At 40.1% G+C, this 144179-nt stretch overlaps 1 protein-coding gene and 1 long non-coding RNA gene across 3 annotated transcripts; both read right to left on the minus strand.

Annotated features, from left to right (window-relative positions):
• Positions 1–5251: 5251 nt before the first annotated feature.
• LOC18444703 (DNAse I-like superfamily protein) lies at positions 5252–86363 on the minus strand. 2 transcript variants are annotated; one of them, XM_006854867.4, is made up of 17 exons: positions 85913–86363; positions 85494–85779; positions 72836–73002; positions 70370–70435; positions 69595–69647; positions 50503–50584; positions 50343–50392; positions 42321–42411; positions 34167–34259; positions 33963–33995; positions 33772–33881; positions 33061–33698; positions 32128–32873; positions 7898–7983; positions 7522–7606; positions 5874–5965; positions 5252–5721 (listed from the first exon to the last, which is right to left on the minus strand). In XM_006854867.4, the coding sequence occupies exons 1-16, from the start codon at positions 85985–85987 to the stop codon at positions 5888–5890; spliced, it is 2739 nt and encodes a 912-aa protein (XP_006854929.3). In that variant the 5' UTR covers positions 85988–86363; the 3' UTR covers positions 5252–5721; positions 5874–5887. The 2 variants fall into 2 exon arrangements, with proteins under 2 accessions (XP_006854929.3, XP_088722484.1); XM_088866358.1 differs by having other exon boundaries at positions 42293–42411; positions 85913–86287.
• A 1621-nt stretch (positions 86364–87984) lies between these two features.
• On the minus strand, positions 87985–95092 carry LOC148782017 (uncharacterized). Its single transcript, XR_016055254.1, has 2 exons — positions 90293–95092; positions 87985–88206 (listed from the first exon to the last, which is right to left on the minus strand). It is a non-coding gene; the product is annotated as an uncharacterized LOC148782017 (long non-coding RNA).
• Positions 95093–144179: the final 49087 nt, after the last annotated feature.

The following is a 144179-nucleotide window of genomic DNA, read 5'->3' on the forward strand; positions in this document are numbered from 1 at the left end:
GTGATCTTTTAAAGTGCTGATGAAGATCTTGACCAACTATGGAGCCATTCTAAGACCATCGGGATTTTCCATTATTTTGTAAGCTTTATTGACTTGCTTCATATTTATTCCTAATCAGTGATCAAGGTGCTGAAAAATACGTTCAAACATCTATATGTCAGCTCCCGAGACATACTCTGTTGTCTGCTAGGCATGTCTTTGAAAGGGTACCTTCTAGATCTATGTATAAGAAATCCCACTTAAGTGTTATGAACAATTAAGAAATCCCACTTAATTATTGTAAGTCCTTGTGTGTTAGACATTTATACCATTTTGCTGGCAATGAGCCAAATTACCGATCCATAACAATGGTAGGAGTATTCCCATGGTTGTCGAGGATAGTGGGAGCGAACCATCATTGATTCATGATCTTCATAAACATGCATATGTCAGAATTCCCTAGAGATGATTTAAAATTGAAGGGGAAGATCTGACATGCACTTCATTTATGAGTATGAACCAACTTCATATCAACAAGCACTAATATCGTTTGCAACTGGCAATTTGCAACAATGGACTGAGAAGTTAGTTCTATGGAGAGGAATTGAATCTCGGAACTCATAAAACTTCCTCCAAGTGAAAAGACTATCGTAAAACTTCCTCTAAGTGAAAAGACTATGAAGAACATGGGTTCTTGAAAAATCAGAGATAATGGGATTTTAGACAGACACAATGACCGATTAGTGGTGAAAGGGTTCACTCAATTGGAAGTGTAGAAAATGATGAGTTATTCTCCCTGGTCGTGGAAATGGTTTCAATTCACCTTATATTTTTCCATTATAGCAAGTTAGGTTCTGAAACTTGACCAAATGGTTTGTAGATGACATCCCTTAACAAGGATTTGTCAATGAGAATAGTGGGAGTTCTATGATCTTGATGGTATTGGATGCTAAGATCCTAATGGCAAGAAATGACAAGGACATAAGCGATAAAACAGAGGTGTTGTTGTCTTCCAATTTTGACTTGTAGAAAGTGGGCAATGTGCATTGTATGCTTGATGTTGAGATCAATCGCACTCATTCTAAACCTTGGTAAGTCTATCTTATTATTAGGAAAATCTTAAAATGATTTATGGTACACGATGGTGAATCCATTGATACTCTTGTCCGATAAGGTCATATGCTTATTCTGAATCGTTGTCGTGGATGTTAATAAATGAAAAAGATGAGCTAGTAGATTAAGTAATTGTATATGTGCATGTTATAAACATGAAGGGATGTATCATAGGACTTGTCAAGTCGTTATCAAAGCAATCTAGGTCTGAGAAATTGACACATTATGAATAATATACTCTGATATCTTTGGAGAATTGTAGACTACTCGTGGATCTTTGTAGGAATTGATCTCCAATTACAAGGGTAGAATAATTTCGATTGGATTAGTGACCTAGATTATTAATGGTTGACATCAATGGATCTCCAACTACAAGGGTAGAGTAATTTTGATTAGATTGGTGACCTGAATTATTAATGGTTGACATAAGGAAATGTCTTCGCTCCAAGAGTAGGAGTGATTTTTTGATGCAACAAGAAAGTAACATGAGTAGCATGTCCAAAACAGAACCGGAGTATATGGATTATTGTGCGGCCTTGCATGAGGACATGTGGCTCATGACTATTCTACAAAGCTTAGGGATCATATTGAATGTTATAGAGCATGTGAGCATTATCTATGACAAAGGATCCCAAGTATCATGGTAAGACATGGGATAAAAATTGGGTATTTCTATATGCAAATATCATTGGATGTCATGATGTATAATCCCACTAGCAGGATAGTATTAGAACCATGATTAAGCCTATAGCTTGAAAGAATTATAAGGGTCATGCCAAGGCATTAGGACTTAGGATTCCCTAATTTGTTATCTATTCCATCATCATTATTTTCACTCTTCCTATATATGTTTGTCGTTTTGTATTGACTTTACAATTTATATGAGAGGTTCATGGTATTGTGCTGTGTTTGATGCACGTACACATGATTTGATCACACATTCACACTTGTGGATTAGGATGCATATTCATTATGAGATAAATCCTCAGCTGGGTTGGTCCAATTTTCTTGCATAGCATTGAGTACCCTCAATATTGACGATATTAGAAGATGAGACACACACAGCGTATGTGACTACTACCTTGATAAGTAATCGAGATGAGATTCCACAGTTGGGAATTGACATAATATATATGGCATCCCACTAAATCATATAGCTTATATGGTAAGCCAATTGTGAGCATCAATGATATTCAAGTTAGTTGCTTGGATGTGACACTGGTCGCCTTAGTTGTGAGAGGATACATAGTTATGACTTTGCGAGATCACCATTACTTTATAGAGATGCGTATATGATTATCCTTATTTCCTATTACAACATGCAAGAAATAGCCGATTATGCAGTGATTGTAAGTGCTTTTGTAGACCCTAAGACTATATTAAGAAGTGGAGGCTTGATGTCGCTACTTTAGTAGTTCCATTGCCATGGTCATATATGATTCGGCCAGGTGGGAGTGGAGCTAAGAAAGCAATCAGGGCAAAGCATAACAGTAGGAGGGCTTAGAGAAGATCATTAGCATTCGCCTTGAGAACCAATGTACACAAAGATACTCAAAAGCACATCGAAATAAAAGTTTTACTAAGAATGTTCTTTTGCAAAAAACAATTTTAAAAATCCATAATATAACATAATATATTATTTGCAAATAAATTTCTTGGCTTAGCATGAAAGCATGAAAACAAAATTTTATTGGATGAGTTGGACATGTCTGCAAATAGGGGTTGTATAGGAGTTAGGTAAATGTGGACAAAGAGGTTGTGTTGTCCTGAGCATAGAAAATCATGAGGAATTAGTTTAAGATACTCAATCCAGTACGGCCAAAATAGCCAATTATAGTTTGGGGCATTTTTTATAAGGGAGAAAGGATGTTCCACGTTAATTTGTTGGAGACTTAATGTGGTTCTCTCTATAGAGATTATTACTCTTTATGGTCTCACGGCTAGTTTCAAGATATAAGAGAGTTCTTGTATTTGATGTATCACTAGATAATGATCGGGATTGATATCTTTTTATGCACTACAAGACGAGTGGAAGATATTGATATGGAGTACACCCCTTGTGGTTGTAAGACCTCAATGGAATTTTCTATGTTCTTGTAGTTAATAGAGAGAAGAATTTCCAATGTATTGTAGGATTTATTCATGGTAGAGAGAAGCGAAAAGGGAATGCTATGTGATATGGATTTATCATTAAAATTGCTAGAGGGAATGTTACCCAAAATAAAAAACACAATGAAGAGATAGAAAAAGTAGAAAAATCTAGAGGGATTTCACATGCCTCACAAAAGAGAGCCTTTCTTTCCCCACCAAAAAGCGGATTTCATATGCAAAAGAGTCTTTCTTTCTACACCAAAAATCCGTCTCTCTTTCGCTCTCTTTCTAGAAGTCCTATAATAACAAAACCTATATTGGTGATTCAAAAACTCTCGCGCCTTCTATCAAAAGCTTGGAGTTTGTATTATGCATGTTATCATTTTAGTTCTTGTAACTAAAAATCAATCTAAGGTTGCCGGCATTCAAAAATCTCTATACTTATATTTTGTATTTCCATTGTGTTGAGATTAACTCAATGGATCCAACGTTGATAAACCATCGAGTAGGAATACAACATATTAGAAGAGTAAATCAGATCGTGGATAAAATCATATTAATATTAGAACAATGATTTCATGTAACCGTTGCATTTATCCATATTAAAATTAGAGTAATGATTACATGCAACCGTTGTATTTATCCATATTAATATTAGAGCAATGATTTCATACAACCGTTGTAGAGTAATATGATGCAACAAATTTAAAAATCCATCTTATGGCCATTTGTTTGATTCAAATTTTGACATATACACTCTTTTTATTGTAATGAACAATTACAAAAAAGAAAATTTTGAAAACACAACCTAGAAAGTATTTTTTTAGCCCAATTAACATAGGCCGTTCATTTTAGTGAGATGCTTAGATCTAAGCTTTAGAAGGATTTTTTGATTTCCAATTTTTTTTTATGCCTTTATTATCATTAGATGAACAATATTTTTTTAAAAAAAATAATTTCAAATTTATAAAGGCTAAGATCTTGAAATTCACAAAATAAATGGTCTAGATTCATGTTTTGAGGGAACTCATTTTGACCATATCTAAGGTTCAAATTGAATTTTTTTATTTTTATTTTTGGAGGATTGATTATTGAAATGAAGATAGTGCGCAAAATTTGAAGCCATAAAAATACCACATACGTGGTTTTCTAGAAGTGTCGTTGTATTATACTATGATACAACCGTTGTATTAGATTATTGCTCTTAATATTAAGTTGTCAATGAAGTATTTATCCATGGTACATTAAAGAAGCTTCTTTTCATTATCGCACAGTACATTAAAGAAGCTTCTTTTCATTATCGCACAGTACATTAAAGAAGCTTCTTTTCATTATCGCACAGTCGCAGAAAATACCAGATCGACCCAGTACATATATCCTCTCAAAATCGGGCTCAAATCCTTTGCATCCTTTGGCTCCAAACAGCACAAAATCTCTTAAAAGAAATCCGTTGTGTGAGAGAAAATCTCTTATTACATCAAATATTTTGAGAGGCAAAATTTTTATTCAAAATAGAAGGAAATCATAGCTTCATCAGTACATTCAGAACTTCCTAACATGGCCAACTACAAGGAAATGAGGTTGCCTTGGTCATTTTCTAAAATGATTCGATCACTAACCTGTTTCTAAATATTTTTAAAATTTAATTGACTAAAAAGTCCTTATACACAATCTTAGTGTAAAATGACACACGTACCTCTATTTTTAATTTTAAGAACACCTAAAGCTCGATTCAAAATTTATACCGTCTGAAAACCAACACAAAAGCTGGCCCATCGAGAATATATGTTAAAGAGTGGCCTTTTGTAGCTAGGTTAGATGAATGGAAAATATGCCTCCACTCAATTGGTGAAGACCTTGGAGCCCTTGTTGTTATCATCATCATCATGAAAGCCTTTATCTAATTTATTTGAAGTCGGCTACACGAATCGTGATCCGTCAAGTGAGACCATAAGTCTATGTCTTTTCCCATTACTTCCAACCATGTCCTTTTAGACCTAAGCCTCAAAGCCTCAGTATACATTAATAATCCCAGATAAATTTAATAAATCAAAAACAATACTGCATGTTTGAGCCACATCAATACTGCATTTTTTGGGCCTTTTGTATATAGTAAAACACAATTTAATAAATAATATGAAGCATTAGTTAAACCTGCTCACTATACAATGTTTCACAGTTCACAGCACTGAATTTCTAAGTGTTGTAAGGGCATGAGCCAAAATCCTAGCAACTATTGCTCCACACCCGATTCAGATTCAATAAAACCTTACAAAAGCATTCAAATCCTGCAATTTGCGAGTGCAGCATCACGTAGGAATTCATTCTATTTTCTTTCCAATAGAAAGCTTGATGGTTAGCATGTTCACAATTGCAATGCAGGCCTGCTTCCTACGGATTCCACTGCTAACCGACCCAAAAATGAGGATATACAGAACCATGTATCAAGGTTCGGACTAGTGAATTTGTCTCCAGCATTGAAGATTTCAAAAGAACAATGGATTGCTCCTCCATTGAGGTTCTTATACTATCATGGAGCTGTCACATAAACATCGTATTTGTATTAGGCATGGTCAAGCTGAGTTTAAAATAACACCAGAAAAAAGATCAAAAGATAGCATGAATGATCCACATACTATTTACATAAGCTATTGTGACATGCCAGAAATAAAAACAAGAAAAAAAATTACAATGAGGGAAGTTGTCATGCATCCTCCCTTCCGGACAAGCCATCTGTAAATGCCAATTGACAAGCCAAGGCAAGGTGGTCACTACCCCATTTCTGCAAAAAGACATTTACACATTTCCCAATATATAAGCGATATAGTCAATACTAAATTGGAATCCACATTTTGTCATGCCGTATACTCATATGCGGAGGTCATATTTGAAGGGCAATAAGCCAAGTTAGTCACCTTGTTGTATTTTCCCAATATTCAGTGGTAAATAATCACCAAAACATGACTAGTGCTACTTTTCTAACATACAAATTACTTGTGAGTTATGACTATGCTACACATATGTCAGTTTAAGTTGTCCAGTTCACTTCCTCAGCAAGTATATTCTCATCAAATTTTGACTAGCTGACTAGTTCATTGCAAATTCCATGGATTAAAAATATCGCAACTCGATGCCCCTTCCCAAATGCACCATATATCCATCACTCATGCTCTCAACCACCCTGAACTTCAGCATTCAAAAGGAAGAAGTGATTTCAAGGTTAATAGCATCACAACAGATCCTTTCTTATTCTTTCAATGCAATTTAGGTTTCATCCTATACTAATAATGCATTCAAATCCTGTTAACTGTAATTTCACAAAAACAATTCCTGAAACCATATAAATAAACAATTTAGATGGCATGTCATTTGTCCTTGGTCCAGCCAGTGGTCACAAAAATTCAATGCAAATCAAATTCGGATAGAAAATAATATTAACAGGCCAAAGAAACCACGAAAATGCAAATTCCAGAGAAGGTATACCAGTCGATTTTCAGAAAATAAAAATTATCATTTTGCACTTACAACATTCAAAGTATACGGTGGCGCATTGCAGTTTACAGACAGCAAATTGCATGTCACAACAACAGTCCAATGTTGACAGCAGACTGATAGTGTTAACCATTACATGCTTATTGCCTGCTTTGGCAGAGGAACGTTCATCTCAACCATCCATTATTGACAATGGACAGTTCATGTGGCATACAATTCATAGTTTATGAACTACAAACATCACTGAACACGAGCTCACATTTAAAACAGTATTAATCATACTTTATTGCATGTGAAATCATATGGAAGAACATCCCTTACGTTTAGACCTCTTTGGATCCCATATAAGTCACTGAAATGGCCAAATATATGCATGGGCCCCGTGATGAGGAATTTCATTTGGTACATTTTTTACCGTTACGAAGGCCATCATGCACATTAAATAGGAATCATACTGGACTGAAGTAAAACTCCTAAAAGCTGTTTTTCTCCATTCAAGATAACACCAAGATTGCATGGTTTGAATCCCATGCTTCCCAATCATCAAAAGGAAAGAGGGGGGAAGGAGAGGTGGGTACAAACATGTGTACGTGCACACCCACATTTGCAGATACAAATACGAAAATCCACAAGTAAATTGTCTTGGGAAGATACACTTCGTTTCCTCCAACACTCATCGGGCTTGTACTTATGCATTGACTGCAGACTAGCAGCCATAAGCATCACCAAGCAAATTGTAAAACAATAACCAGAAAATACTAACTTATGCTTAATATGACCATTGACCTGACCTGATAATGACTTCAGGTTATGTAAGAAAGTGAAACAAAAGATTATTTCATATACCTGAGTTGGAAAACCTCTAGTCCGCTGTAGAACATGTTTTGGCAGAGTACCCAAAACTTTGACAGTTTGGAGACCTTCTGAGCACCTGTTTAATGATGAAAACATTCCATGTCAACAGCATATGTGATGCAAATGCATAAGGGAACTATAACCACAGTTCAATACCATTCATCAATGAAACAAAGTATCAGCATCAATGATCACTGTGAGTGTCTAGATCAGTAATCCAACATCCAAATAGAACATAATGATGAATAGCCAAGAAACTTTAATGCTAAAGGCTTCTTTACTGAACATTCATAATGTTGGAGTTTGCATTATAAGTAGAAACATCAGCTAAAAGTAAAAATACAAAGGACCGGTAGAATTCACTGACCAAATATAATCAACTGTTCCCATGAATCGCCTATTATAGCTAGTAACTTGAGGCTCCCTGCTTGTGTCTTTTGTTCCAGAATAATCCTGCAAAAGAAGAATCAGAACTTTCAGGTCAAATATTTACAGTTTGATCGGCCATATACATTTCTGCATCCTCACCTGAGCCAACTATTTACATTTCAATGTGCTATAAATTAAAGCGAGGGATCACTAATAAGATAGCCATTGGCCCATGGCAACTCTTAAGTAAAACCAAGAGGAAGGCTCTGAATAATGGTGTAGCCTCAAATGGTTCATGAATCACAGAATGGAATAATTTATTAGGGAATTCATACGGATAATACCCGTAAAACTAGAAAAAATGGAACATCTGTAAAGTTGCTAAACATAATAAAACCATATCCTTTATATCAAGAGTTGTTTACTACATGAAGGACACTTCAAGCATTACCTCAAGAAGCACACCATGAAGCAACAAAACCTTTCCGTAGCTTGTGACGATACTTTCCTATATTGTTACAGTACCAGAGAAGCCCCAAGATCACCCTTCCTATTCTTGTCATCTTATGCATTTGATGATGTCATTGGTAATTTGGCATGACAGTCATAAATAATGTATTCTTCTTTCTATAGACCTAAGGGTTGCCCCTCAATAATATATAGGCCAAGGGTGATAATCTCCTTTTTCTTAAGCGGGTTGGTACGAGTTCAGTCAATAAGCTACACAAGGCTAAGGGAACGAGTTCAGTCGTTAAGCTACACGAGTCTAAGGGAGTGGAGTATACTTTTTCAAATATGATATAAAAAAAATAATACACTAGGTGAATCAGCAGTTCTCCTCGCCTACTCTATAGTTCTAGTCCGCCTACTCGATAGTTCTAGTCCTCCTACTGAACGGAGGAAACATAGATTATACCACAGCTTGCTTCGAGACTGGAAGGAATGAAACATCAGTCATAAATAATGAAATTCATAGAACTCTACTCTGGGTTGTGAGAACATCGTGCCTGTTGCGATTGTGTGGCTTTTCCGCATGTAAGGAGCCCCCTATGAAGAAAGAAACTATAGGGTGGTGTAGGAGATTTCCACGTCTGAGGGGGTGATACTAACATTATCACTTATGGGTGATAATGTCATTTTAATAGATTAACTCTAAACCATACAAGAGGGCATGAAACCGAAACTTGAAAACCCTTGTTTTTCCCCCTGTATTTTCCTTTACTCGTTTGAGATGAGCTTCAATGCTCTGAATGCAAATAATATCACATTTTCAGAGGGTTTGTGTTTGTGGAAGAACAAGAAGAAGAGAGGTACACCCCATAAATTTTTCACTTATTCCATATTTGGACAATGATTAGATTACATAATATTATCTTTGTCTTCCCTCACATAGCTCTAACTATCAGACCCTTATCCTTAGTGTCAAATGCAAGCACTAATGACAATTTGCAAGGACCCATAAGCTACACGCTCTTGTGCTACTTTGGGCAGTTCAGCCATATATCATGACAGATCAGTAACTTAATCTGACAAACCTATAAGAGGGAATATGTGCCTTCAGCCTTGACTGACCTTGGGTGGAAGCAAGGCTAGTGTGCATGATGCACAACATGCATGCACATATGGGCCGGTAGCTACAAACCCTTGGAGCGAGAACTTGGACAAGTGGTGCAGAGAGATGGCTATAATTGGTATGACACGGTGAATCACCAAGACCAATAAACACATAGGTAGGAACATGACAGGACATGGATTGGACTATGTGCAAGAGGCGGCTAACCATACCCTTGATTAGGCAGGTTTATTGATCTCAAACAGTCAAGTGATATATTTGAATTGGAATTTGAAATATGTAACTACCCCATGCATGTCTTTGTGCAATTGTCATGGAGCCATGTGTGAGTGGTGAGCACACATTTGGTGTCATGGAGCCATGTGAGAGTGGTGAGCACACATTTGGTGGCCTAGGTGGGCATTAAGAGTAGTGTAATGACCATGCATGGGTAGCAATGACCTTAGGAGTGCATTGTCAAACAATTCACCCTTAATGAGCCATGAGGACACTCATTGAAGGGTACGGCTTGGGCTAGTGTAATTGCCACACAAGTTGGTGGGCAGCATTTTGATGCATGCTTAATGGCCAATGTAATGAGGGTGAATGTGTGGGCATATACTCTAGGCTATATAAACCCCTTGCTCGGACCCTTGAGGGACACCCATACCTTCACATGACCAAGTGTATAGATCAATAAGGGTGGATAGGGCTCTATCTTTAACTTGTCCATGCCTTGTGTGACTACTTGTTCCTTTCTCATGTGTGTGTTTGTGTTGGGGTTAGTGCTTGATGAGGTCGTAGAAATGCCCAGGGTGGTTGGCCAGGGACTGTGTGACCCCTATGTGCGGTGGTTGATCGGAGAGGACAATGGCCAAAATCCTCATCATGGCTATCGAGCAACATTATACTAGATAGTTGTCCAGAAAACAACCCTTTGTGGCATACCGTGTACATGTGCAGATGAGATGTCTTCCTGTAATGCTGGATTGTGTACAAAGGTCCTATGAGAGCATGTGAGCCAAATGGGACCTGGACTTATCCTCAGGGAGAAACCTATAATTCATGGGCCAGGATCGTGTTTCCTTCATTTATTGGTTGACTTTGATGGACCAATCATGACTCTCTCGATGGGTTGAGGGTCATGGGTTATGTAAAGTCACTTTGAGAAGATGATAGCGTGATGCGGTTTCTAGAAGGGATGGAGTGCCTCAGTATATTTGTGTTATCCTTGACTCTTTGGATCCAATTCCCATCAAAATTCATTTTAATATATTTTAGTATGTCTTAGTTGAATTATTGAATATTAAAATGAATTTTTAAAAGCCTCTGGATAATTTAGTTTAGTTAAAAGAATTTTATATAGCTGAAATTGAATTTTTTGAATTTAATTCATTCATAGAGAAAATAAAAATACTTATTGGGCTCTAAAAAATCATTTTACTCAATTTCTAAAATTACTAGAGGGTGTGGGAGGGCCATATTTGGTTGGGGCCATCCTTGTCGAGCCCATTTATTTGGGGGCGACGAGCCCACATGGGTGGCACACCCCACCTCCTTAAGGTCTCTCTCTCTCTCTCTCACATAAAGTAACTTGAGGGGGAAATTTCCTATGGATGGAATTGATTTTAGGCCTAGCGATAGATCCAGACCCCCCGGGTAGACCCGACATGGGTCCGAGTATGGATCCAAAACTTGGACTCCACGGGTCGGGTCCGGGTCCAGGTCCATTTAGGTAGACTCAAAACGAGTCTGGGTCAGGTATGGGTCCCACTGATTTATTATATATTAATTAATATATATTTTTATATTTCAATTATAATTAAATAATAGTCAATTGTCTATTAATAAGTTATTAACTAATTTAAAAAGTCATTAAATAAATTAAATATTACGAAATAGGGGAGGCAACAGGTCGAGTATGGATCGAGTCTGGCTGGAAGAAACCCGGACCCTAGCGCACGACTCAAGACACATGATTGCCATCGTATACCTTATGTCTATGAGTCCAGATCGACCCGGACCCGGACCCGCACCCGCACCCGAACCCGAATAGAATTCGAGTCCAAATTTTGGACCCATACCCAGACCCGAGGTGGGATATACCTGTCGGATCCCGAGTCTAGTCGGGTACACTGCCATCCCTATTAGCTAACAAACTAAATAGATATTGGATTAAATTAATTCATTAAGCTTAAGCCCTAAATCCCTTATCCCTAATCCAATTCATCAAATCAAACCAGCGAAACCCTAAGGTGCAAGCTTTGTGCCTCTGCGTCTCCCTAAGCTCTCTCCCTCTCTCTCTTCCAACCCCAAACCCTAGCCACCTCCTTTATCAACATCAGTAGGAGGAAAGCGCATTAGCTCAATAGCTTCGAGGCTGCAGGAAACATCAATGAAAAGTCATGTGAAATCCCTCTCTCCCATATGTTATCTTTCTCTCTCTCATCTGTTATTCTCATTCCTTAAGATTTTCTGTCCCTCTGTCTTCCCCTCTCTCTTTCTCTCTCTCTCTCGCTCGCACTCTCTCTCTTGTTCTCTCTCCCTCTCTTTCTCTCTCTCTCTCTCTCTCTCTCTTTCTCTCTCTCTCTCTCTCTCTCTCTCTATATATCTATATATATATATATATATATATATATATATATATATATATATATATCTATTAGGGCTTTTTCTAAACCTCCCTCTCTCTGTGATTTTTGGCAAACCCTCTCTCTGTCTCTCTCACCCTAATTTTCTCAGCCCATTTTATGATTTTCTCATTTGCAGCAGAGAGGCCCTGGAAAAAGGAAGATTTCAAGATTCACAACAGTGTTATAGCTAGTGCCTCTTTTCATTTGCGATTCCTTATGTAATTGTTAATTGGGAGGTGATTGACACATAAATCAGGTGCTTTGGGTGTTGATGTGGTTCCTTGTGCATCAAAGCAACCTGTTCCTATGTGGAAGAAGCAATTTGTTAAATGGATGAATGACCTCTATTGCCATCGAATTTTTTTTATAGTCATCTCTCTTAGATTTTATTATTTTTTTACCTCATCATGTGGTATTTCATAATTTTTACCTAAAAATTATCGGGCATGTGTTTAATAGGTATTGTTTTGAATTTACGGGTTTTTTTATTGAATTTTTAGATGTTTTAAATTATCAGGCGGTGTTTCAAGTCGGGTCAAGGGAACCGGAATAGTTTCAGGGTCGAGTACAGGTCGGGTCCTAGGTCCGAGGTCCCAAATGCTGCTCTAGGTATGGGTAAGGGTTTGGGCACTCTGGACCTAGTCGGGTCCGGGTCTAATGCTAATTAGGGCGGCCTGGGTTCATTTCCTGCTGGACCAAAACCCAACCCGCCTGTTTCCACCCCTAATTGATTTCTTTTGGAAAGTCTTTTAATTTACTGAAATCGATATTATGTATTACTTTAATTTTTTTAAAAAAATATTATATATTACTTTATTTTACATAATTAAGTATTTGATGGGAATAAAATTAAGGAAACTGAGAGGTAATGGTTCTAACACATTCTTTTTAATCATGATGGTTAATCTAAGGAATGTAAACCTAAGATCTATTCACCCCACAACTATTCAAGATCTATAGCCGAGATTGAGTCTCCATAATGATTGCAAACCCCAAAACCCTTGTTTTGCACTATAAATACCCCCTCTTGGGAATGGATTCTACACACTTGGGTATATCTCTCTCTCTCTCTCTCTCTCTCTCTCTCTCTCTCTCTCTCAGTCTCGGCTAGCATGCCCCATTCATTCTCTTATTTCTTCTCTCTCATCTCTCTTTAGGGTTGGGAAATAAAATAAAGAGGGGGCCACGCCCAAGCCATAGAGGGGTGGCAAGCCCTAACTATAGTAACCCTAAGTTATGAAGAAAGACCATATCCCATGTTATCTCATGCACTCTTATCTTGAGTAGGGTTTTGCTTAGGTTTCCCTTACTGTGAGACAAGGTTAAGAGGCCATGATCCCGTGCACCATCGTTGGAGGAGACCCTGTGTGGGGTGCTGGAAGTCCTTGGGGATAACCCTTGGCAAAGTATTTGGTATCTGATACATGGTTCAGAGGTTGTGATACCGTGCACCATCGGTGGAGGAGACCCGATATGGGGTGTTAGACGTCCTTGGGGATAACCCTTTGCAAGGTATTTGGTACTTTAATGGTTCCATGTTTCTTGATTCAATTTCACACACTGCGTTTTATTTGAGTGCAAGAATTGTAATGGCATGCAAGTGAAGATCTTAAATTGTATTAGAGTTAATGTTTATGAACTAATGTTGGATACTTGGGCAAATGTAAGTGTTATAGCTGGAATGAAAAAAAGAAAGAAGAAAAAATTTTAATTGTATATACTTGACTAAATCACATTGTCTACCTTTCATTGGTATTAAAAGCCTTCTTGCTGCCATATTTTTTTTTATTTTATATATATATATATATATATATATATTAGGGCAATTTCTAAACCTCCGTCTCTCTATGATTTTAGGCAAACCCTCTCTCTGTCTCTCTCACCCTAATTTTCTCAGTATGATTTTCTCATTTGCAGCAAAGAGGCCCTGGAAAAAGGAAGATTTCCGGATTCGCAACATTGGTAGTGCCTCTTTTCATTCACGATTCCTTATGTAATTGTTAATTGGGAGGTGATTGACACATAAATCAGGCGCTTTGGGTGTTGATGTGGTTCCTTGTGCATCAAAGCAACCTGTTCCTATGTGGAAAAAGCAATTTTTTAAATGGATGAATGACTTCTATTGCCATCGAATTTATTTGTTATTCATTTCTCTTAGATTTTATTATTTTTTTACCTCAACATGTGATATTTCATAAATTTTACCTAAAAATTATCGGGCAGGTGTTTTCTAGCTATTGTTTTGAATTTACAGGTTTTTTTATTGAATTTTTGGATGTTTTAAATTATCAAGCGGTGTTTCAAGTCAGGTCAAGGGAAACGGAATAGTTTCAGGGTCGAGTAAAGGTTGGGTCCTGGGTCCCAGGTCCCACATGCTGCTCTGGGTATGGGTAAGGGTCTGGGCACTCTGGACCTAGTCGGGTCCGGGTTTAATGCTAATTAGGGCGGCCTGGGTTCATTTCCAGCTGGACCCAAACCCGACCCGCCTGTTTCCACCCCTAATTGATTTCTTTTGGAAAGTCTTTTAATTTACTGAAGTCGATATTATGTATTACTTTAATTTCTTAAAAAAAATATTATATATTACTTTATCTTACATAATTAAGTATTTGATGGGAATAAAGTTAAGGAAACTGAGGGATAATGGTTCTAACACATTCTTTTTAATCATGATGGCCGATCTAAGGAATGTAAAGCTAAGATCTCTTCACCCCACAACTCTTCAAAATCTGTGGCCGAGATTGAGTCTCCATAATGATTGCAAACCCTTAAACCCCAAAACCCTCGTTTTGCATTGTAAATACCCCCTCTTGGGATGGATTCTACACACCTGGGTATCTCTCTCTCTCTCTCTCAGCTAGCATGCCCCACTCATTTTCTTATTTCTTCTCTCTGATCTCTCTTTAGGGTTGGAAAATAAAATAAAGAGAAGACCACGCCCAAGCCATAAAGTGGTGGCATGCCCTAACTATAGTAACCTTAGGTTATGAAGAAAGGCCCTATCCCATGCTATCTCATGCACTCTTATCTTGAGTAGGGTTTTGCTTAGGTTTCCCTTACTGTGAGACAAGGTTAAGTGGCCATGATCCCGTGCACCATCGGTGGAAGAGACCCTGTGTGGGGTGTGGGAAGTCCTTGGGGATAACCCATGGCAAAGTATGTGGTATCTGATACAAGGTTAAGAGGTTGCGATACCGTGCACCATCGGTGGAGGAGACCATATATGGGGTGTTAGAAGTCCTTGGGGATAACCCTTTGCAAGGTATTTGGTATTTTAATGGCTCCATGTTTATTAATTCAATTTCACACTGTGTTTTATTTGATTGCAAGAATTGTAATGGCATGCAAGTGAAGATCTTAAATTGTATTAGAGTTTACTTTTATGAACTAATGTTGGATATATGGGCATCTGTAAGTGTTCTAGCTGGAATGAATAAAAGAAAGAAGAAAAAATTTTAATTGCATATACTTTACTAAATCACATTGTCTACCTTTCATTGGTATTAAAGCCTTCTTGCACGCAATATTTCTTTTGATTTATATATATATATATATATATATATATATATATATATATATTCAATATTTCTTTTGATTTATATATATATATATATATATATATATATATATATATATATATATATATATATATATATTAGAGCTTTTTCTAAACCTCCCTCTCTCTGTGATTTTAAGCAAACCCTCTCTCTGTCTCTCAACCTAATTTTCTAAGCCCAATTTATGATTTTCTCATTCGCAGCAAAGAGGCCTTGGAAAAAGGAAGATTTCGGGATTCGCAACGGTGGTATTGCTAGTGCCTCTTTTCATTTGCGACTCCTTATGTAATTGTTAATTGGGAGGTAATTAACACATAAATCAGGTGCTTTGGGTGTTGATGTGGTTCCTTGTGCATCAAAACAACCTGTTCCTATGTGGAAGAAGCAAATTTGCTAAATGGATGAATGACCTCTATTGCCATCGAATTTATTTGTTAGTCATCTCTCTTAGATTTTATTATTTTTTTACCTCATCATGTGGTATTTCATAATTTTTACCTAAAAATTATCAGGCAGGTGTTTTATAGGTATTGTTTTGAATTTACAGGTTTTTTTATTGAATTTTTAGATGTTTTAAATTATCCGGTGGTGTTTGAAGTCGGGTCAAGGGAACCGGAATAGTTTCAAGGTCGAGTACAGGTCGGGTCCTGGGTCCCAGGTCCCAGGTCCCACGTGCTGCTCTGGGTGTGGGTAAGGGTCTAGGCACTCTGGACCTAGTCGGGTCCGGGTCTAATGCTAATTAGGGCAGCCTGGGTTCATTTCTTGCTGGACCCAAACCCGACCTGCTTGTTTCCACCCCTAATTGAAGGTGCAAAATTGTGGGTTTTAGGTTTCAAATGAACCTAAAACCCAAAAGAGCTATTTTAGAGAGAAAAACCCAAAAAAAAAAAATTTACTGGGCCGCACGGGTTCTGGCCGCCAGCCTAGACGCTGGGCGGCCTGGACCCCCTCGACCGCCTAAGTGCCGCCTAGCGCTTTTTGAAACACTGCATATGAGAGTAGTACCTCCATGCAAAATTTCAATGGAAGATCATGTGGGTATTGGGAGTTATGTAATCATCATTAAGAGGTGTCAATTTTGATCTCACAGAATCCAGGAGCGGTGTACTACGTTCCAAGAATTTTTTCACCAAGTAAATGTTCTTATTTTTTAAGGGGATCTGACTATTATTCACCCATTTTGAAGGGGAGATATGGTCGTTTTATTGAAAGGTGCTCAATCCTATTTTTCTGCTACGTTGGATGTTTCTGTAATGTGAGTGTCATGGTTTTATATTCTTTCTTAGCAGAATTTTTTAAGGCCCACATAAAGTTTTTATACTGCCATTTTGATTCTACTTTCTAACAAAAAAATGCGAGATAGAAACTCCATGGGCATTAAGAGAAGATCTTGCTTTATTGAAGAAGGGTCATTCTGAATTTTCTGCAGCCTGATCTGTTTTGTGTGACATGATTTATACCCAAACATAACAGAATGATATGGGGCCCACACAAAGCTATTTGTTGTAATTTTGAATCTATTTTTAAACAAAAAAGGTTTGAAAGGGAAACTCCATGTAGATAGGAAACTTACTGAAAAGTGCTCATACTGAATTTCTGTAGTAGAATTTATTTTGTGATGTGAATGTCACCGATTTATCTCCTTGTAGAAAAACTTTATTTGGGGCTCACATCATGATGTATTGTGGCTTTCTAGTCTAGTTTTCAGAACAAGAAAAAAAAAAAAAAAAACCTTGAGGGAGAAACTCTTTGTGGATTGAGAGAAGTGACTATTTTATTGAAGAACCTGTTTTCTATTGTTTGACCTGAACTATGACGTGAATGTATCCAATACATAGACCCACTAAATGTTTGCTTGGGGGCTGGCACTAAGTTTTATTTTGTACTTTTGAATCTGTTTTTAGACCAAAAAAGTTGGAGAGAGAAATTATGTATGAGTGTTGAGAGAATGTATTTTCATCAAAGGATGCTCATGTTCTATTCTGTTGTAAATCGAAAGGTGTGACATGTCAAGTCACGTATTTTACTCGTGAATGAAAGCCATTTCAGGCTTATTCTAAGTTTTTATAGTGTGCAATGAGTATAGTTTACGATATTAAAGTTTCAGAAAGAGGTGATGCAATGTTGGGGAGATATGACACCCTATGTGAAGGGTGCTCAGTCTGGAAACTGCAGAAAGTAGAAATATGCAATACATGTCACATTTGTAAAAGGCATCTTGATTTCTCTTAGTTTCGGGCAATGAAGGGATCAGTAGAGAGACTTGGTGGCAGCCTAGAAACCCCAAGAACAGTGGCAAAATCAAAAGTGTCAACTTTGGAGTAATGGTATGGAGAAGAGTATTTCCTTGTTGTAGGAGTAAGGGAGAATCCAAAGGCCGCAGAATTAGAAGCTTCAACATGTGTAGATGATGACCAAGTGATTGTTCATCAGTTGTATGCTCTTTCAAGACCACATAAGTTCATCAACAAGCACAAGCAAGTATTGAAGGAGGCCCAGTACCACACTATATGGCTTGAGCAGTCAAAAGGCATAAAATTTACCCTACATTACATGATTAGGTTATATAGGGAAAGAGGATTCAATAACTAATAGCCTTTTTGAGCCTAACCTGACATTCATACTTTCTTTTTTTAATATCTTGTTTGGTTTTGGGTATATGTATAGAGCGCAAGGAAATTAGCTGATAGGTGCTACAAGTTTGAAAGTGCCGGGTTTAAATTTTAGATATATGTGCCTTCTTATGTGTCAGCTACTTAAGGTAGTAAACATAAGGGGATGTTGTTTTGGTATTTTGATCAAGGTCTATGGCTTAAGTATTAAACAGTAGAGATACATATGCCTCATTCAACATATAGAACAAAGGGAGTGATGCACCCATTTTGTATGCTTTGACAGAACCCGGTTTTTATTGTTTTTCCTCCCGGTAATATCCAGTGATATGTTGTGTTGCAATGAGATGAGGATCTCATCTTAGGCTCTCCAAATTGCTAAGAAAATGTGTATTTTTTATATTTTTCAGGTTTTGGTAACCGTCTATTTTAGTCGTGCTTTTGTTTTCGATAAAATCATAGATGGGCTTTTGTGACTCATTTATGGCTAGTACAAGACTTGGTGAAATTAAAGTGAATGTGGTAAAATGATTTTCAATTATTAAATACTTGTCTTTTTGAAATTGAATTAGGTAAGGGCCTTTGGTGTTGAAAAGACTAGACCAATATGATGTGTTTTGAAAGACCTCTTAATCTTACAAGGTCCACCTAGTTTGTGAAAGTCATAACAAACCGTCGAGTTATTTTAAAACTATTCCTTGTGAAATTATACCAAGTCCAGAGTTTTAATAAAGGGAAAAATATTGAGTTTTGAAAAAAAAAATTAATATAAATGGGAGACATGATGTTTTCGATACCCATAGTGTGTGACCTGACAGTTAGATAATTAGAATCCTCAACAACCTAAGACCAGGAACCATAGCGGATGTTGCAGGATGCCATCATGCTTGGCTTCCTTGACATACATTGTGCGGATAAGATCACTTGGTTTTGTATGGATTAACAACCAAGAGACGCGTGTGGTTGACCCCACTGTTTGGAAAAATTTTGAATATTGTAAAACCCAGGCAAGGGATATTGTGATATAAGGCTTGTTGAACAAGCTCATGGTGTGTGACCATGAGGGACATTTAGAGAGTACCTAGTGCATACATCTTTGGTTTTGAGTGGGAGTTGGTGCAGTCCCACATTTACATTTGGATGCTCGGATGCTTAGATATACAGGAATTCCATTTTGAAATGCCAAAGGCATCAAGCTGACTTAATATCCCAGTAGAAATAGCTGTTTATGGTTAATGGGGCAGCCAAAATAGGGTATTCTGATGGTGCCCACGAGAAGCCCAAACATGTGGTTAGGTTGTCTAGCCATTAAAGAAGTGGCATGATTGAAGAACTTCCTCAAGCTGCTGACGTATGACCCCTTGCAACGAGGATGCATGAAGATCTTCTACGACAACGAAGTCCGTGATTTGTGTTACTAAAAGGTCATATTTGTAGAAGAAGACCAAGAATGTCAAGATGGACTACTGCCATGATCGGGATGAGATCTGAGCACCAAAGAGAGAGGCTTTGTGTCTCCCACATAGGCTACATCCGTGAAACCTTAATGAAAGGATTGATGGCAAAGGTGTCCACCAAGTTTTGTGTAATGTAATGGGCAGGAGAGAGTAAGTGAGATATACTTCAGTAATAGGGGATGAGAGTGTGTGAGGAAGAGATTGTAAGGCCTTTACACACCAAGTGGGATATGTTGGGGTTATGTGGCCATTTAAAAGCCTTCTGAGAGCATTTATTGAAAATCTTTATATATGATATGATGGCTTCAGTAGGAATATGGTTCGGATGGACAGTGTGGCATTGCTAATGCCATGACTCACCTAAGTTTCAAGGGGCTAGGCTCGTGTGCATATTGAAAACCCACAGAACTAAGTATATGGCCCAACCGATAAGGATTTGTAAGGTCATCCCTTGATGAGGTCGGAGAAATGCCCAGCGTGGCTGGCCAGGGGACTGTGTGGCCCATGTGTGCGGTGGTTGGTCGGAGAGGATGAGGGCCAAAATCCTCATCATTGCCATCGCACGACATGTATACTATATAGCCATCCAGGAAGCAGCCCTTTGCGGTATGTCATGTACATGTACAGAAGAGATGCCTTCTTGCAACACTGGATTGTGTTGGACAATCCTATGAGAGAGTGTGTGAGCCAGATGGGACCTGGACTTGTCCTCAGGGAAGAAACTAGCTAGGATCGTGATCCCTACATTCATTGGCTAGGCTTTGATGGATCAATCATGAACCCCTGCGATGGGGGGTAGTGGGCTGTGCATTCGGTTAGGTCAGTTTGAGAGGATGATAGAAGGATGAGATTTCTAGAAGGGGTGGAGTGCCTCAGTATATTTGTGTTTTCTTTGACTTTTTGGATCCAATTCCCATCAAAATTCATTTTAATATATTTTAATGTATTATTTGAATTTTAGAATTTTAAAATGAATTTTCAGAACCCTTTAGATATTTTATTTTACCTCAATAATTTTTTATGTAACTAAAGTTGAATTTTTAAATTTAATTAATTTAGAGAGAAAATAAAAATACTTATTATTTGGCTTTAAAAATCATTTTATTAATTTCTAAAATTACTTGAGGGTGTGAGGGCCTATATTTAGTTGGGCCCACCATGTGGAGCCCAATTAGGGCGATTGGGGCCCCACATGAGCGGCATGCCCAACCTCCTTAAGGTTTCTCTCTCTCTTTCTCTCTCTCTCGCAAAGTAACTTGGGGGGACATTTCCTATGGATGGAAGAGAAAAGGGTGGTTGATTTATTTTGGCAAGTCTTTTGATTGATTGATTGAAATCAATATTATGTAATACTTTATTTTACATAATCAAATATTTGATGGGAATATGGTAAAGGAAACTGAGGAATAATAGTTCTAACACATCCCTTTTAAACATGATGGCTAATCTAAGGAACGGAAGGCTAAGATCTCTTCACCCCACAGGTCTCTAAGATCTATGGCCGAGATTGAGTCTTCATAATGACAACAAACACTAAAACCCAAAACCCTAGTTTTGCATTATAAATACCCCTTCTTGGGAATGGATTCTACACACTTGGCTCTCTCTCTCTCTCTCTCTCTCTCTCTCTCTCTCTCTCTAGGCTAGCGTGCCCTACTCATTCTCTTATTTCTTCTTTCTTATCCACTCTCTCTAGTGTTGGGAAATAAATAAAGAGGGGGCCACGCCCAAGCCATAAAAGGGGGGCACACCCTAGCTCATAGTAACCCTAGGTTAGGATGAAAGGCCATATCCCATGTTATCTCATGCTCTCTTATCTTGAGTAGGGTTTTTCCTAGGCTTCCCTTACTGTGAGACAAGGTTAGAAGTTTCCTCTCTCTCTCTCTCTCACAAAGTAACTTGAGAGGGAAGTTTCCTATGGATGGAAGAAAGAAGGGTGGTTGATTTCTTTTGGAAAGTCTTTTGATTGATTGAAATCAATATTATGTATTACTTTATTTTACATAATCAAATATTTGATGGGAATAAGGTTAAGGAAACTGAGGGATAATGGTTCTCGCACATCCCTTTTAATCCTAGTTTTGCATTATAAATACCCCTTCTCGGGGAATGGATTCTACACACTTGGCTCTCTCTCTCTCTCTTTCTCTCTTTCTCTATCTAGGCTAGCATGCCCTACTCATTCTCTTATTTCTTCTTTCTTATCCTCTCTCTCTAGTGTTGGGAAATAAAATAAAGAGGGGGCCACACCCAAGCCAAAAAGGGTTGGCACGCCCTAGCCCATAGTAACCCTAGGTCATGAAAAAAGGCCATATCCCATGCTATCTCATGCTCTCCTATCTTGAGTAGGGTTTTGCCTAGGCTTCGCTTAATGTGAGACAAGGTTAGAATGTCGTGATCCCACACCATCGGTGGAGGACACCTAGTGTGGGGTGTTAGAAGTCCTTGGACGTAATCCTTGGCAAGGTATTTGTATTTTAATGGCTCCATGTTTCTTGATTCAATTTCATGCACTGTATTTTATTTGATTGTAAGAATTGTAATAGCATGCAAGTGAAGATCCAAGATTGTATTAGGGTTTATTTTTATGAATTCGTGTTATAATTTTAGATGTCTGTAAGTGTTCAAGCCAGTATCATCATTGTCAAAGCCTTTTCCCAACTAATTGGGGTCGGCTACACAAATCTCATTCTGCTCTATTAAGGGTCATACTCTCAATGAGGCCATAAGTCCCTACATAATTTGGCTACATGAAAAGTTAGCCACCATGAAAATTGGTATCAGAGTGTGCTTCAGTGACCATGGTTGGTGATGTTGGACCCTATAGCATGTCAATCACCTAGAGGGTTGGATTAAATCACGATGAAAGGGGTCCAAGATGGTCATAGCTTGCTATTAAGCTAAGTTCCTTAAAACGAATTGTTTAAGGACCCTAAGTATTCTTTAACTAATCATCGGTGTTGGTTTCAAATACAGGTACCCTACCACCTTGGAGGCTCAGATCAATAATGGAGGCCAATGTGGAAGAGCTATGTAAAGCCTTTGATGCCCTTACTGGAGGGAGGGTTCATGGACGGGCACAAATCCTTCACAGTCACCTACAAGGTGAGTCTAATAACCCTATAAGATGACATGGCCTGTTTTAAAAAGGTATGGTATAACTCCACGTGTGGCCTAAACACCAACCCATACCATTAGGGTTCCACAGCTTAAGGTATTCAAAGCAATGTTCTTTGACATGGAATTGTTGGGGTTATGTGGCCATTTAAAGGCCTTACAAGAGCATGTAAAATTATGACTAGCCATATGATAACTCCAGTGGGAGTACAGTCCAAAAGATTATGGTCAACAGGGACCGAAGTTGGCAATATTGATGCAAAGACTCAAACTAGGCATGATGAGCTAGGCCACTTGAGTATTAAAACTTAAGATACTTGGGCACAGAGCACAACTACGAAGGGTTAGCAGGATTACCCCTTGATGAAGTCGGAGATGCCCAGGGTAGTTAGCCAAATCCTCATCATGACCATCACACAGCATGTACATATGATAGCCGTATTGGGAAGTGAACACCATTAAAGGTGTTGCATATACATGCACGATAGATAACCCCCATGCACCAATTGCGCTATATGTGCATAGGTCTGTGCGACCCAGGCCTGTCCCTAGGGGGAACTTGTAATCCATAGACTAGGATTATGTCCCCTCACTCATTGGCTGGCTTTGGTAGCCCAATCATGAACCTCTGTGATGCATTTTGGGTCATGGGAACTACTGAGCCAATTTGAGAAAAAGAGAGTTGTTCATGGTCTCTAGTAGAAGATAGAATGCCTCAGTATTTTCGTATTTTCTTTAACAAAGTTGGATCCAAATCCCATAATTAACTTAAAAATAATTAATTTGACTATAAATGATTTTTAGATTGATAAAATCATTTTTTAATAGTCAAGATAGTTTATTTTCTGAAAAAAGATTTATAAATAGGCTTAATCTGAACTTTCAGTATTAAATTATTCAGAGAGAAATTAAATAGTAGACGTTTTCTAAAAATCATTTCATTAATTTTAAAAATATTAATACACATGGTGGCCCAATATACTCCATGGCCCCCACCAAATTAGAGCATATGGGGAAGTGCATGGGGACCACTAGAGGCCCCATCGATGGCACACCCCACATTGTCCATAAACTTCCCATTTTGTTAAGACATGCAATTTGTCATTCAATTGATTGACTTGAAAAGGGAAGTTCTCTGAAATGAAAAGATTTTTTGACTTTTCAAATAGGCATGTGTAAGAGTATAAAGAAAATAAAAGGAAAGAGTATTGCATTCTTCTCTAAACTATATATTTGATGGGATAAGGTTAAAGAAACTGAGAGATAAAGTTCTAGCACCTTCCATTAGATCATGATCGTTGATGTATGGATTGTAAGGAAAATATCTCTCACCCCATAGGTCTCCATTGATCAATGGTCAAGATCGAATCTCCATAAGGATGGCTAAACCCTAGAAACCCTAACCCTAACCCTAACCTAAGGTCTATAAAAGATCTCTATGGCGGACCATCCCTCTACACGCAACAAGACTCTCTCTCTCTTTCTCCCCTAGATGGCACACCACCTTCTCTCTCTCATCTCTCTATCTCTCAAGCTCTCTAAGGAACCCAAGGGAGGGGGGGGGGGCACACCTAAAAGGGGCATGCCCCTTACATTGAGAAAAGAAGAGAGCCAGTGTTCCACATGCTCTCATCCATTGTACGGTTTTAGCATTAGCTTCCCATAGTTTGTGAGATCTAAGAAGAGACCATGATCCTGTGCACCATCAGAGGAGGAGACCCGTAGTAGGGTGTATCAAGTCCAATTGAGGTAATCTTTTGGAATCTTGTTCAATTTACTGCACTTTATGTTTCTTGCTCACAAGATCAAGTTTACACAATTTTTGTTTGCATAATAAAGAATTGTTAAAGTGGCAGCTATTGAGAATCCTTGGCATTCTTTGTGTTTTTATTGATTTTTATAATGTATTTGGATACTTGTAAGTGATCCTGGTAGTGAAAATAAGAAAAACAAAGGAAAATTACAATTAATATGCACTTGCACAAGTTACATACTACTACTTTCATGACAGTGGCCAAACCAATGACGTTATTAGTCCAACTAGACAGGCCTGACAGAATCGGTTCACCTATCAAACAGGTCATAAAATTTGAAAAAGGGGAAAATACAAAAAAAAAAAGAGGAAAAATTAGAGAAAATATGGAAAGAGAAAGAAAAATATGGATATTACAAAAAACATAAGGATATTATTAATCAAAAGTGAGAATGGACCTTCATGTTCCAACAGTGAGAGAGTGATGCAACATAATGGGGTTAGACCGAAAAAGGGGGCTAGGGAATATCCACCTAGTATGACTGGGGAGAAGAGGAGATTTGGCAACTTGCAAGAATACTGAAGGTATAACTCGACCTGTGGTAAGGCTAGAGTGAGACCCTCCTCCTGAGAGCCACATGAGGAAGCATTCGTCATGGTGATTACGTGGGACATGACAACCTAGCCAAGTATGGTGGAAGTGGCAAACTTGACTATGGGAGCATGTAGTGTTTCAAAATCCAACAATGTGGATGGGGAAATGCCGATCCGAACCATTGATTTAGACTACGAACCAGTCCAGACCATTGTTCAAAAAAACGGACCGCCCAACCCCTAGGCGGTTCAGAAGGCCTGAGGGCAACCCCCAGGCTTAGGCGGCCAAACTGGGCGGTGGTCCCTGGGAGCACCTAGGCGGTTCTGAGCCTAGGCGGCTGCTCAATGCTCAGACCTAAGCGGCCGCCTAAGGCTTAGGTCCCGCCCAGAGCCGGAAAAGTACCTTTTTATTTTTATTTTGTTTTTCAAGATATAAAAGTTTAGAATGATGGGTTTTAGGTTCATTTGAAACCTAAACCCACAAGAACCCCTTTTAGAGAGAAAGAAACATCCAAAAAACTACATTTCATTGGATCGAATCATCGAAGTGTTTCTCAAAGTTTGGAGTTCGAATAACTATAGTAAGTGCATTTTTTAGATTGCTTCTTTTATTTTGAGATGTCTTCTTCAGGAGTTAGTCAGAGTGGAGATCCGGGTTGGAAATATGGATACAACACGAATCCAAATGAAAAAAATTGCGTTAGATGCAATTTTTGAGAAAAAGATACAAAAAGAGGAATAAATCGATTTAAGAAACATCTTGCCAGTATTAAAGGGGATGTTGCCTGTAAGGACCTAGATCTTCCCGGCATAGTGAAGTGCACGGCGAGAGAAAGAAGGAAAGAGAAGGAGCGCGGCAGTAGGCGCGCACGGCAGTAAGCGCACGTGGCGGTAAGAAGGGAACGTGCACATTGGTAAGAAGAGAAAATGCACGATGGTAAGAAGAGAATGCGCGCGGCTGTAAGAAGAGAGAAAAAGAGTGCCACCAGGCGCGATGCCGCCGAGCCATGCATGCCCCTTAGGTGCCATTTGTCCTCTGCATGCTATTTCCACTCGCTAGTCCTATTTGTATGAAACATGTGTGCCACCTGGCCAACTAAACCTGCCATCTCCCATCCTAGAGATATATAAGCCTTTCTCTCTCTTTCCCCCACGCCATGCTCATTTCTCACCCTTGAAAGCCAACTTCCAGCCCTTTTTAGCCATTGTGGAAGAACTTGGGGTGAACTTGAAGGGGGACTGTGTGAGGGATTTGGGGACACCATTGTACACCAAGTAAGTGGATCAAACACCTTGCATGTCTTTCGTTATGCAAGCATGAAAATAAGCTTGAGGTTAAGATTGAGTATACATGTGAATTGTGAAAACAAATGTGGTTACATGTGTCTTGTTTTTCCAGAAAATTTGGGCTTCAATTGCATGATAAAATGAGCACTGAAATTCTTTTCGTTGGCCATGAAAATTTGTGAAATGGTGTTCCTATGCATCTAATGTAAGATGAAAAAGGTTTCATGTTGATAACTATCATAAATTGAAAGTATTCGATTGTTCTTTGAAATGTGCAATGACTACAGTGTGAATTTCCAGGGAAATTACAAGTTTTTGTAATGAACTTTTGACTAATCAAATGATATCCAAATGGCTCCAAATCACATCCATTTGAAAGATACATGTGTCTACTTTGATTTTGGTGTTTAAGCTCAGTTGAAATTCCTGCTAATTTGGAAGCTATGCTTCGATTTGTGAGAGCATGTCACTGTTATCAGATTTCAGCAGATTTCAGAATTTCATTCCTGTTGTCTTGAGATTTTGACAGACCAAATGAGGTCCAAATGCCTTCAAACCGCTTTTATTGGAAAGATATGTGTTTCCACTCGAACTTTGGTTTTGAAACCATCCCAAAATTCCCCATAATTTGGGAGCTATACTTCTGTTGGTGTGGTATGTCACTGTCATGAATCGCTGCAATTTCCAGAAACTGTTACTCCTATTGTGTTGAGCTTTTAACTGGTCAAATGAGGTCCAAATGCTCTCAAACCACCTCCATTTCAAAGATGTGTTTACTCAAAAATTGGTTTTGAAACCATATCAAAATTCCATATAGGTTGGAAGTTACACATCTGTTTATGGAGACATGTTACTGTAAGAATTGCAGAAATTTCAGAACTGTAGTCAGCCCCTTTTGCACTAAACTCATGATTGATCAAATGATGCTCAAATAGCTTCCAATTTCCTTTGATTAAAGGATATATAGATCTATTTCACGTTGATGTTTAAATTGAGTTGAAATTTCTTATGAATTGGATACTATACCTCCATTCGCATATGTATATCACCGATGGGAATGACAGTGAATCCCAAACTGTTGTATGATTCATAAAAAGTTGTGCACCGATTCATATGTTTCTGAATAAAACTTAAACCCCTTCATAAAGAAACTGAAATTATCTGTCATAAAGAACTGAATATGCATGTTTATGATACTATGAATGCGCCTAAATTCTTGAATAGCAAAGCATGAGTGAATGAATGCTTGAGCATGCATGTATACATTTGTGATTAGATGTGTTATGATATGACTATGATACTGTTACGATATGATTGTGATACTGACCACTGTGCAATGGGACATCCCTTGGTAGTGGGATACTGTTATGATATGACTGTGATACTGACCACTATGCAATAGGACATCCATTGGTAGTGGGATACTATTATGATATGACTGTGATACTGACCACTACGCAATGGGACATCCATTGATAGTAGGATACTGTTATGATATGACTGTTATACTGACCACTATGCAATGGGACACCCATTGGTTAGGGGATACTGTTATGATAAGAAAGTTATGCTGGCAATTATGATCTTACCCCAACCCCAATGATAGGAATGGGGCCAGGATGTGAATGTGAATAACAGAGAGGGTCGCGCCCCCTGAATCTATAAGGGCACTGATATCTGAATTATACTTTTTCTTACAGTGCTAATGTTTGGTGATGCATGACTCCACATTGTGACTACTGTATAAATTTGGGTGGCGAGGTTGGAAATGTCTATAAATGCCATTATATATAGGCTGGAATGCAATGGTGCTGATCTACTTGCTGGGCTTTTAGCTCATCCCTTTTATTTTCATTTATGTAGAGTGATAACCTCAGACTCTTGAGAGCGAGCAACTGGACATTTGTGGCAGGCGATTAAGGCTCGGTGCATGGAAAAGGAACTTCTTAATAGTAAGTGTTTGGTGGTTGTGCCACAAAGTTGTTTTGATGAAGTGTTGTAATCTTGTTGTCAGGCCTGTAGTGCCTTGAACATAATTGTAAAGAATTTTTGGAGAATGTATAAATATAAAATGGTTTTATGGTTTTATTCTGTTCAGTTTTGTGTGGAGCATGGTGAATGAGTTTTATTTTCTTTCGTGGTTTGTTGGGATTCGGCATTTCTAAACGTGTTGAGCCACTCCCACCTGAGTGGCGTTCGCCACCTCCGGTCGCGATCCTGCAGTCTGGCGCCGTCCGGCATGTACGGTAAGGGTCAAGGGGCAGCGTCGTGATATTGCCCCTTGTAAAAATGTTCCTGAAGCTATCAAAGAGGAGTAATCAATCTATAAGTTATGTAAAACAAAAACAAGAACAAAATCCTTGTCATAGATCTATTTCTATTTCTGCTACTTCTAGAAGAAGTGATCTGGGTTTGAAGTATGGGTACAACCCAAAACCAAATGATAAAAATTATATAAGGTGTAATTTTTGTGAAAAAGATACCAATGGCGGTATTAGCTGATTCAAAAACAACCTTACTGGTGTTAGAGGTAATGTTGCTTCTTGTACAAAGGTTCCTGAAGCAGTTCGGGATGAGATTAGACATTTTCTGAATTTTGAAGAACCAGAAAAGGATGGAAATAAGCCTTGTTCTATGCAAGTATCTTCTCTAGGTTCTAGTCGGAGTGGTGATCCGGGTTGGAAGTATAGCTATAAGACGAATCCAAGTGATAAAAATCGTATTAAATGTAATTATTGTGGAAAGAATACTAATGGGGGCATTTATCGGTTTAAAAAACACCTTGCGGGTATTAAGGGGCATGTTGCCCCGTATAAAAATGTTCCTGAGGCTACCAAGGAGGAAATTATACAATATTTGAGTTCAGAGAAGCACAAAGAAAAAAGTAGAGCAGCCAAAACTCCTACGACCTCATCTGCACATAATGCACATACTAGTAAGAGGAAGGTAGAAGAAGAGAAGGAGGAAGAGGCAAATTCAGAAGAAACAGAGGAGGACAACCATTATATTGAAGAGGGAGATGACTCTGATGATGATGGCCTCCACTCTGATGTATATGATGAGGTTTGCCCGATTGATATTCCCTCTGATGATGATGATGACGACAACTGAAGACTCTTGCCTCTTGGTGCTGAGTGTTGAGTGTTGAGTCTGTTAACTGTTGTGTTGAGTCATGAGTGTTGACTTTTGTTAGACTGTATATTTTCTAAATTTCTGTATATTTTTGTTGTGTTCAGTGTTGACTTTTATATCCTACACTTGTATGGTTTTACTTTTACAGTTTACTATTTTAACAATATGGATTATCAAAATTCTCTTCTCGACGTCTGATTTTTTTTTTTCAACTTGGAATATGGTATATTGGTAATTTGGTATGTTTTATACTTTTTCTGAAATAGGCAGCCACCCAAGTTCTGAGCGCTCGCCTAAGCACTGGGCGGCCTAGGCCCCTCAGGCCGCCTAGGACCCTCCTAGCGCTTTTTGATACACTGATCCAGACTGACCCAATTCCTTGTTGGTACCGCTAACCAGTCTTCTCTTTGGACTTGCCTGGTTCTGTCAGGGAACGGGGCAAGTTTGTCAAGGTTTGGATTGATGGCTCAACACACTATTTTTTATTTTTTTCATTTTTACTTTTTCCAGTTTTTCTTTTATTTTTTATGGACCAAATCACACTATGGAAAATCAGTCCAGTTTGCTTACTAGAGGCAATTTGCCAATTCGAACAAGATTTCAAGAAGTCACTTAGTTGCTCCAGGTTTTCAGACACTCGGGTGTGTGTGGACAAACTTGGTGGCAGCAATGGACCTGATCAAGGGAGAGATGGACTTAGCAAGGGGCTCTGTCCATTACAAGTAGGGTGTAAGACGAGTATCCGATGAGGACGTCAAAGTTATGGTGGGGGTGGCATGACAGACCCCTTTACTTAGTGCCAGGTTTGCAGGCTAAATAGGTCAAGAAGAACCCCTTAACAACAGAATATTTTGTAGAGGACCCACAAATCTTCTACGAACCTGTGCTACTTGGGACTGTTTAGATATCTCTCCTTGGGGGTCAGTTCATTCAACCGACAAACCTAAATGAGGAAGTGTACCTTTAACTTTGACAGCCCTTGGTGCAAAAATATGGCTATAGTTGGTGGGACTCGGTGAACCACAAAGACCAAGAAGTTAATGCTTAGTTGGTTAAACAAATGCACAACAACCTGATGGAATATGGGCATGGACCATGTTGAAAATGCGGCTGACAACACACCCGGCTGGGTAGGATGTGTTGACCTTAATGGTCAGGTGAGGGATTCAAATTTGAAATGTGTAATTGCCTGAGGAATCAGCTAGTGCAACAGCCATGATGGGTCATGTGAAAGTGAGTGAGTGCACATGTAGTGGGCTGAATGGATACTAAGAGCTGTGTAATGACCAAGCACCAATAGTAATGACCCGAGAAGTGGGCTGCCAAACTCTTAAACCCCCTTAACCATGTGGGTTGTCCTCCTAACCACCTCACCAAGTGGTGGGTAGTAATTTGGCAAAGGCCTTAATGGAAGGATAATGTGTGGGTGAATACACAGGAAATATAAACCTGTTGCTTGGACACATGAAGGTGATCAGTGGATTATACAACCAAGTGTACAAAGCCATAAGAGCAGGTTATGGCCCTCGGTAGATGATGTGCGTGCCTTGTGTGACTGGTTGCTCTTCCTGTATGTGTTTGTGGAACACTGGCCTTGCCTTAGTCCAGATTTGATTTAGGCTTGGGGGATGATGTCTTGGCTAAGTTAGCCCCAGTGACATCAGACACGCTGACGATTATCTAGAACCATCAAAAAAAGAAAAAAACAAAACAGAGAGCCACATGATAAGCACCTATCAAGCATAACCCTTAGAATGTTAGAACTCCAAAGCATGAAGTCATACAGTTATGTTCATTCTACCAAACAACAAAAACAAAACTCTCCATCTCCTCTGCTACCAGAATCAGCAGCTAGAAAATCCATACAAAAAGAAAAAACCTGAAAAACCAAAAAAGATTAAACTCTACATGCTCCAATGACTACAACGCAGCAGTAGTAGAGATCACCTGTCCATTCCTCACTCTCACAAGGACTTATCGGAGAGTACTTCCACATTGTGAAGAAGAACAACACAAAGGTATTTATGAATGATGAACATGCAAAATTTCCACTAACGCATTCAACTTTTATTTTGATATTCAAGGACATTTATTGTTTTTAAATGTTCAGCTCTTTGATATTTTTCCAGTACTAAGAAGTATTGGATTTCCAAATGCTTAGACAGTTATACACTCATGTTTAGTGTCAGAAGCTTTTGCTACACATGACATTTAATAATAATAGTATGCTTGCTGAACAGTCAGAAGACAAAAATGACCAAGATCATGCAGCCACATGATGACACACGTCCCCACCCTCAAGAAAGAATCCAACAAATAGGCATGATATGGCAAATCAATAAGATTTAGGTCAACATTCAACTGAAACTATCATTTGCCACTGTATTTGCTCACATTGTACTTGGAGCAAATAGTCCACGAACATTTAGGAACAATAGCTAAAGAAAGTTGAGCTTTTAACTGAACCAGATTATAGATTATTGGAAATGAAATAATAAATAGAATCACAGCATCAAACAGCCATAATAAACTACCTCAACTTCTGTGTATGCACTTTTAAGCTTCAAGTTATGTTCGAGAAGAGTGCATTCTGCATTTCCTGTTGCTGCTTCTATTTCTGTTGAGGTCCACAAAAATGGATCGTAAGGGACTGTGTCTGATTCCACAGGCCCAGGTTCTATGGAAAAGGGATCCTCCAATACTTGTACGCTCCCCAGATCCACATTTGATTGAAGAGAAGATGCTGTGTTAAGCTCCTGGAAATTGGAAGCTCCTCCTTTCATGGATAAAGAATCTGATCCTGAAAGCTCTAAAATAAACTCATCTGCAGATTCTGATTGTACCATCTCTTTGGACAACGATTCAAAGAGGTTCCCCTCAACTCTCGAGTCATGAATCCTGGCACCCTCAGTAATAGAAGAATCTGGTTCTGACAAAAGCTGCTGGTTTTCTTGATCACAAATTACTGGTGAATCCTGGTCAAGTCCATTTGTGAAAACAGATTTTGCAAATGGGAATTCTTCCTCTTCCACATGTGAATATGGGGTTTCCAGTTCACTGTTGGAACTCACAGACTCATTCATAGGTTTATTAATGTTACTACCAGACAGCTGGATTGATGCCTGGTCCACGATATCATCAGTTGAAGTACATGCATCTGAAATATATTTCCCAAATGAGGTTACTTGATGAGAAGGTGGAGGGCTGGTATCATCCTTCAGAATATTTGATTCTAACGAGCGATTCGTGTTTTCTTTGGCAAGAAAGATTCGACAGTCACCTGAAATGGATGTAATATTAGAGAGCCTACAGGGTCAAGCAAAATTAAAATCTAGAGCAAATTTTCATAGATCTAGTATTAATAAAATGGTGCTTCATTGAAGTTCAACTTTTCAAGTGAAGTATATAATATCCTCTCTTTTGTAAGGGTACCTTCTCTTTTCTTTCCTGAGGAACATGTATCTTACCTTCTCTAGAAAAGGAAGTTTGACCATCATTCAGATTTTGTATTTCATCGCATTTCTGAACATTTTTTAGCACTGTTGATGGTGCAATACTTCCCCTCACTTCAAATGATGGACATGAATTTCTCTGGGGCAGCTCATGGTTTTGAGAGGAGAGATCTGAGTCAACTGATATATCCTCTGAGATATTTATATGAGCATGAGAGTCCAATTCGTTTCCGCAAGACGATGCTTTTGTACAAGTTGGATACTTCGCCTGAATATCTACAGTTCCCACAATAAATGCATTGCCGCTGGTCTTCTCATTGTCATTTGGTGCTACTTCAAAGCGTTCAAAGGAACCTGGTTGACCTCTATTATCTTCATTATGTCCTTCAAACAAAACCTTTTCGCTTCTTCCCTCTGAACATGCATCTGACATTTTTTGATTCTCATTATGATCTTGCTTCCCAAGGCCTTCTTTGCCAGTTTTTCCTTGCACAGAAGAATCAATCCTTTCGAGGGGAAGAGAGTTGTCTCTTAAAGATGAATTTTCCAGACTACTTTTACATTCTACAAAGGGAAACCCCACCTTGATATTCACCGCCATTTCAGGAGTCTCTGAATATCCCTGAGAAAAATTAGGAAAGGGAGCTGGACTCCTGCAGAAAAATGAAGGAAATTAAATCTTCAAGTTCGTAAACAATTGAACCTAGATAAACACAATTTTCTTGCCTGGAGCTGAAATTGGGTGCAGAACCACGGTTAAAATTGGGCATTGGATCATAGAGACGAGCTGAAAACTGTCCCGAAACCTGATTCTTTGCCAGTCCAGATAAACTTAACTGCAGAGGTAAATATTATGAGAATACAGTTATCCCATTGAAAATGAAAACCATATATAAATTCTCAGATTGATTACATACCTTCTGCTCAGATATGAATTTGTACAGTGGACTCTGAAAGAAGACAAATGAAGTTAAGAAACAAGGCAAGTAATGAAAAGAACAGTATCCAGTATCAAACCTAAGGGGCCTACTACCAACAGAATTAAGCATATGCCACTGTTTCAGAATGAGGCCTCTTAAGCAAACAGTATCTAAAAGGAAAAAACAAAAGCTCATTATTGCCTTAGGGGTGCAGTTGAAATCTCCACAGATAATAACCGGAGCATCATCCCAAAGGTTTGAAACCTCTTGTGCGCGATTCAGCAGCACTCTAACCTGTTAGAACAGATTTAACTTTAGTTGTTAAAATGAAGTGATGCCTATCACAAAATCAATGATAGAGAGATAGAGGAAATTCTAAAACCAAAAAAGCATTGCAAGCAACAGCAGGTCAAGCACTATTAATTCAGGCACACAACTACCTTAAAACAAGGATGGCATTTTGGATGTGCGGGAAAACTCCGCAAGACTTACACAAGTTACTGGGACTCGAAGGAAGCTGAGTTCAGAACCAAACACATGGGAACAAGCCAAGTTCGGCCAGTTCCCAATGTTTTATTATTTCTTATTCCCAATGTTTTATTATTTCTTAGCTTGGCTTCGACAAAGCCTCTATAGACTCAGCCAAATCCGTTAGCCCTGACTCGAGCTTGGGCCCCTAGCAAGTCCTACACCATGTCCACGTTTTCCGACACTGGTTTCGCATCTATATATTGCAGATTATCTAAATGGAAAAGTTCATTTGCCTAACACTATACGCAATGATGCGACTTTTTACATACTACATTGCAAGAAATAAAAAACATAAGAAATGAGAAGACAAAAGGAAATCAGATGGCACCACATGACAAAGACCATTGCAACACAGTGCCTAATGAGAACCAAGGTCTTCATTAAGCCACCAAATCCAAGGTTGCTTCTCCAAAACGGCATATATTTTAACAAGGAATCCAAGGCTCCATTTGGGAGCATGGAATTTAAGACGTACCATTAATTTCCTCTTACACACATTGAAGAATGACAGGCTTGTCAGCCTTTTTTTTCTTTTGAGAACAGTTATAGTCTTGCAAGCTCGAAACACCACTATTCATGTGGGAGGGTACTTTGTAGAACACCTGCTTGTTGCTAAAATGCTAATGAAATGCACATCACCAAAAGGGGCCAAAAAAAAAAAAGAAGAATTATTCCATTATCCTAGTGCTTTAAAAAGGCGCCAATCCGAAATGGAAATTGCCGATCGGGAATTGCCAGTGACCAAAACGATTCTTGGTTGGTATCGGCGATTCATCAATCTCAATACAATATATTGTTTAGTTTTTATAACGCAAAAGTGGGCCGAATTAGTATCCCGTGCAGGTCTCTAAGAGGAGTAGGAGGCTCGAATTCTCACAGCACCCCCTTTTATTTTAAACTAGCGCTTGTTTTGCATCTCCAAAGCCACATACCTAAGTTTAAACCACCTAACCAAGCTTTCTTAAGCATAAAAAAAGGAATTTTCTTTTTTTGGATAAAGTTGACTATTTATATTGATAGAATATAGAGGATACAATATCGTGAGCAAGAACAAAATTTGGCCTTCCCCAGAACTGGGTGGCCTATACAAACCCTTAAGAGGGCCAGGAAATTAACCACAAAACAGAAATCCTAAGCTAGACTGTAGGCCCCAATGAGGGGGGAGGTTGGCTCCCTCCCTAACTAGAGCATCCGCCTCTGTGTTAGATTCTCTGAGGGTATAACCAGGAGATATTGATAGAGGAGCAAATGTGGTGAACCTCTGCAAAGATATTGTTTAGTCTCCACGGGTACAGGGCAGAGCCTGAGGCCCAAGCAATGGTGTTACTAGAGTTCCCTTCAACCAGCACTTGAGAGTGCCAGTGACCAAACCGATTCTTGGTTGGTATCGGCGATTCATCAATCTCAATATAATATATTGTTTAGTTTTTATAACGCAAAGGTGGGCCGAATTAGTATCCCGTGTAGGTCTCTAAGAGGAGTAGGACGCTCGAATTCTCACAGCACCCCCTTTTATTTTAAACTAGCGCTTGTTTTTCATCTCCAAAGCCACATACCTAAGCTTAAACCACCTATCCAAGCTTTCTTAAGCATAAAAAAAGGAAATTTTTTTTTTTGGATAAAGTTGACTACTTATATTGATAGAATATAGAGGATACAATATCGTGAGCAAGAACAAAATTTAGCCTTCCCCAGAACTGGGTGGCCAATACAAACCCTTAAGAGGGCCAGGAAATTAACCACAAAACAGAAATCCTAAGCTAGACTGTAGGCCCCAATGAGGGGTGGAGGCTGGCTCCCTCCCTAGCTAGAGCATCCGCCTCTGTGTTAGATTCTCTGAGGGTATAACCAGGAGACATTGATAGAGGAGCAAATGTGGTGAACCTCTCCAAAGATATTGTTTAGTCTCCACGGGTACAGGGCAGAGCCTGAGGCCCAAGCAATGTTGTTACTAGAGTTCCCTTCAACCAACACTTGAGAGTTCCAGTTGGGGTCGTATTTCCAGAGGCCCTCAAGCAAGGCCCTGGCCTCGGCATAAAAAAAGGATGTTAGAGCTAAGAATCAAACCTAGACATGTTTGGCAAGGCACCAGGCATCCTAGCCACTAACGTTGCTGTAATATATGCACATAAATCATATAATATACATTATATTCAATACTCATAAATCATATAATATACATTATATTCAATATTTATAAATCATATAATATACATTATATTCAAAAGGGCATTAGCAAAAAACAAGCACGTCATAAAACTTGGCAATATAATAAAAATAATCAGAACTTAGTAGAATATGAAAATGCTAAGAAAAACGATAAGAAAAACACTAAGAAAATAATAAGGTTAAACTTAAGGCATCTTGTAATCTATACAATAAACTGAGAACAAGAGAAAGTGAAAAAGATGTCTTCAAACTAACAAAAATGAGAAAGAAGAAGTGTAGGGATCTAAACCATAATAGATGCATTAAGAGTGAGGATCAGAAGGTCTTGTGGAAGATGATGAGGTCAACACAAGGTGGAGAGTTTATTTTAAAAAATTGTTAAATGACGAACACAATGGAAACATAGGGCTAGGAGGAATCTTTGGCAAAAAATAAGTGCAGAAGTCAAAGATACATGCGCAGGATTAGGATATCTGAAGAGAAAGACACTTTGAGGAGTAGATGGTATCTCGATAGATGTTTGAAAGTGCATGGGGGAGTTGGAAGTTCACGGGAGAGATTAGCATATGTTGGCTGACTACGTAGTTCATTAAGGTATCAAGAACAAAAAATTGCCAGAAGAATAAAGGAAAAAACAAAGGAGACATACAGAATTGTGCGAACTATCAAGGGATCAAACTTATGAGCCACACTATAAAGTTGTCGGAAAGAGTGATTGAGCAACCACTAAAGCATAAAATGAGTGTAATAGAAAATCAATTCGCTTTTATGCCAGCGAGGTCAACAATTGAGGCCATTTTCTTACTTAGACATCTATTGAGAAGTTCAAGGAGAAGGGAAAAGACCTCCATATAATCTTTAATTTGGTGGATGTTGGAAAAGAATGGAGTCCCTGGATGCTATATTGACATGGTGAGAGATATGTACAAGGGAGCGGTAACTAGTATGTAGAAAACTAGTAGAGAGACAAGTGTGTTTTTTGTGACAATAGACCTACATCAAGGGCCAGCATTGAGCCCATATCTCTATGATTTAGTTACAAACGAGTTAACTAGGCACCTATAAAATGAGGTACCGTAGTGTATGTTCTTTGCGCTTGACATACTTTTGATTGATGAGATTCGAAGCAGTGACAACGCAAAGTTAGACCTTTAGACGGATGCTCTAGAATATAAAGGTTTTAACGAATGCTCAATAAAACAGATTCGAGCGCCTAGGCAGTTTGGGTACCTGGCCGCCTAGGCGGGCGCCCAGGGACTGGGTGCCCTCACCAAAATCAAACCCCCCCTCCACCCCAAACATAAAAAATAGGGGAGTTCTTAGGGCATGGTTTATACCCTTTGGGAGTTTTTAGGGCAATTTTAGAGCCCCAAACTCCTCGTGATCATGAAATAGACGAAAACATAATAGTACAACAATACAATACTACAATGAGTACAAGCACATAACATATTTACTGATGAGACAATCAAACAAGTCTCAAAGAGATTGTAACTTGTAAGTTGTAAGACATTAAAATGCTTGAAATCCCGAATGTCATTGTACGAAACTAGAAGCCCATACTAGAAACGAATCAACTCTACAGTCATACACAAGTCAACAAGGCAAAATCAAAAAAAAAATACATCAAGTCATCATTCATCAACCAAACAACTCTATGGCATCAGCAGCGTCACCGCTCATGGTGTTCAATAGGATCATAAGACTTAACCCATTAAGATATCATATAATTAATTATTTATCAAATAAACTAAAACAAAAAACAATTGAATATCAAAATAAGATACATTGTACAAAAAAGGAATCAATTATTCATAAAAGAATACAATATATGCTCAATTTAATCGTCCAAGTGCGAAAAGAATCAATCTTTTAACTACAAACATGTAAATATATCGTAAAAGAAAAAAAACGTAAAAGAAAAAACGCATGATACATAACATAATATGTTGTAGCAAAATAAAATCAAAACCCTCTTTTAAATATGATAATACTTGAAATATGTCAAAATCAAATTGATGTCGGTACAAACCTCGTCTACTGGGTCGCCAAAAGTTCTCAAAATCAACTATTAGAAGCTCCAAATCCACCCACGAACTATTGCCTTTGTTTTTGGAAGAAATCAAAAAAATAAAAAATTTATCTATCTTTCAATAAATGACAAATGAGTGATTTTTGAGGGATTTTTCTCACCCTAAAGGCGACGGATTTTCTATTGGGGGTTTAAAATACCCCATAAAACCCTTTTCCCCCCTTTTTAGGGCGAAAAATTACATATTTTACCCTCACCTGAGGGTTTTTTTGTACTACCCACAAGTTGTCATGAAGCGATGCCTAGGCGGGTGCCCAGACATTAGCGCCTAGGCGGTGCCTAGAAGCAAAACGCATAATGCACATGCCCAGATTGCGCCTATGAGTTTTTAAAAAGTTTTCGCCTAAGTGGCAGCCTAGGCGGTTGGGCAACCGAATTTTCAAACATTGGTTTTAACAAGTGCATTTTCGGTGACAATAGCCTTTTATCAACGGTCAACATTGAGTCTATATCTCTTTGTTTTAGTTATGGACGAGTCAACTAGAAACCTATAAGGCGAGGTACCGTGGTGTATGTTCTTTGTGGATCACATGCTTTTAATCGATGAGATTAGAAGTAGTGACAACACAAAGTTAGAACTTTTGAGGGATGTTCTAGAATCTAAAAGTTTTAAAATTAGTCAAACTAAAACAGAATATATGGAATGCAAGATTAGTAATAATAGGAGTAGAAACAACGAAGTCGTTCAGACTGATGATCACGAAATACCTAAAACAAAAAAATTTTGTTACCTTAGATCGATAATCTAAGAAAATAGAGAGATTCAGGAAGATGTCGCACATAGAACTAAAGTTAGGTGGGCGAGGTGGACATGTGCATTCAGAGTTTTATGTGATCGCGCATATACCAATGAAGCAGAAGGAAAAGTTCTCTAGGATAACTGTGATACCAGCTTTGCCTTATGGGACGAAATGTTGGGCGGTCAGAAACAACATACTTATAGGATGAGTGTCGTTGAGATGAGGAAGTTAAGATGGATGAGTGGCAAGACAAGAAAGGATAGAATTCGAAATGAATACATTCGAGGGAACTCAGGTGTGGCATCAATAAGCAATTAGATGAGGAAAAGTAGACATAAGTGGGCAGGCCATGTACACCGTCAACTCAATACAACACTAGTTCGAATATGTGATTTAGTTCAAGTGGAAGGCTCTAAAAGGGCAAGGGAAAGGCCCAAAAGGACATGGATGGAAGTTTTGAGAAAAGATATGGGAACTTATGGTCTTACTGAGGGTATGACCCTTGATAGAGCACAATGACAGCACATGATTCATGTAGCCAACCCCAAATAGTTGGAATTAGGCTCTGATGATGACGATAATTTCAGTATCTTATTATATTTTTTCTTTTTTGACTGGATTGCCGATCCATCCGATCCAGATCTGAATCGATGGGTGCATGATTCACTTCACTGATTCGTTTTTTAGAACATTCCTTTATTCTCGAGGAAGAGGAACTTCAAATATATGAATATGAACACTTAGGTCTAAATCTTTTCAGGATTTTCCCTAAAAGTAACTAGGATAATTTCTTTGATATAATCGCTAAGTTATGAAAATGAAGACTATGATAATGAGAAGAACTAATACACATAATATACTAGCACTAGACTCTGGCCACCAAAACTCATCTCCAGGAACCTTGCAGTGGATATGTGTTCCACTACCAAAAATCCACAATGCTTGCCAAATGATAGCTAATGCAAACTTGTCACTTAGCCTGCTTCTTGATTTTTTTTTTTTTTTTTTTTTTTTGCACGTTAACACTTATCATGTTCCTGCTTTTCCCCCACAAATGTTCCATGGAAAATCCTAGCAGACAAACGTTTAAGATAGAGAAACACAATCGACTTAGGTATCACGTCAAAAAAATAACCTCTGATGGGGAGTAGTTCACATGGGCCTAGATATGTGCTCGACATGCATAGACCCAATGAAAAGACACCAGCTTGGAACGATTGACATTTTGATTATCACTAAATAGCAGGTCATGGAAACATTTTTTGGCTCTTGACGAACCCTACAAAGCCACAAAAGACATATCACCAATGGCGGCTCCAACTACCTAGGGTCTAAGAAACTTGAAAGGGCGACTAGCCCCTATTCATAATCCTAGCACCATGACTTTGATTTGATTTGTGATGATTCAATCCAGTATGAGGATAAAATAAGAATGACTCCAACTATATGAGTTTGGTAGTCACCAGTAACACAATTGACTAAGTAAACTATTTGTTTTCTACAACAATCAATAAAAAAAGGCCTATTCTTAAAGAGCAGAATTTCCCTTACAATGGCCTTCAGTCTGAAAATAACATAAAAATGTTTCTTTGCATAAATTTGCACCAAGAATTGGAAGGTGAGAGGCCTAAATTGTTTAGAAGCCCCCAAATAGGATGGGTAAAGATGAAAGTGAATTCATCACATGTGTAGAATGATTTTGTTAAAGGAATTTGCATGCGGTAATTCAAGCTGCGAGCATGGTTTTAATCTACTATGTGGGGTGGAGAAGAAGGGAAACAGTTTTCTTTTTCTCTTTTTTTTTTTTTTTGTTTTTTTTTTTGGGGTGGCGGACAAAGAAGGGAAACAGTTCAAGCTCTCAATATCTCGAAAATACTGCCACAGGTTGGGTTACAGAATATTACCACCTTTCAAAGCATATCCGTCAACTCCCACAGAAAAAGAAACACTTATAACGGATACACATAGATGGTGAAATCAGAGTTTCAATACAGAAGTAATATTCACTTAGTAAACTAGCAATATCCCCAAGCCTATACACAGTTGCATTAGGGTCATATTAACAAAAGCAAGATCATGAACTAAACATTCTAAGCACTAATTTCTTTCCGTTGGTAGACATCCAAATATTCATTGCTCCGAAACCGACACAATATTGTTCTTACCTTGAAAAATAAACTGAAACCATCCTGCTAGAAACAAGAACAAGATACAAGGTGTAAATTAATGAAGCGTACAAAAGCATGTGGGAGTTGGAGAAGGGCAAGAAAGCAAGCATTCAGAATAATACAAATCAATGGTATAGAGAGCTTCATGATGTGAATGTTCATTTATCATATCTGTCAGAATTCTAGCTGCCAAATTTTGCCTCCAAAATTTACTTTCATCATGTTTGGATGGCAAAGAATTTTTAATCCTTCAAATACAAGGAAAAAGTCATATAGCAACGCAACTTGAATATGTTTAAAGCTTTTACACACTGCAAGACAAGATACTACAAGAAGGATTGCCAACGAACGACACAAATATTTGATGTATAACTGCATTAGAGAGTTGCCATTAAAACGGTATTTTTCATCATCAAGATCCAATAAGAAACAAGTCACAATGCACACCTGAAGACTAGTATAACTTCATGAAAATAATTTCTGGGTTGCATTCCAATGAGGGGCAGCACGAAATATGGGTGCACTATGCTTATTCAAATCAAAAGTTAAACTGGATGCACTATGCTTATTCAAATCAAAAGTTAAACTAAACTAGATATGTAAAAGATTACTCAAGGAAACGCCTACATTGTTCGTCTACTACTTGGAGAATAACCTGTCCAAGTTTGATATCTCCTCTATTTGGATTGTAAAGCACATGAATGTTACAAACCACAACTTTGTTTGCTCCTTTTGGTTTTGATAAACTGCATGAAACACATTTTTGAGATTATAAACCATGCATAACATAATGTCCATAGAGAAACTTAAAAGACAGAAACTCTGTTGTCCTCATATTTAACAGAAATTATTGCAGCAACCAGTAATCTCTATGAAATTTGAACAAATGTAAAAAACGATTCATTCACAAGTTTGAAAAACATATAAATAGACAAACTATAACTATGATAACTTCTAAAAATCAATCTCAGTTCATGGGGAGCTAAGGATGATGCATTTTAATGCTCCTCTATTTCAAAGATATTAGTGCCAGATATGTAGCCCAGCAGTAAAACAGGACAAAACCTACCAAGTGTAAAACAATTTAAGAAAAGAAAATAGATAAGAAATCAAGAATGTTTCTTGGAAGGAGGATAACTAATCAAGAATACAAAATTGATTTTAAGAGGAACCAAGGATATGTACGTTATTACATCAAAGGTCGGCAGCAGGAACTTGCAACTCACTTCTACTTATCGTATAAGCATAATTTCTTCACGTGAAAGATAGAGGTCATCAGATGAATCATATATCATATGAATCATATATCATAGGTCTACCTATGGGTATAGTATCCTTGCATGCATATATTCATAGACATTTTAAGAATTGATCCCATTTTATATTCCCAAAGGTAAAAATGAGAGAAATATCACACTCAATTCTGTTAACTTTGTTACATTAACTTCAAGATCTGCTTCAGTTTGGCTGGAGAAGAGAAGTGCTTTTCATATTTAGATTTTGATCGTCTTATTAAAAGATATCTCAAAAATATTAAAATAAACACAATAGAAAATAAAAAAATATAAATCTTAAAAATATAAAAATATAAAAATATAAAAATATAAAAATATAAAAATATAAAAATATAAAAATATAAAAATATAAAAATATAAAAATATAAAAATATAAAAATATAAAAATATGGAATATTTTCAAAATAACATTACATTTATTTTCTCTTTTCCTTTTTTTCTCACTTTTTTGGCTTTAGTGTTTAGGTGTATTATTGGAGAGAAACTAGTAAATAAATTTAGCATAAGATGTGTGGCACGAAATATGTTAGTTACTGTAGAGATTAACATCTTATCCAAGAGGAAGATTAACATATTCCCATATTCAAGAATATACTAAATCAACACATATGCTTTTGTCGAAAAAAGATCAGTTTTGTTAAGATTAACATAAATTACTTTGGTAAAAAGATTAACATAACCCCAGTAGTTCTCCAAAATCTCTAAACCTTGTGAAACTTAACCCCGTTAGAGTATCAACAAATTAGAAGAGTGGATGGGAAAATTAATAAAATACCAAGTGAATTGAAGTATGCTTTGCTTTTTCTAAGGATAGGCTTCAAATTGGAGTCATAATCCTTTGGCCAAATCGCGTTAGTAAGATATCAGTGGTAATTTTTCTTATGCTGGGAGAAGACAAGGAGGGAGGCACACTAGACTTTTGGTGTGAAAAGAACTGGACAACAAAGAATATATTCAAACAACTCGTGTTACATTGGGGCCACGACTTTAAAAAACTGCCCCTGTACAAATACATATTCCCAAATATTACATAAAACAAGAAGAATATACATAAAGCAAACCTTCTAACTTAAAACAAACCAGTCAATACTTCTAACACTCCCCCTCCAGTTGTTTAAACAAGTACAACTTGCTTCTTAGTTAATCAAGCCTCTCCCTTGATAAACCTTTTGTGAATATATCCGCAATTTGATTTTCTATACTAATGAATTTGCTTCAACCTCTTCAACAGTTATCTTTTCTCGGATAAATGCTATTCAATCTCAATGCGTTTTGTCGTATCTTGAAACATTTGGTTTGCAGCAATCGCTAAAGCACTTTTATTGTCGTAGTAGATAGAAGACCTACCAAACTTATAACCCAACCAAGATATGAGACTACGAACCATGTATCTCTACCACTGTTCTAGCAAGAGCCTTGTATTTTTCTTTAGTGCTTGATCTTGCAACCATTTTCTATTTTCTACTCCTTCAAGATATTAAAGTATGTACCAAAAAACACAATAACCCGAAACTGATTTTCTAGAAGATTTCCTGTCCAATATGCATCTAAATATCCATTTACAGACCCCAAATCCAAACTCACTTGTTTATTTTTCTTATACAACCCCTGCTGATGGAACCTTTTACATACCCATAATCTTTTTCAATGCCTCCATGTGTATGGTAGTTGGTGCATGCATGTATTGACATACCTGATTAATACTGTAACGCCCTTGCCATACTTCTGTATTTTTCTGGATCTAACAATGGGTAAGCACATAATCCTCTATTTAACGCTATTGGACTATGACAAGGTTTACAACTCCACATATTGGGCTTTTCTAGCATATCTAAAGCACATTTATGTTATGAAAAACGAATTTCACTATAAGAACAATCCACTTCAATTTTAATGCTACTGGAGTACGACAAGGTTTACACCTCAACATATTGGGCTTTTCTAGAATATCTAAAGCATATTCATATTTGTGCTATCAAAGGCGAATCTCACTACAAGAACCACTTCAATTTCTAGGAAATACCTCAATTCCCTTAGGTCCTTCATTTGAAACCTTTCATTAAGGAACTCCTTTACTTCATTTATTATCCTCATATTGCTTCATGAAACAATAATGTCATCCACATATAACAAAATAACAGCAATGCTTCTCACCTTTCAAAAAGAATAGAGAATTATCATTGGTTGATCGAATAAAAGCTCTCCCTTTTACTGCATCATAAAAACTGTGGAACCAGGTTCAGGGTGACTGCTTCAAGTCATATAGGGATCTATTTAATTTACAAACATATTCAAATGGGTTTGCTTCATTGAACCAAGGTCGTTGTTCCATATATACTTCTTCCTTAATCCTCCGTATAAGAAATCATAGTTAACATCCAATACATAAAGTGGCCAATCATGCATGAGGGCAAGAGATATAACAAATCTTACGGCAACAATTTTAACAACTAGACTAAAACGTTCATCATAATCCAAGCCATGTTGTTGGTTAAATCCTATTGCTACAAGTCTTGCTTAAACCTTTCCACGCTCCCATCAGGTTTATATTTCACTTTGTATACCAATTTACAACTCACAACATTCTTGTCTCTTGGCCTTCATACAATGCACCAAGTATGGTTAACATGCATGGCTTGTATTTCTTCAGCCAGGGCTCTAATCCACCTCTCATTGCTTCTAACTTCAAAGAAATTTCTAGGTTTTTTTATCTTTGTCATTTCACACATAACAAAGGAGACATCAATACAAAGTTAAAACTTTGGAGAGATGCCTTGGAATCCAAAGGTTTTAAAATTAGCCGGACTAAGACAGAGTATATAGAATGCAAGTTTAGTAATAATAGGAGTAGAGATGAGGAAGTAGTTAAGATTGACAGCCAAAAAGTACAAAAAAAACCGCACTTGCGATATCTTGGATCGATAAAACAGGAAAATGGAGAGATTGAGGAAGATGTCGCAAAAAGAATTAAAGTTGGGTGGGCGAAGTAGAGATGTGCAACCAAAATTTTATGTGATCATCGCATACCAATGAAGCTGAAGGGCAAGTTATATAGGACAACTGTGATACCAGCTTTGCTCCATGGGGCGGAATGTTGGGCAGACAAAAAACAATATACCCATAAAATGAGTGTAGCAAAGATGAGGATGTTGAGATGGATGAGTGGCAGTACAAGAAGAGATAGAATTTGAAATGAATCCATTCGGGAGAATGTAGGTGTGGCACCAATAGGCGACAAAATGAGAGAGAGTAGACTTAGGTGGCTGGCCATGTGTGGCACCGACCAAGTACAGCACCTGCTAGGAGGTGCGAATTAGTTCAACTGAAAGGACTGAAAAGGACAAAAGATAGGCCCAAAAGGACGTGGTTGAAAGTAGCCTAAAAAGACATGGGGACTTATGGCCTCAGTGAGGCTATGGCCTTTAATAGAGCAGAATGGCGGACCAGGATTTGTGTAGCCAACCCCAATTAATTGGGAAAAGGCTATAATGATGATGATGATGATTTCACAGATAAACACCTGAAAATTATGTGTGAAACATCCTTAGCAGAGCAGCTGAGTCATCTTTCAATAGGCCGTTTCACTCTTGATCTTATCAAACTAACTTTATTTTGCTGCTCATTCTTGTGCAGTCCTCTATCTTAAGGTTGTTGGAAATTTAGTAAACTTTGCTGTAAGTTATGAGGTTGTTGTCCAATCTTTGACCTTTTTGATATACAATTATATATTTGCAGACTTGTTTATTTTGCACTTCTTCATTGGTATCAAAGACATGCTAAAAATCTTCTCTTGTATCACACAGAGCCTCTTCATGGATACTTTCGTCAATCTGGCTATCACCTTCTAGTTTGTTTCAGTCACGTCTCCATCTGCCCCTTTTATTTCAACGCCATCTCCAATATAATCAGAATCATTTCTCTTCTTTGCTATTTTTCTGCAGAGTTTTTGAATTTTCCGACTATCATAAGCTGGTGATGGACTCAGTCATCTAGAATTTTATTTCCTAACCTGCATCACATGCAAACATTTGCTCTGGAGCACACTATAAGCGCCTTTCATCAATTCATCAAACAGAACATGCCTAGAAATTAACATCCTTTTCAATCTAGGATTGTAACATCTATACCTTTTATACTCATCAGCATAGCCAACAAATATGTACACTTCAACCTTTGGGGAGAGCTTATTTCTTTAGCTGCTATCTATATGCACATATGCATAGCATCAAAAGGACTTCAACAAAGAATAATCTGGATGTTTCAAAAATACTCGATAGGGCCTGATCCCATTAAGAGCACTTGATGGCAGCCAATTATTAAGGTCTACAGCAGTATGGAATGCCTCAGTCTACAAGTACTTGGGCACAACACTAGAAAAAATAAGAGAACACTACCTCATTAATATGCTGATTCTTTCTCTCAGCAACTCCGTTTTGGGCTGGAATATGGAACAAGACCCTGTTGTTCTATCCCATGTTACTTTAAGTAGCTTTTGAAAGCCTGAGACGAATACTCTCCCCCTCCATCAATATGAAAAAATAAAATTGGTTTATCGTAATGTTTTTTGATAAATGAGTTAAACCTCATGAACACCCCGAATGCATCATATTTGTCTTTGAGAAAAAACACCTAGGTATAACACCCATGTGTGTTTGAGAAAAAACCCTCATAAATGTAAATAATAATAAGAAGAAGAAGAACAACAAACAGGTGCAGGAATCCATGCATCAGAATGAATTAACTCAAACGGTGAAGTCCTTTTATTACTTAAAGATAAGGTAAGTTCAGAACTTTTGGCCAACTAACATGCATAATAAATAAACCGACTAAGATCTTTAACACTGACGGTACAACACAATCATTACAAAGTTTATTGAGTTACTCCTTATTACAATGACCTGGCCGATGATGCCATAAATTGGCATCTGTATTAACATTTAGACTCAAGACCAGCATCAGATGCTTCTTTGCCGATGAGTTCCCCTAACGAACATGATTCCAGATTGTTTCTTGAAAAACAAATTTATTGCGTAAATAAACAGTAAATCCCATTATCACATGCTAGATGGGAAACCAAAATCAAATTATGTTCAAGATTTGGAACAAGAAAAAGTAAATAGGATCAAAAGAAGACTCAACTGTGACATGACCTACATGTGTGATGTCGAGGGAGGATCCATCACTAATTATAATAGAACCACTACCAGTAAAAGGAACAAAGGAAGAAAACTCACCACAATTTCCATACACATGGTTGGCAGCCACACTATCCACAATCAGTGCTCCATCAGTAGGAGTAATGCAAGACATTCCATAGAATTATTTAATGCTGCAGTTGAACTCTTAGTGTTGGCCAAGGTAGTAATTTGATTTCCTCCTTGATTACTTTCATTGTCATTCTTGTATCGATCAAAACAATTTTACGGGTTGATGTCCTCTTCCACATATTTGACAGATGACTCTATTCCCATTTCCATTAGGAGTAGGCAAGAGACCTCGACCAGTATCATAGAAGCTTCTGCCACCATGAATATTTCTATCACCTTGACACCCACGACCTCTGTTATTTCCCCAAAATTATTGGAATTTTGTGCAGTATTTCTCTTGTTAGTAAGAAGAAGATGGTGGTCCTCATTTCTGGGAGACAAGTTAAGTGCCTCTTTTCGAAACAAGAATGCCTGATGTTGTAGCATCATGGGTCGAAAGTTGGCAGAGGAAGGTATAATCCCTTGTCATCAAAGAAGCGACGGAAGTTCTATAGTCTTTACCCAGAAGTTGTAGTACATATTGCACCTTGTCTTTATCTTCAACTGGTTGTGCAGTATTTCTCTTGTTAGTAAGAAGAAGATGGTGGTCCTCATTTCTGGGAGACAAGTTATGTGCCTCTTTTTGAAACAACAATGCCTGATGTTGTAGCAACATGGGTCGAAAGTTGGCAGAGGAAGGTATAATCCCTTGTCATCAAAGAAGCGACGGAAGTTCTATAGTCTTTACCCAGAAGTTGTAGTACATATTGCACCTTGTCTTTATCTTCAACTGGTTGTTGAATAATTGCGAGTTGATCGCATATTCCCTTTTAGATTGTTATAAAATTCAGAAACTGACATCTTTCCCTTCATACAATCTTGAAGTTCAAATTTTAATTGCAAAACATGAGCCTCCGACTCCTGAGAGTAGGACTCATTGAGGGCTACCTAAATATTATATCCTCCAGGGAGATTCACCACTTAAGGCAACATTTCTTCAACCAAGGTTGAATTAATCCAGCCAACAAGATTTTGATATTTAGCAAGCCATTCTTCTTAAGTTGGATTGACCACTGCAGTGATCTCTTTCTTTTCATCTGAATTTCTGCTTTCTTGAACAACATATTCTAGTGGTGGCCTAGTGGATCCATTCAAATGGCTATAGAGACGTTGGCCTCAGATGAAGGGAAAAACAGCCCCTTTCCAGACAATAACATTATATCAGATTGAGTTTGACAGAAATATATTAAGGATTTGGGAAAGGGAATGAGAAGAACTAGAACTTGATGATTGTGCCATGGTAAGGAAAAATGGGCACGAATTGTAAACGCACCAGATATGGAAAAAGGAGAATAATAGGTCTATAGAGGATGAAAGACTAGAGATAAACTAAAAGAGAGTATAAAAATGGGTTGGCATGGAGAGCAAGAAATAAAGTAAGAACTGTAGCATGAACAGTGATGCGAACAGTACAATGAAAAGGTTTGTGAACAGTGTACCATGAACAGTAGAATGAACAGTCGGTGCCCTTAATATGGAAGACATATGAGAAAGAGATAAGGGTTTAGGAAAGAAGAATGAGAATGATGAAAGAGGCTAAAGATTGAGGAAAGAAAGATTAAGGTTTAGAGGAGGAAGAGATTATGGATAGTGAAGAAGAAGGAAGTATCAGTTAACTTGATTAGAGTTGATCACCCTTAAGGGGGTATGCAAACCTGCTCTGATACCATTTTAATTTTTCTTACGCTGAGGGAAGACGACGACAGAGGCACGCTAGACTTTTGGTGTGAAAAGAACTGGGCAATAGAGGCACACCCAGGACAACAAAGAATAAATTCAGATATTTGGTGTTACATTTAGGCAATAACTTTACGAAAATGCCCTTGTATAAATATATATTCCTAGATTCAAGAATATGCATAAACAAAACCTTCCAATACTTAATAACAATCAGCAAGTAACCACTCAAAAGCAATTTTCAGATTCACAACCAAGAAATTTCTAAGAACATGCAATTTCTGAAATTTCAAAGAGTAGATCATGGAAGCGATGAATTTAAAAGTTACATCAGATTAACATCAAAAGAAAAACCATTCAGAAGATGCCATGAAATGGGTTACAGAAATCAAAAGGCACCTGGTAGATGGAGCTCTATTTCCCCCCTCAACACAATCTCTGCTTCTTGACTAGGCAACAGAAATATGGCAACCATATCAGACAAACTTAAGAAATGATTTAGCAGTGAGAAAACAGTTATCAAATTGTTGCAACTGATACACAAGAAATCACAAAGTACCTCCAAGACACAAATCTGAGCAACATTGTCTCGAAGGGAAAGCTTATTGAATTCAATGTACTCTTCATGCAGCAAATTGAATCTGAATGAACAATAGCAGAATAGTGAAATAGATGTAAGTATACAAAATGAGTGACACGGCGCATTTTGCCATAGAAAATAGAACGTAAGCTAAACTTTAAAAGGTACAGCTCAACTAAAATACTTAAGCAGAAAACCAGAAGCAATCACTATGTAGCTGACATTGAATTTATGTCATAATTAGAGAGGTAACATATTTTTCCTCAAAAAAAAGAAAAAGGAGTGGTAACAGTTTCAAATTACAGAAAGGAAACAAGTGAACTGCGGTGAAAAATTAATAACACTCGATTGAGAAGTTCTGTTTGCTGTTATGAAGGAATTAATAAGAAACTAAGAATAATTCCAAGAAAACATTTCTTTATAACTGATGATCATGGCATAGTCGATCCTACTTGATAAAAACAAAAATAAATGAACACAAGCAACAAGACTTCAGTTCATTCAAATATATAGTCACGTAAAACTTCGAAGCATGAGTTTTATTCCAATAACATATGCACCAGACATTCTGGCTCCAGTTACAAGTATTAACATACTCATTCACAAAACAAAATTACCTTCATAGCAAAAATGGCCATAAAGTAATTACACATAGCAAAAATGCTATAAAGTAATTAGATAAGTGGCTATCAACCTTGATCTCCAGGTAATGATTTATCAAAAACAACTTCATAAGCATTCACTAGCTATGATGCACTGATATGGCAGAGCACACCGCAACAACATCAGTCACATTATATGCATATGTAATTAAAGCCTTGGACACATAAAAAGGGCCCATTTGAAGTATCAATGCATCATAATTAATCAGAACCTACAGATTATGACAAATTGGACCATCTAAACACTATGATGTTACCTAAATGACAAATCCTTAGAAGGAAGAGAGAGAGAGAGAGATAGAGAGAGAGAGGAAGAGAGAATGACATGAGTCCAATTGGTCGCACACACCTCTCAAACCTCTTTTACATTAATCATATTAGAGAATTGTCAAAACTCCCCATACAAACTAGAAATAGGACATATCGGTCTAAATAAAAGAGAAATAAAAATAGAAAAAGACTTTTAACACTTCGCTCAAGCTGGAGCATAAATGCCACCCATGCCTAACTTGGAACAAGTTATGGCCAAAGGCTCTGCCAACTAATCCTTAGATTCAGATACAGAGCACACACGTGCTTAATAATAACCTCTTGAATAAAGTGACAGTCTACTTCAATATATTTACCTCTTCTCATAAAACATTGGATTCCTGCATCAGTGTCTTCAGTCACATCAATTCACATGTACCATCATCATTGTTCTATATTCAGCCTTTGCTCTAGATCTAGACACAACATTTCGTTTCTTACTTCTCCATGTAAATATATTCCCATCAGTATATGTAAAATAACCTGTCGTAGACCACCGGTCAAATGGAGGACCTGTTCAATTAGAATTTAAGTAACTTCAATAGTCAAATGATTGCTTGGCTTGCAAATCAGACCTATACCTAGAGCTCCCTTCAGATACCTCAAAATTCTATGAACAGCATCCCAGTAAACCGACTCACTATGCTTACTACCAAAGCAATAGGAGCCTCGTGATGGTCAAATAAATCAACATGCCTACCAGCCTTCCCTACCTTCCTGGATCCTCAAACAACTCCCTCTTATCAGCCAATAATTTTGTATTTGAATCCATAGAAGTATCAACTGGTTTAGGACCTAACGTTCTAGTCTCTATCAACTAATCAATTATGTACTTTTTTTAGACAAGCTAATGCCATGCTTTGATTCGACTATTTCAATACCTAGAAATACCTTAGCTAGCCCAATCCTTTCCCGAAACATAGGTTTTAGGTGCCTTTCCAAATGATTGATTCCTTCTTGATCATTTCTTCCAATGACAATATTGTTAACATATACAACAAAGACGATTATCCTGGAGTCCAGTTTCCATATAAACACTCAATGCACTGCATGGTTGTGTTAAAATCCATATGCCACAATAATTTCAGTAAATTTTGTAAACCATGCACATGGGGACTACTTCAGACCATAAATGGCTTTCTTCAATTTACCATACCTTATCTTACTCCCCCTGAACAACAAACCCAAGTGGTTGCTCCATATAAATCTCCTCTTGTAAATCCCCACGAAAGAAGGCATTCTTCACATCAAGCTACCCCAATGGCCAGTTCTTGTTTGTTACTACAAATACAACAACTTGAACTGAATTAGGTTTAGCAACGTGGGCAACAGTTTCAAAGTAATCAATGCCAAAGGTTTGAGTGTATCCTTTGGCGACCAACTTAGCTTCTAATCTCTTGATGATGACATCAGGCTGATATTTTTCTGCATAAACCAAGTGACACCCAAGAGTTTTTTTTCCAGCTAGTAAAAACTTCTCACAAATGACTTAAAGTTCCTTATATAGAACAACCCCCAAACAATGGCGAATTGCTAAAACCTAACCAAAATTGTCAAAAAATACACATTTCATAAATTCAAATATTGATCCCGTTTTAGACCAAATGACCAAAATACCCTTCAACACTTTTCAACAAATGACAAAGCCATCGCTCCATGAGGGGCCTCTTGTCATTGCTAGGCCTCAAGAGCTTCTTTGGACATTTACGGTGGTAATTCGAGCGATCAAACGTCGTAGAATCGATGCTTGAACTATTACGCACATTTCGATACCCTTTGATCATCTTGAAACGGATTTTTAATAAAGAACCCAAATCCGACCAAGTTCCATATACTTGTGATTTTTTGACCACCGATTTGGCACGATCCATGATGTTTACAGACTTCATTTTGATCATAAATTGAAGTGGATACTATCACGATCATTTTGCGATAAATTTCGTCCATTTTGGTCTCCGTTTGAGCTCATTCCAATTTTGGAGGTCGTCAAAAAATGGGATTCCGATGACCAAACCTCCTTGAGCTCCCAAGCACAATTCAAGTTGAGTGCATCCATTTCCTCTTACATTGCTTTCCTCCACCCAGTATGAGAAAGTGCATCTTGATAAGACTTGGAATAGAAATAAAAGAAAGAGCTAAAGCAAAACATTGATAGGATGCAGATAAGTTTGTAAAAATAATAAAATGAGCAACGGGATGTTGAGTACAAGACCTTATATCTTCACAGATGGCAATAGATACATTATCATCTCTAGACACAGAATGTGAGTTAGAAGTAGGAATTAGATCTGTACACAAAGATGATGAATGAGTGGTTGGCTGAGTAGATGGAGGTTGTCCATCATGCACTTTTCTTTTCGTGTAAATCTTTGGGATGCTCCTGAGGGACATTATGACAAGTAGATTAATAGGTTTAGTTGGTCCAGCAATCGAGGTGAAGAAAAAGTACCAAGAAGAATAGAAAGAGGAACTCTAGAAGATGAGGACTGTGAGAGTTCTTCAGGAGAAGGATAAACGAAATATTCATCAATCATAGGATCCTCTTCTGAAAAATAAGGAATATTTTCAAAATAGGTAACATAAACACAAATAAATTTCTTCATAAACCACGATGATAGCATCGATAACCTTCTTGAAAGTATGAATATCCTAGAAAAACATACTTTGAAACCTCGAGGATCTAACCGGTCATTACTAGTACCCAAGAAAAGAACAAAGCAAACACACCCAAACCATCATGGAAGAACAACAAAAGATGGAGGATCAAGGAAGAGAACAGAGTGTGACTTTTTTCTAGTCAAAATTGAAGATCGCATAAGACTAACTAAATAGCATGGGGGTAGCAAGACATCTCCCCTATAAACTTTTGGAACATACATGTCAACGGGTAGAGTATAGGTTACTTCAAGTTAATGTAGTTAACTGAATATGGGGTCAAAAGTGATTCAACCAGCCTAATTGGTAAACTGGACGGTTCAACCGACCTAACCGGGCAAGTCTGGGGCAGTAAAAAAAGTGTTAAAAAAACTTTAAAAAAACAAAAACAAAAAATCTATTGAAATATGAAAAATATATTTAAAGCATAATTAAACAAAGCACATCCGAAGGGCATTGCTGCTTGCGGTGAAAGGGCGAGTAGTGAACTGCAGACAGCGTTAGCCATGGTCCACGACAACGCGAGAAGGCAGCACGACCCTTCACATGCGGCGATAGGCACAGAGCGCACAAAAGATACTTGCGGACGGTGATAGTCATTGTCGCAACCCTTCACGGGCGGCTACAGGCATCGCCGTTTGCGATAGGCACAGGGCGCAAGAGAAGCCTGCGGACGGGGTTATGCGCCATCTATGACCCGTAAGAGGAAGAAAGATAGTCTGCGATCGACGACACACATCGTCGTGCGTGATGCCAATTCTAGAACCGAAACAGGAGCTTGACCTGCTGCTTGAGCGCGGCCCAGCTCACCGTGTGCTCCTTCAAACAGCGTTATGCACAACGACGACTAACGCTTTCTCTTTCTCTCTGTTCTTTCATGTATGGCAGAGCTTATCACCATCCATGTTCTTTCTCTTTCTCCCTTTGATGTCATGAACGACAAAGCCTACCGCTGTCCATGACTTCCTCTCATCTCTCTTTTTCCTGTCATGCACGGCAGTGCTCACAGCCACGCATGATTTTTCTCCTCTTCTCTTCTTTCTCTTTCCTCTTCTTCTCTCTTATCTTCTCTCTTCTCTTCTTTCTCTTTCCTCTTCTTCTCTCTCATCTTCCCTCTCTTCTGTTCCTTCTCTCTCTTCTCTCATCTTCCCGTTCTCTTCGTTCTTTTTCTTTTCTCTCTCTTCCTCCCTCCCTCTCTGTTTCCTCTCCCTTATCTCTCTCATCTCTCTCTTACCCCTCTCCTTTCCTTTCTTCTCATTCTTTTCTCACTCTTCTGTCCTTTCTCTCTTATCTTTCTTCTTCCCTTCTTTCTCATTCTTTTCTCACTCTTCTGTCCTGTCTCTCTTATCTCTCTTCTGTCTCTCTTATCTCTCCTCTTATTCCTTCTCTCTCTTCCCTCTCCCCCTTTCTCTGTCTCTTCTCTAACTCTTCCTCTTCCTCCTCTTCTTCTCTTCTCTTTTCTATTCTCCTTCTATTCTCTCTTCACTTTTCTTCTCTCGTTTGACCAGAGTACAGGTTAAGTCTTGTGCTGTCAAGTTAGTCTTGACGTCGAGCAGTTTAGCCGCAGCGTCGGTCTGAGTCACCGTGCCCGTCTAGCTGCTACGTAAGCTAACTGTGGTGCCAAATTAGTTCCTGTGTTGGTTTTGACGTCGTGTAGTTTAGCCGTCGTACAAGTCATAGCCATCGTGCCCGTCTAGCTACCACAATCAGCCATCGTACTAGTCTTGCCCTTGTGACAGTCTGGCTGCCTGGCCAAATTTCTTCTCTCTTATTCATCTCTATCATCTCTTTTCTCCTCTTCCCTTCCCTTATTCTATTTCTTCCTACTTTCTTTCTCTCTCTTGACCATATTAACCTTCATTCATTTTTAAAACACACATTTCATCTTTAAAGTACTGGTTGAAAGCCATACCAGTCTTTAGCGCCATTTCTTTAAAGTACTGGTTAAAAGCCATACCAATCTTTAAAGCCATTTCTTTAAAGTGCTTTCAGCAACCTCATTCTATTGAGCAGTATGCACAAAAGAAGTTTACTATAAAAATCCATTTTGAGTAAAATAATTTTGAAATTTCTATCGAAAGATGCTCTTTACCATTATCAGAACATAAAATACCCACATTCTTATTGAATTGAGTTTAGATCTCCTGTGAAACAATACAAAAATGCAAAAAAATTTCTTACCTTTCTTTTATTAAATATAACCATGTCATTCATGAATAATCATCCATGAAAGTTACAAAATATCTTTGACCAAACAAACTTTGTACTCTAGCAGGAGCCCAGATATCAAAATGAACAATTGTAAACAGAACAAGTCTCTGTTTATCAATTTTAGGACGAAATGATATCCTATGATGCTTCTCTAACTGAAAAACCTCACACTCTAAAGCAAACACATACTCTAAAGAAGGGACTAATAACTTTCAATTATTGAGAGAAGGATGGCGCAGTTGACAATGCCATAAGAAGGGAGTAGTAGAGTGAAGAGTAGCAACAATCAAATTATGATCCAAATAGTATAGGCCAATTGTCCTCCCCGTCCTTAGATCATCAAAGACACAAGAAAGGTCAAAAGTTACATAGCAATGAAGATATTTCGTTAATTTGCTTACAGACAACAAACTGAAAGGAAACTATGAAAGATAAAATACAGAGGAAAAATGGAAGAAGATGCATAATTTTACCCTATCCCGACACACTAGACAATGATCTATTTGGCAAAGTCACAAAGGAGATAGAAGTACACTTATCTAGAGATACAAAAAGAGAGGACTCAGCAGTCAATGTGGTCAGAAGCTTTTGAGTCAATAACCCAAGAAGTAGGTTTCTAAGATGCAAGAAGCTCATAAGTACTTGAGTTAGCAGGGGTGCAATGGAAGTGAAAAGATGGGCACTAGGCTTTCGTACACTTTATCAATCTTATTATATTCTTCTCTTGTAAGCAAAACAAAGTCACCGGCAGAATTTTACTGTAGTTGATGATCACTAGGTCCATTTAGATAAAAATCATCGCCCCTGACGTATAAGTAACCCGATTTACCCAAGGAGGCTTACCACTCTAATCCCAAGACTCATCAACTGTGCGATTTGTAGGCCCAAAATGTGTACACTTTCGAGTTCCATGACCCCTGCCTCCATCACCTCTACCACGTCCTCTTCCTGAGTCACGACCACATCTCCTACCTTTGCCTCCTTCACATCTCCCCATTCCCAAAAATGTACTAAATGCCTCTCCATCACTAACACTCAAATCAGAAGAAGGCATAGGAGAGGCAGTTATGTTAACATGTTGAATGTGCATACCATAGTTGTTAGGTGTGGGTGCGTTCTCGAAAGCGAGAGCAGGCTCGGATCCACGGAACCGTGGATTATTTGAAGCTCCTTGTGATTGGGATCGTCGTACATACAATCCTATATCAAGGGAGAGGGATCCTTATCACAGGGAAGTGCAATTCCATGGGGAAGGAATCGCAATAGTATGTTTTAAGGGATCAAGAATGATTCATGGGTTCACAATACTATTGGGCACCACAAAACTAAATCATTGCATATGAATCAATGCCAAATAGAGAAAAAATCATATGCACTGTGTCATACACTTGAGAGCCGTCGTTTGGGAACCGCATTCCATCCAAGATTCCTACCTGGAACCACAGAATTGAGGTTCGGGAGCAGGTCCGTGACCTTTCCTACAAGGTTTCAGCAAATATGGTGCATACAGATTATTAAGGGATAGCAGCTCATTGCTTGCCAAAATTGATTTATGAATAGGATAGTATTCAAGATTTAGACCCGATAAAAATTTGGCAACGCTGAATTCTTCATGCTACTTCCTCTGTAATTCTACATCACCACATATAACCCGGTACAACTTCAACCGTTCATGCATAACTCTGCTTAGAGCACTATAATATTTTTTCACGTTTTTATTACCTTGTTGCGATAGAAACATTTTCTTAAACACACCTGAGAAATGTTCTTACCTGAAAAATATGTGTCCTTCAAAGATTCCCAAATTTCTTTGGCAGTGGCTAGAAACATCACATTCATATTTGAGACATCATAATACTCCACAACCAAGTCATGATTACGTAATTCTATCATCCACTCTTCATATCTACTATCAAACTCACTAGGGTTGCCCTCAGTCAAGTACTTCCATTTCCCCCTAGTACCAAGGGATACTTCAATAGATTGAGCCCATGCACATAATTTGACACAATTGATTTTACTATAGTAATTTGCATCCCCACATGTTTAGGAAGAGTAAATGTTCCAAGGCTTAATTTCATTAGCCATGAGTGCATGAAATAAAAGATAAAAGGAGCCAACTAGGGCCAACCCAATACTTATTCACACTAGGCACGATGGAAGGCTAGGAGCGACCTTTTTTAAATAAAATAAAAAAGAAAAGAGAGAGAGAGAGAGAGAGAGAGAGAGAGAGAGAGAGTTATCATTGAGATCCAAGCATAGTCACATTGTCACACTTGAACAAACTAGAGCAACACCACATTATCCAAATCTAAACATCACCACATTGCCATGCTTTGAGTAAACTCCAGCGAATCATGCTCAGTTTCCCACCAACCTCAGAAAAAGACAATGGTTTCCTCTATTGATCTCGATCTTTAAAGAGGAATCACACAAACAACAACATCCCCACACAAAATGCAGACCCACATGGGTGTCTAGGCACAAGAAAAAAGCAGGAAACAACCCTACGATTTAGATTGAACAGCCCCAGAATGTAACCCTTTTTTTAGGGCAGAGAAGAAAAGCAAAAGAGAAAAATTTAAGACAAAAGCAACAACATGGACTTTTTCAAGCAATCCTTGAAATTGAATAGGAAATATTTCCCTAGTCTGGTTTTCAGTTACTCTTGGAGTCTGAAAATTTATCTACACAGTTCCATCTGGCATTCTAACCATCTTGGAATTAGATTGCATCAATGGTTGACTTTGATTTTGAAGAGTTTCATAATTTGTCACCCATGTAGATGGAATCAATTCAAGCAACCTTTCTCGAGAGATTTGTCTAGGAATATAATGAAAGACAGGTTTGGAATTATTATCAACTTTGATAAACAAGGTTGTATTTTCTTGTTCAGGGGGTAAAGGGGTAACTATGTCAAAAGCATGGTTCTGTAATCTTTACACCATTTCATAATGGAGTGTAGCTACAGTGGCTGTTTCGATCTGTTTAGTTCCTGTGATCTGTAACTGGACTTTAAAGGCTGAATTTAAATGAGGATCTTTAATTGGGATATTAAAATTTGGGAAAAAGGTAACGAAAATAGTTCCTGCATTCAAAGTTGTTTGCACAGTTCCAATACATGCATGCTGATATTCTAAAAACTTGGAATCTAGCAAAGTGATTCGGAAAACTGCTTCCATACCTTTTCTTCCATGAAAAATCAAGGCTAATTTTATGGCCCCAAGAGAAGAAAAGCGAGAGGGAAGAAAAGGAGCAATGCTCCAATTCCATGTTGCTCGGGGGGGGGGGCCGGGGGGGGATGAAAACCAATGAAAGAGAGAAAGAGAGAGTAACATGAATGTCCAATTGGTCTCAGGCACCACTCAAATCTCTTTTATATTAATAAAACTAGAGAAATGACAAAACTAACCTTACAAACTAGAAATAGGACAGATAGGTCAAATAAAAGAGAAATGAAGACAAAAAAGGACTATTAACATAGTCTATAAAATAGAGACATAATCATCAAAGTACACATGAATAGAACTCAGAGCAGTGAGCAAACTAATGATACAGAAAAGAATTTCCCAACTTTGAATAAGAGAAAAGTTGAGATTTCATATCTCGGTCTTTCTAGAGTATATAATAAAATTTGAAGACTTCTCAAGCATAACTGTGAGGAAACTAAGACTTAACATGCAAGAAGAATCATCACTGCCCATGGAAGCAAATCAAATCAGCTCATACAGGTATTTTCGCGATGACTTATTCAGTGATCAAGCAACTCATTAAGGCTCATAGTCTAAGCCTTATGAACCTTGTGCTTGAGTGGAATTCCCCATTCCCAAAACTAACATGAAACAGATCCCACTGAAAATCACCTTGTGTCCCGATGCCCATCCCCAATGATGTTGCAGGTACACCAAGTAAAAAAATGGTCAATGTGTCTAAAGGGACCACATGAGCCATCTATTAAGTGATATTTGATAGGATACTACCTTTTTTGCATTAACTTTAAGTTTGCTAGGAATGCAAACATGTCAACCAAGAGTGTGAGAAGTCTAGAGCATGTTTGGATCACTGGAAAAACATTGTCTAGAGAAACCGATTTCTTGTGAAATACATCACTTGCCAAAAAAATCACCTAGAAAATGGGTTTTGCTATTTGGATAGCATCTGGATGCAACCTATACATTTCTACTGTTTAGATCATATGGAAGAAACAGTTCTCAACCAAATGCCCACAAATACCACATCCAGACCACCATTTACAACAGGTCAGAATAAGTAACCCAAATGAACTAATTCTAGTCTTATTTAAATATCTTACCAAAAAAGGTACAGTCAAGGAAGGACTTAGAAGAGAGAGAGAGAGAGAGAGAGAGAGAAAGAGTAGCTTCGGAACCATGCCTCGATCTTTTAGGGACCATTTGATTGCAAAATTTTGTTAAATGTTGTTTTATTTTCAATTTGTAATTGGACAAATGGAAATCTAGTCAATTGTCAGCTCTCTGTGGGGTGTTCGATAGTTACAATTTGAATTATGAATTATGAATTGTTATTGCATGTTGTGATGGTGCTTGTGGTCGTGATGGTGTGATGGTAGTGGCATAGTGTAACAATGGTGGTGGGAATGTGATGGTGGCGGTGATTGTGGCAGAGCAAGTATAGCGGTGTTGGTTGTGATGTTGAGGTGGTAGTAGCAGTGAAGCAGTGGTGTTGGCAGTGATAAGTAGGCGGTGGTGGAGACATGGTGGTGGTGCAGTGGTACTGATGTGGTACTGATGATGGTGGCAAATAGGTGGTTGTGGTAGAGTGGTAGTGGTTTTGGCAGCTAGGTGGTGGCAAGGCGGTGGCTCAACAGTGATCGTGGAGATGGTAGTCATGGTGGCAGTGGTGGCACTGGCGGACAAGCGACAATGGTGGTGATGGCGATGGTGGTGGTTATGTGGTGGGTGGTGGAACCATAGGTGCTAGGATCTCCCAACCTCGGTGTCGTCCCGCTCCAGAATCTTGCTCTAGCACTCCAAAAAAGGGATCTTCAAGGAATCTCAAAAGGTAAATTTTGGGGTTGCAATCCACACTATTAGGGATCTCGAATATTGTGCTCTTTCATGCCTACATCTACGTTTGGGGCAGGTTCTACCTCTCTATCCTTCCCTTATCAGATCGGTGGCTATTTCACTTGCTCTAAGTCAAGAGAACTAGGACTAAAGTAATTGTTCCTATTTCTACCTGATAGGAATACATCCCATGTCACTCCTACTGCCAAAATACAGAGCACTAATAGAAATCCTAGGGAAATAGATGATGATATTCAAAAGAGCCTTTCTCAGGATTAGAAAAGTGGAGCTCTCGCACGCTCTTGCCTCCGCCCTTCGAACTGACCAAATTGATATTTTTTTTTTTTTTTTTAATTTATAGCCAGCTACCAATGCAAACACTTCTAATATAGTTGCATTGCTTGTGGATATAAAAAAAGAATTCCCTACTTTAAAAAGTATCTATAGTACTAGACTACATATATTCTTTTAAGGTTGGAAGCAATATCCCCAAAAGGTCAGGATCGAGATTCCAAAACATAAGGGATCAAGATCCTCAAACAGAGTAGGGATCGAGATCCCTGACATAGGAATCTCAATCCCTAACATATGCATTGTATGGATTGTGCTCTCAACCATAGGGATCTTCTAACCATTTACAAACCCCCGCTGTGGTGGTGGTGGTGGTGGTGGTGGTGGTGGTGGTGGTGAAGTGGCAGTAGTGGTGGTCGTGGCAATGGTGATGGTGCTAGTCGCGGTGGGGAGAGAGGGGGAGAAAGAGAGAGGGGTAGAAAGAGAGAGAGAGAGAGAGAGAGAGAGAGAGAGAGAGCCAAATTGAACTTTTTAAAAACAACTTGGAGTAGTTTTGCAAAAAAATCCATTTAGGGCCTAATTATAGATGGGAATCAATTCAAATGTCCAAATCAAACATCCCTTGATGTCAAATTGCTGGTCAATAATATTCAAATAGGCCCAAATTGTAATTTGGCTAAGAAATCAAATGGTGCCTTTATGCCTTATTTATCATTTGATTCATTGGTCTCCCTTAATATTTGTGTTCCTAATAAAAACGAATTTTGCCTGAAACATACAAAGAAGGATCTTACATTGAGGAATATCACTTTTTTCTTTTGCACCCTAGATAAACATTTTAAAATACATCCTAATCTCGCTCAATGTCAAATGAGTATTTCCCTTAGAAACCATGAGAACGCTCCCTTTACACTAGCATTAAACCCTGAAATTCTTTCAAGGAGCTTTTCCAATCAACAAAACACCTTTCAAAACCCTAGATTACCATTTGTCTAAAAGAAAATGCAAAAGACTTACAAGACGACGTTCTGCTAACTTAAAATCATATGCGCAACCTAGATTGCCTCTTTTCGTGAGGAAAATTCAGAAAACTTCATGGAGAACGTTACCTTGACGAAAGAGGCCTTCAAACCCTAGCTAGAGAGTTCTATGAACTAACTTGAAAAGGGATATGAAGAGAGAAAGGGATCCTAGTACATAATGGAGAGAAAAAGAGAGAGCATACTTATGCATCTGCTGCTTCATGGCCAAGAGAGAGAGCTTGTTGGATGAGAGAGAAAGACTAGATATATATGGGGAGATATGGTATCGCTTACTGGTTTGTAGAGAGATATGGTATCCCCTATTGGTTCATAGAGAGAGCAATGGGGGTGAGAGTGCGAGAGTCCATGACTTGATATAGACACAATACATTGGCATCAAGTTTGCAGAGTTAAGAGCTATTCCAAAGGGTTGTGAATTGTGTCCTCCATCCATGGATATAACTGTGGAGGGAGACAATAGCAGTGTTATTGCGTGGGGATCCCTTAGTATGGGCTGCCCTTGGCGTCTATACCATGCTGTCAACCAGATTGCGCAGGAAGCTCAGAGTGGTCTAGCGCATTGTTTGTAAACACGAAAAATCAGGCCGCCAACACTTTGGCAAAGAAAGGTGCAGCCGAGGCAGCCACCACATCCATCTAGTCGGCAAGAATCCTTTCTCCTCCTCCATCTTAAGTACCCTATCCTCTCTTTCTACTCCTCCCTTCAAAATCTTCCCTGTTCTAAAACTCTCTCTTTCTCCTTCACCTATTTCTTCCACCTCATTAACCCTAACACTCTCTTCCCTCCTCTCCTTCTCCTTCCCAAATCCCTCCTGATCCCTAACTATATTCTCTTTCTCAACACTTCTTATGCCCACCTATTAAATCCTCTTCCTCTTTCTCCGTCCTGGAACTGGTCATGACAATCACAGTCGATTTCCTTTGCGCCTCCCTTCTGAATCTGGTCTTTCCAAAACCCCTCTCCACTAATCTCTCCAATATGTGTTTTTTGGTTGCTCAAAGCTAAGTAAACAATGTACTAGGTTCCCTACTTTCCTCCCATTCTCCTCCTAACAAAGTTGAGCTCTCGTTGTGTGGGAAGCCACAATTCCAACAGCCTCACTTAACCTCCCTAAAACTATCAACCACCCGCATCTGCTTTTAGCCAATTTCTCTCTCCTCGATTTCCTTCTTCCTCTACCTTCCCATCTTCTTTTAGCCAATTTCCCTCGTCAAGAACCTCTCCTCAACCTTCTCTACCTCTTTGGTTCTAATCCTGCCAACCTCACGACAATAGCCATGAGAAGGCAGGCTTCAGTTCCCCTCTTTCAGCAGGAGCCTAACTCATCTTTCTTTAGGTCCAGTGTACAAGTTCTAGGAAGGCAATTAAGTAAAACAATTCCCAGAAAAAAAGAAGAAAAGAAAAGACAAAAAAATCAAAGGAAAAAGAAGAAGAAAACAGATGGAAAAGAAGGAAGAAAATACACAAATGTGTGTGTGCATCTATATATATATATATCCAAAAATTTGCTCAGCCGCCAAGGAAGCCGGAAGGCGAAAACGCCTAGGCAAGGCCTCGACACAGGCTGAGGGCAAATTTCCACCCTCAGTCATGGGTGTTTTGGGGTCCCTCCAAAACCTTTTTTGTGTATTTTAGAGAGAGAGAAACTCTCAAAAACCTAGAGTTTGATATTTTTCTCAAGAACCAAAAAATTTCAACATTTTTTATTTCTTGTGAAATCAAAAGATATAGCTCATGATACTTTTTGGAGCTTGGAGTGGTTTACTAGTGTCATAAGAAGACTTTTGGCGACCAAAGATCACCGTTTGGGGCTGATATCTATTTCATTATGAAAAGGTTAGTGCATTACAATATTTGAAATAGGGTTTGGTAATTTTTTTGTACAATTAGTTATGATTTGATATTCTTTTATTTTTTTCATTTTGTGATATTTTGACATGTTTGTAGTTGAAAACTTGAAATAATTTTTAATATTTCCTGGTATGGGCCCACATCAAATTCATTTTTAAAAATTAGTGCATCGCGATATTTGAATTAGTTTTCGTTTTTTGTATAATATGTTCTGATTAGATATTCTTTTATTTTTTGTTTTCCTTTTTTTATATTTCTACATACTTATAGCTGGATATTTTATGAATATGTATTGGTTTGGGCTTATATTTTGTGAATAAATAGTTTTAAACTTCGAATTAAATTGATATTTTGTGAATATTTAGATTGCATAACCAAATACTTCTAATATTTTGTGAATATTTCTTAGATTATTTGATATTTTGAACATTTGTAAATATTTACTGGGTTTACCTGTCCTTGCTCCTAGACACCTGCCTAGGCCGGCACATCCAACTATTTGAGCTTTGATGTGTGTGTGTGTGTGTGTAAATGGAAAAAGCTAACAATACATATATATATATATATAGAGAGAGAGAAAGAGAGATGGAAAAATCTAACAATAGCTGGGCAGCTATAATGAATAGTAATATAGGTGGAATGGGAGCCGTCAGATCTTCATCATGTGGTTCAAAATGCATATCACAATATGAATTTTAATATTTTTTCGAGAAATCGGATCATAATGAAATTTTAGACATGTGTACTAAAAACTAGAGCGCACAATTAAAAAATAAATAAAACATATATTTCCCAAAATATAAAATGGCCGAAATACTCCTAAAAATGACCGGGGTAATTTGGTCATCTTAAATAATTGAAAATAATTTTTTTATATTTTTATATGGTGCGCAATAGTGTTAAGTATATACACCCAAAATTTCATCTTAATCAAATTTATAGAAAAAACATTAAAATTCATATGGTGATATGCATTCTGAACCATAAGATGAAGATCTAACAGCTTGGATTTCACCTATATTACTATTCATTATAGCTGCCCAGCTATTATAAGGTGTATAATATATATATATATATTATACACACACATACACACAAATATATCGATATCCACATATATACACATATATATACCAACATATATACACATATATTTACACATACACACACAGAGATATATATATATATATATATATATATATAGATATAGATATATATATATGGAAAACACTACAAAGCGCCCTTAGGTGAAGTTCTACATTACTTCACCTACAGCATTATCACCGTTCAAAGTTTATCACACGGTCACAGATGTCTGATAGTGTTTGAATTTTAATATTGCTTTTACAAATTATAATGATCTGAAATTTTTTTGGTGTACGCCTTAGTGAGACGCACATGAATAAAATATAAAACAAATAATTTGAATGATAAAAATTATGCAAAATACCCCTATAAAGTTTCAGGGATAATTTTGTCATTCTATTTTATCTATTATTTTTTTCATATTTTATTTTGGTGCGACTTGGTCATATGTACTCACGCCCCAAATTTTAGATAACTTGGATTAATACAATAATTATAAAAATTCAATTACTAACGGACAATTGTGACTGTGTGATGAACTTTGGACGGTGATGAGGTATAAGTGAAGTACTGTAGAACTTCACCTATAGGCGTTTTGTAGATCATAATGAAGTATTGTAAAGTGCTATATATATTACACACACACACACACACACACACACACATACATATACACATATATATAAGCATATATTATGTAAAGTAAATAAGGTAAGAAAAAAAGAGAAGAATATGTATACACATATATATGTATATACATTATATATACACATATATATGTATATATTATATTTTTTTTTATACAAGTTAACTGCATTGCATTAAGAGAGTTTATACTGAGGTATTTAAATTGAGGGTCCTAACCAGTGGGACACCTCGTAAGAGGTTGTCAGTCAACCCTATACAAAAAATAACAATACAGCCCTTGACGGTACAAGATATACAACGATATCACAAAAAATAGGTTTACAAAATTGCCCCTTTGTACAAAACTTGTGTGATATATGTCAAAATTAGGTGGCCGTGAACTGCTATTTCTTTATCCTTCTGTGGCTTTAGTGTGAGCTCTGGCCCCGTCCTTTGCCAGAAGATCCGCTAAGTCGTTTGACGTCCTCAAGGTACGTCCAAGAGACGCACATATCCCTGCAAATCTCAGCGATCTCATCAAAAATGGGAGCAAGATACCAGGGAGGGGAGGAGCCCCTTGAAACCCAAGAAATGATGTTACTAGCGTCCCCTTCCACAGTAGGATTTTTCCCCTAGGACAAATTGAAGCTTTTCAGTCTAAAAGAAGGGCCATTGCCTCAGTATGTTGAAAGTCTTGGATGCCCAAGTATTCGGAGTATGTAAACAAAATTGCTCGACGGTGGTCCCTGAACACTCCTCCCCCTCCGGCATGACCAGGGTTCTCCAAGGAGCACCCGTCAAAGTTGAGTTTAATGGTACCTCAGGTGGGGGGTTGCCATTCATGGGGTCTTTGGGCCTTGCGAGGACCGTGGAGCATAATGTTTTTCCAGTTGTAGAGGAAAGTATTAGCAGGGAATCCTGCAAAGATGCGGTGATTGGAAGCCCAGAAAGTTACTAAGGATGTAACTTTATGGAACAAGGTTGGACCTTCAGTAGCTATTCCTTGGAAAATCCTAGAATTCCTCTCATTCCAGATTGTCCAAATAATAGCTGCCACTGCAGCTTTCCAAATTGTTCTTCTTGCCTTTGGCCAGTGAAGGACGGGGTAAAGAGATAACAAATGCTTGACAATCGTTGGCATGACCCATAACCCCAAAGACCGTGAACCATATTGCAATGGAGGAAAAGATGTGGGTTAGATTCTTCTTCACAGAGACATAGGACACATCTGTTGGGAATTGGAATTCCTCTTTTTTGAAGCTGATCCACCATGAGGGCCCTCTGAGATCCTATCCAATTGAAACACTTCACTTTGGCAAGTGCGATAGTGCACCACACCTTTGATAACACCGAAGGAGGGTTAAGAGGGAAAGTGGGTGGTTGTATAAGTCTTTTGTAGAGAGATGCCACCGTGAAAGTACCAAAAGGAGTGAGAGACCAAACCAACTAATCCCTCCCATGGGTGGGAATGAAAGAGTTTTGAAGAGTACTGGAGAGAGAAAGGAAGTGTGAGACTTCCTCATCTGAGAGATTCCTTCTGAATGAAGGGTTCCACTCCCTTCGGTTTCCCACCACTATCATTGCTTCAGTGACTGTTGCTTCTTTGTTCGAGGCAATGGAGAAGAGGGAAGGGTACATTTCCCTAAAGGGAGTGTGTCCAAGCCAGGCATCCGACTAAAAGCGCACTCTTGTACCCTCCCTTGAGTGGAAACGAATTAAATTCCTGAAGAAGGAGAGGGAGGACGTGAAAGATTTCCACGCTCTTGGGGCATTGTTGATATTTCTCTTCTCTAGCACCCATGTACCCTCGACGATCTTGTATTTGTGGCGCAAGACTTGAACCCAAAGGGAGTCAGTCTGTGTGGCGAGGCACCACCACCATTTATATATTATATAATAAAATAAATAAGGAAAAAAGAGAAGAATATATATATGTAAGGTGTGGTTTCTATAAGGTTGCAACCTTAAACAATACACTTAAGGCACACCATCAAATTTTATCACAACATGTAGTTTTGGTGTAAAAAAAGCTTAAGATTATCTGAAAATCTATTTTCATATCTAATTATAAAATTTTAAACTAAAAAAATGGTTAAAATCAAGTAGATCTATAAACATATGAAAATCTTGAACATGGACGGTGTAGATAATGTGTTGCAAGATGCACTATTTTTGGGACCCAAAATATTTTCTTTTTTCATATTCGTACATCTCATTGCTGAGATGATCAATTAGAGGGTTTTTCAACATTAAAACAACCTTTTTTGATGAATTTTTTAGGTGCATCTTTAATTCTACATTTTAAGGTTGCAAACCTATATAAAGCTTTTCCATATCTATATATATAAAATAAGGAAAAAAGAGAAGAAAAAAAAACAAAGGAAAAAGAAAACTTTGTTTAAATAGTACTTAGATACATAAATATTCTATCTCGCATGCCCCATTTTAGATATAATCTTCGCCCTCTTACTATTCACTCTCTGTCTTCCCCTACCTCTTTTCTTTCCTCTCTCTCCATAGCTTGATTCTCCATTCATAGCTTAACTCTATCTATCCTCTTCATACCTTAACTCTCTTCCCCACTACAGACCCTACTCCTAGAGCTAAATTGCCCATGACTTTCTTCCCCACTGCATCCACAGTGGTGCTGGCAGATGTCAAGACAGCATACCTCAGGCCTAGGAGAGACTCTCAACGAAGTCCATTTAATAGAAGCAGCACAGAATCTCAGTTTTGCACTTGTCCAGAGGTCTGTCGGCACTACATTGTGACTTCACGACCTCGGGACAACTAAAGGCTACTGTCTTACTAAATCTTAGGCAGACAGCAAAGTTTTCTGACAAGTATGGCATAGACGCTCACCCCTCTGCCCCTGTCTTACTAAATCGTAGACAGACAGGAAAGTTATCTGACAAGTATGGCATAGACGCTTGCACCGCTGCCCGTCTTAAGACAGGAAAGTTATCCGACAAGTATAGCATAGAAGCTCGCCCCTCTGCCTACACTCCCTCAATACCACCACCCCCCCCCCCCCCCCCCCACACACACACACACACACCCCACCCCCATAAAAAAAAAAAAAAAATCAATATTATCTGGTATGTTTTTGCAGGGATCCAAATGGGCCGCTAAGGAATAGGGAATGTCCTATCAAAAGAGAAGAAAAGTCTAAGCAATAATAATATATTGTCACAAGTGTGTAGATGATCTACTATTGTCATATAAAGATGAATAAATTAATAGTCCTACGAGCAAGCAATGATAAATGTAAAGAAGGAATGATTCCATACTTTGTCAAACGCCAAAATATTGCACAACCATCGATTGGAAGGCCAGTTCGTTCCTGCAAAAGCACATAAAAAGTATTTTATGAAGCATAGATTTCATCTCAACTAACTATTAACCCTCAAAGATTGCATGAAAAATGGCAGACTAAGCATTTGAGCAAGGCAGAATTTTGGCTTTCAATGGTTGGACTCCATCTATCACGGGACCAATCCCATTGCTCGGGCCTTCTAACATTCTAATGCAGCAAGAGATAGTCATTCAAGTATTCCATTGCATTTCAATGACCAAGCCAAGCCTATTAGGAATGGACGGAAGGAATAGTTGGTCAGGTTGGCTGGTGCCACAACATGACTTCTTGACTTTCCTCCCTACCACAGGTAGGGGACCCTTTCCCCACTGATCTATCCAATAAAAGAAGAAGACAAAAACAAGCCTATTCAATGAGCAAAGAAATGCCACACATGTCATGCTTCGAGTTAATGAAATAGCCTGAGTTATGAAATAACCCAAGGCATGTGCAGAGTTATAAAGGGGAAAGACACAGTAAAGACGAAAGGTAATTAATAAGCCAAACACATGAGCAAATCATGGAAGAATCCATGACAAACAAAACTTTCCCGAGTACTGGAAACTTAGTCGTCAAAGAAGGCTACATAAGGGAACAAAGCATTAGTTGCCTGATATATAGAAGTTCACGTAAAGAACTTATTCAGATGTTATAATAATGATCCAACTACTTTATAATGATATATCCAGAAAAGTCATTCTAAAGGTCACCTTCCATATACCAGCAAAGCCCCTGAGCTGTAGCTCCTCTGCTAGGTCCTGAAATTTGTCCACCTCCTGAAAGAAAATGAACTCTTCAGCATACAGATATAATTTGACTCGTATAGCAATTAAAAATAAAATAAACAAGCCATCACATTAATCAATCCACATTACCACATCAAATACAACCACAAAACGGATAACTTATCACTAACAAAATTATGAGGATAGAAGTAGGCAATGAAGCACCAACAGAATGAAACAACTGGACAATTGAATATTCGATTTACAAAATTTTCTCAAATTAATTTTGAAGATTCCTGCAGCAACTTGAGAAACATTTTAAGAATTTCAAGGCATTGTAGGAGCAAACCGCACAATCTAAGCACCAAATAAATCGTGTTGGATTTTTGCACGTGATGGATAAATGAATTTAAAGTATTGGACTACAGCATGTTCCAACGATAGAAACCAACAGCTGTCACACACAAATTGACACAAATCCTATGAGTATATCCATAGATACAAAAGAATAGATCAAAGATAAATTATCATGTTTTTCATTGGGGCTGTTTATTTCCAGCATACAACGGCTACAAGGCCCATAATCAGAGATTATAAAGTCTAACTGAGATCCCCTTGTTGGTGTTATACAATTCAAATCTTACTTTCTGATAACACCACATTTGAGTATAATACAATGCACATGAAACCTTGACAGAATGATAGCTTCAAACACATTATTAGAGCACAAGAGGAAAGTTTATCAAGCTCATGAAAAGAATAACGAAGTTATGACAGCCAGAATCTCACAGAAAATTGTAAATAATTGGGAATCTTTCTATATGGTCTATGGAAAAAACATGATTAACAGCGGTGAACTTGAGCAAAAATGTAAACAGGGAAATCCTTCCAGAACAGAGACATGGCCTCATTTGTAGAAATAATATAAAGATCAAAAAGCATATATCTGTTGGTCCCATATAATGATTACGCACAATGAGATATAAGATGGTAACAAAGATTGCCTAAATAAATTACATATGAATGAATAAGAAGACAAAAGGCAACTCTATCAGTAAGAGTTCAACATCATGAAAAGATGCCAAAATCAGGTTTGTGAATTTTAGGCACAATCCTCAAGCTGCGGACCAGCTGAGATGCAAAAAATCAGATTATATGTTGAGAGATTCTCACAAAGTTGAGACAACTAACTCAATGAGCTCTCGGGTTGTTGTCAGGAGATTCTCACAAAGTTGGGACAACTATATGTTGAGAGATTCTCACTAAAATCGTAGTAATATGTGTCGCTCTCGGGTTGTTGTCAAGAGTTGAGATAGAGAATGCTATGGTTACTGTCAGGAGTTGAGATAGAGAATGCCATAATGAATTGAGCAAATCTAAAGCTTTAAAGGGAAGATATTAGCTTGACCATTAATTTTTGCCATAGGGTGTAACACTATAACTTGCTCGTCTAGGAGAGATGTAAAGTTCCTACTTCCTAATAACAGATAGGAAACCATTACAAATTGTAGGTCACCGGATTGCTGGCACGGTCATAACCAAAGTACTTAATGAGCTTTAAGGAAGAAGAAGGTGATGTGACAGGCACATGACTAAAGGAAAGCACTAGATAATGAATGACAGAAGTAGTTATGCAGAAAAGAATTTTAAATGCTTGAAGTTGCAAACTAACATACAATAGATTCCATAAATTATGATCTGGCATAGCTATGAAATAAATCCATTGGCTTAAAAATTGTGGCCTGTGAAGGCATTTATTTTGCTCTACATACATACTTTGGCCAGGTGGACAATTTTATTAATGATATTCATACTTTGGCACTCACGTATTTATTTGGGATTTATGTTGTTTTTGGTACCTCTCCATGTGATTTGGGGTGCATGTTCCCATGAGTGAATGCCCTGTGCCAGTCCAAATTCCCAGTATATGGTACTCGCTATAGAAAATAACAGGCACATAACAAAACTAGAAAATACTCTGGTTTACTGAAGATAATACGGATATCAACGTTCCCTGGCTAACCCCACATACGACATCCATTTTTCATTTCAACTAAAAGAAATCTAACAGAAGAAATAGGAGAGGACCTAATTCCACAAAAGTAAAATGTCAATAGGCTTGCTGCCAAAACTGATTCTGGATACAGTTTATGGCAAATCAATATTTGGAACACAATTTAAGGAAAAGGAATTTTCTTAAATAAGAGATTTTCATCAACCTAGAAGATCAAAACTCCAATGGAAACATATCACTTCATTGATTTCTTACAACACAAATAAAAGATAGAATATAGCCATGGTTAGCCATAGAAAAAAGATACGTAAGCACAATGCATCAAATCAACAACAGAAGGAACATTTAGGAAAAAGCCAGGACACCATGCATAGTATGTCAATGACAAGAAACTACAGGAAAAGAAACTTCACATTGGGCATTACATCAGTAGATACCTGAAGACACATGATGTCAGGAGACCATAGTCCAAGCTCAAGAAGTATTCTTCTCTTTCGCCACTCCCAATCCAAGATATGTGGAGGTATGTGAAAGTAGAGCTTATGCCTATGATCCCTAGCGAGGTAGTCAGCAAGAATATTGAATGAAAGCACAACAAATTTCTCTGCAAACAAGGAGCCTCAAATCAATCCAACAAAATCATGAATCATGACAAGAACAAGACCAAATAAAATGATAAATGTATCCCTTCAACTAACTGAGTTTAACATAAGTAAAATACCCGATGCTTTGTGTATGAGATCCTCTAGTATTTACTAGTATTGTAAATAGGTCCACCAGTAATAATTATATTAATAAATCCAAGACAAACTCAAAATTTACATACACATGAATGTGTATTCAGATTTGTAGAACATTTTCATTCAAACACTTATCATATTAAAAATGCAATTCAGAATTTCATAACAGCACTCTGGGAATATGTTTTGCTAATGCAATTTGGTAAAGAGAAAAGGAAGGCTCGAGTAAGCCCATTAGCCTAGGTGATTGGATGTGTACAGAAAGGAAAAGACATAAAAGTTTAAGAAGGTTGAATTCATGATTATATTGGAAATTTCATGAATATCATCTACAGAGAGGAAATTTTATATGTGGAAGATATGCCCAGAAGCTTGTAATACATCAGTTGTTAATTAAGGAAATAGGCTCTTGCTTGTAAACCTCTTGAGGTAGTCAGAGCTCCACCATGCCCTTTGACATTGCAACTCCAAGGGATTAGCTCTTTAGATTAGTAATTTTTTTATGTTGTTTGATCGATAAGCTGTTTAATTGAGAGAGGTGTCACATCTAGTCGCCCTCTAATGGTCTTAAGTCCCCAAAATTCTAGATCCTTTCCATATATCTAGACTTATTATAAAAATGGCATGGTTTTGACTCCCCAATCTTTCTTATTTGTTGAAACCCAATTCAAACTAAGTGGCATTGCTTTTTTTGTTGCTTGTTACTATTTTTTATAAGTTCAAGAATAGAGATATCCCATTGAAGTGGCGTACTCTCTTCCTTCCTAACTTAACCTATTTTTTTCTCACATGGTATCAAAGTACAGGACACCTGGGACACTAAAATTCAAAATTCATGGGTCCAAATAAAAATATTAAAAAAGAAAAGAGGAAGAAAGAGAAGGCTCATACTTTAGATGTTGAAAATTGGGTATAGCCAGATTTTTTGGAAGGAAAAAGAAGTTCTTCAAAGGAGCATTATGCATCTCGTGGGGTGTTCTTTTAAAAAAACCAAGGTCATTAAAGGGGGGCAAAAAAAAGAGAAAAAAGGGGAGGGGGGTGGGGGTTATTGGCGCGGCTGAAAGAAAAGAAAGAAGAGTATTCTACAAATGTCTTCAAAAGTTTCGAAAGGAAAAAAAAAGAAGGGGAAATGGGCAGTCCTCTGAGTTGTACATGTTGTGAAAGGCCTGATGGAAGTGCTTATGGCTGCAAGCTCACAAGTCTTTGAAAAGCTACAAAACTAGCACAGAAAAGAAAAAAGCCTTTCATGACTAGAATAAATATGCTCCTGTTTCATGTAGTAATATTATTAACTGGAGAAAGCATAAAAAGGGCACAGCATTGGGACAACATGTACCAATAGGATAGTTAGAAATTCGGGAAGTTACACTATCCCCCCATTATAAAGTTACTCCACAACAAACCACTGATGGAATTGGCATAATCATCAACCCTATAAAGTATTTTTTGCCCCCCCTCATGGAACTCCCCACATGAGTACACAGTAGTATCTTGAACAAAAATGGTCATCCCTATTTCCTTTCCCCTTTTCTCTCCATCTACTATTATCTTGCCAAAAATTGCCGAGAATAACCATAACATCCTTCTTAACCACCAGAAATACGAAACCGTGCTTCAACAACAGCCCTTGTCAGTGGAACCCTGCAGAGGAAAGCAGATACTGATTCACTGGGCATTTTTGTCGAAGTCCAACAAGAAATTCTAGAGAAACTATTTATCGTCGAACTTAGTGTCGAGAATCTCGCCAGAAAACCTAATAGCAGGTAGGTTTAGTAGAAGGGCCTGGATAATTCCATACCAGAGATATTTTGGGAAGCTGGGTTTGAAAGCACAGCTCGTCACCTTCTGCTAGTGGTTAGTATGGTGATTCTCTGACTTCTCACTTTCTCTTTCTAAAATTTGGCCCCTAAAAAAGGGACAGAAACCACTTCTTTACTTCTTGGCTTTTCTATCCATGAAATATTTGGAGTGTGGTTCTCATATAACCTCCCTCTTGGCATCGTCTTACTCATGGTGGCCAACTTCCTTCTTCCTCTCTCTAGGTTTAGGGCTCCATAAAAAATAAATTCTTGTGTTTTCTCTTTCTCTCTCTAGAATTTGAAAATAGAAGCCCATTTTGTAGTCTAGGTTTTCCCTTCTATGCAGGCTCTCTAAAAGAAACACCAGCCAGGTCGTTTCATAAAACCACCATGGGCATTCGGCCTCGTTTTGCTTGTGCCGATCTTCTTCCTTTTCCTTTCCAAATTTTTCTCATTCTATCTTCAGAAATTGGGGTCTGAAAAAAGGATAAGGCCTTGGCTGGTTTCTCCACCGTGAAAATATTACCAAGGTGGGTTTCATAGAACCAAAGATCAGAGCCTTCTCTCTCCCTTCTTTCTCTCTCTAGAATTTGAACCCTAAAAGTGAGAGAATATCGTTTTGTTGTTTAGGGCTTTCCGCCCAAATGAAGATTATGATGAAGAATGATCAAAACGTTAAGACTTTTATAGATCTACTCTCATCATATGGAGATTGAGGTGAAATGCCGCATTGCTAGTCATAACAGCCTCACCATCCTTGCTAAACAAGGTAAGCCCAAGGGTGGTGAGAAATCCAAGCACAAGCCTAAAGGCAAAGCTCCTCCCAAGAAAGCTATGAAAGCTGAGGATCCCAAGCACAAGTAGAAGCGAGGCAAGAGTGCTCCAAGAGATAAATCAAGCTTAACTTGCTTCAACTGTAAGAAGACTGGCCACTTCACTCATGAGTGCATGGTGCCAAAGATTGTACGAGCCAATCATTCTATTGATTTTGCTAGGGTATGCACAAAGGTGCTAGTTGCTCATCAGTACCTAATGGTTGGATTGTGGATTCAGGAGTAACAAAACACATAATGAGCGATAAAAGCGGGTTCGTGGAGCTTCATCGAGTTCCAGTTAGAAGCGTGACAATTTTCATTGGAGATAACACCGTCGAATATGTTGTGGTCATGGAGACCTATAGTTTATAGTTTCGATTTGGTCGGACCATGTTTCTCCATGATGTGCTCTACACTCCTAAGATGAGGAACCTGCTTTCAATACCCAAACTCTTTTCAAAAGGACATTTAATTTCATTATTAGACAATAGAGCCCAAATTAAACTCAAAGATGGTTCTATTTTTTGTGGTTTTCTTCATGATAGTTCGTTTACTTTGGATTTAGAAGATGTCATTTGTCATTCCCCCTCTTTTCTCAATAATACATCCCCTCTTTCTTTTTCTATTTTGCATGATGAAGATTCTAATTCTATGTTATGGCATGCAAGAATGGATGACATTAGTAAAGATAAGATGACAAGATTAATTAAAGAAAAGCTTTTAGGGTCATTAACCAAAGTAAATTTACCCACCTGTGAACCATATTTAATTGAAAATTAACTAGAAAACCATTCCATAAAGCTCAAAGATCAAAAAAACCTTTAGAAATCATCCAAACAGACATTTGTGGTCCCTTCAATGTGAAGGCCCTCAACAAATCCCAGTATCCCATCAGTTTCTTTGATGACTAGTCATGATATGCTCATGTAATTAATTTCACATAAATATCACGCAATTGATTACTTAAAGAGATTTCAAAGAAATTGAGAACCAATCAAGGAAGAGAATTAAGATACTCTGAAATGATAGGAGGCGTAAGTATACCTCTAAGCTATTTAGAAAGTTCTGTGACGATCATGGGATTTGTCGGCAACAAACAATGTCCTACCTACACTCCACAACAAAATAGTGTTGCAGAGAGAACTAACCATTGGAATGATGGAACAGGCAAATCTCCCTTTGACTTTTTAGGGAGAGGCTTTTTTACTGTTGTGTCCATCTTGAATAGGGTGCCTTCAAAATTTGTGCCCCAAACCTTTATAAGTTATAGAATGGTAGAAAGCCTGATTTATCACATTTGCGTCCATGGGGGTTTGCGGGGTTTGAAATTATACAAGCTCAGCTAACTAGCGTACTATTGAGTACATTTTCATTAGATATCCTAAGAACTCAAAAAGTTCCCTAGTAGACAAAGGGTCTAGAATGACACTAGACCTACATGAAACGGCCGATACTCATACAGAAAGTGGTGCAGAAATTCATCCACTAGCAGATGACACTGGGAGTATACCCATAGTAATTGGGGACAATGGTAGTGAACCACTATTCATTCCCAAACTTTGTAGGAATGTATGTGGTAGAGTTCCCCAAAGACATGTTAAGATTGAAGGGGAAGTCAAACCTGCGTCAATTAACCAGTTTCCCAAAAAAAAAAAGTCTGACCTGCATCTCCATTGATGAAGGTGAACCATGGTCATATCAGGAAGCATCAAGATTCCTAGATGCAGGCAAGTGAATTGCCTCCAATAGACAAAGAGATTAGTTCCATGAAGAAGAACCAAGTCTGGGAACTCATGGATCATCCCCCATATAGAAAGGCAATCAGGAACAAGCGGGTCTTGAAAATTAAAATAAAGGCTGATGGAACTATAGACAAGTACAAGCCCGATTGGTGGCAAAAGGCTTCACCCAGGTCAAGAGAGTGGACTATGATGAGAGATTCTCCCCAGCAATGAAATGGCCTCAATTCGCCTCACACTTTCCATAGAAGCACATTTGACTTTGAAATTCGCCAAATGAACGGTAACACGGCATTCCTTAAAGGTAATATGGAGGAAGAGATCTTGAGCAACCAAAGGGTTATGAGAACAAAAAGTTTGTAAACATGCCAAGTCCAATTATGGAATAAAACAATCATCTAGATAGTGGCATATGAAACTGAAGGTGAAGTTCTATAAGATGATTGTAAGATCAGCCGTGCTTGATGGGAAGGACTGTTGGGCAGTCATAGAACAACGTATCCATAAAATGAATATTGTTGAGATGAGGATGTTGAGCTGGATGAGCATCCATACAAGAACTTATAGAATTCAGAATAGATACATTTATGGGAACTTAGAGGTGGCACCAATAAGCGATAAGACAAGGGAAAGAAGTCTTCGGTGGTCAGACAATGTGCAGCGTTGACTAAGAACAGCAACAGCTGAAGTAACGATTTGGTCCAAGACGAAGGCTCTAATAACACAAGTGATGGAAGTAGTGACAAGAGATACGGTGCTTTATAATCTGATTGAGGGAATGGCCCTTGATAGAGCAAAATGGCGGAACAGGATTCATGTAGCCAAACCCAAATAGTTAGGATAAGGCTCGGATGATGATAATGATGATGATGCGATGACATTCTAATGGCAAGTAACGATAAGGAGATGATCAATGCCATTCAAGAGCGATTGTCTTCCAATTCTAACACAAGGGACATGGATGAGGAGCATTATGTGCTCAGTGTTAACATCGAATAGGATCGTTCTAAGAAGCACCTAAGTTTGTCTTAAGAGACTTACATATGGAAGATGTTAGAATGATTCAATATGAGTAAATGCAAGCCTATAGATACTCCTGTTGATAAGGGTCAAGTACTCAGCCTAAATCTTTGTCTTAAGATTAATGCTGAAAAGGCATAGATTTCCTGTTTACCCTCTACAAGGGTCGTAGGCAGTCTCATGTATGCTATGTTATGCACACGATAGGATATTATTAATGTTGTAGACTTGTTAGTTGCTATTAGAGCAATCCGTTTTCGAAACATTGGCAAGCCGTGAAGAGGATAATATGATATCTCCAGAAAATCGTAAACTACTCGATAATCTTTCAAGGAAACAATATAGGATTGCGAGGATTCAATGATGCTTATTAGGGGGGTGACCTCAATGATCGCAAATCGACATCATAATATGTCTTCACTCTAAGAGGAGCAATTTCCCGGTGTATAAAGAAGCAACATGCCTAGCAATGTCGATTATGAAGGCAGAGTACATTGTTTGTTGTGTAGCATCGCGGGAGGGCATGACTCAGATGGTTCCTGCAAACCAGAGGTCATATCGAGTGCTAGAGAGCTCAAAGTATCATAGTAAAACAAAACACGTAGATATCAAGTATCACTAAATGAGAGATGTCATAGAGAAAAAGGAGATTTTCATGACACATAATTCCACAAGCATGATGACGACAAATCCCCTAACTAAGCCTAAAACCATAGACATGTCAAGGGAATGAGACTGAGATGTATGTACCTCAATGTTCACAAAATCAAACCGGAACGGTTAACTGGACATGGGCTTGGAAGCAGTTCAACCGACCTAACGGGTAAACTGGCCGATTCAATTGCTCTAACCAGACAAGTCCCGGGCGGTCAAAAAAGTACTAAAAAAGAAAAAAATACAAAAAAAATCTATTAAGAAATAAAAAGCATATAAAGAATGATTAAAACAAAACACATTCAAATGAAGTTAAAAATTAATGAAAAAATGGATTTTAACCCATTTTATATTTTCCAATGGTTATTTTTAAAATTTTCTAAAAAAGATGGGAAAATATAAAAGTCAGTATTAATGACCAAAACATTTTTTAATATTTACCATAATGTAAAGAATATTTAAAAGTACATTACAAATCAAATTCCTTAGTTTTGAGAATTTATATACATTTTTTTGAATTTTTTTTTAAAATACCGGTTGATCACCTTAACCGCTTAAAACTGGAACCAGCCACTGACCAATTCTGATTCGGGTGGTTAGCGGTTAGATCCGGCGATTTTGCGAACAATGGTGTACCTAGACCATCATAATGCCCCTTATTAATATATGAATATTGCACTTGATTTACCATATATATGAGTATTTTATGGTGTTGTGGTTCGTTTAGCACGCACACATTATTTTGATTGCATATTCACACTTGTGCAGTAAGAGACATGTTCTTGTAAGATAAATAGTTGGCCGGAAAGCATTTGCTTCTCACATAGCATGACTGCCCTCAATGCATAGGACAATGGAGGATGAGAGACACACATGGTATCACCTCAATGTGATATCGAGATGAGATTTCATGATTGAAATCAACATGATCCATATGAGTATCGCACCAAACCACAAAGAATATATGATAGCCAGGTGTGAGCATCAGGGATGTTCAGGTTAAGCACATGGTTGCAACCCTGGGCACATTAGTTGAGATGGTATGCATTGTCGTAACTAAACTAGAACCTAAATGGTATAAATCTGATGTAAATCCTAGTACCTTCTATAATTTACACCAATGGGCATAAGTCATACCACACATGCTTATTGAGATTGCTATTACTATAGAGGTAGAGGTGTATAGGATAATCCTTGTTCCCTATTATACTGTACGAGATATAGTTGGTCACTTAGAAACCCCGAGTGCCTTATAGACCCTCTGATTATATTAGAAAATGGAAACTTGATGTTGCTTCTTTAGCGTGCTCTCTCATGGACTTGTATGATTCGACCGAATTGTAAGCAAAGCTAGGAAAGCATTTAAATCAAAACAGAATTATACTAGGTAAAAGAAGACTATTGGCATCACACTTTGATTGGTATCTAGCAAGATCAGTGTATCTATGATGCTCACCGACTGTACAGTCCCAAAAAGTTTTTATCCTAGATGTTCTTTTTCAAACTATTTTTGAAAAACTATTATAATACAATAAACTATTTTTCAAATGAATTTCTTAGCTCATATAAGAACAATGTTTTATTAGATGAGCTGAGTGGGAGTACACAAAGGGGTTGAATAGTCTCCTGAGCATAGAACTCATGAGGGATTAGTCGAGATACTCAATCCATTATGGCCAAGTTAGTCTAGGACAAGCTAAAGTAAATTTTAAAACAAATTAGAGAGGTGTTCCACTTTAGCTTTTGAGAAAAAACTTATTGTGGTTCTCTCTATACAGATGCAGTCGCTACTTAAAAGTCTCACAGTTCATTTCCCCATGTAGTGTTCGGAAGAGTTTCTCACAGACCGACATATTTCAACCCACTATAGGACGAGAAGGAGATGTTGGAATTTCTGAAAAGGTCTGCCCTTTATGAGGTATGAGGATCAACTTTGGATTTGGGACTTTGATTATGGCATAGAGAAGAGATGGGAATCCTAATGGGTTTAGGATACATATTTTGGATAGCGAAAAATGCTTAGAAATTCCTTGGAGATAGGAATCCTTCCAAGAGAGGAATTCGTCCAAGATAAGGATCATGGAAGGGGGCCAATTTATATATAAACGAGGTTTATAGAGAGACTTTTTAACACATCACTTTTACAAAAAGCGTCACGTGCCTCTTTATCAGTGTCCTCTTTTGCTTTTCTCTCATACCCAACCTAAGCTTCTCTCTAAGAAAGGAACCATTCCCTACATCCTTGTGAGTATTCTAAAGCTATCTCCCTCGAAGGGCTCAGGGATTTGAACTATGCATATCATGCTTTATTTCAAGTGATCAAAATTCGGCTTGAGGTGTTTCTCGAAACGAAGGAACCACACTCAAAAAGCAACGGAAGGATCGCATGAACTGCAAGAACGAAATCGGATCCAAAAAACGTTTGTGACATCTATATGATCCGTTGTTTTTGTGTTTCTACTGCTTTCAGGATTCACAATTGAATCCAACATCTATAAATATCATCACATGGATAAGCGAATACATCCACTACCTAAGAGATAGTCTTTAAGTAGATTACCACACATCACCCAATTACTAGGAGATAGTCTTTATGCAGATTACCCCACATCACCTGTGATTTATATATCTGATGGTTACTAGTGTATGAACAACTAGTGGAGAGACGAGTGAGTTTTCAGTGACAATAGGTCTACATCAAGGGTTAGCATTGAGCCCATACCTCTTTGTCTTAGTTATGGACGACTTAATTAGGCACCTACAGGATGACGTTCCGTGGTGCATGTTGTTCGCAGATGACATAGTTTTGATCAGTGGTTTAAAAAACGGATCGGTGCCCTGTAGCGGGCACCCCAAAAACCCATCCGGATTAGTGAATCGACGGTTCGGATTGGGAATCGGTCGGATTCGACAATAAAAAAATCCAAAAAAATTATTATAAATGTTGTTTTTTAGGAATCCAATAAGAAATGGGATACTACATTATTAACTTTCATTTTTTCATCAATATGCGAATATTGAGATGTTCTTTCCCTGTATGAACTTATGTTAACCATTAAATTTACATCACACAAAAGAAAAATCATAGAATAATCATGGATGAAGTATAGAATCACACATGGACTACAATAAAAAATGGATTAAATTGATGAAAAAATGGCCATCAAAATCTCGAATTGGAGGAAAACCCTAATCCACTAAAAAAAAATCCAAATTATTACAGCCTAACTAACTATAATATTATATACTGAAATTGAAATTGTTGGTTTACATTTTATAATTATTTTACTATATAAATAATAACAAATCCAAAATATTTTATAATATCATCTAATTTAAAATATATTGTTGACAACTGTAAGAAAAAATAGTACATTACATAATTTATAATGCAAATAAATTAAATAATAAAATACAAGATTTGGTTATGAATGTAGAAATTATTAGTGTGTACAAATTTTCGAAATAACACTTTAATTTTTCAAAAATCTAACTTTTTAGGTTTCTAGAATAAATTTAATGGAAGAGATTGTTAATAGAGAGAGAGAGAGAGAGAGATTTCAAATGGCCTTATTATAAGAACCCTATCTTTTAATTAATATTCCTGAATTTATGTTAAAGACCACCATGTTATAAAAATAAAAAACATAATTAGACTATTCATTCCTAAGTAAAAAAAAAACTAACAATAGGCATTCATATATGAGAGAGAAAAAATGAGCTAACATCCTTCAAGCCTATATTGTATTACCTTTACATATCTAACTTAAGCTTACGATAATCCCAGCTCAAATGGGTGCTTGAAAAGTATGATACTTGTTGTATTACCTTTTATTTATTTTTTGACAAGAAATACTTGTTGTACTACATTTTATTTTATTTTTTGACAAATATTTATTTTTTGACAAGAATTATTTGTTGTATTACTTTTTATTTTATTTTTTGACAAAAAGAATAAGAAGACTTGTTGTATTACCTTTTATTTATTTTTTTGACAAGAAATACTTATTGTATTACCTTCTTTTTTTTTATGAATATTTATTTTGACAAGAAATACTTGTTGTATTACCTTTTATTTTATTTTTTGACAAAAAGAATAAGAAGACTTGTTGTATTACCTTTTATTTATTTTTTGACAAGAAATACTTGTATTACCTTTTTTCTTTTTTTTTTACAAAAGGAATAAGAAGATGGTGCTGCCAAGGTTCGAACTAGGGACCTTTAGGTTAGAAGACGAACGTGATAACGGACTAACCAAAGAGCCACTTTTTGTATTATCTTTTATAATAAAAGCCTATATTGTATTACCTTTTCAAGCCTACACTGTATACCATGCTCAAATCCCACATCGAAAAAATGAAAGAAGTTTAATGTGAATAAAACCTTCCTCAGTACCATCTTTGTCACGTGCTTGAAAAGCATGACTATGCACGTGGCCATACTTGTATAATGCCATTATTGCCCCAATTTTTAAAAAAATTAAAAAAATGCCCTCCCCTCGGTTTGATGATGTCATAATATCAATTTCCTGTGCAGACTCGACGGTTCACTGTAGCAAACTTGGTGGTTCATTATAGAGACTCGCCGGTTCCTCTCTGAAAACCGAGCGACTTTGCATATTTCAGTGGAATCTACACGGGGTGACCGATTCCTGTGTCAACTCAGGCGAATTTGTTGCGACTCGCCGTTTTTTAAAACACTAGTTTTTATTGATGAGACCCAAAACGGTGTCAACACAAAATTAGAACTTTGGAGGGATGCTTTAGAATCCAAAGGTTTTAAAATTAATCGGATTAAGACAGACTATATGGAGTGCAAATTTAGTAATAATATGAGTAGAGACGAGGAAGTAGTTAAGATTGATGGCCAAGATTTTTTATATCTTAGGTCTATACTCTAGAAAAATAGAGAGATCAAAGAAGATGTCGCACACATAATTAGATCTGAGTGGGCGAAGTGGAGATGTGCAACTGGAATTTTATGTGATCACCGCATACTAATGAGGTTGAAGGGCAAGTTCTACAGGACAACAGTGAGACCAGCTTTGCTCTATAGGGCAGAATGTTGGGCGGACAAAAAACAATATACTCATAGAATGAGTGTAACGGAGATGAGGATGTTGAGATGGATGAGTGGCAAGAAAAGAAGAGATAGAATTTGCAATGAATCTATTCGAGAGAATTTAGGCGTAGCACCAATAGGCGATAAAATGAGAGAGAGAGTAAACTTAAGTGGGCTGGCCATGTGTGGCTCTGACCAAGTATAGCACCTGTTAAGAGGTGCGAATTAGTTCAAGTGGAAGGACTAAAAAAGGCAAGTGGTACGCTCAAAAGAACGTGGTTGAAAGTAGTCTGAAAAGATATGAGGACTTATGACCTCACTGAAGATATAGCATTTAATACAGCAGAATGGAGAACTAGGATTCATGTAACTGACCCCAATTAATTGGAAAAAGGCTAAAATGATGATGAATGTATGGGATGTTTCTAGGGCTAGGAGTACATGGGGAACGGTGCCCCTGCCCCCACCACATTACCCAGTGACTTGGATCTATGCATATTTGTACCATAAACTTGTCTACAAACGTTCTCCAGTTTTGTATAAAAGAAATATTGCTTGGAAAAGAAAAGCACAAAATGTAAATCTCTAAACCTCATAAAAAAGTTTGGCTTCACATAGTCGTCAAATGGAACACAAAGTTGACAAAAGCTTTGAGTGTTAATCAAAACTCGATCTGGCCAACAAAGATATAAATAACGAAAACAAATAAAACCTAATGCCCTAAGTGGACTTGAAACATTCTCTAATGTGGGGAGGACGTGAAGTATACAAATCCCATGTAGAACTTTCTTCAATGTGCCCCATCTTCCAAACATACCAGCACCAATATTTGATCGAAGGTGATCAAGGCCTTAAAGGAATGATAGCCAATTCAATAGTTGTCACTATGAATGAGAACACATTCTTTCTCAAGCAACACAAAAATTTCAAAACAAAAAAAAAGGACTCTTCATTTCTAAGCAAGTTAATCGAATTGATAGTCATGATATATAACAGATTAACAGTCAACAATGTCCAATAGTTATTTTGTTATAATCATCTTGCCTGCCAACATCAATAATAATAACAAGGACACTAACTGTAATGATGGTTCAAGCAATAATATCACAAACAGAAGAGAAAGCATCAATTATGAAGAAGACAAAGTGAAAACGAGACCAATGTTTACCAATAAATAAGAAGAATAAAGTCGATAGAAACCACCCAAATGAGAAACAAGCAAACAGCTGACAAAATGATAACACAAAGGATTAGGATTTGAATATACCACAGTGAGAAGGGGGCTGAGATAACGCATGCTCCCAATGCCTATAATTATCAGACTGAGGAGAAGGGCCTCTTGGCCGGAAAATTGGCCGAAAATTGGGCCTTGGGTCACCAGAATAGTATCCATTTCGGTATCCTCCTCCTCCCCTTTCACCATGCCTGAATCCGTAATTTGTAAGTCTCACTGCCCTAAAATGTGAATCTCCACTAACAATGGAGTTATCTTTTGGGCTATTGCAAAACCACCTGCCCTGACCTCTCCATCCGCCTCTTCTTCCTCCTCCATGCTTTGAAATAAAAGGAAAGGATTTGCAATCAGTAAAAATGTCAAAACTCATGAATTTAAAAGAAAAAAAAAACTCAGAAACGAGAAGGATTTAGATGGAGAGAGAGAGTCAAAGCGTTGTTTTTTCTCATTACAGAGGGGCGACAGGGCGATGAAGCCATGGTGAAGTCTGCTCCTGCAAGGGCCGAAGACCAGTGGAGTGATCTCATGCTAGTTTTCTCGCAGCCTATCCACTCACCTCCTGCATCTCTCTCTCTGTATGTCCTCAGTTCCTCTCTCTCCGTATGTCCTCAGTTCCTCTCTCTCTCTCTAATTTCTTTGCTCATGCAGGCATCTCTCTTTGCTTCCTAATTTTTGGCGAGGTTCGAATGCTGCACATATCTGTCCCTTCTCTCTCTGTCAAATTAGCGGTGCTCATCTTTACCATTTCTCAAAAACTCTATGAGAGTGCATTCGACTATACTCGAAGTTCAAAAACTTTCTTGAACTTCATGACACAACGCAAAGATAAATAGTCTCAGTTTTATTAAAAAAGTTTTTATAAGGCCTAGGCTATGAATAAAGTATCGTCTTTAAATCCTTGTCTCGAAAGCCAAGATTTTGATGATGGCTCTAAAATCCATTTCTACCACTGACTAATAATTTTGAATTTCAAAAAATAGTACAAATTTTGCACATCCATGAGTATTTATTTAAATTTAGATAATGTGTTACAATTCTTTTTACAACTATAAAGTTAGAACTTTGAAGGGATGCTTTAGAATCCAAATATTTTAAAATTAGTCGGACTAAGACAGAATATTTAGAATGAAAGTTTAATAATATAGAAAATTATAAAAACAAACTATACTTATTATGTAACTTACCCCCAACCAAACTTATTCTCTCACTTTTTTCTCAAATTATACTTTCCATGCAAATACTCCCCAACCAAAAAAGTTCCTTTTTTTTTACGGAAATGCCTTTCCCGTACAAAAATAATCAATTTCACCACTTACAAGGCCTTCACGTGTGATACTGTTGGAGCGGCAGTACTTTGAAGCGCGATCTGATGGTTCCAAAGCACAGTCCGGCAGTACATGTTCTGGAAGTATTGTCGCTCCGGTAGTTTCAATACACGCTTCAGTAGTACCACATTGCTCCGGCAGTTTGAAGGCACAGTCCGGCAGTTACAAAGAGCACTCTGGTGGAAAAGCTTATGTTAGTCATACTGCTCCGGCAGTTTCAAAGCACAGTCCGGCAATACATGTTCTGGAAGTATTGTTGCTCCGACAGTTTCAATGCGTGCTCTGGCAGTACCACATCGCTCCAGTGGTTTAAAAGCACGGTCCGGCAGTGGTCGCTCTAGCAGTTACAAAGAGCACTTCGGCAGAAAAGGTTCTATTAGTCATGCCGCTCCGGCAGTTTCAAAGCGCGGTCTGACAGTATAGGTTTTGGAAGTACTGCCGCTCCGACAGTTTTAATGCATGCTCTGGCAGTACCACATTGCTTCAGCAGTTTGAAAGCACGATCTGACAGTGGTCGCTCTGGCAGTTGCAAAGAGCACTCCGGCAGATACGGTTTTGTTAGTCACAGCTCTCCAACAGTTTCAAAGCGGGGTCCGGTAGTACATGTTCTCGAAGTACTACCACTCTAGCAATCTCAATGCACGCTCCAGCAGTACCACATGTGAAGGCGTTGTAAGTGGCGAAATTGATTATTTTTGTATGGGAAGGGCATTTCCGTTAAAACAATAAACTTTTTTGGTTGGGGGGTATCTGCATAGAAAGCATACTTTTGGAAAAAAAAAAAAAAAGTGAGAATAAGTTGGGTTGGGGGTAAGTTGCATAGTAAGTGTAGTCTTGGGGTTTTTTGTAATTTTTCCTTAATAATAATAGGAGTAGAAATGAGGAAGTAGTTAAGATTGACGGTCATGAAGTACAAAAAAGACCGCACTTTTGATCTTGGGTCGATAATCTAGAAAATGGAGAAATTGAGGAAGATGTCTCACACGGAATTAGAGCTGAGTGGGCGAAGTGGAGATATACAATATCACTCCCCCGCCCTCTGACCCCTACCGTACCTTACAAGAGGGCGATAGAGTGTGGGATCGCAACCGGAGGTCACTAACGTCACTCAGGTGGGAGTGATTCAACAAGTGTAAGAAGTGAGGAATCAAAGCAAACCACGAAAATTAAATAGAATTTATACATCATGCACCAAAAGCTGAACAAATTAAAACCATTAAGTGTTCATTCAAACTCCAAGATTCTTTACAATATTGTTCAAGGCTTACAAGCCTGACTTAACAGTACATCAATCAAAACAACACGATGGCAGTGCCACCAGACAGTTACTATGCAGAAGGAATGCCTGACAAATTTGAAGCTTCAGTGCCAAACACCACTGCGCTTTGCTGCTCGACTCCCCACAGTCAGGTACTATCACTCTACACAGATGAAAGTAAATGGAATGAGCTACAAGCCCAGTAAGTATATCACTACCCTTGTATTCATGCCTACATGCATATACATAATAATCATGACCTACGATTCATCAGAGATCGTGCTGATATCACAGAGTGGAGTCGTGTAAACACTAACAACATAAAAAGAGCAATGTGCAAATATCAGAGCATCGAATATTTCCTGAGATAGCAATTACATCGATACTTATCATAGTTCCAGTCAGACACTCATACAGAGTACCTAATTCAGACTGGTAGAAAACAGAATTATTTACTCTCGACGTAGAAGCCACATCGATCAGGCTAAGCCACTCCTATAACTTGGGACTTCTACCCTCATTCAGGAGGGAGAACAATGACAAATGGAAGTCTCATTTCATAATGTCCTCAGTCACGCACACAATCCTCAGCATGCTTTGGGGTTTTCGATAGGTTGTGGCCTTGAAAGACATGACCATCTTCATACGCCTTCCAACGCGAGGGCGTTATACTATCATTAGAGAACCCAATGTATAGTGCCCATGATAATTTGGGGGGCGTGACCCACCTTGTTATTTATAGTTACCTCTCGACTCCACTCATATCATAGGAGTCGAGGTACAGTATACCCAACTACCAATGGAGGACCTATTGCGTAGTGGTCATATCACAAATATCAGTCTTCAGTAAAGCAGAATCACAAATCCAACTACCAATGGAAGACCCATTGCGTAGCGGTCAGGGCAGATATAACAGTTTAATATAATAGAATCAGAGCAGCCTCTACGAATGGAGGACCCATTGTGTAGCGACCATTACACACATAACAGTCTTAATATAATAGAATCAGAGTAGCCACTACCAATGGAGGACGCATTGTATAGCAGTCATGACACATATAACATTCCTTTATAACATAATCACATATATTAATCAGTACCACCGTATCACAGTATCATATCTTCAGTATTGCAGCATCATATTTTCAATATCACAGTGTCATATTTTTCTTCAATTTCTAACAGTGGTGTCTCGCCATATATAAGGCCATAATGCTTGATCCATTTGGAATTTGGAAATGGTTCCAAATCCAATTTTTCACTACACACATGTATCTTTCAAATGGGGGTGGTTTGAAAGCGTTTGGACCCCGTTTGGCCCTTCAAAAGCTCATTAGAAAGGAGGCATTCTATTTGAAACCTGTTGTGCAGATGGGACAGTGACATGTCCCACTTAGTACTATTATAACTTTCAATCCATAAAACATTTTAAAGTTCTTCCAAAACTAAAATTCGAGTAAAAACATGTATATTTCAAACAAGGGCAGTTTGATAACATTTGGACTCCATTTAGTCATTCAAAAGTTCGTGACAACCCAAGTAATGGTTCTGGATTTTGTGAAATATGTCCATAGTGAAATATCTCCTTATATAATTATATAACTCTCAATTTAGGAAGAAATTCGAAATGTATTCAATATGTAATTTCAAGCATACTCATAAATATTTAAAATGGAAGTGGTTTAGAAGAAAACGGACTCTATTTGATTAATCAAAATTCGTGACAACAGAGATATCAGTTTTGCACTTTTACTAAATTTATCAGCAGTGACCTACTTGCACATTTTGAAGCATAACTCTTAATGCATAAAGAATTTGAGCAAGATTCAAGCATGAACATTTTAGTTGACACATATATCTTTCCAATGGTAGAGGTTTGAAGTCAATGGGATCTCATTTGATAGATCAAAAGTAGATTACAAAAACATAGAACCTTCTTGGAAATTACAACACGGTCACATCATCACTCAACATGACAATCAATTAGCTTCTAATTATGTTAATTCTTAACATAGAACTTTCTCATTTTCCATTAGATACACAAAAACACATAATCACAGACTTTCTATGAAAAACAAGGAAGATTTGATGCTTATTTTGGTCATGCAAAGGCAAGTTAAATTGATGGATTTTACAGTACAATAGTGTGCATATGCATCCATTAATCGTGCCACCACTTATGCAAATTATCATGCTTGATTTATGTCCAATCGATGCTTAAAGACCTACAAGGTAGATGATCCACTTACCTTAGGTGCACTGTATTTCCAAATCTTCACCAACAATCTCCTCCTTTAAGCTTCTAACAAGGCTCTTCAATGGTGAACAATAGCTAACAAAAGGGGCTCCAAGTTGAAAGGCTCTAGAGAGAGAGAGAGTGAAGCGAATGGCATGAGGGAGAGGGAGAGGCTTAAGTACTCCTTGATGGGAGGTGGCAGCCCAAGTGTTGACAGGTGACATACACCAACTGAACAAGTGGCATTGTGTGGCTACATGCACTCAGCAGGTGGCAGTCACTGTTCATGCACGACAGTGTCACGTACGACATTAGTCCACTCCATCATACTGTCGTTTGTCAAATTTCATTCTTCTTCTCCTTACACCTGCGACATTGCCTCTCTCTCTCTCTTCACGCATGGTGCTGCTCTTTCTCTCTCTTCACGTACGATGCTGCTCTTTCACTCTTTTCATGCACATCATTGCTCTTTCTCTCTCTTAATGCAAGGCACTGCTCTTTCTTTCTCTTCATGTGTGGTGTTGCTCTTTCTCTCTCTTCCTATGTGGTGTTGCTCTTTCTCTCTCTTCACACATGACACTGCTCTTTCTCTCTCTTCACATGCGATGCTGCTCTTTCTCTCTCTTCACACGTGTCATTACTCTTTCTCTCTCTTCATGCATGTCATCGCTCTTTCTCTCTCTTCACATGTGGCATTGCTCTTTCTCTCTCTTCAAGCGCTTCACTTCACAGACAACGTTACCCCCCTCTTTCACGCTCCTACCACCGTGTGTGTTTCCATGGTCGGGAAAACCTTGGTCCTTACATCATATCCCCCTTAAGAAAGATTTTGTCCTCAAAATCGTTAACTTAGCTATTTAAACAAATGGGGCTTTTTATCCCGAATCTCATCTTCTCACTCCCATGTTGATTCTTCTCTCAAATGATACTGTCATAAAACCCAAATCGAGGGAATCTCTTTATTGCACAATATCTGAACCCTCCTGTCCAATATCTCAATTGGTTGTTCAACATAAGTGAAATATTCCCTAATCGGGATTGGCTCATACTTCAAGATATGGGACGGATCAGGCTGATACTTCCTTAGTAGTGAAACATGGAAGACATCAGAATATTAGCCAACTCGGGCGGTAAGGCCAATCAATATGCCGCGACTCCTATTCTTTTTAAAATTTCAAAGGGTCCAATGAATCGTGGACTTAGTTTTCCTTTATTGTTGAATCTCATAATACCCTTAGTTGGCGATACTCTAAAAAAAACCCGATCACCTACTTTGAACTCGAGGTCTCTTCGAAAATTGTCGGCATAACTCTTCGACCGACTCTGAGCTGTTGTGAGCCTATCTCGAATTAAGGCAATCTTCTCTGATGTCATCTGAACAATTTCTGGTCCTAACAGTCTCCTTTCGCCGACATCATCCCAACATATTAGTGATTTGTACTTCCTCCCATATAGGGCCTCAAAAGGTGCCATTTGAATACTAGCTTGGAAACTGTTGTTCAATGCAAATTCTATTAGAGGTAAGTGATCATCCTAGTTTCTTTTAAAGTCTGTAACACATGCCCTCAACATATCTTCTAGGGTTTGGATGGTTCTTTCTGATTATCCATCAGTCTGGGGGTGAAAAGTAGTACTGAAAGTGAGTTTTGTTCCCAAGGCTGATTGCAGATTGTTCCAAAATCTTGAAGTAAATCTAGTGTCCATGTCGGACACTATGCTAATAAGTACCACATGCAGTCTTACTATCTCTTTGATAGATAATTGAGTCATTTATCATGGGTATAGGCGGTGCGAATCGGTAAGAAATGGGCAGCTTTAGTTAATCGGTCCACAATAACCCAAATACTATCGTGTCCAGTGCCTAATCTTGGCAACCCATACACAAAGTCCATAGTGATATGTTCTCACTTTCACTCCGGCACAGGTAAGGGCTGTAACAGTCCTACGGGTTTCTGATGTTCAGCCTTCACTTACTGATATGTCAGACACTTAGAAAGAAAGTATACCACATCTCTCTTCATGCTATTCCACCAGAAAGCTTTCTTTAAATCCTAATACATTTTTGTGCTCCCTGGGTGTATCGTATAACGGGAGTGATGTGCCTCTTCTAAAATAGTTCTTTTTACATCCTCAGCACTTGAAACACATATCCAATCTTTAAATTGTAACAAACCATCATTGTTGACAAAGAAATCATCTTTTCTTTCCAGCTTTATGTCTTCTAGAATTTTTATGAGCTGGGGGCCTGTCTTTTGTGGCCCTCGGATCTGTTGAAAAAGCTGAGGTTCCACCCTTATACTCGCAGTTATTCCTACCCCATGACTAGGGGGTAGTGTTGGGTGCCATTCCATTGCATCTTCTATTAGTTTCATTTATTGGGCCATCAGATGTGCTACTGATACTAAGGGTTTCTGACTCAATGCGTTGGCTACTATATTGGTCTTGCCAGATTGGTAATTAATGGTACAATCATAATTGTTCAGTGGGTACATCCATCTTCGTTGCCTGGTGTTGAACTCCTTCTAAGAAAATAAATACTTGAGGCTTTTATGGTATTTAAATATCTTAAATTGGGCCCCATAGAGGTAATGTCTCCATACTTTCAAGGTAAAAATTACAACCGTAAGTTCTAAGTCATGAGTTGGGTAATTTTGCTCGTGCAACTTTAACTGTCTGGAGGCATAAGCTATGACCTTCCCATGCTGCATTAACACACACCCAAGCCCTTTATGAGAAGCATCAATGTAGACCACAAAACCTTTGTTTCCTTGGGGTAAGTTAATATTGGGGCCGTAGTCAATCTCTTCTTTTATTCTTGAGAACTCTTCTCACAGTCATCCGACCATACAAATTTCACCTCCTTCTGAGGCAGGCGAGTCAGGGGGAGTGCTATATTTGAAAAACCTACGCCTATAACATCCAGCCAGTCCCAGAAAACTACAGACTTCCGTTACATTTATTGGCCTTCCCCACTTAAGTACGGCTTTAAGTTTGTAAGGGCCAAATACGACCCCGTCCTGAGAAATAACCTGCCCAAGGAAGGCCACGCTTGGAAGCTAAAACTCGCTCGTCCACAACTTAGCATATAATTTCTCTATCTTTAAGGTGTGGAGGACCATTCTTAAATGTCATTCATATTCTTCTAGATTCATTGAGTATACCAAATATCATTTATAAAGACCACTACAAAATCTTCCAAAAAGGGTTTACATACTCTATTCATCAGATTCATAAAGACAGCCGGGGCATTTGTTAACCCGAAGGGCATTACTAAGAACTCATAGTGACCATATCGAGTCCTGAATACGGTCTTGAGGACATCTTCTTCCTTGACTCGCAGCTGATGATAACCTGACTGAAGGTCAAATTTTTGAAAACACTAGGGCCCTTTAGAGTTGGTTAAAAAGGTCGTCAATTCATGACAAGGGGTACTTATTCTTTACAGTGACCTGGTTCAGCTGTTGATAGTCTATAGAAAGCCTTAAGGACCCATCATTTTAGCAAATAAGACATGTGCACCCCAGGGCGACACACTAGGTCGGATGAATCATTTCTTCAACAATTCTTGCAATTGTTCTTTTAACTCATTTAGTTCACTTGGGGCCATCTTATAAGGGGCTTTAGAGATCGGGCCAGTGCCAAGGACCACATTTATCTCAAATTCTATTTCTCTGACAGGAGGCAGAGATGTTAACTCTTCCGGAAAAACCTTTGGATATTCCCTCACCACCGGTATTTCTTAACTTGGATCGGACATCCCGATTTTCTAGTACATAAGCCAAATACCTAACGCATCTCTTGGCCAACAAACGGGAAGCCCGAGAGCTGAGATGAAGTGCAGAGGAAAAGCATCCTTGATGTTATCAAGATTCAACTCAGGCCGGGTTGGGTGTCTAAGAGTTACAGCCTTATCATGACAATTTACTGTAGCATGGTGTGTGGACAACCAGTTCATGCCCAAAATAACATCAAAGTCTCAGATGTCTAATAGTATTAAATCTATAGGCGGGACACACCCTTCAAGAAAAACCCCACGGTGTTTGTCAATAATATCAGTTTCTATGGATCCCCCCATAGGTGTGCATACTACTAATGTCCAGTCAAGAAGTGAAGGACTAATATTTATGTGACACGCAAAGTGATGTGCAACAAAAGAGTGTGTAGATCCAAGGTCAACCAGAATTTTAGCTTCCTTGCCACAAATGGAGAGCATACCTCGGATTACTGAAGTAAATGCCTTGGCTTTTTGTTATGTGAGGCCAAATGCTCGACCTTGAGTCTTCAATTGGTTTTCAAGTCCCTTTACTAGGCAATCTCTAATCTGGTGGCCAGGTTTGCCACATCTGAAGCATGCCCCTATCCTTCTTCGGCACTCAGCTATGGAATGATTGTCCTTCCCACAATGTGGGCACGTCGGGCGCCTGTTCTCCCTTACGTCGCTCGACAAGGTCCTCTTAATGTTCTTAGCCCTCTGGTTATCTCTTCCCATGAAGTTCCTCCTTGGTGGTCGTCGAGCCTTCTTTCCCAAGTTTTCAAACTGTGCTGGTCCCATTCTCCAAATTCCCCCAACTTGAGACTCTTTATTGAAAGATATTTTTCATCAACTTGGGGCCCCGCTCAACAAAGGCTTAGCAAGTAGTGGAAATTCCAACTATCTCTGAAAAGCCCCAGAACTGACCAAGATCTTCATGAGGTCTCTCAAGAGTCTCTTGCCAAGTTTCGTCGCATTCCAACATGTTTAAGGTAGTGTAGACTGAGAAACAGTTACTGTAGAATCGGTCTCTAGCACCTTGAAATGGACCTTATAAGTAGAGCTACATTTTCAGCGTCTCAAATTGTTGCGGGACCACTACCATTAGATATGGAACGGTCTAAAACCCCCAAGGGTCAAGTTTCAGTTCAAATGGACATTCCAGGAAGAAGTTATAGGCGAAAGAGTGAAACAGGAGAAGCCACACGCTATTCCTGTGCGACCACCTTGTAACACTATACCATTGAAGGGACAATCACGACCAGTAACTTGTTACGCTCATATCTCAGTCGTCCTAAGTCAAATTGAGCTCAAATTTGATGAGCATGTTCGTCTAATCAAGACGAGCGATTCGATATATGGCACGCCCCGTGACGATACCCGAGCGCGAAGAAATGCTGGAGAGAAGTTGCTAATCTGTGAAGAAAGTGCTAGAAGTTCAGCAACATCGTGCCTCACTCGAGTGGCCAAATCACATCGCTCATGAGCCCGATTGATAAGAGACCAATTCCATTGCAGATGTAAAGTCTAGGGCCATCTCTTACCCAAACCCCGTACATGATTAACGGTTAGATTCTGCACACGAAGCCAACAAACATACTGCAAATTGCATCATTGAAATCCTTGATTCCGACCAAAATTCCAAACTTGTAAAATCTTTGTTTGGCCACAAAATCGAGCTACGTTTGGTGCCCTGTGATCGTAGTGGCATGCTCAGTGTGATTCAGTGAAGAAAACATAGATAAACATCAAGGAACGAACACACTACTCAAATTTCAAGTCACATGATCATGCACCAAAAATACGATCCATGGCTCAAAGTTGGTATCAAATCGATTACCATGCCAAGCCCTATAAGACAAAAATCAGTTTATGACCAACCAGAGATCAGAACGATCTTTGATCAGCCATGCAAGCTCATGCAAGTCCTATGGTAACACAAGGACTATTATGAAATTCCACAACTTGTTAGGAAGGGCCAAGTCTGTCATTTTACACCCTATTTTCTAATTTCTTTTAACTTAATTTAATCTTAATTTCCTACAATTAGGGTTACTTTTGATCATCTACTCATGTTTGGGGCACACTTCCATATATACGTACTATCTTTGTACACAGAAAAAAGAAGAGACTGAGGTATACACACACTAGAGAGAGTTTTCACTTAATACAAGTTTCTCTTTATTATTGTGTCATGCTTGAGAGAGGGAGTGAGGTGAGAGAAACTTTTGTTCGATACCCCTAAGTTTGAGGTAAACATTCTCTCTCTTCTTTTTCTTTTCTTCTTCTCTCTCTTCTCCCCACTCTTCTCTTTCTTCTTCGTTTGAGTTCCTTGCAGGGGTCATACACGGTAGTGGCAGTGCTGTGCATGCCTCTCCCTTAGTCTCACAGGGTGCATATGGTGATGGCAGCACCATGCGGGAGTCTCGCTCCCCTTCTACTTGTCTGTTTCTTCCTTCAAGTGAGATCTGTAGATGGCGCTACCCATCGCTGCCCATAGACGTAGCTTTGACATCTCAGTGACGAACCCAGACGACAAGGTTTGTTGCTACGGGGGTCTCTCCCTGTTGCGCGTCTAGTGTCGACGACGATACATATTGCCGCCCGCTAGAGGCTTTGACAACACCTATCGTCGTCCACGAGCCTCATCCACATTCCCATCGCTCATCGTCATTCTCCCTGCATCTCGGGGCTATCATTGTGCGACTTAGGAGAAACTATCGTCGTGTTCCTCATCAAGAGCTAGCCTCATCCACAAGGGATGCACCATCTTCTTGCATTGCACATTGCGATGCCTATTGAAGTCTGAATTTCTCCTTCTCTTTTTCATCTCGTTCTTTCCTTTTCACCTCTGTCTCCTCTCACTTGACTGAGGGTAGACCTAGCCTATCACCGATTCGTCGATCTCGGTTTTGAGTAGGATTGCCGCCGTGCTGGTCTTGAGAACTATGCTCGTCTTGCTACCACTCCGAGTTGGTAATTTCTGGTTGTCATGCTAGTCCCTACGTCAAGCTCTCTTCTCTTTCTATCTTTCACCGAACCTTGCACTTCATCGCCTTCTCATGTGAACATGCATTGCTCTAAGGCAAGGGTGGATCCCTTCGACCCACTTGTCTTACAAATTAACCATAGAAGCATTGTGCAGGAAACAAAAGGATTACTGGTCAAGGGAGACGATTCTGAATCAGTTCAAGCAGCTGGGGGGCTTTCTTCGTGATCTAAGAGGGTGCTCATGTAAGCCAGCCCGAGTAGGTCCCGAACCCACCTAAAATTGCTCTCTCATTGGTTGGTATACCTGCCCTTACCCTTGAGCAAGGTTCCAAGAGAGCGATCTCAAATCCCGGGTTCACTATAAACCCGAGACACATGCCGCCAGATCACCTAGATCCGGAGGGCGAGATCGAGGTACCTAACCAGCTTGGCGACTCCACTAGGGACTTACTACCCCTTAGTTGGTTCGCCCTTGTTTGACCTATTTCCTTTTTACTTTCTGCACCTATTTCTATGACACTTGAGTTGTTCAACCCGTTCATCCAGGTCGGGGACTTCTTTATCCCTGCACTCATAGCTGTCCCAGGGAAGCGAGTCGCTCAAGCCTCCTTCCCTACTCTCCTTCTGATTCAAAGCTCACGATCCAGCTCCCAGATCTCACCTGGATTGGTGCGAGAGGGGACTTAAAGGTCGCTGCCTCCTCGCTTTCTCGCCCTGGTGGACTCTCCACCAAGGCCCCTTGCATGGGTAGCACTCATGCTGCCGTACACTCTGCTACTGACAAATCTCCTGCCAGTCACACTGCTGCGGTACACCGGAAGGCTGCACCGTCCATCCATGCGAAAGGCAAGCAAACTGCCATCGCTCCTGAGATTCACCGTAAGGCAACTCCCTGTGCTCCTACTCCACTCCGAGCCTCCACAGCTGGAGGGTTGGTACATAGAGGAGGAGGTCTTGAGGTCTTCACCCCTTGCACACACTCAAAGGCTCGTGGTCCATCCACTTGAGCCACACCTCGGGGCAACCCTCATGTTGCCTTGAGCTCGCATCTAGGGCCAGGCCTTCTCAGCCCAAACCCTACATGCGCCGTGCATTCGCTTTCCATAGCTCAGGGCAGCACTAGCTCTATGCCACCTCGAGCACAGGAGGGTTGATCATTTCGTCTTCCCTCTTGGTACACACAGCTTCACCTTATGAGAGACAAGCTCCCGCCTCGTCCCTCATAAACACAAGCTCATGGTTCTCGGTCTCCTTAGGTCGAACCCATTGACTGAGCCAGGGTTGACCCACAAGTCACTAGGATGGCTAACCCTAAAGGTGCACGTGCACCATCTTTGCAGGTCCCTCTCGGATCCTGACTCAGGCGGACTCATGAACCAGCTTCTTCCTTTGCCGCTTCCCCGACGTCAGGCAAGCACCTCGAGCCCTAGTACTCAAAGGTCTTCCCTAAGAGTACCATCTTGAGCCAGCCCTTGGTCAACCGAACACTCAGGCCTCACAAAGGAATTCAGAGTAATGCCTTGATGTCAGACAGAGCCCTCCAGCCTCCAAGACAAGAACCCAAGATGCTATCCATCCTTTGGCCCCATTCCTTGCTTCGACTCATAGACATAGCCCTCGCCTATTTGAAGAAAATGGGGCAGTCCAGGTCTCAGGCTCGGTTCTGAAATGACATCCACAGTCGCCTTAGGATCAAGCAGAAAAGAGGCCTACAGATCATGACCAGGGAAACCTCCAAGGCAGTCGAGGTCACCACCCCTAATGACCTCCTTCCTTGTAATCCCTTCTTCCCTCTTCAAACTCCGGAGCCTGAGCAAGTCTTGGAATACTCTTCGGTGATCACCACCCAGAAGTCACGATCTCAAGACCGTCAAGAACCGGTCCTCACAAGATAGGCATATAAAGCCCGAGTTCAGTCGGGGCAAGCTGAACCTCTCCAAACTGACTTGCCACACACTACTCGTCAGCCTTGGCAGTTCGTTGCATCACTTAACTCTGACCTCCTTGAAGAAACGGTCAGGGTCATTGTGATTAATGTCCTGAATGATGCGCAGGAGGAGCGGGTGAACAAGTTCGAGGAAATGATGCAAGCTATCCTTAGAAAGATGGAGCACCTAGAGGCCTCCAGGTCCCCTTCTTCGTTTGATTCCTCTACCGATGAGGACACAGCTCCTAGGCAGACTCCCCCTCCGATCCCCCAAGACAGCTCCTCTTCTCTCTGGGTCTCCCAAACCGACATAGATGCTATGGTGGCTCATAGCCTCAAGAACAAGGTCTCGGGCATGTAGGAGACGCCACTCTACCAAAAGCCGTATCCTTCGTACATTGACCAGGGGTCGTTTCCCCCGAACTACCAAAAAGGAAAACTCCCCCTGTTCAATGGTACCACGTCTCCACACCAGCATACAACCCACTTCCAAGCAGCCTGCCGAGAGACGACAACTAACGGACGTCTCCTCCTCCGCCAGTTCATCGAGACTCTCAAAGGACAAGCTTTCCAGTGGTATGCTCAACTGTCGCCAAACTCGGTGCACACTTTCTAAGAAATGGAGCGGTTGTTTTACCAACGCTTCTACGAAGTCTAAAGGAACATGGAAACCATCGAGCTCCTCACCTTGATGCAAGACCTTGGTGAGCCGTTTGACAAGTTCATCACTCGATGGAGAGAGTTGGCGACCTTTCACGCCACTCATGCTTCCCGAGATTGCCCTACATGTTGAGGCATCGAATCCACCCTCCATGTCAGAGCTCATCTCTAACGCAGTTCGTATCGAGGGATTATTCTAGCACCATGGCAACCCTTATCAGCAATCCTCCGACTCAAACTCTCGCTCCAGTAGTCGGGGTAATCAAAAGGTAGTGATCAGTGTGGTCAACACCGTGACTGACACCAAAGGCACGGCTCCCCAAACTCTCGACCTCTCTAAAGCACAGACACCTCAGACCGGGGCAAGCGACAGTCTTACAATGCGGTCCTGCCTCCTAAAAATTGTAAGCGAAAGGACTTCTGGACCCAGCACCAGAATATGGTTTACCCCTTTGACACAGAGTGGACCCCTGCACTGCACTAACTGCTTTTAGAACAGAACATGTTCCAGTTTCCAGAGGTCACCACTGTAGAGTTGTTGGGGCAGGAGTCGAATGAGAAGTACTGCGCCTATCATAAGAGCGTAGCCCACCCCCCTCACGACTTCTATAAGCTCAACAACACTATCGAGGCCCTTATCAACAAGGGCCAGATAAAGCTCGAAGAGTTGAAAAAGGCATTCGGAGTCCAAGAGGACGACGGGGCACCTGCTATCCTTCGTGCATTTTTCTCTATAATGCTCGAAGAAGGGATCACCACCCCAAAGCTAACATGGCAGCCCAAGTTCCTACCTACAGGGACCGAGAGCCTCTGGTACGCGCGAATATGAGGTCATGACATTAGCAAGTGCACTGGCTTCCATAAACTCTTGGCAAAAAAGATGCAGCAGTGTCAAGAGGATCAGGGTGACCTGACAAGACACCTTCAAGTCCCTCTTCCGCATGTGCAAGACGACCCCCTGACGCAAGCCTAACAAAATACTGAGCAAGACCCTCTGCAGGCCATCTTTGAGGCAATGCTCCAATAGGGTCTTATCACCCCCATGTCAGCTAGTCAGCCTAAGCATCTCTCTCGGGGCACGAAAAACTCTAGTGCCTTTATCACCAAGTGTGTGTCACGAACTCAAGGAGTGCACTGGGTTCGAGGCCATAGTCGCGGAGAAAGTCCAGCAAGGCCACATTGACTGTGCGGTTCTCTCTGGACACGTCCAAGCCCTCGCTTTGGTTCAAGAGGAAGCCTCGGTACAAGCCTCTAACGAGCATGCACTGACCTTTCAGAGCCCTTAACCTCTCAGCCCTGAGAAGTCTACCATGGGCGAAGTAGGCTCAAATCCCTGAAATGTGAGGCAGTCTATCAAGTTAGGGCTACTCACCACGGTCCAAACACCCCCTCAGCAATCCAGACGGAGACGGCGAGTGCCCAGGTCAGCCCGCCGAAGGAATCGTCCTCCTCAGCCACCAGTTGAGGAAGAATACCTCAGACTTATTCCTCTGCTGCCGACCTTGTAGGACTTTATCCCAGGCGTGGCTCACCTCATCCTTTCATCCAAACCGGAAGACGACCCTGAGTTATCAATATATTAGGAGTCAGTTGAAATGGGTGACAATGTTAAAAGCACCCCACATTGGTCAAATCTGGGGCATGGCCTTAAATATCCCCTGCAAACATCCAATTCCGGCGACGACGTAAAATGTTGCCCAGAACTTTCTAACTCTTCTTCTCCCCCCCTCCTCTATTTTCTCCATAGGTGCAGCTCGAAGGTAGACTTCGACACTCTAAACAAAGAGTTCGGAGGCATCAGCCTCACCATGCCGCAACAACAGCGCCTTAGAGAGATGCTGGCCTAGGTGGCTGGATTCATGACAGTTGTTGACGCCTTATCAACCTGAGACAAAACTAGGCCATCTTTAGGCTCTAGTTCCAAAGAAGCCTCCCACATGGTGCAGACCTTGGAAGTACCAGCTAGCATGGGGCAAATGACTTTGAGATCGGGAAAGAAGCTACAGCCCACACCTCAAAAGCTCATGGTCGTCAAATTTCCTGATCCTTCACTTCTCCCTAAACCTAAGCCTCGAGCCTCTCCATCCTACAGTGACATCATGACCCTTTTCCCAGTGGGGCATGGACATTGTCAGACCCATCGACCCTCCTTCTGCTTTGGGTCATGCCTTCATCCTGGCGGCGACAGACTACGTTTCCGGCTGAGGGATACAGGCTCTTTTGTTATCTTCTCTCTCTCTCTCTCTCTCTCTCTCTCTCTCTCTCCAAGACATACCCATGAATGTAAGCCAAAATTTAAATTTTTTTGAATGATTGAAGCCCCTTTTACAATTATATTTAGCTTGTTTATATAGAATTGGACCCAAACATGGGTGGATGCCCAAAAAGTACTCAAATTGAAGATGATTACAATTTAATTGAATTAAAGAAAATTAATAAAATAGGGTGTAAAATGTCTATTTTTCCCCTGCCTAACAATTCATGGAATTTTGAAACAGTCCCTGCTGCTGCCCTAGAACTTGCGTGATCTTCCATGACTGATCCAGGGTTGCTCTGATGCTCGTTCAATCGAAAGATGCTCATTTTTTTGTAGTGAAATTTTCTTTCTCTTCTAGAGACATATTCACGGAGATGAAAGCGGGTCTGGGATTAGTCTCATCCCCTAGATTTATCTCCTCGAGTTCATTTGCTGTGGCTCGACCGCCTTCTTCCCATTCTTCTGGGGCTTCTAGTGACTCTTCATCATTGGCATCATAGGTCTTCCTGCTAACCTCAAGTGTAGAGACCGACGATCCTAACATCTTTGCTTCCAAGATGGCTTCAGCGTAGGTCATGATTTCTACACCTTTGTCAAATCGAGGGACAGGTCTTATGCGGCTCTCACTCCCTTATGAGCCATGAAACTAGGGAGATCCTATGAGGCTCTTACTCCCTGATGAGCCATGAGACTGAGGAGTTGACTGAGACTGTAGAAGTGTGTCGACTTGCTTTGCTTGGACCCTTTGCGAGTTTTCACTTGAACAGGGGATGTGGCATCGTGAGGACGGTTTTCACCAACTTATGTTATTTCTGTGCTCTTTTACCCATGACTTTGTGGTCATGTCCACGCTTTTCATCCATTTTTTCTCACGGTGCCCTCTTGGGTTTTTCACCGTGCATGGGTTTCGTTTCCCACGAAACTCTTTTACTCATGGTTTCATGACCATGCCCGACTGTCATTTTTACTCATGGCGCTCCCTTGTCCTGGTGTACACCATGCCCATTTTTTTTTTGAAAGGCATGTTTTAAGGTCGTGCCTTCGAGACCTGTGCGAAGCCTTTTAACGTCATGTGGCCAAGACACACACTATAGTTTAGAGTCATACAGCTGGACCATAGTAGTAAGGAATAACAGTCTGTAGAGGCCATGGAGTGAGTTTGGTGATGACTTTAACTCACTTGGAATAATGACATGAAATTGCTTGTCGAGAGTTGATTGGATGGTGGGTGAAAGGTGGTGAGCCGCTATCTGACGATGAATATGGGTGCCAAGATGGCTTGCCGTTTGGTGAGCATGGGTAAGACTCACTGGGGGATGATGAAAGATGGTGAAGGTGGCTCGCGCACATGAATGGGCTGGCTAGGGAAGATGTGCATGGAGATGCACGTAAAGGGCGTGTGCACCTAAGTAGGCTCAGTAAGGAGAAGAAGAGGGTATGCGCATGTAAATGGGTCGGTTAGGGAAAGTGTGGGGGAAGATGCACGTGTGCGGTTAATGCGGGCATGTTTTAAGGTCGTGCCTCCTACACTTGGGCAAAGCAGTTAACGTCATGCGGCCAGGACGCACACTATAGTTTAAGGTCATATAGCTTGGATCATAGTTATGTAGTTTTAGGTCATGCAACTAGGACCGTGTAATTTATGGTTGTGTCACTAGACCTCCGCTATAGTTTAAGGTCATATAGTTTATGGCTATGCAGTTTAGGGTCATGCAACATGGACTGAGAATGAATCGCCATGTCAGTAGGGCTGCATGGGGAGGGTAGGTATGTGGATAGCAATCTGACTCCCTGGGAATAAAGATAATTAAGGCTATACACATGCGAAGAGATGTAGATGAAGGTGGTGACCCTACGAGGAGTAATAAATGGGAGAGGCTTCACTGGGGATTAGGAAGGCTAGTGTGACTCTATGGGGATAAGGAATATCAGTGTGTATGGAACTCTGATTGGCGAGAGCACAGATGAACCTCATCGTGGGAATGGCCTAAACTCTTTGGAGATGACGGGGTGAGTACGACCCTTGCATACATCTAACTACACTGGGGGTTTAGTTGGAGCTGTGCGTATGGACTATTTCCATTTGTCGCCTTGCGCATTACAGTTTGAGGGTCTTATAGCTCAGACCATGGCTATGAAGTTTAAAGTCATACTACTAGGACCATGCAGTTTGTAATCGTGTAACTAGACCTCCGCTACAGTTTAAGGTCATGTAGTTTGGACTAGGTGCTATGCCTTTTATCGTCATGCGGCCAGGACGTGCACTATAGTATAAGGTCACACCTCTAGACCATGGTCGTAAGTTTAAAGTCATGTGAGAAGGACTTTGTAGTTTATGGTCGTGCAACTAGACCTCCGCTATAGTTTAAGGTCGTATAGTTTAGACCACGGCTAGGGAGTTTAGGGTCGTGTTACTAGACCTCCGTTATAGTTTAAGGTCATATAGTTTGGACCATGGCTATGTAGTATAGGGTCATGCAACATGGACCATGCAGTTTAAGATTGTGCAACTAGACCTTTGTTATAGTTTAAGGTCATATAGTTTAGACCATGGCTATGCAATTTAGGGTCGTGCAACATGGACTGTGTAGTTTAGTGGTGAGGGGATGTGACTCCATGGGGGAATAGAGCGATCACTAGAGACTGGGCTCCCTGAGGAGTGAGATTGTGATGCAGGGAATGAAGTTTCTGAAGATGAGAGATGATGGTCTAAAGGGGAGTGCTAAGGCCTGTGCGTGGCACTAAGTGTGGAGTGGCACATTCATCAATAAGCCTAGATGATCCCTAAAGTCCCTTGGTGAAGCATGCGGGAGTAGCCCTTGACGTTCTGTGCGACGGTCATCTGTGGACGAGACGAGGGGCAATAACCCCTGGTCAAGATGCATAACGATAATCTTTGAACGAGATGCGCAACGATAGTGTTTAGTTGAGGTGCTCAATAAAAGTCCTAATGGGGAATGTGGCACTAGCTTTCTGATGAGGCACACGACACAAATCTTGACAAGGCGTGCGACGATGATGCTTCAGGTCTCGGGCTTTGTCCACCCCGGCCTAGTCCTATCGCCATTAAGAGCTGGGGACTGAAGCATCACTCTGTGTTTGTCGGGGGCAGTTTGCAATATCAGAGGGTATAAAAAGGGGATAAACCTCAGTTTACTGTTTGACTGAAAGATAAAACAGTAGAAAGAATTTTAGAGAGAGAAAGGGAGCCAAAGCTTTCCGGTGAGGATTTTTCGGCAAGCACTTCCTGAACAAAAATTATAGAGATAGGTCCTTAGGGATTTTTCTAACAAGCTTCAGGAGGTTCGAAGCTTTGCTACGTGATTACGAAGACTTTCTAGCAAGTGTCGAGGCTTTCTGCGCAAGGAAGAGGGTCCCTCGAGGCTTTAGCAGAATATGCAGAGGTGCCATGTCGTGGTTTGAGTGCTACTCCGACCGTTCAGCTATTGAAGTGGGGGTTGTAGAGAGTTCAAAGAGCTTTGTCAGCTCTATAGTTGTTGGAGGAGAAGGAGAAGGGGCTACATTGAGTTCATCGAAAACTTAGCAAAATTTCAGTGAGCTTTGGTGAACTGCTGAAGTGGTAAACCAGGGAGAAGGGAAATCCGTAGGGTTGCAGGGGCATCTTCTAGGGAGTTTCGACGGTTTTCGCTTACTTCAGTAACGAGCAGAAGGTGGGAAGGATTTTCCTGGTGAGCAGGAGTGAATTCCTGGTGAAGAGGAATTGCCAGTGGGAATCCAAAGGGTTACAAGACCGTAACGGTCAAGGAGGTGAGGAGCCGTCCAGGAGTCGTGGGACGGCGAGCGGTCGCCCTCCCCATGCACGGTGACAGGCCATGCCGCAAGTATCAGGTGGCATGTTCGGATTTCACGGGACACGCGTGTGGCTCATGCTGACAACTGGAGCGAGACATTAATATGCCTTGGTTCGTGGGACGTCGATAGTCCTGGTTGATCGCGAGACGGTAATTCCCTCATGGTGGCAGACGACTATAGTCATGCTTTTGGATAAGATCCTCCAATAGATGTCTTGTCGGCGATTGGCCAAGGCCTCTAAAGCTTCCAGAATGAGGGTTTCTTCCACCAGGGAGCTCACTGTTATTGGGGACGAGGAGCCTCTCGTTACTGAGAGTGAGTACGGCCCGACAGTAATGAGCAATGAGGCGATTCCCCTTCCCACCCTGAGAGGGAGCTGTGCACCTTCTGCTCGAAGAGAATTTATCATAGGCTCAGCTTTTGTAGTCACTTCCTTTTTAGGGCAAGTTGTTCATTCCCTCATTTGACGCATTCGGGGAGGCTTTGTCGTATCACAGGTCGTGATGGCTTTCCCTACACAAGTTACCAGGCTCAATCACAGGAACGTATCTGAAGACAATGGACGTGATCTTCTAAGAGCCTCTTATAAATTTTTCAGTTGGGCTTCTTTCTTCGAGCTGGTCGTGTTTGGTGGAGAGGCTAATAAATAACCTTTTAGACTTTAATATCCATTGCGCTGACTTATTCAAAGAAAAATTGATTGAAGTAGCTCAGCAGGCTAGGGCGGTTATGATGTTAAAAGAATCTGCTGCTATTGAGAAACATCCCTCTATCAGGCCTTTACTTAGGTTCTTCCCTATGCCTCTGACTTTCACAGATTTCGCAATGGCGCATTTCGGTAACTTTAAAACCAAATTGCTCATGTGTTAGTTTGTTCACTCAGATTTTGAGATTTTGCCTTCAGAGATTTCTTCGATATTTAAGGAAATCGCATGTTTTGAAAATGAGGATGACATGTTGATCCTTAAACGTAACATCAACGATCTGAAGGCTTACTTACTGTTGGTATGCAGTTGGTACACAACGAATATCGTCCTTTGGTTAGAAAGTTTACTCTTCTCCAGGCGACAGCTATGAAGGATGGGATTTAATGGATGCAAAAGAACTATTATAGGCTTAGTCTTGAGAATTGACTAAGTGTCCGTTTAGGCTGAAATTTTACCCCTGAGGGTTTTCAACCGTATTGGATCCAATGGTGGTAGTCCCTTAGCAACTTGAGATGCTAAAAATGTAGATCTAGTTGTAGGGTCCATTTCAAGGAGTTAGAGGCCGATTCTTCTGGAACTATTTCTCAAGCTGCACTACATTATACATGTCAGAATGCGAAGAAACATGACAGGAGAATCTTGAGAGATCTCATGAAGATTTTAGTCATTTTTGGGGCTTTTCTGAGACTGACCAAATTTTCACTAGTTGTTAGGACTTTATTGAGCACGGGCCCCATGTTGATGAAAAATACCTTCCAACACAACTCTCCTCTCGCAAAGATGGTGCAAGTCTAAGAGGACGTGATCAAGAGTCAGGCTAGTTATCTAGAATTTTATAGAGAAATTCTTGAATATCGGGGCTATTGTATCTCATTCCTCCAGGAAAGCTTGGAGGCTTCTTGTCAGGCCCTCAAGTTCAAGGAACTATACTTTGAGGCCCAGTGGGGTCTCCCTGCATAAAGGAATCAATAGTGGAAAGGAAGGATAAGAGAGAAGAGCGAGAGAAAAGAGAGGAAGAAGAGGATGACGAAGAAGAAGAGGATGAAGAAGAACATGAGGATCAGAATGAAGATGAAGAGGAGTAGGACGAGGAAGAAGAGGAGGAGGAGGACGAGGAAGAAGAGGAGGAGAAGGATGATGATGTTGATTTCTATTTCCCTGATCTCTACCACCATGAGAATGAAGACGATAGTGCCTCAGAGGATTTTGATTGAGCACCTTGGAGTCATCTTTCCCTTCTACTCCCTTTTCTTCTTCTTCTTATTTTTTATTTTTATTTTATTTTTTGAATTACGCACACCCCCAATATTTACAATGAAATCCTTTTTTTTGGAATTGGTTTAATTGTGTCCATCTCTTTCTTTTCGATCGCATGTGGTTATGTCGCTTTGACTGTCAATCAACAGCTTGATCTTTTAACGCGATCGTGTGTCTTCACGTCCAAAATGTTTTTTCATTTCTTGATGTTAAGGGCCCTACCTCCTATGTTTTCATTTGCCCACTAATTTCTTCAATAAGGACATATTAGTCTTGAATTGCCTTCTTCCTCTTCTTTTTGGTTTTTTTTTTTTTAAAAAATCATCATTTCATGCTACCCCTAATCATTTCGATTAAGGTACGCAATGGTTCCTCATGCGCCAATTCCCAAGGCTTCCTTTTATTGCCTTTTCGGTCACCCCTGGTCTTTTAACCAATCTTGAATCCTCTACTCCGTACTTCATTTTTTTTATTGTGGGGCCGAGTGTTATTCTGCAAGAAAGAATTACTTCCTTCCCCTCCATCTTGATTTTCCTTTCACAGAACTTGCTCATCTTATAGACTATTCCTGGTGGTTTAGACCTCTTGCTTACTATCCTATACCTTTACCAACTAACGACAAACCTCTTGAGGAACAAAACTTCCATAGTGGTGTCGGGCTGCATTGTCATATGTCACTCCAGGAAACCCAATATCCTTTTTGTGAGCCCCTTCATTGGTATTCCTCCATTACCTTTCCCACCAAAGATACGATACTAGGAGTACTTCATAGAAATACCATGATGTGGTTTTCCAATCCACCTATCTTCACTTTCTTCACAAAAACTAGGAGGATCAACCACCATCAGTGACTCTAGGATAGAGAATGATCTCTGACTCCAACATCAGATGGCATCTGAATAACCTCTGATGCCAAGGAGAGCATAAGCATCTACCCAGTTTCCTTTCATGGGCTTCCAAAGTGTGTGTTTCTCACTGGATAACTCTTAAACAAATTGAGCTCTTAGCAGTCATCCAGTGCTTGTTCAGGCCTTATGATTATTGTTTGCATACCCTATGAGTCTTCTTAACAAACTAGAACCCTTCTATCCCTACCACTATTTTCAACTTTGGTGAGATGAGCATCTCATTACTAGACCTTAACTTCTTTGGTGCTCTCTAGCGGATGAGCTGCTTATGAAGAGCTCGCACCCTCCAACAAGGTCATCTACCTTTCCTAGCCATATGGAGGTAGGCCACCCCTTGCTTGGGTGAAAGACCTTTTTGTGATTTATCAGAGCCTGTCAGGATTTCTAACGATAACAAGATTTCATTTCAAAGCTGGTTGGTTCATTTCTTTGGCCAGGAAGTTGGCAAGATTGAAGATGGCCTTGCTAATGCATTCCGTAATAGTGTTTCGTCTTCCTTCATCACCGTCTTCGGGATTCAAGTCAACTCAAAGAGTTCCATAGCTGCCTTTTCCTTTGCAAATTTGTCATTCCAGGTGACTACATTTGTCCCGGATGCATTTACACTGCCTATGAGATGGCATCCAGATAGACATATGCATCGGCTCAATCGGTGCTTTGTTGGATTTATGGAGGGTTCACTAACATCACCCTTCACAAGGACCCTAACGAGAACATGGTTTTCTTCCCACTCCACTACATCTATGGTTCGATTGTTGCCTCTTCCATGGAACTTATAATCTCAATGCAAAAATAAAAGATCTGAGAGTCCCTTTTCTTACAAAGAATCACGGGACAAAAGGCAATTTACAAAGATGCGATGGAAGCATGGACTCTTTTTAGAGATTATTCCCCATTTCATAAGCTTCCCTTTCGATTAAGACGCGTACATTGCCGGCTCCTCTTGGATTATTTGAAGCAGACTATCGATGGTGCTCCAACACTTATGAAGGAGCTCTACTCTTTCCTTAGTATTAGGAATTTCTCTCTCTAAGGCAAGGCTTTTCATGCTTATTAGAATTGTAAAATCCACATTGCTTTATGTTTCAGGACCGGTTGGACCTGTAGATCCTAAAGTTTATTAACTTTAGTAATTATGAGTTTGTTGAGACCCAATACCTAGATGGCAATCCATGCGATTACTGCCGGGAATGAAACTTTCAGTTGGAGGACATCATAGTTGCCTAGGGCTCCTATATTATTGTTTAGTAGGGCCAAACATTTGTTTATATTACTTTTACAAGAGCTTGCCTTTCAACTGTAGATTATAGTATCTAAAACGCAAAGAAGGCCCAATTGTTCTTTTCTTAGGAGATTGGACTACTAGTAATGACTACTAATAAAGCTAACAAGAGCAAACCTACTCACTCTTGGTTATCCAAACTTTCTTTACCATCCAAGACTATTCCCTTCTTTCGGTCCCGGTTGTATCAGGGACCTTGCAGATAAATAAACGTTTAAGAGCCTTGATATTGGGTTTGCATTTTTTTCGATGATTTGGACCGGGTCTTCATGATTCCTCTTCCCGAACCACCTTTGTTGTAGTATTGCCGTTTACAAAATGAGGCCCACATTCCCAATAATATTCCACTAGGGATCGCAAATAGAGGGGAACCGAATTTTGCCACCACCACCTCTCGCGTCATCAGAAGGTGACGTTGTTGAACTTCTTCCTCTTCCGGGTATCGGCCAACCAAAAAGAAAACCACATGGAAGAGGGTTCCTTCAAAACATGCTTCCAAGCCTGCCCCTTAATCATCTTCTAATCGAGCTAGTACCGAAGAAATAGTAGTTCATGTGGATGTCCCTATTGTACATACTCCCCCAGAGGGTTCAATCCCAGATGAAGTTTTTGGGGGATTTTGTAGACGATGAAGATTTGGAGTGCATTATCCAAGGTATGCTCTCAACCACTGTAAAATATTCAGAAAGAACCTCCCTCGTATGCAGCTATTGAGGCAGATCCTTGGGTGTCAGTCATTTATTGAAGGATATTATGTGATATGAGTCTATCTCATAATGAGTTTGTAAACATTTTTCACTACTCTAAAAAGTCACATGCCATATCCCTTGCACCAAAGCAACCTCCAGGACCTATTTCATCAAAAGAGTAGGCTGGGGGTTCTGGTACTAATATTGTTTAGCCATCAATGATTGAGCCTTTGCAATATCAGACCAATGTCTTTGGCCCATACAGTGAGAATTATCTCTTCTCTTTTAGATTTTTTTCTTTTTTCTGCTCTTTCTTATTCAAAACTTGTTTCAAAAACTACTGATGCAGCCCCAATTGTGACTGAACAATCTCTTGTCGAAAGGACCATGAGTGCCAGAGGCATCTCGCACCCCATGCACTTCCAAACCCATCTATCCCTGGGTCAGACAAGACTGCAGTGGGTTTGATGGAGGCCAAAGATCCTATTATTTCTAGTGTGACCACTAGCTCAAGTGTTTCGTCCCCTGTCACTGGTATCTCCCATCCATTAAGAGGTCCAGCATGTCCCTCCCCGGTTACTTCTAGTGATTATGGATATGGGGAATATCCCAATAGCTTGGTTGGATCACCGAGCTGTTTGAGGGTATTTTGCCACAGATAAAATATCACAAAGTTCAAGAAACGGCAATGTCTCGCCAAATAAATTCGTGACTACTTGAATACTCAAAGAGCCACTGGAAGTGGCTACAATGTGTTAAAAGTACATTCATTATAAAAATAAAATGAAAATGAAAGGGCCCTTTGATATGATGAAATAAAGCTCTTTGCAAAAAACACGAAAGATCTGAGTTCTATCATTCCTGAAACAAAGATCAAATAGTCTGGGAGGAAGCATAGTCAAACTATGGTCAAACTAGACCAAAATGGAAATCGAACCAATCAATATTTAATCTAGGGTACCCTAAAGCTACTCTCCAAAAATCAATCCAATCTGAAGCAGGACGACGAAGATGTGGTTCGGCAGAAGTTAACCGTCCATTTCAAAACATTGATCTAAGGCCAATTTACAAAGCTTCGTCAAGATATACAAATCTTAATGACCCAATAACTTTATGGGAGGAAGATATCATATAATAAGTCAATGGACCAAATTTGAGCTCAATTAGCCATCAGATGAAGGAGAAATGGCCTCTCGAACTTCTTGAACGGCATGTAGGGTCCACCTACATTGGTCAAACTTTACAAGAGGAACCCAAGAAATAAGTTTCCATTGAGCTTCAAATTTTTATGATATAGGTCATGATAAGAAAAGATCTTGATAAGATTTTCAGCCAAATTGGATGTCCAACAGTGCCCTTTTTAGCACCATCTTTAATGGACGAACCATACTGTGCATGTGGCTCCTCATCTTCATTGGAATTACACCAAGCAAAATAATATTTTGCAAAAATTTGAGGGTCATATCTCCCAATTCCTATAACCAAATGAGATCAAATTTCAGTATGTGGTTCCTTGCAACATAAGCTTTTCATTCATATATGGATCGATGGATTCCACAACTAGAATCAAAGTCAAATCAAGCAAAAATAATGGGGGTCTGAAACAAGTGGTGTGCAGCAGTTCCCATGACCTCCGCTCTTTCTTGGATCTATATATCACAATCCATATAAATATTCAAGCCAAAATTATGTTGAGAGCTTCCTAACTCAGAGGAAAACACATCCATATATGACAATCTACGATCAAAGTCTGATTAAGGGGACAAATCCTAATGAGAAATTGCTTAAATTTATGGGACTGCAGTTTCAAAAAATGAAGCGAAATAAAAGAGCCATATCTCTCTAATCCGGCATGATCTTGGGCCAATTGTTTTACCAAACCTCGGTGTCAGCATCTTCCATAAGAATCTACAGGTTGATTGTCAAATAGTTGCCAAATTTGAGTGCAATGATAAGGTATAGAATTGGGTGTGCTATTTTTACTTGAAATGGAAACCGAAATTAAAAATTAGCAAAGTTTAACGAATCAATGACAATTTTCCCTCAATTGTATTGCAAATTGACCGTGGTTAATTGTTCTACAATTTTATTGGAAACATTTGAGGTGAAATGGTAGAAAAAGGGTCAGATTTGATGGGTTTTGGTAGTGGATGAAGCATGAAGTCTCCTCAAGAGCAAATCTTAGAATTTCAAAGTTTAGGTGTCTTTTTAGTAATTTTCAGCCCGAGCTCAATATTATTTTTAATAATCCACCCTCTTTTGAACCATACTTTTGATTTTCCACCCACTAACTTTTAGAAATCCACCCACATTTTCTCATGTCTATAAAAGCTCTCTTTGTCTCCTTTTTTAAGGGATATAAAATCAAAACCTAACCTAGAGAGAGAAACCCTAGCCTTAGAGAGAGAAAATTTGAAATTATCAAATTGCCCTTACCTTCATCCCATAGTCCCCAAACTACCCCTCAACATTGTAAAAATACCCAAAATACCCTTACAAATTTGAAAATATAAAAAAACTACCAAAAATTTAAAAAATACTCTTAGAAGTTCCATGTTTAGAGTGGAGAGGGGTTGGGTCCTAACCATTTCATTGGTTGGGATTCAGACCCATTCGAACTCGGTCGTGGATCCATCCGGGGGGGGGGGGGGGGGGAGGGTTTCCAACAATAAGTCCGCCCCTTTCACGTGTGTGTTCCAAGTGACCTCATGTAGGGGTGATGCTGTCGAAATGATGCCGACCAAGTCTTGAGAGGGGGTGGCTCAAGGTTCTACAAGGTCATGAGAGGGAGCTGGCTCAAGGTTCTTCAAGGGCATGAGAGGAGGGTGGCTCAAGGTTCCACAAGGGCATGAGAGGTGGGTGACTCCAAGTCCAAATTACCTTTCTTTGAAATCCTAAATACCCAAAATACCCTCAAAATTAGAAAATCTCCAAAAATTCTAGAAAAAATCCCAAAAATTATTCACATAAACCTCAAGAAATCAACATACCCTTAAAATTTCCCAACTCCAAGAACAAAAAACTTCCAAAACCCAAGGAAAAATTTGGACTACCCACTTCCAAAGCAAAAAGTTTGTGAGCTCGTCATTGAGATTTTGGAGGATACACGAGCCTCTCTTGAGCAGTCAGCTTCTTCAGTCGTTTGAGGTTATGTCTCATTATAAGCACGACTAAGTCTCGACGAGAGGGCATCCTCGATACCAAATCTCGGCGGTCTAAGTGGGTCCGGTTTCTACTTGTTCTCGGAGCGAATGTCGCCCCCTTTGTGTTTGCTTCTCATAGCAATAAAGTTGTCGGTTTCTATCGTGTGCCTGTGGTTTGCATCCGCTTTATTTTTTGGTGTAACCGAGTCAGAAGAGCATATACATACCCAGGATTTGAACCGTACATTTCTATGGCGACTCCACTGGAGACCTCTCCACCCTTGAGTCCGAACCCTCCAGACACTTACTCAAGCTCCTTCTTATTTGCGGTCTACACCGCCATGGCAAGTCCAACATTCCTTTTGATCAGGTTCATTTAGTCCCGATCCTAAATGCACAAATCTGAGGGCAGAGGATCGTCGTCACAAGAAAAACTTCGTAGACCCACATTCGAAGCATGAGTAGCCACGTTAATGGTCCGAGCATGTGTAGCCATGCTCATAAATAGTGCATGATTCCTTAAATGCTAAATGAGGGTAGCCTCAGTCATCCAAGTACGAGTAGCCGTGTTGGGGATAGTATGGGTAGCCGCACTGTCTGTAACAGGAGGTGCGTTCATCCTGACCAACATAAAGAGGGCTTACAACCGAATGCAATTTCTATCAAACCCTTGGGCTACAATTGAATGATCCCTAAATAAGTGCATTTTCAGACAAAGGACATGCCTAAAACTAATTCATATTCAGTCGCAAGTTTACCAGTGGGTGCCAAAACCCTATCACCTCAACCTGTATCTCAAACCATTCAAACCCACACCTATGCTTACCTTAAGCTTGAACCCAAACTAATTGGAACATGGTATTTCAAAAAATTGACGGTTAGGTGTGTTCCTCCTCATGAAGTGCCAACCCTTAATTGACATCAAACTTCAAGGGGACAGGTCAACCCACAAATTCAAAGGTTGTCATGTGTGGGTTAGAGCAGACACTCTCACATGGGCACAACTAGAAAAGAGCAGTGCTACGACCATTTTGATCTTCCCAAACTCCATCATTTTGCTAAGGGTCGATATAGGAATGCCAAGCATGTTCATCTTTAGGGACATGTAAACCGTACACTGGCCAGACAAATATGTGTAGGGTTCAGCACTAGAAGAAGCCTAAAGAGATATTGAAAATGAATGATTTAAATTCGCTGCTTGAACTTAATTCTTTCTTCCCTTAGATGATGCCACAAGTTTGGGAGTGAGAGGGAGCGATCGGTAAGGTGTCTTGCCACATGGTCCAAGTACATGAAACTGGCAAGCCCACCCTCCTTCAAATGCACAAACTATTGAGATGCTAGTTGAGTTCGATTGAAAAAGTAAGAAGGTGGTCATTTTTTGAATGCATTTTTCGGCACCTTGGTCTCTGATAGGAAGCAGGTCAATAAAGCCTACAAAATAGTAAAAATTTTAACAGTCTTAGAATTACCCCAGAATTGGTCAAGATCTTCATGAACACTTCAAGAGACCACCTGTCAAGTTTCGTCGTGATCAGACATGTCTAAGGCAGTGAAGAAGAAGAAACAATTTCAGCAAAATCTCTAGCACCTTGAAATGGACCCCATAACTAGAGCCATACTTTTGGTGACTCAAACCGCTGTGGAACACTGGCATTAGATCCGACACGGTAAAATACCCCTATGGGTCAAGTTTCAGCTTAAACAGGCACTTTAAGAAAACGTTATGGGTAAAATACCAAAAACAAGTAGGCCGCACACCATTCCTGTGTAGCCACTCTGCACTAAAACACCATTAAAGGTGGTTGTTTTTACAGTCACAGGCAGTTACTTTTGGGGCTTATATGTCACTCATTCCAAGTTGGATTACTCCCAAATTTGATGAGTGTGTTCATCTCATCAAGATGAGCAATTCGATATGTGGTATGCCCGTTGAAGGCATGCCCGAGCAGGGAGAAAAACTAGACGGAAGTTGCTGATCCGTGAAGGAAGTTTCGGAAAATTCAGCAGTAGCATGCCTCGATGGAGTTGCCAGATCACGACGCTCGCATACCCGATCGACATGAAACCAATTGCATTATGTGTGTGAGGTCTAAGGCTATCTCTAGTCTGAACCTCGCATATGGTGAATTGTTGGATTTCACACATGAAGGTGTCAAATCTGCTTTAAAATCCTGCTGTCGAATTTCAAGAATCCGGTAAAAAACTCAAGATGATAAAATCTTCATTCGGACATGAAATCAAGCTGCGTTTGTTGCAACATGATCGTGACGGTATGCTCAGTGCGATTCAACGAAGAAATAATGAAGAAAAATCAATGAACGAGCACACAATCGATTCGAAGTTTCCAAGATTCATCCAAAATTCAAGTCTCATGATCATGGTTCAAAAACATGATTCATGGCTCAAAGTTGGTATCAAAACGATCACCATGCTAAGTGCTATAAGAAAATAGTTATCTTTCGATCAAATGGGCATCAGAACAACCCTGGGCCAGTCTTGAAAGATCACGCAAGTTCTCGGGCAGCAGCAGGGACTGTTATGGAATTTCAAACATTGTTGGGCAGGGGCAAAACAATCCTTTTGTACCTAGTTTAGAATTTCTTTCAATTTAATTAAATTGTAATTATCTTCAATTCTAGATAGTTTTTGGGCATACACCTACGTTTTAGCCCAATCCTATATAAACAGGCAATGCCTCATTGTATAAACGCCGAATTCATTTTTCTTTGATCAATCAATAAAGTTATGAATTTTTCTTAAGCTTGTGGGTATGTCTTGGAGAGAGAGAGAGGATACCCTTCGTGAAGGTAACTTTCTCTCTCCTCCTCTCTTTCTCTCTCCTCCCCTCTTTCTTTCTCCTCCTCTCTTTCTCTCTCCTCCTCTATTTCTCATCTCTATCTATCAATTTCTCTCTCTTTTTCTCATCTCTATCTCTTTCTCTCTCTTCTTACCATCTCTATCTCCCTTTGTTCTTCATTTAATACAGTCGATGAAGCCTAGCATCGGCTGGATTTCTCTCTCTTTCTCTTCTGTCACAATTGGGAAAGCCTAGTGGCGACTCGATTTATGTCTCTCTTTCTCTTTTGTCACAACCAACAGAAGCCTAACACCTACTGGATTTCTCTCTCTTTCTCTTTTGTCACAGTTGACGAAGCCTAGCGTATGTTGAATTTCTTTCTCTTTCTCTTCTGTCACAAGCGGTGAAGCCTAGGTCCGCTGGATTTCTCTCTTTCTCTTTTATCACAGTTGGTGAAGCCTTGTGTCGGTTGGATTTCTCTTTCTCTCTCTCTCTTCTTCTGTCACAACTGGCGCAAGTCCAACGTCAGCTTGATTTCTCTCTTTCTTCTCTTCCATCAGAACTGGCGCAAGCCTAGCATTAGCTGATTCCTTTCTTCTCTTTTGACACAATCGGTGAAGCCTAGTGCCTAATGCATCTCCTCTCTCATATTTGTCTACTACAGTCGGCAAAGCCTAGAGCTGACTGCACCTTCTCTCCCTTCTCTATTTAACACAGTCGGTGAAGCCTAGCGTAGACTTCATTTTCTCTCTCTTCTTCTGATATGATCGGTGAAGCCTAATGCTGACTGTGTTTTCTCTCTCTCTCTTTTAACACAGTCAGCATTGCCTAGTGCCGACTATGTATTTCTCCCCCTCTCTCTTTTATTCTCTTGTCTCTCACACTTTTCTCTTCCTTTCATCCCCCATTTTTCGTTTGTTCCCTTCTTCTCTTATTTCATTTCTTATTCTTTCCTTATGACCTTCATTGTGTTATTCTTACATTCGATTAAGAGGGATCGAGGTTAGCCTCTCATGGTAGTCCTGTTGTCTAGCAATAATGTTGTTGTGCCAGAATTACTTGACCCTCTTTATTATCACGACAGACTAACCATCGTGTCTAGCTAGTCAGTATCGGTAATGACGTCTAGTAGTAATCCTGTGAGTCAGTCTGAGTTATCGAGACCGTTTTTCTACCACGTCATGCCAGCTATTCACCAGCTTAGTCACTACTCTGATCTTCCCACTCAGTCGAATTCTTCTCTCCCCCATCTTTCTTCTTTTATTCTTCTCTTCTTCTTTTGAATGCACATGCGTGTGTACGTTCACCAAAGATGAAAAGGGAGAGGTCTAACCCACTTGACTTATAACCTTTGTCGTATGTGTGTGATTTCATAAAACAGAAGAATACAAGCCAAGGGAGGCAATTCCAAACCAGTTTTATTACTTAGGGGCTTTCTAAGTGATCTAAGAGGGCGCCCATGCAAGCCAACCCAAATAAGTCCCGAACCCATAAAATTCATGTTTGTCAGCCTTCTTTACCCTCCTCCCTCCTTGTGAAAGGTGCACAATCTAAATGGAGGAGAATGAATGAAGCCCACCAAAAGAAGAAAATCCCTCAAACTCATCTTGAGGAGGTTTTTCTTCCAACAATTCTGCTTCCATTGACGCTAATGATTTTATGCCTTGCTGCATGTGGATGGCACAACCCATACCAAATTCCTTTGATATCCCAAATTTCTCAAATTTATGAAATGTTTCTAAGGTAAACCTTCCAAAAGTAAACGGTCACCTGATACAAGCCAACTACCCCAAATTTCTCCATGATTCCCTTATCCTGTCCAACGAGAGTGCGGAGGAAATGTCTCTCATCAATGGCTGACTCCTCAAGAAAAATTATCAATGAGGGATTTCTTATTTATGATGGTCCCATTTGTACGACCCTAAAAAACAAAGCAATGTCTTTCCTTCTAAAAATTGCTTTATCAAAAAGATGGAGTTTGAAAAAAAATGATAATAGATGTGGTGAAAACCCTTTTAGAGCACTACAGAAAAACAACAAACAACAAAAAAAAAAAAAAAAAGGGAAAAAGAAAAGAGAAGACAAACATGGTGAAAACCCTTTTAGGGAACGATGGGTAAAAATGTCAAACAGCCTCACGACATTAAATTTTGTGCCATAGTCCTAGTCACATGACTCTAAACTGAACTACACTGTCGTACTGCGCGACGTAAAACTACTTGGATCTGAGCGCAAACTTGGATTGGCCACCCATGTTATTGTTTTAGTACAAGGGCATGGAAGGCACAAAACATCATCCAATAACCTCATGATGTTAATTTGTTGGTCATGGTCCCGATGCAATACCTTAAAATGTGTGACATCTTGATTTCAACACATGACCGCAAAATGCATTACATGTTGGTCACAATGTATGACCTTAAAGAGCATCACACATCCCAGTCCTTATGCTAGTCCCTCATGAAGTGATGTAAAGCTAAGAAAATAATGTATACAACAGAGGTACACATGAGGTATTGTGGTTGCGTGGGAAGTTTTCAAAAGAGAGAGGACGCAGTGAAAACCCGAATGGGCATGTTTGGGTAAAAGAAACCCCAAAAAGAAAAGAAAAAATGGACATGGTGAAAACACGAAAGGGAACCATGGGCAAAATATGTCAAAAAAATGGTTGCTGTGAAAACCCAAAGGGGAACCGTGATCCTTGTGCCCCCACAAAAAAAAAAAAAAAAAAGAAAGAAAGAAAAGAAGATGGACATGGTGAAAATCCGCAAGGGCTCCATGGGTAAAATATGTCAAAAAAGGGGGGGGGGGGGGGAAGTCAGTGAAAAGCATTTGCATGGCTCCTTCCTCTCAATTTTTGCAAAAACCTATAAAAGGCATCAAAATCAACTTCTCATAGGCGACAAGAATGCAAGGTGACATACATGGTGGTCGGGAGCAAGTCATTGACACACTCGATACGGCCTCAAATCAAGGATCCGAAAGCAAGTCGTAGGACACTCAGAATTCATTATGGTGACTGGAAGCAAGTCGTGAAGACACTCGGTGAGCAACAAAAGTTCTAAATTAGCCGAGAGCAAGTCACAATGACAATTGACATCAAAATATAATGACTAGTGTTTGAGAGTAAGTCACGAAGACCCTCAGCATGGTCAAATGTTTGGTGGCTAGGAGCAAGTCATGAAGACGCTTGGTAGACCACAAAGTTTCTCAGTTGGTTGGGAGCAAGTCATAAATACATTTTACATCAAAATTTCTTGATCACTATCGAAACCTATATGGGTAAGGTTTCAGCTTAATCAAGCACTCAAGAACAAAGTTATGGGTAAAATACCGAAAGGAGTAGGCCGCACACTATTCTCATGTGGCCACCCTGCACCAAAATACCATTAAAGGTGGTTGTTTCCATAGTCATGGGTAATGACTTTCGGGGCCCATATCTCACTCGTTTTGAATCAGATCGCACTCAAATTTTATGAGCATTTTCATCTCGTCAAGGTAAGCATTTTAATATGTGGTACGCCCCGTGACAATACTCGAGCAGGGAGAAAAACTAGAGAGAAGTTGATGATTTGAGAAGAAGTTACAGAAAAATCAACAGCGACATGTCTCGTTCGAGCGGACAAATCATGGCGGTCACACATTGGATCAACGCGAGACCAATTTCATCATTTGCGTAAGGTCCAGGGCTACCACTGTTTCGATCCCGTTACAAGATGAACGGTTGGATTTCACACACATAGGCATCAAAGCTGCTGTAAATTTCTACTGCCCTATTTCCAAATTCTGGCAAAAAAAGAAAGACATCAAAATCTTCGTCCGGACATGAAATCGGGCTGCATTTGTTACAACGTGATCGTGACGGTATGTTCAGGGTGATCCAGTAAAGAAACTACGAAGAAAAATCAAGAAACAAGAACACTATCGATTCAAAGTTTTCAAGATTCATCCATATTTCAAATCGCAAGATTGTGGCTTAAAAACACGATCCATGGCTCGAAGTTGGTATCAAATCAATCACCATGCTAAGTGGCACAATAAAACAATCATCTTTCGATTAAACAGGCATCAAAGCAACCCCGGTTCAGTCATAGAAGATCACGTAAGTTCTCAGGCAGCAACAGGGATTGTTATGAAAACTCACACATTGTTAGACAGGCACAAAATAGTCCTTTTGTACCCAATTTTAGAATTTGTCTTAATTCAATTAAATTCTAATTATCATCAATTTAAGTAGTTTTTAGGCACCCATGTTTGGGCCCAATTCTATATAAACATGCAAAGCCTAATTGTAAAAGTACCCTTAGTTCATTCTTCGATCATTCAATAAAGATTTCAATTCTTGCCTAAGTTTGTGGGTACGTCTTAGAGAGAGAGAGGAGAAAGAAGAAAAGGGTCGGTACCCCTCGGTAAGGTAACTTTCTTTCTCTTCCTCTTTTCTCTCTCATCTCTATCTCTCTTTCTCTCTCCTCTTCTCTCTCATCTCTTTCTCTCTCCTTCTCTTTTCTCTATCTCTCTTTCTCTCTCCTCTTTTCTCTCTCATCTTTATCTCTTTCTTTCTCCTCTTTCTTTTCTATTGTAGTCTTTGACTCTCTCTCTTCTTTCTCTGTCTCCCTCTTTCCCTCTCCTTTCCTCACCTCTATCACTCGCTCTCTTCATGCTCTGGTTTATCACTTTTCTCTTTCCCTACACTTCTTTCCTTTCACCATTCACGCATGAGACCTTTCGTCTAGTGTGACATCTTCTTGCTTTTGAGACATGAGCAGTGAGCCAGGTCTTAGCCTTAGTGGCAGACCGGGCCTCTATGAAAGTTCTCTTTTCTCGTCTATCACAGCCAGAGGAAACACATCATCGCCTATGACTTCTCTCTCCTTCCTCTCTTTTGTCACAGCCGGAAGAAATACGTCACCACCTGTGTTCTTTCTCACTCCCCTCTTCTATCATAGTCGGCAGAAACACTTCATCGCTTGTGTCTTCTCTCTCTTCTCCCTTCTATCACAGCCAGTAGAAGCACATTACCGCCTGTGCCCACTCTCTCTTCTCCTTTCGATAATAGCCGACGGAAGCCTATCGCCACCTGTGTTCTTTCTAACCCCTCTCTCTTCTGTCACAGCAGGCGAAAACACATCATCGCCTGTGCTTTCTTTATTTTTCTCTTGTCACAGATGGTGGGAGACTATCGTCGTCTGAGTTTCTCTCTCCTCATCTCATTGACATTTGTTCCTTCCTTCCTCTTCTCTCTCTCTCTTACTTCTTCCTCATGCTTTTCCTTTCCTTCTTCCTCTCCCTCTTTCTTTCCTCTCTATCCTCTCCCAAGCTCTCCTCCTTATTTTTCTCCCTCCCTTTTCTTTTATTCTTCTCTTCTTTTTCTCTCACTGTTTTCTCTCTCACCTCTCTCTCTCTCTCTCTTTTCTTTTCCTTTCTTATTTCTCTTCTCTCCCTCTTTCTGTTCTCTTTTCTTTTTTTTACTCTTTTGTTTGATCAAGAGGGGTTGAGACTGGCATTCCATGGTAATTACGTTGTCCCACAATATTGTTGTTGTGCCGGTCAGAGTTACTGTGTCTGCTTTGTTGTCATGACAGACTAGCCATTGTGTCAAGCTAGTCGGTATTGGTACTGTCGTCACCTTGCCTTTGGGTGACCCATATCAAAGGCTTGGACCCCACCTTGCCTTTGAGTGAACGTACACGGATGTGCACATTAAAAAAGAATAAGAGAAGAATGAGAGAATTAAGATTGGGATGAGAAGAATTTGATCAGGCGGCGAGACTGACACAGTGGCTAGTCTGTCGTATAGTAAAGTAGGCACAGTAACTCTGACCAACACAACAACATTATTTCTAGACGGACTCAACCTCTCTTGAATAAATGAAAGAGTAAAAGAAAGAAAAGAGAACAGAAAGAGGGAGAGAAGAGAAGATGGAGAAGAGAAATAAGAGTGGAGTAGAAAGAGAGCGAGAGAGAGGTGAGAGAGAAAACAGTGAGAGAAGAAGAAGAGAAGAATAGAAGAAAAGGGAGGGAGAGAAATAAGGAGAGTCTGGGAGAGGTAGAGAGAGGTAGAGGAAGAAGCGAAGGAAAATCATGAAGAAGAAAGAGAGAGAAGGAAGAAGAAGGAAGGCACACGTGGTAATGAGATGAGGAGAGAACTCAGATGGCGATGCCATCTGTGATAAGAGAAAATAGAGAGAAAGCACAGGCGGCGATGTGTTTCCACTGGCGGTGACAGAAGAGGGAGGGGATAGAAAGAACACAGGCGGTGATAAGCTTCTACCGATTGTGGCAGAAAGGAGAAGGAGAGGACATAGGCAGCAATGTGCTTCCGTCGGCTGTGACAAAAGGGAGAAGAGATAGAGGACATAGGCAGTGATGTGTTTCCGTCGGCTGTGACATAAGAAAGTGGTTAGATGCCTCGATCTCACCCTCCGGATCTAGATGATAGGGAGGCATGCGTCTCGGGTTTCGAGGGAAGATCTACAACATTTTTGAGATCGCTCTCCTGGGAACCTCATTAGAGAACGGGGGCAGGTGTTACCAACTGGTGAGAGATGAATTTAAGGTGGGTTCGGAACTCACTCGGGCTGGCTCACGTGAGCACTCTCTTAGATCACGAAAAAAGCCCCCTAGATATAAAACTGGTTCAGAATCACCTCCCTTGGCTTGTATTCTTCTGTTTTCTATAATCACACACATATGCAAAAGGTTATAAGACAACTTGGTCAGACCTCACAATTTTCCTCTTCGATGAACGTACACAAGCAAGCACATTAAAAAGAAGAAGAATAAGAGAAGAAAGATGGGGGAGAGAAGAATTCGACTAAGCAAGAAGATAAGAGTAGTGACTAAGCTGATGAATATCTAGCTTGACATGGTAGCAAAACAGACTCAGTAACTTAGACCATCTCATAGGATTACTACTAGACGTCATTACTGATATCGACTAGCTAGGCACGATGGTTAGTCTGTCGTGGCAATAAAGCGGGCCAAGTAATCCTGACACAACAACATTACGGCTAGACGACAGGACAACCATGAGAGGCTCACCTCTATCCCTCTCAATCGAATGAAAGGATAATAGAATGAAGGCCATAAGGAAAGAATAAGAAATGAAATAAGAGAAGAAGGGAATAAAAGGAAGGAGGGGGAAGAAAGGAAGAGAAAAGTGTGAGAGACGAGAGAATAAAGGAGAGAGGGGGGAGAAAGATGCAGTCGGCGCTAGGCTTCACCGACTGTGTTAAAAGGAAGAGAGAAAAAAATGCAGTCGGTGCTAGGCTTCACAGATTGTATCAAAAGAAGAGAGAGAAAATGCAATCGACGCTAAGCTTCGTCGGTTGTGTTAAACAGAGAAGGGAGAGAAGGCGCAATCGGTGCTAGGCTTCACCGACTGTATTAGATTGAGAAGAGAGAGGAGACGCAGTCGACGTTAAGCTTTACCAACTGTGTCAGAAGAGAAGAAAGGAGAGAGACCCAGTAGGTGGTAAGCTTGAGCCGGTTGTGATGGAAGAGAAGAGAGAGAGAGAAATTGAGTCGGCGCTAGGCTTACGCCGATTGTGACAAAAGAAAGAAAGAGAGGGAAATCCAACCGGCGCTAAGCTTTGATGATTGTGACAGAAGAGACAGAGAAAGAGAAATTGAGCCAGTGTTAGGCTTCGTCGGCTGTGACAGAAGAGAAGGAGAAAGAGTAATCGAGTCAAAGCTAGGCTTCACCGACTGTGGCAGATGAGAAGGATAGAGAGAAATCGAGCCGATGCTAGGATTCGCTGACTGTGGCAGAAGGTAAGGAGAGAGAAAAATTGAGTCAGTACTAGGCTTCACCAACTGTGACAGAAGAGAAGGAGCGAGAAATCCAGTTGGTGCTAGGCTTCACCAACTATGACAGAAGAGAGAGAGAGAAATTCAGCTGACATTAGGCTTCACCGACTGTCACAAAAGAGAAAGAGAGAGAAATCGAGCTGGCACTAAGCTTCTCCAACTGACAGAAGAGAAGGAGAGAGAAGGAGAAAGATAGAGATAAGAAAAAGAGAGTAAGAGATAGAGATGAGAAGAAGAGAGAAAGAGATAGAGACGAGAAGAAGAGAGAAAGAGAGAGATATAGATGAGAAAAGAGGGGAGTAGAGAGAAAGAAATGAGCAGAAAGAAAGAGGGGAGGCGAGAGAAAGTTACCTTCTTGAAGGGTACCAACCCTTTTATTCTCTCTCCTCTCTCTCTCCAAGACATACCCACAAGCTTAAGAAAAACTCGAAACTTTATTGATTGATCCAAGAAAAATGAATTCGGCCTTTGTACAATGAGGCATTGCCTGTTTATATAGAATTGGGCTAAAACATGGGTGTATGTCAAAAAACTAATTAGAATTGAAGATAATTACAATTTAATTGAATTAAATAGGTGCAAAAAGACTGTTGCCTCTGCTTAACAATGTGTGGAATTTCAGAACAGTCCTTGTAGCTATCCAAGAACTTGCGTGATCTTCCATGACTGATTCGGGGTTAGTCTCATGCCTGTTTGATCAAAAGATTATTGTTTTCTTGTAGGGCTTGGCATGGCGATCGTTTTGATACCAACTTCCAGCCACAAATCATGTTTTTGATCCATGATCATGAGACTTGAATTTTTGATGAATCTTGAAAACTTTGGATCAATTGTGTGCTTATTCTTTGATGTTTCTTAGTGATTTCTTTGCTGAATCATACTGAGCATGCCTTCACGATCACGTTGCAACAAACGTAGCTTGATTTTGTGTACAGATGAAGATTTCGTTGTCTTGACTTTTGGGCCGGAATCTTGAAATCTGACAGGCGGATTTTACAACAGTTTTGATGCCTTCGTGTGTGAAATCCAACCATTCATCGTACGCGAGTTTCAGACCAAAGATAACCTCTGACTCACGCACATAATACAATTGGTTTCGTATCAATCGGGTATGCGAGTGTCGTGACTGGCTGCTCGAACGAGGAATGCTGCTGTCGAATTTTCTGTAACTTCCTTCACGAATCAGCAACTTCCTTCTAGTTTTTCTCCCTTCTCGGGCACACAGGGCGTACCACATATCGAATTGCTCATCTTGATGAGACGAACACGCTCACCAAAATTTGGAGCGATCCAACTTAGAATGAGCAAGATATAAGTCCTGAACGTGACTGTCCGTGACTGTAAAAATAGTCACCTTTAATGGTGTTTTAGTGCGAGGTGGCCACACGGGAATAGTGTGCTGCCAACCCCTTTTAGGTATTTTACCCATAACTTTGTCTTGAAGTGCCTGATTAAGCCAAAAATTGACCCATAGGGATTTTCGATTGGGATCGATCTAATGACGATGGTCCCACAATTGTTTAATGCACCAAAAGTATGGCTCTAGTTACAGGGTCCATTTCGGGTGTTAGAGACTGATTTTGCTGAAATTGTTTCTTTGTGTTCACTGCCTTAGACATGTCTGATCACGATGAAACTTGGCAGGTGGTATTTTGAAGTTTTGATGAAGATCTTGACCAATTCTGGGGCAATTAAGAGATTGTCAAAATTTCCACTGTTTTGTATGCTTTATTTACCTGCTTCCTATCAAGGACCAAGGTGCTGAAAAATGAGTTCAAACAGATACGAGTTAAAAGAATACAGGCAAAAATGTATTTCCCTTAGCTGTGACATAAGAGAGGAAGGAGAGAGAATACACAGGTGGCGATGTGTTTCCGCCGGTTGTGATTGACGAGAAATAGAACTTTGATAGAGGCCTAGCTCTTCACCCAATCTAAGACCTAGCTCACTATTCATGTCTTAGAAGAACGAAGACGCTGCACCAGACGATAGGTCCACCATGGGTGAATGGTGAAAAGAAAGAAGTCCAGGGAAAGAGAAAAGTGATAAAGCAGAGGATGAAGAGAGAGAGTGATAAAGGTGAGGCAAGGAGAGAGAAAGAGGGAGATAGAGAAAGAAGAGAGATAGAGATAGAGACAACAAGAGAAAAGAAAGAGGAGAGAGAAAGAGAGATAAAGATGAGAGTGAAAAGAGGAGAGAGAAAGAGAGATAAAGATGAGAGTAAAATGAGGAGAGAGAAAGAAATGAGGGAGAAAAGAGGAGAGAGAAAGAGAGATAAAGATGAGAGAGAAAAGAGGAGGGGAGAGAAAGTTACCTTATTGAGGGGTATTAGCCCTTTTCTTCTCTCTTCTCTTTCTCTCTCCAAGGCACACCCACGAATTTAAGCAATAATTGAAATCTTTATTGAATGATCGAAGAATGAACCAAGGGTCTTTTTATAATTAGGCTTTGCATGTTTATATAGAATTGGGCCTAAACATGGGTGTACGTCTAAAAATTACCTAAATTGATGATAATTACAATTTAATTGAATACTGCCTAACGATGTGTGGAGTTCGAGAGTAGTCCCTGCCGCTGCTTAAGAACTTGCGTGATCTTTTATGAGTGATCCGGGCTTGCTTTGATGCTCGTTTGATCGAAAGATGATTGTTTTATTGTAGGGCTCGACATGACGATTGATTTGATACCAACTTCAAGCCATGGATCGTGGTTTAAGCCACGATCATGCGACTTGAAATTTTGATGAATCTTGAAATCTTCGAATCGATAGTGTTCTCATTCCTTGATGTTTCTTCGTAGTTTTTTCACTGGATCACCCTGAGCATGCCATCACATTCGCATTGCAGTAAACGTAGCCCGATTTCGTGTCCAGACGAAGATTTTGATGTCTTGAGTTTTTTTGCAGGAATTTGGAAATTGGGAAGCTGGAATTTACAGCTGCATCGATGCCTCTATGTGAAATCCAACTGTCCTTCATGTAATGGGTTCGGATCAATGATAACCCTGAACCTTATGCACATGATGGAATTGGTCTCGCATTGATCCAATGTGTGACCACAATGATTTGGACGCTCGAACGAGGAGTGTCGCTGTTGATTTTTCTACAACTTCTTCACAAATCAGCAACTTCTCTCTAGTTTTTCTCCCTGCTCGAGCATCGTCACGGGGCGTACCACATATCAAAACGCTCGTTTTGATGAGTCGCTCACAAACTTTGAGCGTGATCTGACTTGGAACGAGTGAGATATGGGCCCCAAACATCACTACCCAAGACTATGAAAACAACCACCTGTAATTGTGTTTTGGTGCAGTGTGGTCACAAGAGAATAGTGTGCGACCTACCACTTTTCGATATTTTACTCATAACTTTGTCCTGGTGTGCCCCCGATTAAGCTGAAACTTGACCCATAGGCTTTTTCTATTGTGTCAGATCCAATGACAGTGGTCTCATAGTAATTTGACGCATCAAAAATATAATTGTAGTTATGGGATCCATTTTAGGGTGCTAGAGACTCATTTTTCCAAAAACATTTCGTAGACATGTCTTATTGGATTGAAAGTTGACAGGTGGCCTTTTGATGTTCTTATGAAGATCTTGACCAGTTCTGGGGCCATTCTGAGATAATTGAGAATTCCACTGTATGTTATGACTTTATTACCTACTTCTTCTTTATTCCGCATCGGGGACCAAGGTGCTGGAAAATGTGTTCAAACAACTAGGTGTCTTTGTGACTTGCTGTCGAGCATCTGAGAAATTTTGTAGTGAACTAAGTGTCTTATTGACTTGCTCTCGATCATTTGAAAGTTTGATCAGGCTGAGTGTCTTGGTGACCTGTTCCTAAACACGGTCAAGGAATTTTTATGTCGGGTGTCTTTATACTCACTCCGGCATATGAGAAATTTCATGCCTCATTGATTGTCTTTAAGACTTGCTCTCAGTCACCAAACATTTTGATTATGCTGAATGTCCTGGTGACTTACTCTAGTCGAGTGATGCTGAATGTCCTGGTGTCTTTGTGACTTACTCTCAACCAATTGAGAAATTTTGTGGCTCACTGGGTGTCTTCACGACTTACTCATAGTCACCAGACATTTTGATCGTTTTGAGTGTCTTGTTGACTTACTCATGGGCACCGTCGAGGAGTTTTGTTGTTGGGTGTCTTTGTGACTTGCTCTCGGGCATTTGAGAAAGTTTCTGGCACACTGAATGTCTTCATGACTTGCTCTCAGTCACCAGAAATTTTGACCATGTTGAGTGTCTTGGTGACTTTCTCTTGGACACGGTGGAGGAATTTTGATGTCGAGTGTCTTTATGATGTGCTTCAGGGCATCTCAGAAATTTTGTTTCTAACTGAGTGTCTTCATGACTTCTCCCATTCACCGGACATTTGGTTCATGTTGAGTGTCTTGGTGACTTACTCCGAAACACTGATTGAGAAATTTTGACGTCGCGTTTCCTTGTGACTTGCTCTCAGCCAACTGAGAAATTTTGGAGCTCATTAAGTGTCTTCACGAATTTCTCCCAGTCACCAGACATTTTGACCATGCTGAGTTTCTTTCTGACTTACTCATTGATGGTTAGGTGCCTCGATCTCGCCCTTCGGATCTAGGTGATCTGGTGGCACATGTCTTGGATTTTTAGCGAACCTGGGATTTGAGATTGCTATCTTAGAACCTTGTTCAAGAGTAATGACAGGTATACCAACCAATGAGAGAGGAATTTAAGGTGGGGTTCGAGACTTACTAGGGGTGGCTCGCGTGGGTGCCCTCTTAGATCATGAAGAAAGCCCCCAGTTGCCTTAGCTGGTTTGAAATCGCCTCCCTTGACCTGCAATCCTCTTGTTTCTTACACAACACTTCTATGGTTAATTGACGAGACATGTGGGTCGAAGCCATCCTTATCTTAGAGCATCACATGCTCATATGAGGGAGTGATGAAACGAAAGGTTTTCAATAAAGAGATAAAAGAGGAGAAAACTTGACAAAAGGGCGCGACTAGCATGACGATCGAAAAGCCACCGACTCGAAGTGGTAGCAAGATGGGCATGGTTCTCAAGACCAGCACGACATCAATACTACTCTAAACCAAGATCGATATCGTGGTGCTAGGCTAAGTCTACCCTCATTCAAGTAAGGAGAGAAAAGAGTGAAGAGAAGGAAAGAGAGCAAGACGGTGGAAGGGGAATGACCCAGACGACAATGGGTACCGTTGGCATCATGAGAAGACGTCGCGTCCCTTACGGGCGGCGATGGCTTCTAGCGAGGCTCACAAAAATAGAAAAGCAATGAGAAGGCAGGAGACAATGAAGGCGGAGGGTCCCGACGGCGCTAACCATCACCATCCACTGCCATGGAGTAGTGTTGTGGCCCTTGGACGGCACTTGACACCTGCTCACGGTGAACACGGCAGGCAATGAACTTCAGACAGCGTTAGGCATTGCCATTGGTAATACAAGAAGGCATGACATCCCTTGTGGGTAGCGATAGCTTTTGGGGAGGCGCAAGGTGATAGCTTCTTGTGAAGCGCATGGTGATAGATGTGGGATGCAAGAGAAACCTACGGACGACAATAGGCACCGAGCGCACGAAAGAAGCCTGCGTACAACGATAGGCATTGCCGCGACCCTTCACAGGCGACGATAGGCATCGTCATCTGCAATAGGCACAAGGCGCAAGTGGAAGCCTATGGACGGCGATAGGCATCGCCGTCTGCGATAGGCATGCAACAGGGTGAGCGATAGACATTGCCTTCTGCACTTATGCGGGACTCCGAGGATACGCTTGCGGACAATGATGAGCAACGCCGTCTGTAAACCACACTGGGAGATAGAGATGGATGAAGAGAAGGGGGAAAGAAACTCACGTAGGGCGCTGCCATCGCCATACATGACCTGTAAAACCACAGGATGGGAAAGAAAGAAAGAGGCATGCACGGTACTGCCACTGCCATGCATAGCCTCAGAGAAAAACTCAGACGAAAAAGAAGAAAGAGAAGAAGAGAGAGATAAAGAGAGAAAAGAAGAGAAGAGAGAGAAAGAGATTTACCTTAGCCCAAGTGTACTGAGCCAAAAAATTTCTCTCTCCTTCCTATCTCTCTCAAAACTTGACCTAATAAGGAACGAGATGGCAATTTTATTAAGCAAAGTTTGATCCTTGTACAATGATAGTACGTGATATATATAGAGTTTTACCCAAACATGGGTGAGTAGAGAAAAATTAAAGTTAATTGTTAAAAATTAAGATTTCATTGAATTAAATAAAATAAGAAAATAGGGTGCAAAATGACTAATTTTCCCCTTCCTAACAATTGAGGAACTTTCAGAATAGTCCCTATTGCTACCGTTAAATGTGTGTGATCTTTCATAAATAATTCGTGGTTTCTCTAGTGCCCGTTTATCCGAAAGATGATTGTTTTCTTGTAGGGCTCGCTATGGCGATCGATTTTATACCAACTTCGAGCCATGGATCTTTTTTTTAAGCCATGATCATGTGACTTGAATTTTGGATGAATCTTGCAAACTTCAGATTGATAGTGTGCTTGCTTCTTGAGTTTTTTCTGTGATTTCTTCACTGGATCACACTGAGCATGCCGTCACGATAGCGTGGCAACAAATACAGCTCAATTTCATGCTCGGATGAAGATTTCATAACTTTTGAGTTTTTGCCAGAATTTGGAATTCGGGTACCAGAATTTGCAACCATTTCATTAGCATCATGTGTGAAATATGACTATTTATCATGCACCGGGTTCAGACCAGTGATAGCCATGGACCTTATGCATGTGATGCAACTAGTTTCATGCATATCGGGTTCGCGAGCGTTGTGATTTGGCCGCTCGAGCTAGGCATGTCGTTGCTAACTTTCTTGCAGCTTTCTTGACGGATCAGCAACGGGGTGTTCCGCATATCAAAATGCTCGTCTTGATGATATGAACATGCTCACAAAATTTGAGCACGATTTGACTCGGTACGAGTGAGAACTAAGCGTCGCAAGTCACTATTCGTGACTGCCCCTTTATTGGAGTTAGTTGCAGGGTGGCCACATAAGAATAGTGTGCGGCTCCTCCTGTTTTGATCTTTTACCCATAACTTCTTCCTGGAGTGTCCGTTTAAGCTAAAATTTGACCCCTGAGGGTTTTTCAACTGTGTTGGATCCAATGGATCCCATGATCAATTGATGCTCTAAAAGTATGGCCCCATGACTATTTGCTGCTCTAAAAGTATGACCCATGTTAATAACGGCCTTGATAGTGTCTTTGAGCTTATAGCAGTCGTGAGTGGGATAGGCTACTCTCTTATGATAGGCCCAGTACTTCTCAATCGACTCCTGCCCCAACAACTCAACAGTGTTGACCTCTAGTAGCTGGATCATGTTCTATTCTTATAGCAGTTGGAGCAGTACATGGGTCCACTCCGTGTCAAAGGGGTAAACCTTATTCTGGTGCTGAATCCAGTAGTTGTTCTGCTTACTATTTTTAAGAGGCGAGACCGCATTGTAGGACTGCCGCTTGTCCCCGGTCTGAGGTGTCTTTGCTTTAGAGAGGTTGAGACTTTGAGGAGTCTTGCCTTTGGTGTCAATCACAGTGACGGCCATGCTGATCACTGCATTTTGATTGCCTCAGCTGCTAAAGCGAGAGTTTGAGTCAAAGGATTGCTGATGAGGGCTACTGCGGTGCTTGAACAATCCCTCGATAAGACCTGCCTTAGAGATGAGCTCTGACATGAAGGGTGGATTGGATGCCTCGACATGTAGGAGCATGTTTTGTATGCAGGTTTGGACTGCTTCCTTCTCGGTCATGAGAGTGGTGTGAAAGGTTGCCAATTCTCTCCATCGGGTGATGAACTTGTCAACCGGCTCACCAGGGTCTTGCATCAAGGTGAGGAGTGGTCAGGTTCCTCGATCTAGCCCTCCGGATCCATGGGGGATCAGGCGGCTCATGTCTCGGGTTTCGGGGAAGACTCAGGACGTTTGTGATATCACTCTCACGAGAACCTATTTCGAAAACAGGGGCATCTCATGGCAGCCCTGTCGTCTAGCCGTAATGTTGTCGTGCTAGGTTCGCTCGACTCGCTTTACTGGCACAACAAAATGACTATTGTGCCTAGCTAGTCGATTTCGACAATAACGTCTAGTAGTGATCCCATGAGCCAGTTTGAGTTATCGAGCCCGTTTTGCTACCGCGATATATCAATTATCCACCAGTCTAGTCACTGCCTTGGCCTTCTTGTTTGGTTGAATTCTTCTCTCCCCCCTTCTGCCTTTCTTCTTCTTGAATGCGCATGCTTGTGTACGCTCATCATAAAGGAAAAGGGTGAGGTCTGACCCACTTATCTCATAACCTTTGCCATATATGTGTGTGAATGCAAAAAGAAGAAAAAGAATACGAGCCAAGGGAGGCGATTTCGCACCAGTTTCATTACTGGGGGGCTTTCTTGGTGGTCAATGACCCGGACGACGCTCAGGAGGAGCGAATGAACAAGTTCGAGGAAATGATGCATGCCATCCTTGGAAATATGAAATGCCTAGAGGCCTCCAGGTCCCCTTCTTCGACTGTTTCCCCGACTGGTGAGGACAAAGTTCCCAGGCAGACTCCTCCATTAGCCTCCCAAGACAGTTCTACTCCCACGAGGTCTCCCAAACCGACATAGATGCTATGGTGGCCAATAGACTCAAGAACAAGGTCCCAGGCATGCACGAGACGCCGCTTTATCAAAAGTCGTACCCTTTGTACATAGACCAAGTACGCTTCCCTCTGAACTATAAATATGGGAAGCTCCCCCTGTTCAATGGTGTTGCATTTCAGCACTAACATACTACTCACTTCTAGATGGCTTGTCGGGAGACGGCAACTGATGGATGACTCCTCCTCCTCCAGTTCATCGAAACTCTTGAAGGGCCAGCCTTTCAGTGGTATGCTTGGCTGCCACCCAACTCGGTACACACATGGTAAGAGATAAAGCAATTGTTTTACCAACGCTTCTACGAAGTCCAAAGGAACATGGAGACCATCAAACTCCACATCCTGATGCAAGACCCTGGTGAACTGCTTGACTGTTGGAAGGTATTTTTCATCAACATGGGGCCCCTGCTCAATAAAGCCTAACAAATAGTGGAAATTCTGTCAGTCTCATAACAGCCCTGGAATCTGCCAAGATCTTCATGAGGACTCTCAAAAGTCTCTTTCCATGTTTTGTAGCATTCCGACAAGTCTAAAGAGTGCAGGCTGAGACAGTTTCGACAGAATTAGTCTCTCGCACCCTAAAATGACCCCTATAACTAGAGCTACATTTTTGGTGTCTCAAACTGTTGTTGGACCACCACCAATGGATCTGGCACAATTAAAAACAAACAAGGGTCAAAATTTAGCCCTAATGGACATTTCAGGAAGAAATTATAAGTAAAAAAGTGAAACAGAAGGGGCCGCATGCTATTCCCTTACACCCACCCTGCAACTTCATGCCATGGAAAGGATAATCACGATCAGTAACTTTCGATGCTCATATCTGACCCATCACAAGTCGGATCATGCTCAAATTTGGTGAGCCGTTCGTCTAGTCAAGACGAGCGATTGGATTTGTGGCACGCCCCGTGACGACACCCGATGGCGAAGAAAAGCTAGAGAGAAGTTGCTGATCTGTGAAGAAAGTGCAGAAAATTCAACAGCGTTGTGCCTCGCTCGAGGGGCCAGATCACATCGCTCGCGACCGATCGTCGTGAGACGAATTCCATCATTTGCGTAAGGTCTCGAGCTATCACTGACCTAAACCCCATACGTGATGAACAATCAGATTCTGCATACAAAGTCGACGAAGTGACTGCAAATTATATCGCTGGAATTCCAAATTTCGGCCAAAATTCCAAAGTTGCAAAATCTTCGTTCGGGCACAAAATCGAGATGCGTTTGTTGCCTCACGATTGTAACGACATGCTTAGTGTAATTTAACGAAGAAATCATTGAAAAACATCAAAGAACACTATCGATCCAAAGTTTCAAGATCACTCAAATTTCAAGTCATATGATCGTGCACTAAAAACATGATCCATGGCTCTAAGTTGGTATCAAATTGATCGCCATGCCGAGCCCTACAAGAAAACAATCATCTTACGATCAACTGGGCTTCAAAACGACCCCGGATCAGCCATGCAAGATCACACAAGTTCTAGGGCAACACAAGGACTGTTCTGAAATTTCATGAATTGTTACGAAGGGGCAAATTTGTCATTTTGAATCCTATTTTCTAAATGCTTTTAATTCAATTTAATGTTAATTTTCAACAATTAGGGATACGTTTGATCATTTACCCATTTTTTAGGCTAATTCTATATATACGTACCAGCACTGTACACACCAGAGGACTCAACCTTTCACAAAAGAGAGTTTTTACTTAATATAGATTTTTCTTTTATCTCATTGTTGGGTCACGTGAGAGAGAGAGAGTGAGGTGAGAGAAACTTTTGACCAGTATCCATAGGTTTGAGGTAAATGCTCTCTCTCTTTTTTTCTTTTTCTTCTTCTCTCTTTCTTCTTTCCTCTCTTCCCCCTGTTTGAATGTATTTTTAGCACCTTGGTCCATAATAGGAAGCAGGTCAATAAAGCCTACAAAACAGTGGAAATTCTTGACAGTCTCAAAATAGCCCTTGAATTGGTCAAAGATCTTCATCAGCATTCAACAGCAGCATGCCTCATGATTCATGGCTCGAAGTTGTTATCAAAATAATCGTCATGCCGATCCCTACAAGAAATCAATAATCTTTCGATCAAGCAGGTATCAAAACGACCCTGGGTCGGCCACGAAAGATCATGCAAGTTCTCTGGTAGCAACATGGACCTTTTTGAAATTCCACATATTGTTAGGCAATGGCAAAATAGTCCTTTTGCACCCATTTTTAGAATTCCTTTAAATTCAATTAAATTGTAATTGTTTTCAATTCTAGATAGGTTTTGGGCGTACACCCATGTTTTACCCCAACTCTATATAAACATGCAAAGCTAAATTGTAAGGACCTTCGATTCATTTCACATTGATCGAATAAAATTTCCATTCTTATTAAAGTTCTTGGGTACGTCTTAGAGAGAGAGAGAGGAGAGAGAAGAAACGGGTCGATACCTTTTGGGCAGATAACTTTTCTCTCCTCCCCTCTTTTTTCATCTATATCTCTTTCTCTCTCCTCCCCTCTGTCTCATCTATATCTCTTTCTCTCGCCTTCCTTGTTTCTTGTTCCTATCTCTATCTCTCTTCTTCTCATCTGTATTTCCTTCTCTTCTGAAGCCAGTCGGTGAAGCTTAATACTGGCTGGATTTCTCTCTCTGCTTCTCTTCTGAAGCCAGTCGATGAAGCCTAACACCGGCTAGATTTCTCTCTCTCCTTCTCTTATAGTAGGTGAAGCCTAGTGCCGGCTGAATTTTTTCTCTCCTTCTCTTATAGTCGGTGAAGCCTAGTGCCGATTATATTTCTCTCTCTCCTTCTCTTGTAGTCGGTGAAGCCTAGCACCAGTTGGATTTCTCACTCTCCTTTTCTATCATAGTCGATGAAGCCTAGGGCCGACTCAATCTCTCTCTCTCTCTTGCTTCTCTTCCATCACAATCGGCACAAGCCTAGCCTCGGTTGGGTCTCCCTTTTCTCTTCTTCTGACATAGTAGGCCAAGCCTAGCGCCGACTGCATTTCTCTGTCTTCTTCTGAGACAGACAGTGAAGCCTAGCGTCGAGTGCAATTTCTCTCTCGTCTCCTCACAATCGTTGAAGACTAACACTGACTGTGTTTTCTCTCTCTGCTCCCATAATCAATGAAGCCTAGCACCAACTGTGTTTTCTCTCTCTGCTCCTCATAGTCGATGAAGCCTAGCACTGACTGCATTTTCTCTCTCTTCTTTTGACACAGTCGGTGAAGCCTAGCACCAATTATGTTTTCTCTCTCTTCTCCTCACAGTCGGTGAAGCTTAGCACCGACTGCATTCTCTCTCTTCTTCAGGCACAATCAGCGAAGCCTAGCATCGACTGCATCTTCTCTCTCCTCTCCTTTATATAACACAATCGGTGAAGCCTAGCACCAGCTGCATTTTCACTCTCTTCCTTCTAACACAGTCAGTAATGCCTAACGCCGACTACGTCTTCCTTCCCTCTCTCTCTTTTACTCTCTCTCTCTTACTCTCTCGCTTTACTCTTTCATTTGATTAAGAGGGATTGAGGTTAGCCTCTCATGGTAGTTCTATCGTCTAACCGTAATGTTGTTGTGCAAGGATTACTTGGCTTGCTTTAATGCCACGACAAACTAAACATCGTTCCTAGCTAGTTGGTACTGATAAGGACGTCTAGTAGTAATCCTATGAGTTGGTCTTAGTTACTGAGTTCGTTTTACTACCATGTCAGGCCAATTATTCATCAGCTTAGTCACTGCTCTGATCCTCCTGCTCAGTCAAATTCTTCTCTCCTCCGTCTTTCTTCTCTTATTTTTCTTTTTGAATACGCACGCTTGTGTACGTTCATCAACGAGGAAAAGGGTGAGGTCTGACCCACCTGTCTTATAACTTTTGCCATATGTGTGTGATTGCAGAAAACAAGAAGAATACAAGCCAAGTGAGGTGATTCTGAACCAATTTAATTACTGGGGGGCTTTCTTCGTGATCTAAGAGGGAACCCAAGCATGCCAGCCCGAGTAAGTCCCAAACCCACCTTAAATTCCTCTTTCACCGCTTGGTAACACCTGCCCCCGTTCTTGAATGAGATTCCCTAGAGAGCGATCTCAAAAACATCCCTGGTCTTCCCTCGAAACTCGAGATGTGTGTTGCCCGATCCCCAAAAGGATCCAAAGGGCGAGATCGAGGCACCTAACCAGCTTGGCAACTCCATTGGGGAGTCGGATCGTTCTTGTTTGGTTAGTTCCTTCTTTCATTATCTGCTTTCACATTTTATTTATGGCTTGAGGGTTCTAGAACCCAATTATCCGGATTGAGGATTTTCTTATCCTTACATTCGAGTGTGTCCTTAGGGAACAAGGTCCTTCGACTTCATTTTCAACCATCCTCTTGAGCAAAGAACTGTTGTTTGGCTCCTAGGTCTTAACCTGGACCGGTGTGAGGCGAGACTTAAAGGTCCCTCACTCCCCATCTCCTCGCTCTAGTGGAAATTCCACCATGGGGCCCTACATTGGTAGCACTTCTCTTGCTCCACACAGCAAGCACCCAGCCACTGGGAAGTCAATTACCGATCATGTTCCTGAGGTATGCTGGAAGGCTGCTTAGTCCCCTTCTGCAAAAGGCAAACAAGCTGCCATTGCTTTTGTGGGTCACCACCCCTCACACACACCACAAGGCTCATGGGTTACCCACTCGAGTCACACCTCGATGCAACCCTTCTCTTACCTCGAGTTCGTGCCCAAGATCAAACCTTCCAAGGCCATGTTCTGCGCATGCTACTCATATGCATCCCACTGCTTGGGGCAACGCAATTGTTACTCCAACTTGAGTACACGGGAGACGAACCCCTCATCCTCCTTCTCTACAAACACAAGCACACCTTGTAAGGGGCAGGTCTACACCTGTTCTCTTACATACACCTGCTCGTAGTTCTTGGCCTCCTAAGGCCAGATCACTTGCATGAGCCCGGGCTGACCCCTAGGTCTCCCGTAATCCTTCTTCAAGGGGCACACACATGTCGCAATCATAGATGTCCTCTCGCCCTAGACTGGGGCCTTCACATGACTCAATCCTTGTTCAGCTTACTCCTTCATCGAGCAAGCACCTTCAGCCTTGACACTCGAAGGTTTTCCTCAAGAGTACCATCCTGAACAAGTCCTGTCCCTTTGGTCATGTCTCTGGAGCTCATAAGAGACCTTGGGGCATTGACCTACTGGAAGATCGAGTCCTTCATCCTCCTTGGCCCAAGATGACTCCAGTTCCTGACCCTCATCCATTGCCACACTTGATGAAGACAACTCTTTCTTGTGCAAGAAGAGCTGACCACCCACGACCTAGAACGCAATTTTGGTGCAAGGTCTAACAAGACCTCAAGGATAAACGCGATAGAGGTCTGCAAATTTTGACTAGGGAGGTGACCAAGGCAGTCAAAACAACCAATTATGAAGACCCTCTTCACCTGAATCCCTTCTACCCCTTTTAGACGATGAAGCCTGAAAAAGAGCTCCATGATCCCTGTGTTGTTGTTACTGTCACAAAAGAAGGCCCAGCCCCTCAGCAGCCATGATCCCAAGAACGTCGAGAATCGGTCCAAATGCTATCAGCATACAAGAGTCGAGTTCAGTCAGGGCATGTTGGCCCCCTACTGACTGACCTACCATGTACGACCCGACAAGTTCGCAAGCCCCCAGTTGCAAGTAATGTTGAGATCGCTCTCTTAGGAATCCCATTCGAAAACGGGGCAAGTGTTACCAACTAGTGAGAGAGGAATTTTAAGGTGGGTTTGATACTTACTAGGGCTGGCTCGTGTGGGCACCCTCTTAGTATACGAAGAAAGCCCCCCAGTAATGAAACTGGTTCGGAATCACTTCCCTTGGCTCGTATTCTTCTTATTTTCAGCAATTACATACATATGTGGCAAAGGTTGTAAGACGGGTGGGTCAGACCTCACCCTTTTCCTCTTTGATGAACTTTCAAAAGTAGGCGCATTAAAAAAGAAGACGAGAAGAAAGACGGGGGAGAGAAGAGTTTGACTGAAAGTGGGGATTAAACTAGCGAGTATTTGGCCTGATGTGGTAGCAAAACAGGCTCGATACTAAGATCGGCTCACGGGATCACTACTAGACATCATTACCAATACTGGCTAGCTAAGCGCGATGGTCAGTCTGTCGTGGCAATAAAGCGGGCCAAACAATCCTAGCACAACAACATTACAGCTGGAAGACAGGACTTCTTTAAGAGGCTGACCTTAATCCCTCTTAGTTGCACGAAAGAATAACAGAGTGGTGGTTATGGGGGAAAGAATGAAGTAAGAGAAGAAGGGAAAAGACGGCAGAAGGGAGAAGAGACGAGAGGATAAAAGAGAAGGAAAGAAGATGCAGCAGGTGCTAGACATAGCCGCTTGTCAGAAAATGGGAGAGGGAGGAAGAGAACCATCTGGCGTTAAACTTGCACTGGTTGCAATGGGAGGGAGATCGCGCCGACGCTAGGCTTCGCCGATTGCAACAGAAGACAGGCAAATCTAACCGGCACTAGGCGTTGTCGACTGTGACAAGAGAGGAGAGAGAAATCTAAACGACGTTGGGCTTCATCGACTGTGACAAGAGAGAATAGAAAAATTCATCTAGTGCTAGGGATGAAATAAGAAGAGAGAGAAATTCAATCGACGTTAAGACTTCACCAATTGCATTAGAAGAGAAGAGAGAGAAATTCACCTGGCCTTGGGGAGGAAAGAAGAAGAGAAAGAAAGTCAATTGGAGTTGAGACTTCACCGATTGCATTAGAAGAGAAGAGAGAGAAATTTGCCTGGTGTTGAGGATAAAAGAAGAGAGAGAAATTTAAATGATGTTGAGACTTCAACTATTGCATTAGAAGCGGAGAGAGAAGTTCAACGGTGCTTGAGGATGAAAGAAGAAGAGAGAAAAATTCTATCGACGCTAAGGCTTCACTGACTGCAATAGAAAAGAAGAGAGAGAAATTCACCCGATGCTTGGGGATGAAAGAAGAAGAGAGAGAATTCAATCGGCGTTGAAGACTTGACGATTGGATTAGAAGAGAAGTGAGAGATCGAGTCGGCATTAGGCTTCACTAACTGACAGAAGAGGGACATGGGGGAGAGGGGAAGGAGAAAGAGATGAGTGGAAGGGGGAGAAAGAGATAGGGATGAGAAGAAGAGAGGGAAAAATATAGAGATGAGAAGAGAGAGAAAATAAGAGAGAGAGAGAGAGAGAAGAGAGAGAAAAGAAGAGAGAAAAAGAAAAAGGAGAGAGAAAGAGGGCGGAGAGAGAAAGAGGGGAGGAGAGAAAGAGGGGGGAGAGAGACAGAGGGTAGGAGAGAGAAAGAGGGGAGGAGAGTGAAAGAGGGGAGGAGAGAAAAAGTTATCTGCTTGAAGGGTACCAGCCCTTTTCTTATCTCTCGTCTCTCTCTCTCCAAGACACACTCACAAGCTCAAGCAATAATGAAAATTTCTATTGAATGATCAAAGAATGAACCGAGGGTCCTTTACAATTTAGCTTTACATGTTCATATAGAATTGAGCCAAAAAATGTGTGGATGCTCAAAACTACCTAAAAGTTAAGATAATTACAATTATTCTAAATTTCAAATTTTTTTGAAAATAGGGTGCAAAAGGACTGTTTTGCCCCTACTTAATAATTCATGAAATTCTAGAACAGTCCCTGCTGTTGCCTTAGAACTTGCGTGATCTTTCATGACTGATTCGAGGTTGCTCTGATGCCTATTTTATCGAAAGATGATCGTTTTCTTATAGGGTTTCCCTCCAAGACCACCTGAAATCCCACTGTTTGTTGAAAACCTTCCCTGCAAAACTTTTATCAAGAGTCCCACCTCTTGCCGGAAATTCAACAGCGCACCCTCTCCTCATTGTTAATGAAAATATTTGTTTAAGTTTTTTTATCATTGGTGAAAAGTAAAGAAATGGGATTTTACCCCCTTATATAGACCAGACTACCCTCGAACACCCCTCACAAACTGGGAATCCCAGCCTCATCCAAGGGAAGCCAAACGACAATGAGCCGGGACGGTCATTGACCCGAGGCTCGAGACAACACTCATCGCCGCATGTAAAATTCCAACAAATGGGTCAGAACGACTCAGGCTCGACTCATGACTCAAGGATCAATCCATGCTCAGCACTGGTTGACTTGGTGCAAGGTGAATTCCAGACAATCCTAGCATTAGTTGACTTGTCGCAGGGTGAATTCCAAACAACTCTAGCACCGGTTGACTTGGCATCGGGTGAATTTTGAACGACTTTAATGTAGATTTACTTAGCACCAGTTGTGTTCAAAGAATGTCACGGCTCATTCACAACGCCAAATGAGTTTTAACAACCTAGCACTGATTGTGTTTTTGAGAACTCAGCTCCAGTTGAACGCTCACAAGAAACAATTATTGTGGCTGTATTTCAAGCCGTCTACTATCACCTATTTTCAGCTGAAGCCTTGTGTGTCCTGTCATCCCCAGGGGAGTTGTACCTAGGCCATTGCCCTCAAGTCGTGACCTATCATCCCCAAAGGAGTTAGGAGCAGCCCATTGTTCCTCATCCCCCAGTAGTCACAACCATATTGTAGCTCACTATCCCTAGTGGAGTTAGGGTCATTCTTACCTCTTCAATTCCCGGTGGGTCTGTTTCACACTAAGCTATCTTATTCCCAAGGAGTTGGGTTACCTGTCACAAGCCAATTCTCCATAGAGTCTCATCTTTCACCCCCAGGGAGCCACACTTGCCCGCTTAATTCTCAGTGAAGTCTGCTTCAGTTCGCCATCCCTTGTTGGGCCACCATCTCCATTGAGCCCTCTGCTTGTGTATGGCCTTAACCATTTTATCCCCAGGGAGTTGGATTGCCACCCACATACCTATTCCCCATGGAGCTTCACCTACATGGAAACCCACACAATGGTTTAGATGCATGACCCTAAATTGCATGGTCCAAACTACGTGACCTAAAACTGTAGCGAAGGTCTAAATGCACGACCTTAAAATTACACGGTCCAAACTATATGACCTTAAACTGTAGCGGTGGTCTAGTTGCACCACTTTAAACTGCATGATCCTAGTTGCATGACTTTAAAACTACATAGCTATGGTCTGTGTTGCATGACCTTAAATTGCACAGCCCTGGTTTAGATGCACGACCCTAAACTGCATGGTACAAACCTTATGACCTTATTATGTAGCGGAGGTCTGGTTGTACTACCTTGAACTGCATGGTCCTAGTTGCATGACTTTAAATTGCATAACCATGGTCCAAACTATACGACGTTAAATTGTGGCAGAGGTCTAGTTGTATGACCTTAAACTGCATGGTCCTAGTTGCATTACATTAAAATTCCATAGCTATGGTCCGTGCTGCATGACCCTAAACTGCACAGCCTCGTTCGTGCTGGACGACCCTAAACTGCATAGCTATGGTCGAGTTGCATGACCCTAAAATTGCATGGTTCAAACTATATGACCTTAAGCTGTAGCAGAGGTCTAGTTGCATGACCTTAAACTTCATGGTCCTCATTGTATGACCGCATTAACGCTGAGCATATTCTACCACTATCCTCAGTGAAGTGGTACCCAGGTCATTCAACTCAGGCCATGATTTCTCATCCCTAGTAGGAGAGTCATACTCGTACTATAGCTTATTATCCCTTGTGGAGTTAGGGTAATTTTTACCAGTGCAACCCCCAGTGGGTCAGCCTCACACTTATTTATTCTATCCTCAAGGATATAAGGGAACCAAATTTGTCCCCTCTTCCCCAATAAGGTAAATTTCGTATTTGGACCCCTCATCGGTCCTACCAATCTTATCCCCAAGGAGTCAGACTATTGCCCTAAGACCTATTCCCCATGAAGTCTCATGTACATGGCGACCCAAGACTTGGTCCGTGCTGCATGATCCTAAATTGCACAGCCTTGATTCGTGTTGCATGACCCGAAACTGCATGGCTCTAGTCCGTGCTACGTGACCCTAAACTGCACAACCTCGGTCCGTGCTACACGACCCTAAACTGCATAGCTATGGTCTAGTTGAATGACCCTAAAATTGCACGGTCCAAACTATGTGACTCTAAATTGTAGTGGAGGTCTAGTTGCACGACCTTAAACAGCCAGGTCCTAGTTGCATGACATTAAACTGCACCACCACAATCTTAATTATATGACCTTAAACTGTAGCAGAGGTCTTGTTTCACGACCTTAAACTGTGTGGTCCTAGTTGCATGACTTTAAACTACATAACCATGGTCCAAACTATACGACCTTAAACTATAGCGGACGTCTAGTTGCATGACCCTAAAACTGCACGGTCCAAACTATATGACTTTAAACTGTAGCGGAGGTCTAGTTGTACGACCTTAAACTGCACGGTCCTAGTTGCATGACTTTAAACTGCATAACCATGGTCCAAACTATATGACCTTAAACTGCATGGTCCTAGTTGTACGACTTTAAACTACATTACCACAGTCCAACTGTATGACTTTAAATCATAGTACACGTCCTGGCTGCATGACGATAAACTGTTTTGTACAGGTCCAAGAGGCATGACTATAAACTCGCCCCCACATACGTGCACATTCCTTTACGTGCACTTTCACGAACACCTTCCCTAACCTACCAGTTAGTGTGCGGGCACCACCTTCACCACCTCCTCAGTGAGTTCATTCACATCATCACCATACCTCATTCCCCTGTGAGTCTCACCCGTGCTCACAAAACGGTGAACCATCCCACCATCCATGCTTGTTGTAAGTTAGTGAGTCACCATCGTCCACTCACATTTCATGCATCATCCATCTTTCATAGGTAGCCTAATGCCATCTCCCCAAAAGTGAGTCAAGCCACTACCGTACTCACTCCATGGCCTCCACAGACTGCCATTCATCCCCACCATGGTCCAGCTGTATGACCTTAAACTATAGTGCACATCTTGGCCGCATGACGTTAAACTGTTTCACACAGGTCTTGAAGGCATGACCTTAAACATGCCTTCACAAAAAAATGATGATGAAATAACGGGCATGGTGCATACCTTAACAAGGGAACGGAGTAAAAATGATGGACGGGCACGGTCATGAAACAATGAGTAAAAGAGTTCCATGAATAAAAACCTAGCATGATGAAAATCCAAAAGGGAATCATGAGTGAAACATGGATGAAAAGGGTGGACATGGCCTAAATTTTATGAGTAAAAGAGCCGTCAAAAAAAAAAACATTGGTGAAAACCGTCTCTACGGTGCTGCTTCCCAAGTTCAAGCAAA

The sequence above is a fragment of the Amborella trichopoda genome, chromosome 5, assembly GCF_054954075.1.
Source record: "Amborella trichopoda isolate Santa Cruz 75 chromosome 5, AtrichopodaSantaCruz75HAP2 v2.0, whole genome shotgun sequence".
NCBI lineage: Eukaryota > Viridiplantae > Streptophyta > Magnoliopsida > Amborellales > Amborellaceae > Amborella > Amborella trichopoda.

Bases quoted from the DNA above. Each gene is read 5' to 3' on its own strand.
- LOC18444703 (XM_006854867.4), bottom strand. From the start codon at position 85,987: ATGAGATCACTCCACTGGTCTTCGGCCCTTGCAGGAGCAGACTTCACC. The intron at 50,393-50,502 runs GTACTTTGTGAT...TCTGTTGCCTAG, and splicing joins CTCAGATTTGTGTCTTGGAG to TCAAGAAGCAGAGATTGTGT. The intron at 33,699-33,771 runs GCAAGAAAATTG...ATTTTTCTGCAG, and splicing joins GCACCCAATTTCAGCTCCAG to GAGTCCAGCTCCCTTTCCTA.